This window comes from Erythranthe guttata, chromosome 9 (genome assembly GCF_056151865.1).
Source record: "Erythranthe guttata isolate IM_541 chromosome 9, IM_541, whole genome shotgun sequence".
NCBI lineage: Eukaryota > Viridiplantae > Streptophyta > Magnoliopsida > Lamiales > Phrymaceae > Erythranthe > Erythranthe guttata.
In genome coordinates this window covers 12,237,113-12,381,291 of record NC_142541.1, presented here as the reverse complement: position 1 = coordinate 12,381,291, position 144,179 = coordinate 12,237,113, and the positions used below count along the sequence as shown (strand labels likewise).

General features: G+C 38.0%; 6 protein-coding genes, 5 long non-coding RNA genes, 2 other non-coding genes and 2 pseudogenes across 20 annotated transcripts in view; 4 read left to right on the top strand and 11 right to left on the bottom strand.

The window, feature by feature from the left end:
- Positions 1-36,846: 36,846 nt before the first annotated feature.
- On the top strand, positions 36,847-37,944 carry LOC105948677 (uncharacterized). The gene is made up of 3 exons (XR_016033648.1): positions 36,847-37,150; positions 37,619-37,661; positions 37,827-37,944. It is a non-coding gene; the product is annotated as an uncharacterized LOC105948677 (long non-coding RNA).
- Positions 37,945-48,795: 10,851 nt separating this feature from the next.
- TRNAQ-UUG (transfer RNA glutamine (anticodon UUG)) lies at positions 48,796-48,867 on the bottom strand. The gene has a single exon. It is a non-coding gene; the product is annotated as a tRNA-Gln (tRNA).
- Positions 48,868-67,344: 18,477 nt separating this feature from the next.
- LOC148768121 (uncharacterized) lies at positions 67,345-73,050 on the bottom strand. Its single transcript, XM_088822773.1, has 2 exons — positions 67,953-73,050; positions 67,345-67,412 (listed from the first exon to the last, which is right to left on the bottom strand). The coding sequence occupies exons 1-2, from the start codon at positions 73,048-73,050 to the stop codon at positions 67,345-67,347; spliced, it is 5,166 nt and encodes a 1,721-aa protein (XP_088678899.1).
- Positions 73,051-73,549: 499 nt separating this feature from the next.
- Positions 73,550-74,560, bottom strand: LOC148768120 (stemmadenine O-acetyltransferase-like). Its single transcript, XM_088822772.1, has 3 exons — positions 74,318-74,560; positions 73,956-74,113; positions 73,550-73,649 (listed from the first exon to the last, which is right to left on the bottom strand). Exons 1-3 carry the CDS (start codon positions 74,558-74,560, stop codon positions 73,550-73,552), a joined length of 501 nt encoding a protein of 166 aa, XP_088678898.1.
- A 10,889-nt stretch (positions 74,561-85,449) lies between these two features.
- LOC148768119 (small nucleolar RNA R71) lies at positions 85,450-85,554 on the bottom strand. The gene has a single exon (XR_016033701.1). It is a non-coding gene; the product is annotated as a small nucleolar RNA R71 (small nucleolar RNA).
- A 6,863-nt stretch (positions 85,555-92,417) lies between these two features.
- On the top strand, positions 92,418-94,111 carry LOC105954241 (uncharacterized). Of its 2 annotated transcripts, XR_016033454.1 has the most exons (3): positions 92,418-92,771; positions 93,266-93,843; positions 93,958-94,111. It is a non-coding gene; the product is annotated as an uncharacterized LOC105954241 (long non-coding RNA). The 2 variants fall into 2 exon arrangements; XR_016033453.1 differs by lacking the exon at positions 92,418-92,771 and having other exon boundaries at positions 92,789-93,843.
- Positions 94,112-95,905: 1,794 nt separating this feature from the next.
- LOC105974029 (polygalacturonase inhibitor) lies at positions 95,906-97,176 on the bottom strand. The gene is given in 3 exon segments (XM_012999070.2): positions 95,906-96,409; positions 96,412-96,463; positions 96,465-97,176. Coding segments are annotated over 3 exon segments (999 nt in total). The 5' UTR covers positions 97,023-97,176; the 3' UTR covers positions 95,906-96,020.
- Positions 97,177-97,724: 548 nt separating this feature from the next.
- LOC105974032 (polygalacturonase inhibitor pseudogene) lies at positions 97,725-98,852 on the bottom strand (annotated as a pseudogene). Its single transcript, XR_016033452.1, has one exon. The product of XR_016033452.1 is annotated as a polygalacturonase inhibitor pseudogene (transcript).
- Positions 98,853-100,026: 1,174 nt separating this feature from the next.
- On the bottom strand, positions 100,027-101,060 carry LOC105974012 (polygalacturonase inhibitor-like; annotated as a pseudogene).
- Positions 101,061-107,657: 6,597 nt separating this feature from the next.
- LOC148768118 (uncharacterized) lies at positions 107,658-109,508 on the bottom strand. The gene is made up of 3 exons (XR_016033450.1): positions 109,236-109,508; positions 108,692-109,185; positions 107,658-108,599 (listed from the first exon to the last, which is right to left on the bottom strand). It is a non-coding gene; the product is annotated as an uncharacterized LOC148768118 (long non-coding RNA).
- A 1,629-nt stretch (positions 109,509-111,137) lies between these two features.
- Positions 111,138-113,115, bottom strand: LOC105966824 (uncharacterized). The gene is made up of 2 exons (XM_088822914.1): positions 112,281-113,115; positions 111,138-112,190 (listed from the first exon to the last, which is right to left on the bottom strand). Exons 1-2 carry the CDS (start codon positions 113,080-113,082, stop codon positions 111,193-111,195), a joined length of 1,800 nt encoding a protein of 599 aa, XP_088679040.1. The 5' UTR covers positions 113,083-113,115; the 3' UTR covers positions 111,138-111,192.
- A 401-nt stretch (positions 113,116-113,516) lies between these two features.
- Positions 113,517-115,972, top strand: LOC148768117 (uncharacterized). The gene is made up of 2 exons (XR_016033449.1): positions 113,517-113,914; positions 115,700-115,972. It is a non-coding gene; the product is annotated as an uncharacterized LOC148768117 (long non-coding RNA).
- Positions 115,973-120,234: 4,262 nt separating this feature from the next.
- LOC148768116 (uncharacterized) lies at positions 120,235-131,163 on the top strand. The gene is made up of 2 exons (XR_016033451.1): positions 120,235-120,870; positions 130,736-131,163. It is a non-coding gene; the product is annotated as an uncharacterized LOC148768116 (long non-coding RNA).
- A 3,305-nt stretch (positions 131,164-134,468) lies between these two features.
- Positions 134,469-135,702, bottom strand: LOC105974106 (polygalacturonase inhibitor). The gene has a single exon (XM_012999168.2). It carries the CDS (start codon positions 135,599-135,601, stop codon positions 134,609-134,611), a length of 993 nt encoding a protein of 330 aa, XP_012854622.2. The 5' UTR covers positions 135,602-135,702; the 3' UTR covers positions 134,469-134,608.
- A 6,782-nt stretch (positions 135,703-142,484) lies between these two features.
- The window catches only part of LOC105974135 (uncharacterized), a 6,233-nt gene continuing 4,538 nt past the window's right edge, over positions 142,485-144,179 (bottom strand). For 2 of the 6 annotated variants that reach the window (XM_088822911.1, XM_088822910.1), the window contains 6 exons: positions 143,692-143,763; positions 143,553-143,585; positions 143,404-143,472; positions 143,200-143,339; positions 142,869-143,101; positions 142,485-142,785 (listed from right to left, as the gene is read on the bottom strand). In XM_088822911.1, coding sequence (XP_088679037.1) covers positions 142,615-142,785; positions 142,869-143,101; positions 143,200-143,339; positions 143,404-143,472; positions 143,553-143,585; positions 143,692-143,763 — 718 coding nt within the window. In that variant the 3' untranslated portion in view covers positions 142,485-142,614. Of the gene's footprint in view, positions 142,786-142,868; positions 143,105-143,199; positions 143,340-143,403; positions 143,473-143,552; positions 143,586-143,691; positions 143,764-144,179 lie in introns of all 6 variants that reach the window. The other 4 variants (XM_088822908.1, XM_088822907.1, XM_088822912.1 and 1 more) reach the window with 3 other exon arrangements.

The following is a 144,179-nucleotide window of genomic DNA, read 5'->3' as shown; positions in this document are numbered from 1 at the left end:
TAAATCATTCGTTTCGTACCTACTGTGAATTGATGGATCGTTCATATCTTGACTTCTCATTGATCCTTTGAAACCACTTGTCTTTCGAGCTATACAACTACGGATTCAATTTTAACCGTAAACTATTGTTGATTGAGATCCATTTTCATCAATTGTTATACGATCTTGAATTGTGGTCACTCTCTTATTGAAACTATTGATCGTACCTTTCTTGACTTGTGATTTCGTGACCACAAATTATTATCACTTGTTATTGGAATCCTATTGGGATTATCCTGATCAGTCACTTACTGGAATCCCAAAACTTATTGAACTATGATATTGATTCTTTCCAAAGTGGAATTCATTATTGCGATTCAAATTGTAAATTGAGATAGTCGAAAGCATATCCGATATCTATATATGATTGATTCCTTTGGGGACGCCCTAAGGATAATTGACCAGTTGGGCCCGGGGCTGTTCGAAAAAGACTGCTGGGCGGTATTGGGCCGACGGTGGATGGTCTCTTCGATAGTACCCATATTGGATCTAGACCATTGACATAGTTGGAGGTTAATTGTGCTGATGGATAGATCGGCATGCACCTGGGCATGCCTATTGATCGATTAGCAGGGTCATTCCCACATCGGTGTTATAATGTAGTTACGGCTAAGGGAGTCACAAGGCAGGTACAGGTACATGAACAAATTGTTACCATGGGAATCTCCATGGTCTCATATTTGATATCCAAAACTGTTACCGTGGGAATTGCTTATTCTTATCAGATTGTTGTGCTCTCATACTTTGGCTTTGTACCTTACCAAATGATCCTTCTCTAGATGGACCAATTCCAATATCATATCCGACTTGTCCATTGTTTTCTTATTATCCTTATTATTTGATTCGACTGTTTTTCCCTTGTACTCCTCACTAAGTCCATTTGGACTTACTCCTCCTTTATTTTCTTTCTTATTCCCAGTGTCAGGTGCATTAGTAGACGATTATGTTGAAGGCTCTTAGGAGTAGAAGTTATTCAAAGATTTTAGAGAGTTTAATCTCGTGTTGTGTTTAAGAATGATTGTACTTCAAATACTATGTATACGAGATTAGTTGTGAGCTTTGGTTGCCAATTGTATATGATTTTAATGTTGAGTAGTGAAGTTGAAGTTGTTGTATTGATTAATAGTCATAGTATTCATTTATTGAAAAAAAAAAATTACAGTATATTTCGGTAGTGGGCGTCACAAATAATAATAATAATAATAATAATAATAATAATAATAATAATAATAATAATAATAATAATAATAATAATAATAATAATAATAATAATAATAATAATAATAATAATAATAATAGCAATAGCAATAGCAATAGTTGCAATAGCAATAGCAATAACAATAGCAATAGCAATAGTAATAAAAGCTTGCTGCTGGTCTTCTTTATCCTTGTAAGTATTTTAATTTTCTGTATTTAAAGTTTGTTATTACTTTATTTTCAGTTTTTGCCACCTACATGGTCGGCTAGATTGTATATGTGCTAGATCATGGCTTGACTAAATATAGTTTCTGCTAACATGGTAATAATGTCATTTTTTCCATAAATTTTAAGTCGTGTTGAAGCTTGAATGAATCAGTTTGGTTAAATATACTTCGTGCCCTTTGTCCTTATTGCCATCATGTCCAGGAGCGACGCAGGCGTTGTTGGGACTTTTCTGGGGTTTTCTTGTATATTTAAGCAACTGATTTGCTTTCATTGCTTTTGACAAACTTTTTAATTTCTGGGTCTAGAAATGGTATCAGAGCCATGGGAGTAAATATTATATTTAGAATACAGTTGTTGATCTGGCACATATATTAAAATATTCTTATGAATATTTTTGGAATGAAAAATACTGTTAAAAACAGTATAATTGAAGATTACGTCATCCCAGATAACCTGGATCTACTTAATAAGTGGACTATCCCTAAAATCGAACCAAAATTGGTTTACAAATTAGGAACCTTTGAAAAAATAGGTCTTAGACAAATTGTTAAAACAACTGAATCATCAGTTCCTCTTCATGATGAAGAAATGGTTATAAGACTACTTAATAAAAGTGACTTAATTCCTTTTAAATTCCATAAATTTCTTCATATAGGATGTGTTCAAATTGCCTTCAGACCATTAACTCTTGAAGGATTACCTGAAAGTTTCCTTGCTACTCTTAGAGATGGCAGGAATCTAAATTGGAAACAATCCCTTATGGGAATTATACAATCCAGTCTGGCACATGGCCCAGTCTACTTTGATGTTTATCCTAATCTTTCTTTATCTCTTTCAGATGTAAACATCTTAGATGCTTTAACTTTAAATGTTAAAACACATGGATATAATTATATACAAGGAACAGAAGTCATATGCATTTGTTATAGAATTTATTATAAACCTTTTTTTTACGTTAAATCCTATGTGTAAAAGAGTTGATAAAAATTCCAATGAAACTATTCTAATAGAAACTAATTTCAATAAATCTAAGATTACAACTCGAAGATCTATCAAATGGGAAGAAATTGTTTTTCCAGATAATTGGATTATTGAACAAGCTATTCCTAGAAATCCTATAATAAATGATAGGTTTCAAAATATTGTTCAGACTAATGAAGGATCTGTACACATACAATTTGAAAATCGGCAAAAATATTTGCCTTCTCTTCATAGATCTAGTTCGAGTCATTCATACATTTCACCTTTTGACTATAATGTGGAGATTCCACAAACTTCTAGAGCTTCTACTACTTGTCTAAGGGAAGATATGAGATCTGAAAAAGAAAGTCATATTGATGAAATTATAATAAACAGAAATAATATTGTTCACAATATTAAACAAACTGATACATTATCAGACATGAATTTCACAATATAATTTATGGATTTAAACCCAAAAATCAATTTTGCTAAAGGATCTAGTGCAAGAGCACAGATCAATGAAGAATTTTATGATCCCAAATGGGATGAATTTAGATTATGGTATTTCAAAAATTTCTCTAAAGAAGAGTTTGAATACTTTATTAAAAGTTTTTATGAATTCCGTGAAAAGCATAATGAAATTATATATTATGTTCCATTGCTTCTTCTTCCATCCAGCCTCCTCCTGAAGTCAGAGACTTTAAATTTAAAAACTCTCCTTCTCAACTTGAAAATTTTATAGAAGAAAAATTTAAAGCCTTTAACATTTCTGCTTTAGATGATGATACGAATAATATTGATGAGATTAATAAAATAAAATGGGCTGACAAGCCTACTCATAATAAATATTATTATAACAGACCAACTCCTTTGGATGTTCTTCATGAAGAACAAGAATATATTATTTCAAATAGTTACAATGGAAAAAGTATTTATGAATGGAATGTTGATGGAAATACTGAAAAACATATTTTTACTCTTGCACATCGTATGATCATGTATAGTACTGTTTGCAAAACTGCTAATAATACTGACAAAAATATTGCCAAAATGATTATAGCTGGTTTTGCTGGCCAACTTAAAGGATGGTGGGATAATTATGTAAGTCTCAACCAAAAAAATGATATTTTAGGATCCATTAAAAATGAAAATGGTAGTCAAGTAGAAAATGCTGTGTATTCTCTGATAACTACTATGATTGAACATTTTACAGGTAGATATACTGATAATAGTGATACTATACGTACCCTTCTTAGTAATCTAAGATGTAAAACTCTAACTGAATTTAGATGGTATAAAGATACTTTTCTTTCTAGAATCTTTGAGTTACCAGAATGTAATTCTGGTCATTGGAAAGCAAAGTTCATTGATGGCCTACCAAGTCTTTTCGCTGAAAGAATTAAGAAAATTCTTAGAAAAGATAATTTATCTATCCTCTATGATACATATACATATGGAAATCTCATAAGCATATGTATTCAAGAAGGATTATCACTTTGTAATGATTTTAAATTAAATCAACAAATTAAGACTCAAAATCGTCTTGAAAAAAGACAACTTCGTCAATTTTGCAACCAATTTGGTATGGATATACCAAAAGTAAATAATAAGGAATTCTCTTTCCAAAAGAGAGAAAGAGATCCTAAACAAAATTTAAATTTAAGAAAAGAAAAGAATATAAAAACAAAGAAAGAGAAAGATATCCTTTTAAAAGGAATAAAAATTCTAAAAGAAACTCTTCTTTAATATGTCACAAATGTGGCAAACCAGGCCATTATGCTAATCAATGCTGGGCCAAAGAAAAAATAAAAAAATCTTGATATCAATGATGACATAAAAGAAGAAATTTATAATATTATATTTTATAATTCTGAGTCAGAAGATAATCCCGAAACAGACTATAAATCTGATTCTTCCGAAAGCTCTAATAAAAAAATGGACAATGACTCCATCTTCTCAGAGGAAGAATGTGAAAATTGTAAACAAGGAAAATCTTGTATTAATCATATTAATAACACCAATGATAATAATGATGAATTTTATAAACTCATGTCACAATTTAAAGATTTAAATATAAATGTCCTCACTGATAACAATATTTTAGAATTCCTAAAAAGAATAAAAGATCCAAATTTAAGAACAAGTATTATTGATCAGATGGAAGATATACCTTCTACTTCTAAAGAAGCAGAAGAAAATTATGCTCCTTCAAATCTATCTTATTCCATGGCAGAAGTTAATAAGCTTTTGAAAAATAAATATAGTAATCATAATACTGTTACTATACAAGATTTATCATATGAAATTGATAATTTGAAAAACGATATTAAAGTACTCAAAAGAGAAAATTCTCTTATTAATAATCGTATCTCTGACATTGAAAAAGGAAAAAATATTATCCAGAAAAAATTTGAGGAAATATCCTTAGAAAAAAATCATCTTTCCACAATTACTATGATTATATCCCAGAAATGGTATACGAGAATTATCCTTCTTATTGATAATACATATAAAAGAGAATTTATTGCTATGATTGATAGTGGTGTTGATTTGAATGTTATACAAGAAGGTCTTATCCCTACAAAATATTTTCATAAAACTTCTCATTCCCTGTCACATGCTGGTGGAAAACCTCTAAACTTAAATTATAAACTTCCTAAAGTCTATATTTGTAAGGATAAAAATTGTATTCCTTCCAGCTTTCTTTTAGCCAAAGACATTTCTAGCCAACTCATTCTTGGTCTCCCATTTTTACATCAGATATATCCTTTGACCTCTGTTAATTCAAAAGGTCTCACAGGTACTTTTGAAGGAAAACCTATAGTTTTTGAGTTTATAACAAAACCTATACAAAGAGTTCTAAATGAACTACAAGAGCATATTGACAGAAAAGAATTTCATATTAATTCTTTAAAAGAAGAAATTAGTTTTTTATCTATTGATGAAAAACTTAAAAATCCCAAATTACAGGATAAGATTAAAATTATCCATAATAATTTCTCTGTTGAAATATGCAATGACTTTCCAAATGCTTTTTGGGAAAGAAAGAAACATATTGTTTCCCTTCCCTACGAAGAAAATTTTAAAGAAGAAAATATTCCCACCAAGGCTAGACCTTGTCAAATGAATTCTGAATATTTGGAGTTATGTAAAAAGGAGATAAAATCCCTTCTTGACAAAAAACTTATTTCTCCCTCTCAGTCCTCATGGTCTTGTACTGCTTTCTATGTTAATAAACATTCTGAACAAGAAAGAGGGGTTCCTAGACTTGTTATTAATTATAAACCCCTTAATAAGGTTTTAAAATGGATTAGACATCCCATCCCTAATAAAAAGGATCTTCTGGACAGGCTTGTCCATGCTCTAATTTTCTCTAAGTTTGATTTAAAATCTGGATTTTGGCAAATACAGATTGATAAATCTGACAGATATAAGACCGCTTTTAATGTTCCTATTGGACATTATGAGTGGAATGTTATGCCTTTTGGATTAAAAAATGCCCCTTCAGAATTTCAACAAATTATGAATGACATTTTTACCCCCTATAGTGATTTTATTATCGTCTATATAGACGATATTCTTGTCTATTCTAAAGACATTGAAAATCATTTTAAACATCTGGATCTTTTCAAAAAGATTGTCATACAAAATGGTCTTGTCATTTCAAAACCTAAGATGGTTCTTTTTCAAACAAGCATTAAATTTCTCGGTCATAACATTGAAAAGGGAAATATTATTCCTATCCAAAGAAGCATTGAATTTGCATCAAAATTCCCTGATATTATTACTGATAAAACCTAGTTACAAAGATTCTTAGGAAGTCTGAATTATATTTCCCCTTATATTGAGAATCTTAATAAAGACTCTTCTATTCTTTATGATAGATTAAAGAAAAATCCTTTACCTTGGTCTGATAAACATACTGAGGCAATTAGGAAAATCAAAGAAAAGGTTAAAAATCTCCCCTGCTTAATGATTGCTAATCCCCAATGGGAAAAAAATATTGAAACCGATGCTTCTGATATTGGATTTGGAGGAATCCTCAAACAAATTAATCCCCAAAATAAACAAGAATATCTTGTTAGATTTTATTCTGGTAAATAGAATAATGCACAAAAGAATTATTCTACTGTTGCAAAAGAAATTCTTGCCATTGTTAGAAGTGTTCTTAAATTTCAGGATGATTTATATAATCAGAAATTTATTATTAAAACAGATTGTCAGTCTGCAAGATTCATGTTTATAAAAGATTTTAAACATGATGTATCGAAACAAATGTTTGCCAGATGGCAAGCTCATTTAGCACCTTTCGATTTTCAAATTATTTATAAACGAGGGGAAGAAAATCATCTTCCTGACTTCTTAACTCGTGAATACCTGACATGTCTAAATCTTCAGGAATGAGTACACCTGGACGTGGTTATCTTTCCTCTTATAGAGGAAGAGGTGGTAGGGGAAAACCCCCTAATCTAAATTACGATGGAAGAAATGATACCTCCAACACTATACTTCAGCATGGGAAAAAGAAGCTTATAGCTCAAAGCTTTTCTGGAAGTAATACTTCTAGTAATCCAAAAGATCCACTTCATGATGAGTTTCAAGAATTCTTGAAACAAAAACAGCAGAAAGAAGGTAATATCCCTGAGTCAAGTTCACATGCATCGTATGCCAATATTGCAAAAGATGATGATGATTCACATCTTTACATTGAAAATCTTAATAAAGAAATCATTCTTCTCATAGAAGACAAGGACTCACAATGGGCAGATAACCCATGGATAATCATGGAAAGATATTTGAGTAATAACTCTTTGTCATATGGTTCATACAAACCAAGAGGATTCTATGAAAATATCCTCGTTCATACGAAGAGTGTTGAGATCAACCATTTTTCTTCAGGAAATGAAAAAGATAAAGGAAATTATAGTTTTTCCAAAATCATTATTAAAAAGATTATATCTTTTGAAGAATGGGGAATTTCTCCCTTAAATGAGAAAGAAATGTTCTCCCAAAATAATATGAATTTTAAATTCAACTATTTTGATTATATAGAAAGTTTTTATAAAACTCTTTTACTTTGAAAACAAAAAACAAAGACATTCTTGGTTTATTAAGATATGTGAAAATATTTTCCACAAACCAATCCCTACTTGGTTTTTTTCTTGGTGGAGAATTTTTGGACCATCAACAAACATTTTGCCTGAAAAATTCAGCAGCCTTATGAAAGAATGGGTAGCCATTTCTCCCAGCATTCAAAATAAAGAAAAATATATTGAAGGGAAAACTTCCTGCATATTTTTTATTGAATTTGGTATTCCATGGATCTGGAAGTGGAAACCAACTTTTGGTTATACCAACTACGGTGCTCCATGCCTATGGAGAATTGGTATGTGTAAATTCTGGGAAAGACTCATGCGCCTAGATACAGAAACAGGAGAGATATTTGGCTCCGAAACCATTGAAAAAATTAAAGAAAAAATCAACATTTACAGAAATGATCAAGAAAAACGAGAGGAAGATGAGAATACTAGTCCTTTCAAACTCTTTGCTCAGAAATATTCTGAGATCTATCCAAAGGAAAAAATCATTGATATTTTGCTCGAGCAAATGAAGAAGGATATATCTAAACAGATTAGAAGTTCAGAATCAGATGCTTCCATGAACTCCGATTCAAGTTTTACCAAATCAAATAATCCTATGCAAGAAGCGCAAGACCCGGAGGATGATATTGATGATGATATTGAAGACCTCCCAGACGATAATGCATTTGAAAAGTTTAAAGACTCTCTCTTGAAGTAATGAAGGAGACGACAAAAAAAGTAAAAGTTTGTGAATTATTGTCCTTCATAATGGGCAAATTGCTAATCACCTTTTTGACTAATGTGTCATTTCTTTGTTGTGGTTATTGTTCACATTTTTGACTTCTAAGTCATTTGTTTGGTGAAATATCACCTTTAGTTTTATTTTCTATTTTGAAATCCGGGGTTTCATGTCCGTGATTTCTCTACTTATAGGCATGTTTTTCATTTTGGAAAGGCATTCAATTTTTCTGCCTTTTCTCCTCTCTCCAAAACCACTCTTTTGTAAAAACCTTGTGTTTTATAAATAAAAGCTTGCTGCTGGTCTTCTTTATCCTTGTAAGTATTTAATTTTCTGTATTTAAATTTTGTTATTACTTTATTTTCAGTTTTTGCCACCTACATGGTCGGCTAGATTGTATATGTGCTAGATCATGGCTTGACTAAATATAGTTTCTGCTAACATGGTAATAATGTCATTTTTTCCATAAATTTTAAGTCGTGTTGAAGCTTGAATGAATCAGTTTGGTTAAATATACTTCGTGCCCTTTGTCCTTATTGCCATCATGTCTAGGAGCGACGCAGGCGTTGTTGGGACTTTTCTGGGTTTTTCTTGTAACCCAGAAATTAAAAATTTTGTCAAAAGCAATGAAAGCAAATCAGATGCTTAAATATACAAGAAAAACCCAGAAAAGTCCCAACAACGCCTGCGTCACTCCTGGACATGATGGCAAAAAAGACAAAGGGCACGAAGTATATTTAACCAAACTGATTCATTCAAGCTTCAACACGACTTAAAATTTTTGAATTTAAAATGACATTATTACCATGTTAGCAGAAACTATATTTAGTCAAGCCATGATCTAGCACATATACAATCTAGCCGACCATGTAGGCGGCAAAAACTGAAAATAAAGTAATAACAAAATTTAAATACAGAAAATTAAAATACTTACAAGGATAAAGGAAACCAGCAGCAAGCTTTTATTTATAAAACACAAGGTTTTTACAAAAGAGTGGTTTGGGAGAGAGGAGAAAAGGCAGAAAACTGAATGCCTTTCCAAAATGAAAAACATGCCTATAAGTAGAGAAATCACGGACATGAAACCCCGGATTTCAAAATAGAAAATAAAACTAAAGGTGATATTTCACCAAACAAATGACTTAGAAGTCAAAAAGGTGAACAATAACCACAATAAAGAAATGACCCATTAGTCAAAAAGGTGATTAGCAATTTGCCCATTATGAAGGACAATAATTCACATACTTTTATTTTTTGTCATCTCCTTCATCATTTCAAGAGAGAGTCTTTAAACTTTTCAAATGCATTATCAATGTCTGGGAGGTCTTCAATATCATCCTCCGGGTCTTGCGCTTCTTGCATAGGATTATTTGATTTGGTAAAACTTGAATCGGAGTTCATGGAAGCATCTGATTCTGAACTTCTAATCTGTTTAGATATATCCTTCTTCATTTGCTCGAGGAAAATATCAATGATTTTTTCCTTTGGATAGATCTCAGAATATTTCTGAGCAAAGAGTTTGAAAGGACTAGTATTCTCATCTTCCTCTCGTTTTTCTTGATCATTTCTGTAAATGTTGATTTTTTCTTTAATTTTTTCAATGGTTTCGGAGCCAAATATCTCTCCTGTTTCTGTATCTAGGCGCATGAGCTTTTCCCAGAATTTACACATACCAATTCTCCATAAGCATGGAGCACCGTAGTTGGTATAACCAAAAGTTGGTTTCCACTTCCAGATCCATGGAATACCAAATTCAATAAAAAATATGCAGGAAGTTTTCCCTTCAATATATTTTTCTTTATTTTGAATGCTGGGAGAAATGGCTACCCATTCTTTCATAAGGCTGCTGAATTTTTCAGGCAAAATGTTTGTTGATGGTCCAAAAATTCTCCACCAAGAAAAAAACCAAGTAGGGATTGGTTTGTGGAAAATATTTTCACATATCTTAATAAACCAAGAATGTCTTTGTTTTTTGTTTTCGAAGTAAAAAGTTTTATAAAAACTTTCTATATAATCAAAATAGTTGAATTTAAAATTCATATTATTTTGGGAGAACATTTCTTTCTCATTTAAGGGAGAAATTCCCCATTCTTCAAAAGATATAATCTTTTTAATAATGATTTTGGAAAAACTATAATTTCCTTTATCTTTTTCATTTCCTGAAGAAAAATGGTTGATCTCAACACTCTTCATATGAACGAGGATATTTTCATAGAATCCTCTTGGTTTGTATGAACCATATGACAAAGAGTTATTACTCAAATATCTTTCCATGATTATCCATGGGTTATCTGCTTATTGTGAGTCCTTGTCTTCTATGAGAAGAATGATTTCCTTATTAAGATTTTCAATGTAAAGATGTGAATCATCATCATCTTTTGCAATATTGGCATACGATGCATGTGAACTTGACTCAGGGATATTACCTTCTTTCTGCTGTTTTTGTTTCAAGAATTCTTGAAACTCATCATGAAGTGGATCTTTTGGATTACTAGAAGTATTACTTCCAGAAAAGCTTTGAGCTATAAGCTTCTTTTTCCCATGCTGAAGTATAGTGTTGGAGGTATCATTTCTTCCATCGTAATTTAGATTAGGGGGTTTTCCCCTACCACCTCTTCCTCTATAAGAGGAAAGATAACCACGTCCAGGTGTACTCATTCCTGAAGATGTAGACATGTCAGGTATTCACGAGTTAAGAAGTCAGGAAGATGATTTTCTTCCCCTCGTTTATAAATAATTTGAAAATCGAAAGGTGCTAAATGAGCTTGCCATCTGGCAAACATTTGTTTTGATATATCATGTTTACAATCTTTTATAAACATGAATCTTGCAGACTGACAATCTGTTTTAATAATAAATTTCTGATTATATAAATCATCCTGAAATTTAAGAACACTTCTGACAATGGCAAGAATTTCTTTTGCAACAGTAGAATAATTCTTTTGTGCATTATTCCATTTACCAGAGTAAAATCTAACAAGATATTCTTGTTTATTTTGGGGATTAATTTGTTTGAGGATTCCTCCAAATCCAATATCAGAAGCATCGGTTTCAATAATTTTTTCCCATTGGGGATTAGCAATCATTAAGCAGGGGAGATTTTTAACCTTTTCTTTGATTTTCCTAATTGCCTCAGTATGTTTATCAGACCAAGGTAAAGGATTTTTCTTTAATCTATCATAAAGAATAGAAGAGTCTTTATTGAGATTCTCAATATAAGGGGAAATATAATTCAGACTTCCTAAGAATCTTTGTAACTGGGTTTTATCATTAATAATATCAGGGAATTTTGATGCAAATTCAATGCTTCTTTGGATAGGAATAATATTTATTTCCCTTTTCAATGTTATGACCTAGAAATTTAATGCTTGTTTGAAATAGAACCATCTTCGGTTTTGAAATGACAAGACCATTTTGTATGACAATCTTTTTGAAAAGATCCAGATGTTTAAAATGATTTTCAATGTCTTTAGAATAAACAAGAATATCGTCTATATAGACGATAATAAAATCACTATAGGGGGTAAAGATGTCATTCATAATTTGTTGAAATTCTGAAGGGGCATTTTTTAATCCAAAAGGCATAACATTCCACTCATAATGTCCAATAGGAACATTAAAAGCGGTCTTATATCTGTCAGATTTATCAATCTGTATTTGCCAAAATCCAGATTTTAAATCAAACTTAGAGAAAATTAGGGCATGGACAAGCCTGTCCAGAAGATCCTTTTTATTAGGGATAGGATGTCTAATCCATTTTAAAACCTTATTAAGGGGTTTATAATTAATAACAAGTCTAGGAACACCTCTTTCTTGTTCAGAATGTTTATTAACATAGAAAGCAGTACAGGACCATGAGGACTGAGAGGGAGAAATAAGTTTTTTGTCAAGAAGGGATTTTATCTCCTTTTTACATAACTCCAAATATTCAGAATTCATTTGACAAGGTCTAGCCTTGGTAGGAATATTTTCTTCTTTAAAATCTTCTTCGTAGGGAAGGGAACAATATGTTTCTTTCTTTCCCAAAAAGCATTTGGAAAGTCATTGCATATTTCAACAAAGAAATTATTATGGATAATTTTAATCTTATCCTGTAATTTGGGATTTTTAATTTTTTCATCAATAGATAAAAAACTAATTTCTTCTTTTAAAGAATTAATATGAAATTCTTTTCTGTCAATATGCTCTTGTAGTTCATTTAGAACTCTTTGTATAGGTTTTGTTATAAACTCAAAAACTATAGGTTTTCCTTCAAAAGTACCTGTGAGACCTTTTGAATTAACAGAGGTCAAATGATATATCTGATGTAAAAATGGGAGACCAAGAATGAGTTGGCTAGAAATGTCTTTGGCTAAAAGAAAGCTGGAAGGAATACAATTTTTGTCCTTACAAATATAGACTTTAGGAAGTTTATAATTTAAGTTTAGAGGTTTTCCACCAGCATGTGACAGGGAATGAGAAGTTTTATGAAAATATTTTGTAGGGATAAGACCTTCTTGTATAACATTCAAATCAGCACCACTATCAATCATGGCAATAAATTCTCTTTTATATGTATTATCAATAAGAAGGATAATTCTAGTATACCATTTCTGGGATATAATCATAGTAATTGTGGAAAGATGATTTTTTTCTAAAGATATTTCCTCAAAATTTTCCTGGATAATATTTTTTCCTTTTTCAATGTCAGAGATACGATTATTAATGAGAGAATTTTCTCTTTTGAGTACTTTAATATCGTTTTTCAAATTATCAATTTCATATGATAAATCTTGTATAGTAACAGTATTATGATTACTATATTTATTTTTCAAAAGCTTATTAACTTCTGCCATAGAATAAGATAGATTTGAAGGAGCATAATTTTCTTCTGCTTCTTTAGAAGTAGAAGGTATATCTTCCATCTGATCAATAATACTTGTTCTTAAATTTGGATCTTTTATTCTTTTTAGGAATTCTAAAATATTGTTGTCAGTGAGGACATTTATATTTAAATCTTTGAATTGTGACATGAGTCTATAAAATTCATCATTATTATCGTTGGTGTTATTAATATGATTAATACAAGATTTTCCTTGTCTACAATTTTCACATTCTTCCTCTGAGAAGATGGAGTCATTGTCCATTTTTTTATTAGAGCTTTCGGAAGAATCAGATTTATAGTCTGTTTCGGGATTATCTTCTGACTCAGAATTAGAAAATATAATATTATAAATTTCTTCTTTTATGTCGTCATTGATATCAAGATTTTTTATTTTTTCTTTGGCCCAGCATTGATTAGCATAATGGCCTGGTTTGCCACATTTGTGACATATTAAAGAAGAGTTTCTTTTAGAATTTTTATTCTTTTTGAAAGGATATCTCTCTCTTTCTTTGTTTTTATATTCTTTTCTTTTCTTAAATTTAAATTTTTGTTTAGGATCTCTTTCTCTCTTTTGGAAAGAGAATTCCTTATTATTTACTTTTGGTATATCCATACCAAATTGGTTGAAAAATTGACCAAGTTGTCTTTTTTCAAGACGATTTTGAGTCTTAATTTGTTGATTTAATTTTAAATCATTACAAAGGGATAATCCTTCTTGAATACATATGCTTATGAGATTTCCATATGTATATGTATCATAGAGGATTGATAAATTATCTTTTCTAAGAATTTTCTTAATTCTTTCAGCGAAAAGACTTGGTAGGCCATCAATGAACTTTGCTTTCCAATGACCAGAATTACATTCTGGTAACTCAAAGATTCTAGAAAGAAAAGTATCTTTATACCATCTAAACTCAGTTAGAGTTTTACATCTTAGATTACTAAGAAGGGTACGTATAGTATCACTATTATCAGTATATCTACCTGTAAAATGTTCAATCATAGTAGTTATCAGAGAATACACAGCATTTTCTACTTGACTACCATTTTCGTTTTTAATGGATCCTAAAATATCATTTTTTTGGTTGAGACTTAAATAATTATCTCACCATCCTTTAAGTTGGCCAGTAAAACCAGCTATAATCATTTTGGCAATATTTTTGTCAGTATTATTAGCAGTTTTGCAAACAGTACTATACATGAGCATACGATGTGCAAGAGTAAAAATATGTTTTTCAGTATTTCCATCAACATTCCATTCATAAATACTTTTCCCATTATAACTATTTGAAATAATATATTCTTGTTCTTCATGAAGAACATCCAAAGGAGTTGGTCTGTTATAATAATATTTATTATGAGTAGGCTTGTCAGCCCATTTCATTTTATTAATCTCATCAATATTATTCGTATCATCATCTAAAGCAGAAATGTTAAAGGCTTTAAATTTTTCTTCTATAAAATTTTCAAGTTGAGAAGTAGAGTTTTTAAATTTAAAGTCTCTGACTTCAGGAGGAGGCTGGATGGAAGAAGAAGCAATGGAAACTATATCAGTTTCCTTTCTAGTTTGTATATGAACATCCGGTTTAATTTGATTTATAGCAGAAATTATTCTTTCTACTCTATCTTGTAAAGATATGATTTCTTCACCAAGAATAGTTAAATAAAGGTTGGTGAAGTTTTGTTTTTCAAAAAGTTGATTTATATGTCTTGTAGTAATTTGAAGCATATCATTTTCAAGTAATTTTGAAAAAGCAGTAAAATTAATTTGTTTGTTATTCTTTTCTATTTGAAAAGCTGATTGCGGAGGAAAAACAGATTTTTGTATTTGTCCTGTTTGAAGCTTATAATCTCTTTCAATAACAGAAATGTATTCTTTGACAAATGTATTAAAGAACCAAGGAACATAATATATAATATCATTATGCTTTTCACAGAATTCATAAAAACTATTAATAAAGTATTCAAACTCTTCTTTAGAGAAATTTTTGAAATACCATAATCTAAATTCATCCCATTTGGGATCATAAAATTCTTCATTGATCTGTGCTCTCGCACTAGATCCTTTAGCATAATTGATTTTTGGGTTTAAATCCATAAATTATATTGTGAAATTCATGTCTGATAATGTATCAGTTTCTTTAATATTGTGAACAATATTATTTATGTTTATTATAATTTCATCAATATGACTTTCTTTTTCAGATCTCATATCTTCCCTTAGACAAGAAGTAGAAGCTCTAGAAGTTTGTGGAATCTCCACATTATAGTCAAAAGGTGAAATGTATGAATGACTCGAACTAGATCTATGAAGAGAAGGCAAATATTTTTGCCGATTTTCAAATTGTATGTGTACAGATCCTTCATTAGTCTGAACAATATTTTGAAACCTATCATTTATTATAGGATTTCTAGGAATAGCTTGTTCAATAATCCAATTATCTGGAAAAACAATATCTTCCCATTTGATAGATCTTCGAGTTGTAATCTTAGATTTATTGAAATTGGTTTCTATTAGAATAGTTTCATTGGAATTTTTATCAACTCTTTTACACATAGGATTTAAAGTAAAAAGAGGTTTATAATAAATTCTATAACAAATGCAGATGACTTATGTTCCTTATATATAATTATACCCATGTGTTTTAACATTTAAAGTTAAAGCATCTAAGATGTTTACATCTGAAAGAGATAAAGAAAGATTAGGATAAACATCAAAGTAGACTGGGCCATGTGCCAGACTGGATTGTATAATTCCCATAAGGGATTGTTTCCAATTTAGATTCCTGCCATCTCTAAGAGTAGCAAGGAAACTTTCAGGTAATCCTTCAAGAGTTAATGGTCTGAAGGCAATTTGAACACATCCTATATGAAGAAATTTATGGAATTTAAAAGGAATTAAGTCACTTTTATTAAGTAGTCTTATAACCATTTCTTCATCATGAAGAGGAACTGATGATTCAGTTGTTTTAACAATTTGTCTAAGACCTATTTTTTCAAAGGTTCCTAATTTGTAAACCAATTTTGGTTCGATTTTAGGGATAGTCCACTTATTAAGTAGATCCAGGTTATCTGGAATGTCATAATCTTCAATTATACTGTTTTTAACAGTATTTTTCATTCCAAAAATATTCATAAGAATATTTTAATATATGTGCCAGATCAAGAACTATATTCTAAAAATAATAATAATAATAATAATAATAATAATAATAATAATAATAATAATAATAATAATAATAATAATAATAATAATAATAATAATAATAATAATAATAATAAATAATAATAATAATAATAATAATAATAATAATAATAATAATAATAATAATAATAATAATAATCTTTTGCACGTACTTTCGTAGAGAAAACACACCACAACCAAACATATTCCCATTTCTACACATATATAAAACTAAAAATACAACTTCATCCAAACATATTCTCATTTTCTACACAAAAACCAATACATCTACTTTTTCAATCAGAAATTTTGAAAACTAGAAAATCCCATAGAAACATAATCAAACATCCCCAGTGTTTTTCGGAAAATTTTCAACTGAAACAACTTCAACTTTGAGAAGTTCTCTCTACAGAAGAAACTGTAACGAGTACCGTAAGGAGTATTCTATAAGCAATTCATCAATTCGGAAACCACATATTAATACTTACAAATAATCCAATACTCCAAATTGCCTTTTTAATCTCTTTTGGTAAATTGTCTCTCAATTTTCTCAATTTCAAAAATAGTTATCTCCCATTAATATGAGAACATGTATCACATTTCAAATGTTCTTAAAGTTTACATAACTACTCTTCAAGCTTTCATTAGCGACAAGTTTCCACTTTTTTTAATTCAACAAAAAAAATTAAATATGTCTTCAAACTTTTGGAAGTCTCGAAATCTTATCGTTAAAGAAGTAAGAGCTTGATCAATTACAAAAAAAACAAAGTTTGTTCTAAAGAATTCTTCGGATGTTAGGGTAACATATTTATTGTTTTCTCATCAAAGTGTTTTTTCGTGCAGGTAATTCATTTCTCTCGGATAATTGGTTGGATGCTCTTTATTTCTCCCCTATAACTTCAACTTCATTCTTGGATTCATATCTAGTTTCTCATAATTTTTAAAGTAAATATAATCTGTCATTTCAACTGTTGCAAAGCAACACCCGTGTGCATTTCTTCATTATCAAAATATTTGCTAACTATATTGACGAATGATAATAATTATACCAAATAATCAAAGTTAATAATAACTCAAAATTCTCAAACTCATTTGTTACAAAACAAAGAGCCTCGTTGGTTGCTACCTCATCTTCATTGTTAATAGCCAAATCCAGTAAAACATCCCTTATTTCTTTGATTTGAAGAATGAATGGTTTTACGCTTTCAATACGACTTTTTCATAGTGTTTGTCATAATGGCTTAAGTGTTAGACCATTCACATTATATTTTAAGATGCTCCATCGTTTTGTCGATACTGTGGCAACAACATGTTATATAGAATGCTCTTGGATTTGTATCAAATAATCTTTTTATGCACGTCTTTATGTCTTCCTTTCATATTAGAATTGTTGTCATAATTATGGCCACTTATGTTTTTAATGACAAGCTGAAGATTTTTTAACGCCTCTTCAAGTTCGCTGAAAAGTCCAAGTCACGTGGTATCATCTACTTTGAAAAAACCCAAGATGTACTCTTCCACTTTCGTTGGACTTACAGTAACATCCACACATCGAATCACAAGAGTCATTTGTTTTTTATGACTAAAATCTGGATTACAATCAAATATAATTGAGAAATATATATATTTTTTCCATGATCTACTTGGCCTCGCTTGTCAATAATTGGATCAATTTATTTTGAATTTTGGAACCAATATAATGGGTGTGAATCTCACTCATTTGGATTAGCCTGACATACTCTTGCATTATAGGATGAAATATATTCATCACCTCAATGAACGTAAAAAAAAATCCATTTTCATTTCGAAAGTGTCTCATTGCTACCACAGAATGCCAAGTTTTGCTGTGAAATAATTATTACAAGAGCAATTATCCTTGTTAGGACTTATAGTCAATAAACATTCTCTATTGATTTTCAATTGCAAGGACTTATCAATTGTTTCATTTCTACGCATTCTCATCTCCGTTTTAATTTGCCAACTCATTCACATATAATATAATCATTACTATATTCATGACCATTCATGACCATTGAGAGTAAATCTATGACTCGGTCGTTATTGGTTTTATTGGTCAATCGAGCCACTTTGGAACCATTTTTTATGACCAATATGATAATTAACCGACTCCTTATGTCGGACATATAATTTTAATTGTTTCATGAAAAATGGGTTTAATTTTAGGGTTTTTTTCTCAAAAATCGGTTGATCGATAAAAACTCTATCAACCGACATTTTCAATGATAAAAACTTATTAGAAATATTTAATTGAAAAGTTAGTTTAATAATATTATAATGATATTATTTTACTTAAAAATCAAAACTTTATCAAGTACGAACATTCTTTTGTGGCCAATATTCATAGACCATACGCTTATCGTGAAATGATATGGGCCGTGGCCCGATCCTTTATGTTGACATTTCTTTTGTAAACATAAAAAGCAACTTTAGATATATACTTAACATCTTGATACAATAAAATATCTATAAATTAATATGGCAAATGGCCAATAGGCCTATCACAAGGGCACTTAATTAAAAGAGAGACATTCAATTTTTTTTGTCTTTCAAATAAATCCAGCACATTTAAACTTATTTGCAAATAAAGAAAATCATTTTATATATACCAAAATTACCCCAAATTCATTGAAACCCAATTCAACTCCAATTTCATGATTTACACCTCATTTTAGCCCAATTTCATCAATTAACCAATTTTAACCATAATTTCAATTTTGACCCGCCACCACCGGAGACCGCCGGACTCCGGCGTTGACTTTTTTATTTTTTTGTTTGAAAACTTTTTTTTTCCGGTAGGTCAACCGCTGGGTCTCCGGCGTTGATTTTTTTTTTTTTTTTTTTATAATTTTGTTTTTTCTTAAAAAAAATATTTTAATTAATATTACTGTCTTGGCTACTAAATTACTGTCTCCAACAGTTATTTAACTGTCGGAGACAGTAATTTAACTGTTAATTGACCTTTTTTTTTCTTCAAAAATATTTTAATTAATATTATTGTCTTGGTTGCTAAATTACTGTCTCCAGCAGTTATTTAACTGTCAGAGACAGTAATTTAACTGTTAATTTGATTTTTTTTTTCTTAAAAAAATATTTTAAATTAATATTACTATCTTGGCTGCTAAATTACGGTCTCCAACAGTTATTTAACTGTCGGAGACAGTAATTTAAATGTTAATTGACTTTTTTTTTTTTGAATTTTTTTTTTCTTAAAAAAGATTGTTTTAATTAATATTACTGTCTTGTATTGTCTCCAACAGTAATTTAACTGTCTCAGACATTAATATTAATAATATTAGTGTTCGGGAAAATAATATTCATAATATTACTGTCTCAAACAGTAATATTAATTAAAATATTTTTTTCTAAGAAAAAAAAATTTTCGAAAAAAGAAAAAAAAAAAAAAAGAATCAACGCCGGAGACTGGCGGTCAACAGTGGTTGACCGACCGGAAAAAAATTTCAAAAAAAAAAAAAAAAAAGTCAAGCCGGAATCTGGCCGGAAAAAAAAAAATTATTATTTTATGGGTTAATGTGATATATTTGTTTAAATTTGGGGTCAATGTGTAATATTAAGAAAGTTAGAGCATAATGGATGGAATTGATAAGAATTATATTATGGAGGGTATTTTAGACTAAAGACATGGGGATGGGTTTATTTGAAATACTGTTTTTTTTTGTGGACCAATGTGCATTTAAGTCTCATGTGATGAGCCTATTTGCCATTCGCCCAAATTAATAATGTTGGGACCAGGATATTTTATTAATTTTGTTAAAAGATTTATGGGTGGCGCTTCAATTTTCGGCTCATCAATAATTTTTTAAAGATTTCTGTGTGCGATTCTTTCATGAACGAAATACTAAATTATTGTTGGGGTTTGTATACAGATGTGATATGCAATTTGAATTGAGAAGTTATAAGAAGAAGTTTAAAGAAATTGATAAAAAGAAGTTACGAGAAAAAAAAATAGTGTGAGAAGTTACAGATACAGTTGGGGAGAAGATGGGAAACATGTTTTATTTCTTACAAAATAGTCCTAGGACTATCAAAAAATTATAAAAACTGCCCTAGGGTTTTGTAACCCTAAAGCGCCACTTGTAAACATATTATGCCTTAGATTGTCTTTTTATATATAAGATATGGATAGATAGATGAATAGCATTAAACATAAATAAGAGAGTCTACAAGGGGTGACAAAAGCAAGAAATAGGAATACAATCTGCATGAATAAGACCACTCATTTTCGACGAGAACGCCCATGTAGCTAAGTTGTGAGCGGTGCAAAATTTGAATCTCTATATCGGCAAAAGATGTCGGACCTTGCGAATTTGTTCAACGATGACGTTGGAAGACCAACTAATCACATAGATTTGATAATTGACGAAAATATCGAATTTAGATAATTTGACTGAACAAGGTCTTTGAATTGCCAATAATTCATCCACAAGAGAGTCCATGCAATGATGCTAAGGGAAAACCGGAATATTCACACACAATTACTATTTCGTATAATCAAAGCAGTGGATGCAATACCATTAATCAAAAAACAATTTGTGTTAATTTAATGTAACGGTTATGGCCGTTAGCCACAAAACGGTGCCGTTTTGGATGTAACAGAAGAAACGCGTTTTCACTTACAAAGACGCATTCCAATATCGCGAGAAAAGGAGAAAGGAGGCTGAATCACGTGCACCACTCTTACGCTGACACGTGGACTAGTATTAGCTGCTAAATCTAGCTGTTAGTTAGTCTAAGTGTTCTATAAATAGTAGTTAGTTAGGGATTGTAAGGCATCGAAGATGAGAGAGGGGTTTTCCCTTATGCAATAACAAATTCAGTTTTATTTCATTCCAATTCCTTCTCTGTTCCTAACATTTAATTTGAAGTCAATCCAGCGTAGGCTAGGTCAATATTTGTTGAACTCGCGCGCTAAAAACACAGGCAATTAGGCATGGGCTCTTATAATCTTACCATCAAATTGTGAAGTTATAATTAAGCTATCCAATTTCGACAAGATAAAGAAAAACAAATCAAGCTATTCGGAAATTGACTAAGAGTCCGTTTGGATGGACGGATTTGGGGTTGGACGTATAGGAGAAATAGAATTGGAGAAAAGAGAGAATTGTGTCTCTCACGTATATTAATCATATATATAGTTACATGTAGGAAACCCTAACCTATTACACAAGGTAACCTATTATACAAGGTAACTATAATAAATAAGAATAATAATAATATACGTAATATATATAATATATACGCTAATACACCCCCGCAGTCGAAACGGGAAAGAAGAGGACGTGGAGACTGGAGACAAACTGTTGGAACAGTTGAGTAGGGAGTCCTTTTGTGAAGATATCGGCAAACTGGTAGGCGGATGGGACGTGAAGAAATCGAACGTGTCCCAAAGCAACTTTGTCTCGAACAAAGTGGATATCGATCTCCACATGTTTCGTACGAGAGTGTTGAATAGGATTGCTGGATAGGTAGACGGCACTGACGTTGTCACAGTAGACAATAGTGGCTTTCGAAAGTGGGCAGAGCAACTCAGAAAGTAGGTTGCGTAACCAAGTCGTTTCGGCGACGGCGTTTGCCACAGCTCGATATTCAGCCTCCGCACTAGATCGAGAAGTAGTGACTTGTCGTTTGGAGGACCAAGAGATGAGGTTGTTGCCGAGGAAAACGCAATAGCCCGATGTCGAACGACGAGTGTCAGGACACCCACCCCAATCAGCGTCGGAGTAAGCGATAAGAGAAAGGTCCGGATTGGGGGAGAGGAGAAGGCAGTGGTCGAGAGTGCTACGAATGTAGCGAAGGATACGCTTGAGAGCAGCCATATGAGGTTCCCTCGGATCATGCATGAATAGACATATTTGTTGCACAGCATAGCAGATGTCGGGACGGGTAAACGTGAGGTATTGCAGTGCACCGGCAAGGCTGCGATAAAGAGTAGGGTCAGCAACGGGGGGTCCAGTGGTCGAAGACAACTTGCTCTTTGTGTCGGCCGGCGTAAGACAAGGGTTGCAGGAAGCCATGTGTGCACGCTCTAGTATCTCGTCAGCGTACTTGCGTTGAGAGAGAAATAGCCCATTCGACGAGCGAGTAACTGAGATGCCGAGAAAGTAGTGAAGATCGCCAAGATCCTTCATTGCGAACTCTTGATTAAGGGCATCGATGATAGAGCGGAGCAATTCAGGTGTGGAGGCCGTAAGTACAATGTCATCGACATACAGTAGAAGGTAGGCGCATGAACTGTTGCGACAGTCGCGTGAACTGTTGCGACAGTACACAAAGAGTGAAGTGTCGGACTTGCATTCTCTGAACCCCATGGAAGTAATGTGAGAGGCAAAACGCTTGTACCAAGCACGTGGTGCCTGCTTGAGACCGTAGAGTGCTTTGTTGAGACGACACACGTGAGTGGGGCGAGATGGATCGACGAATCCGGGAGGTTGCTCGCAGTAGACAGTTTCAGAGAGATTGCCATGTAAGAAGGGGTTCCAAGTATTGTTTTTAATTAAAGCATTATATTCTTCAATCATGGCGTTTCGCCAATTTTGGTCAAGAAGAGCTTGGCGATAGTTGGTGGGAATGGAAGAGGTAGAGGACGCAACTAGAGAGAAAGGGACTTTGGGTTTGTGGATGCCCACTTTACTGCGAGTCACCATAGGGTGAGCAGGGGGAGGTGGGGGAGGTGGGGGAGTAGGAGAAGGAGATGTGGGAGTAGGAGAAGGGGTTGTGGGCTGGTCGTGGTCGAGAGGTGGTGCTGCAGGTGAAACAGGTGTTGGCTGTGTTATAGGACTGTTGGACGAACTGTTGGAACATGGTGGTTCACTGTTGGAACAGTTGGAGGAACTGTTGCAACAGTTAGACGAAGTTTGAGGGAGGAGGAACAGGGAGGGTGTGTTTTCGTCCAAGGCAGAGGTAGGAAGTGTGTGTTTGGGGGGAGTTGACTCAGCAAAAGGAAAGTGAGTTTCGTCGAAGGTAACATGACGAGAAATTATGATTCGGCCAGTGGACCTATCAAGGCAACGATAGCCTTTGTGAGATGAAGGGTGACCGAGATAGACACAAGGAGTAGAACGGGGGGCGAGTTTATGTGGTGTGGTGGCGGTGAGGTTGGGATAACAGAGACAGCCGAATACTCGAAGATGAGAGTATGTAGGTTTGATGAGGTAAAGAGCTTCGCGAGGGGTCCGGTTTTGTGTAGATTTGGTAGGTAATATATTGAGTAGGTGGGTGGCCATATGAAGGGCTTCGACCCAATAACTAGGAGGAAGATGAGCTTGAAAGATGAGGGATCGAATCATGTTGGTTATAGTGCGGATCATTCGTTCTGCGTGTCCGTTTTGAGGGGAGGAACGGGGACACGAAAAACGATTTAGGATGCCGTGTTTAGTGAAGTAGTTTTGAAAATCAGCATTTTTTAATTCACGACCATTATCACTTTGTAAGGCTTTGAGGGGATGTTGGAATTGAGTTTTGACAAGTGTATGAAAATTGACAAAGGTTGTAAAAACGTCAGATTTATTTCGAAGAGGAAAAGTCCATAAATAATGGGTAAAATCATCAAATAACACAAGATAATATTTGAAACCCGTAAGACTAGAAACAGGAGAAGTCCATAAATCAGCATGAATAATTTGAAATGGAGCAACAGTAGTAGATTTTTGAGAAAAAAAATGGTAGACGAAAATGTTTGCCTAATTGACAGGCATTACAAAGAGACTCCCTAGGGTCTTTATTATGGGAAAGAAAAGTGCTAGAAAATAAACGGGACATGACGTGTTTGCCGGGATGGCCTAGACGCCGATGCCATAGAGTGTGAGACGAATGTGTTGCGACAGTGAGGAAAGCAGCGGGAGGTGAGGTGGGAGGAGGGACGCCAAATGGATATAGGTCACCGGAGCTATTGCACCTGAAAATCTCGACTCGACTCCGAAGATCCTTTACAGAAAAACCAAACGGGTCAAATTCAACCGAACATGAGTTATCGCGGGTGAACTTTCGAACAGAGATAAGGTGTTTGACGATATTGGGTGTGACACAGACATTTGTGAGGCGTAAAGGAGTGGTGGGAAGAATTGTGTGGCCTATGTGGGTTATGAGGAGGGTGGAACCATTACCGACGACGACATGTTTGGGGAAATTACTGCCAGGATTAAAAACAAAATTGAAATTACCTGAGTGTGGTGCCATATGAGAGGTCGCCCCGCTGTCCATGAACCACTGTGACTCAGTAGGCTGCTGAAGTGTCACCGTATTCAAACGGTTTGCGAGATCCACCACGTTGGCACTGTTGCAGGAACCGTTGCAACTGTTGGTGGAACTGTTAGAGCTGTGGCATGGCTGCTGGTGCGGATGAATCTGAGTAGGAGCCGAGTGGCCGGTGTAGGTTTCAGGTGGTCCAGTAAAGTAGGCTTGAGCCGCTGGAGTGGATGGGTGGCCCGATGTATTTGGAGCGGATCCCAGAATTGACGGTTGTCAGTAAGGTGCGCGCCAGAGTTGAGATGCGCCGTGAGCACTATGGTAGTCGTAGTGCTGCATGGGGTGACGGTTAGTGCTGCGACCTCCGCGACGGTTGGATCGGCCACCCCCCCCGCGCTGATAGCGCGAAGAACCACCTCCGCGGGAACTGTTGCAGGAACCGTTGCAATTGTTGGATGAACAGTTCGCGTTGGAGGCGTAGAAAACAGCAGCGGTCTGCTCCGGTTCAGCTAGTCTTGTTTCTTCCATCTTAAGAAGCAATCGAGTGTGTAGAAAGGTGGGAAGAGGATTCTGAAAGGAGATGAGGTTGGCGACGGTCCCGTAATTTTTCGGAAGACCGTGTAGGGTCTGTAGGACGAGTTGTTTGTCGGAGATTGGATTTCCGACATCGGCCAAGTTGTCCGCCATGGTTTTGATTATTTGGCAATAATCGTGAATGGAGAGAGTGCCTTTCTTGAGAGACTTGAATTTTTCTTCAAGTTGAATGGCTCGATAATCTTTGTTATCGGTGAAGAGAGAAGAGATGGCGGTCCATAGATCACTAGCGGTAGAGGTTTTTTAGAGAACCATGCTGGACAAATCATCGGAGATGGTGCCGTAGATCCAAGATTGGAGGAGATAGTCGGCGCGTTGCCATTCATCGGCGGAAATTGAATCCGGTCGGGGTCTTCCATGGAGAAGATCGGAGAGGCAGAAACGACCGACGGTAATTGTGAAAAAGTGGCTCCACTTTTGATAATTGGGATTTTTCAGATCTAGAGTAACGGGGATAAGAGATTTGATATTGGAGATGGCATGAGCAAGGTGGAAAGGATTGAGAGGGGCGGTGGAGGGAGAAGAAGCGTCGTCGGCCATGGAGAAGAAGGGGGGGCGACGGCTTAGACGAGAAGAATGGTGGTGACGGCTAGGTTAACCTAGGCTCTGATACCATATAGGAGAAATATAATTGGAGAAAAGAGAGAATTGTGTCTCTCACGTATATTAATCATATATATAGTTACATGTAGGAAACCCTAACCTATTACACAAGGTAACCTATTATACAAGGTAACTATAATAGATAAGAATAATAATAATATACGTAATATATATAATATATACCAGGGCCGGTCCGGCGTATTCGGGGGCCCTGGGCGAGAATAAAATTTGTATGACTAATAATACGGGAATTCAAGAGCAACGCCCCCGATTTTTTTTTTAAACAAATGTTAGAGAAATATGTAATAAATTTTTGTTTGACTAAATAAAATATTAAAATTTTATGTCTACTTTAATACTAAATTTAAAAATAATAACAGAAGATTTTTTTAAATAAAAGAATATGTTTTTTTAATAATAAAACAATAAATTTTTATATATAAAAAATATATATAATATATAAAATTGGGCCCCTCTAGCCAATTGGGCCCTGGGCGTGGGCCCTGCTCGCCCCACCCCAGGGCCGGCCCTGATATATACGCTAATAGGACGGGTTTTAAATCCGCTCTGTCCAAATTCATTACGTCGTTTGGGCCACAACTTAAATCAAGGGATTTCAAATACCCCTAAAATTCCATGGTTTTGAGCCCTTTTTTTTTTTGATGGATTTCAAATTCTTCCACTAACTCCATCATTTGAAATCGACCGTTTCCACATCTTCGGTCGAATTAGGGGATTCTCTCTCCTCTTCAACCTTCGAATTAGGGATTTCTCTTTTCTTCAATCTTCGATCTCATATCTAGGGGATATTTCTCTTCACTTGGTTATATTGAAAATTTTGGGTGTAAACCCAACTTGAATAATATATTTAAGTGAGTTCTATTTATCGAAAATAGAAATATAATTTAAATTCACGATCTACGTTTCGAGTAGATGAATCTAGTGTAGTTAATTTCTCAAAATCGATTTTGGATGAATGACAAATTAATGCATAAAGATAGACACTTAAATAAGATTAATTTATGGAAAATGGGAAGGTGAAAAATCACTATCCCACATTAGAAAAAGAGCCTTGATGAAAACACTTTAAATACTGAAACTTGAATAGCTTGTAGTGTTATTAATAACAAGTATGAGCTTATGTGCAAAGCTTCACGCGCACCATCATCAGCTTGCCTTGAGCTCGTGTCTAGAGGGTTGTTGGGCTTTTGGAATGTAATTTTGGACCCAAAATTAATTAAGTTTTATGGACTTGATCAATTAATCCCTTAAGTGTAAAGCCACACACGCGCCATGGTCCGCCCGCCTCGAGCCCGTGTCCGGAGGGTCGTTGGGCTTTGTTATTGTAATTTTGGCCGCTATATTAATTAAGTTTTGTGGACTTAATTAATTTATCCGAATTTAATATTTTAGCTAATCGGAGAGCTACATGTGTCCTTAGACGACACCACTGTCCAGTAAGTGGACATGACTGTTCGTGTGCGCGCCAAGTGGAGCCTCATCATCCGAAAAGATGGCTATTTAAATTGAATTAGTGTTTGGTCCTGTGAAAAGATGTCACGCATTTTCGGCCCCCTTTCTTTCCTAAAGTTGTAAAGCCACACACGCGCCATGGTCCGCCCGCCTCGAGCCCGTGTCCGGAGGGTCGTTGGGCTTTGTTATTGTAATTTTGGCCGCTATATTAATTAAGTTTTGTGGACTTAATTAATTTATCCGAATTTAATATTTTAGCTAGTCGGAGAGCTACATGTGTCCTTAGACGACACCACTGTCCAGTAAGTGGACATGACTGTTCGTGTGCGCGCCAAGTGGAGCCTCATCATCCGAAAAGATGGCTATTTAAATTGAATTAGTGTTTGGTCCTGTGAAAAGATGTCACGCATTTTCGGCCCCCTTTCTTTCCTAAAGTTGAGCCCGTGCATAATGCAAAATAATTCATTCAAATTCTAAGCATTTGCTGCATACAAAAGCATATTGTTCATTTATTCCTTCGTGTCTAGAAAGTTCAAAGCTCACGTTTCGTTCGTTGTAGTTCGACTTTTGTTGTGCTGCAAAATTCGAACCCTTAATTCGTTGTATCTTAGGGACAATTGGCTAAGAACGTAAGCACATATACGGGTCAATCTTGTCTTACGAAGAAAAAATCTAATTCTTGCCTCGACTTCTTTTTTCGTTCAAAATTTCTGTTCAAAGTTCATTTCGAAATATACCTCACATATAACAGGTTATTCTTAGCACCCAAGTACAAGAAACAACCATATCACTAGGCCAAAATGCATTTCAGGCGACTTTTTTATTGCGACGAAAAAATATTCGTCGCACGATTTGCGACTGTTTTGTACAAAATCGTCGCAAAAAATTGGAAATTATAAATTTATAGAAATTATTGCGACAATAAATAGTTTCGTCGCAAACTATTGTCGCACAATTAAGTGCTAATATTTCACTTCAATATTTGCGACGAAAATGAAATTATCGTCGCAAACTTGCGTCAATAATATTCTAATACGTCGCAATGGAAAAAAAAAATTAAAGTTTTTTTACCAAAAATATATTGCGACGTTTTATTGAAAACGTCGCAAGTAGAATGGGAATTTTGCGACGTTATTTGTGACATTTTTATTTAAAGTCGCAAAATTAAGATAAAAATCGCAAACTTAATGCAATCTTGCGACGTTTATATTGAAAACGTCGCAAGTAGAATGGGAATTTTGCGACGTTATTTGCGACATTTTTATTTAAAGTCGCAAAATTAAGATAAAAATCGCAAACTTAATTCAAGCTTGCGACGTTTGTATTTTAAAGTCGCAATTTATTAATTATTAAAAATCCTTATGCCCTAATTTTCTCCTCTCTCCTTTACCCCTCTCACTCTCTCACTATTTCTCTCACATCACTCTGCCAACGACGACGCCTCCGCCCTTCACCGACGCCACCTCCGCTTTTCTCCGAGGCATGTTGAGTGTATATTTTACACTCAATGTATACTTTCTTACGAGGATTTTTGTATACTTTTATTGATTTAATGATGCTTAATGAGTGGTTTATTGTATTTTAGGTACAACTTGACGATTTGGAAGTTCCAAGGACGAAACGAGCCAAAAAAGGTCAAAAACGGAAGAAACCAAAAATGCTGAAAATTGGCTGAAAAATGCCCGCGCGGCCGTGCCAAATTTCGCCTATTTTTTGCACGGCCGTGCCAACTGCAGAAGTTGGGCAGAAGGTTTCGGCGATTCTCGTGCGGCCGTGTGAGATTTTGACTGATTTTCGCGCGGCCGCGCCAAAACACGCTGGAGACAATTTTGGACTTTTAATCACACAAGGAAACCTAGAACCATCTACCAAGTTGGGACATCTATTTAAGGGCAAACCAATCACGAATTAAAGGACTTTTGACACAAGCTTGGAGCGAGAGGAGCGAGAGAACGAAGAATCGAAGACGGAGAATTGACAAATCTTCATCACAATTCTTCTTTTATCTATCTTTTCTTAATCTATGTCTTTTTATATTTTTATTATGTTTTTCGTAGAGAACATGAGTAGCTAAGTTTTTAATCTAGGATTTTGTTGGAACCCTATGTGGGGATGGTGAACCCGTTTTCTTGAGATTATGCAATTATGATTTTATGATTATTTTTTATACTTGTTATGATTGTTAGTGCATGAACTTGATCAATTTATGTGCTTTATCTGTGATTATTGGGATTGACTCGACAGAGCTATTTTGATAATTAGACGGTAAGTATAAGAACCTTCGAGTAGTTTTCACCGGATGAGTGTGTCAATTGCATGTGATGTCGTAGACATACAGATATCACCATAGGTAGCCATTTACGAGACTTGTTAGTTAATGCTTTATTCATAATTTGTTTGCATAGACATATAGTGAACCGTTTATGAATAATAAACTCATAATACACGCGACAGCGGGTTATGAGTAAATTAGTGTCTCGGGTTAATAATCATGAATCATATATTTCATAATTGAGGGGTTTTGGGTGAGCAATTCTTGCATAGGGGGAAGATAAAATCCTAGGTCCGTTTTTATTGATATTTTCTCGTGATTCTTTGCTTTCTTAATTAGTTTAATTGTTTAATTGATTTAATTCGACAACCTTGCGTAGGCTGGATAAGAATCACAATTGTTAGAATTTGGTACTTAGAATTAGGTAATTTGAGTATTCCCTGTGGGATCGACAGCCGACTCTTACGAGTCCACTTTTACTACTTGTTTGCGATACGTGCACTTGCGTGTTAGGTATTTAGCCCCAACAAGGCACCAGGAGCCCACACCAACGCCTGCTCCGCCCTTCGACGACGCCACATCCGCTCTTCTTAGAGGCACCAGGAGCCCACACCAACGTCTGCTCCGCCCTTCGCCGACGCACCTCCGCCCTTCTCCAATGCATCAGGAGCCCACAACAACGCCACCTCCGCCCTTCGCCGCACCACCTCCGTTGTCACACCTCCGCCGACGCTCACACCGAATTCTTGAAACTTGAAACCCGCTAATCAATTGGTATGGTCTTATTTTTTTCTTTCCTATATTTTTTTAAAATACTTTATTTGGGGTTATTATTATTTTTTGTTTCCAAAATGAATATATTGTTGTTCCCGATACATAAAACGCGTAGTGATTTAGTAAAATGATCAAATAAATTAGTCGAAATACGAAAAGATTAGCCGAGGCGAGAAAACTCTTTCCTTAAGACAATATTGCCCCGCTACGGTGCTTACGGTTATTTGGCAAGTGTCTCCCAAGATACAACGGCTAACTCGGCATATGAGCACTCAAAATCCCGAGTACAACGAACGTTACTTTGTGTCTCAAACTCTTGAATCGAATACGGAAGAAAATATTCTACGAAGAATATTTTCGGGCTAAAGAAGGAAGAATTCCATAGAACAAAATTATAGAATTGAATTTATTTTTATGTTGTTATTAAATCAAACATGTGGAGTTTCTATTTATAAGTTTCCAATGGTTGTGATTAATGAACACAACCCTTAGGAAATTAAACAAGTGAAGAGGTGTGGCCACACCTCTTCATTGTCACACATATTTGATCAAATAGGTGCCTAAAAATATTTTTTTATTTTCATTCAAAAATAATTTTATTTTATTAAATAAAATTCCAACAATCCCCCACATGAATGAAATTAGCGAAAAACGATGGATTCTATCGAGAGTTCAAGTGGAAACTATTGCAATGGGGATATGTAGCTTTTGGCTTTGAACCTTCCTTAGCGGTATAGCATCGGATTTACTTGGCTAGTTAGTGAACGCGATGTCTTGAACTGCCAGCCGTTTGTGTAAACCAAGACAATGATAACCACACAATAGTTTTCCCACATTTCATCAGTTCTCACGGTTGCGTCCATTTTGGCCCTGGAGCACATCTTGGATTCATAAGTATTTGTCATTTTGAAGCGGCCCACACTTCTACACTTAGATAGGTGATGTCCTCTTAAAGGTATCCTGCCAATACCTCACCTTTTGTCAAGGTTTTGGAATTATTAAAAGCTTTCGCTTATCCTTTACCCTCTCTGCAGGCAGCACTAATGTCTATCACGGGAATGAGTTGGAAATATATAATTCCATAGGAATATATACTCCTTAGTGCATCACTGAATTTTCCATAACTTAGTTGTCCCTTTTGAACCAGTTCTTGGGATCTCCAGTCATCATGGTTGGGTGTCCACTATAGAAATTCTTAATTTGTGGGTTTTGATCTCACTCCCCTAGACAGGCAATATGTTTGATCTCTTTAGTTGACTTTTAGTCGCGGATCCGCTATTAACCATTGATTTTCATAATCAATGTTATATTATTTCTTTTGAGATCAATTGCCTAATGGTCTTATGTGTACGAGTGTGTCGATACTTGCCATTATACATGTCGTTTGTGCCCTTAACGTAACCAATTGGTTATCACAATTTATTCATAATTGTAGACACCGACTTAGTCCAACACGGAACATCCTCCAATAATTTTATGAAGTTTATTCAACTTCTTTTCTATTCTTATCTCAAGTTATATATTCGAATTCAACCATGAATCGAGCTATTCAATTTTGTTTGAGGATTTCCAAGATACATAATCTTAGTGGACTCATATATCCAATGTACTTTCCTAATACTATTGGATATTTTCTTTAATGTAATCCATTTAAAGGTGATACTTAGATTACCTAAGAACCCTTATAATATCATTGAATGATTATTTATTTTGGAATTACATATTTACTAGTTTACAATTCATTATGCTGCCAAACTATCCAAAAATATTTATAATTGAACCATTGTTTATCATTATTTTTTGCAAGGTAAAGACTTGGTCTTTAGATAACTAGATCAATTTTCTAGTAATGTATCAACATGAGACTTTCAATAAGACTATCTTTGTCTTAGTGACTTTAATCTATAAGATTACATCGTCTAGACCCTCGTCTTTTGACATCAAACATAATTTTATTTTTATTTTCAATATTTTCTCAACGTTCAAAATAATATAATGATCATTATCTCATGATTATAATGTCGTCTATAGACATATACTTCCATGTGCTTTTAATATAAGCACATTGGTCACACTCGTTATTACGAGAATTATTTGATAACACAATTTTATCAAATATTACTTTAGAAGGACTTAACGGATTCCAATATCTTGTTATAAATAATCAAGATTTTTCCATAGTTGTTTAGCTTTATAGGACCACCATTTTAATTCTTCTTTTGAATAGTCCATTTAAACATTAATGGTTTACTACTTGGAAGAAGACTAACTAACTTCTACATACAATTCTTCCGATGCAGACAATATTTCATTAATTGTCTTTTGTTCATTTTATAACTCATAAGTTATAAAATCAAATCAAAATCAAACGTATTGATTTTCTTTGCCATCTTGTTGTATCTTGGTTGTTCATCACTTTGATGATTTACCACTCACACATATTTTAACTTGGTTGTTCATCACTTTGATGATTTAGCACTCACACATATTTTAACTTGTTGTTCATCACTTTGATGATTTACCACTCACACATTTATAAGTCATTTTATTAAGAACTTATTTATTTTCTTATTTTACACGAAACCGCAATATAATCAATTTGCATCAAGAGTTACTATCTCGTGCACAATCATTATAAATATATTCAATATTTATTCACTTGACTATACTAGGCATTATACTAACTTAAGTATTTTTTACCTTGGCCTAAATACCCCCACATTTCTAAATATTAATGTGGTTAGGGCCTAACGACCCTCACATTTCTAAATATTTATGTGGTTAGCTGGGAATATTTAATTTATGTGGTTAGGGCTTAAATACCCCCACATTTCTAAATATTAACGTGGTTAGCTCGGGATATATAATTCCCCCCACAAATTCTAGAGTATGTATTCTAGAATTTATCAATACGATATCCATAAACCTTTTCCAATAGTTTCAATACTTTTTTTTTTTTTTTTTATTTCATTTGTCAAAGTTGACATTTTCCAACTTTCATTCACATAGCATTTAAATGCTTTGAAATCCTTATTTTTATTTTATTAATAAGGATACACAATGTAACAAAATACATTTCTTCTTTAGTTAGAGAAATATATTGGATAACCAATATATTTAATTACAAAGTATTGTATTTCTTTCTCTCAAGAAAGCACAAAAAGAGAAATCTTCTCAAGATACTTAAATCTTGTCAACAAATAAGATTTCTTCATTTTCCTCAAAAGAGAAAACTCGTCAAGATACTTAAATGTTGTTAATAAACAAGAGAATATTAGTATCTCCAAATAGTGGTTGATCTCCACTATTCAATATTAAAGTTAGAATATACAAATTCTAATCTTAATCGTTCATAATTTAGGATTGTATGTCCTAAACACGCAGTTCAAAATTCAGCCAAATCCAACGATTTAATTCTACAAAACGAGCTCTTATGTAAATTGCTCGAATTTTCTTTCAGCAAAACATCTATTGTTGTTTATAACTATTTCTGATATTTGAAAATCAAAATCCGATCTCATCCATTCATATTGTAGATCATTATCTTGCAAATGTGATATCAAATCAAATCGAACCCAACGACTCGATCTTCTTTTATGTTCTTGAGACAAGAACTACTCATGTGCTCTCATGAATTGAGCTTCTTTTTCTTTCAAATTCATTTCAATCATGCTTTTAATTGCACTGTAGTATGATTCATATAAAAAACATATGTACATCAATATTATAATAACATATTATATGACATGTGACCACGACTTTCATACTAGTTGAACATAGAAAAAAAAATACTAGTTGATCATAGAAAGAAACAATAGATCAAGCATACTATATCAACATATACATACTATACACACGAGTATATAATACCATCAAGTTTGGACGTAATAATTCATGGCATAAATTAATTCATGTCCAATATAATGAATTGATATAAATTCTATAGCACGTAATCAATGCTTGTCCATGCAATAACACAATTCTAATGAATTAGTATGGCTTACGCAAATAATAATATGTATACTAATATTCCTCTTACTAAGTAACTCATACTTAATATACGAGACAAGTCTAATCGTTCATAGAAAATATTAAAAACGTTAATAAGATCACGTACTCACGAATTTCATATAATATATTCGAAAATCAATCAACTGGACGGTTCCACATCAAATGAAAATTGGGAGAAAGTTAATCCCGTATCAAAACTATATGCAATTATGAAAATAAATATTGCATTTTCTTGAGAAATGTCATGCGGTTTATGATAAACTTATTCAAATAATTAACACATACCCTATCACTTTATTGCATTTAGGATAAAATTATTTATATCATTAATGTAGATACACAAACATAATGAATATTCATTAAGCATATATATTGTATATAGTTTACCATTCTTCCACATATTAAAATTAAACTATCATGCAATAATCCACCATTATATCATATAACATTATCAATTTATTGCACAAATAGATATCTTATAATTAAAAAACGTACCCGATAAATTATATGTTCGTCAATTCAAATTTTGTGGGTAGCACCAAATCGCGTCAATATTATGGCAGTGTTGAATGATTTATTCATATCTCTTCTGTCTGAAGTCCGATTTTGTTGATTCAATATGATCCGAATAGCCAACAAAATGTTCTACAACTTTTATCTTTCACGTTTTATGAGATTCCGACTGGATCATGATCAAAATAAGCCTCGAAGTCGAAATAGGTGTGCTGTAAAAATTGCACCTACAATGGAACCACAAAATATATTAAATAATATTCATGAATTGAAAATAATATAAAACCTCATTATTATTATTTGATTTAGTCTTCTTTCACCAAAACTTCGTGCATTGGACATTGGTGAGGCGTTTCATATGCGACAAGTTGCATTGGTCACGAACGGTTGTAATTTACATGAAAAGGTGCATTGGCAGTTCTGACACCCTTTCGTATTTTCATCATAACTCCTCCATACGATCTCCGATTGTGACAATTTAACATGTTCTGGAAAGCCAACTTGATTATCTACAACTTCTGTGAAATGTTAATTTACCATATTCGGACTTTAAAAGCTTCGAAAATGCGAAAGAACGCGGACTTCATGTTCTGTCCGAAAATGAACTTTTTCCTCCAATTTGATTTTGTAACTTAATGATTTTTGGCAGACTATCTTCTTCTCCATCCCGTTTACCAACGTGTGCAGAAAACACAATTTACTAAATCTCACAAAGATATTGTCTTAAGATTGTTGTTCCCGATACATAAAACGGGTAGTGATTTAGTAAAATGATCAAATAAATTAGTCGAAATACGAAAATATTAGCTGAGACGAGAAAACTCTTTCCTTAAGACAATATTGCCCCGCTACGGTGCTTACGGTTATTTGGCAAGTGTCTCCCAAGATACAACGGCTAACTCGGCATATGAGCACTCAAAATCCCGAGTACAACGAACGTTACTTTGTGTCTCAAACTCTCGAATCGAATACGGAAGAAAATATTCTACGAAGAATATTTCCGGGCTAAAGAAGGAAGAATTCCATAGAACAAAATTATAGAATTGAATTTATTTTTATGTTGTTATTAAATCAAACATGTGGAGTTTCTATTTATAAGTTTCCAATGGTTGTGATTAATGAACACAACCCTTAGGAAATTAAACAAGTGAAGAGGTGTGGCCACACCTCTTCATTGTCACACCTATTTGATCAAATAGGTGCCTAAAAATATTTTTTTATTTTCATTCAAAAATAATTTTATTTTATTAAATAAAATTCCAACATATATTGTGGCTTACAGTTGCAAAAGACTAACTATTTTAATTTATTGTTCTCTACTGTTCTTCAATTTTTATTTTTTTGTTTTTTTTTTTGTCTTGTTTTTTTCTGAATGTGTTTTACTGGTATTTGATCAATGGATATGGTTTGTTAGTTGGATTGGAATCTTATATGACAAACTTGTAATTTTTTCCCCATTTCCCAGGTTAGTAGTTGGATTTCACCGCTTTTTGTTGCACACTGTCACGCCACGCCATTCGCTGCTCGCCGTTGTACATTACCAATTCTTCGAGCTTTACTGTTCGTTGTCGCGAACCACTCGTTCCCCGTTGCGTCTGCTCTTTACCTTGCTCGTAAGGTTTCAATTTTTTCTCAAATAATTCCATCGTTACTGAATACATTTGTGCCGATAATAAGTTCATTTAATTGAAATTGTATGTATTTTAGAATGTTCATAAGCCTACGATTGGCAATGCAATTCCCTTTCTCTTGATTAGTTTGCTTTCTAAATTTGGTGAATTTGTCTTTATTTGTTTTCTCATGACATTTTTTGTATTTGCATTATGAATCTAAAAACTTCATTATTCCAAAATAAAACCACTATTGTTGTTTTTTGGCTCTTAATTATTTTGATGGTTTAAATAGTAATTTTTGTAGATAGTGTATGCATCAATCTTCTTGAATTGTCTATTACTACGGACTTGAAGTTCTTTGGCAATTAAATGTATATACATTTATGCATATATGCTATAGCATCTAATATGTTTTTTTTCTTTTCCCTTTGTTTAGTTACTAATTATCATATTCTTGACTCTTGGTTTTCTTCATTTTACTGTTTGCAGCAATTAGATAATATAAAAACTTATGCTTGTTTTATTATGTTTTAAACATATATCAAGGAAAAAAAATATATAATAGCATGAAATTCTGATCTTCAGCAGATTTTAAACTTTAGCATGTCAAGGCACTCTCAACTCCCTCTTTCCTCTCCGAAAGAGAACCATTGTCCCCCATGTTAACAACATCGAGGTTTCACTACATTATCTAAGTATTTCAAGTTCCGTTCAAGGGATTTCGGACATAGCAATGGAAGAAAAACTATTGCATCAGTTTTATAGCCGGTGCAGCCAATGTAAGTTCGTTGATTATTAATTATCATGTCTAAAGGTTCGTGGTTATTAATGAAGATTGTATTGATACAAACATGTGAGTAGAACAACTCATGGTTGGTTTAAAGTTGATTTTGTTTACTGTAAATGAACTACATATATGTCGGCTAGCTACATGAAGGGACTGAAAAGTTGTCGAAAATAATTATTTTGGGACAAATGGTTCTTGTGTGAAAATATATGGTTTCAGATGCAAAAGTTTTGAGTATTAGACTTGCATATGATGTATTTTGTTGATCAGATGCAAAACTTTTGTTAATATGATATGCATTGGTATACGCGAATAGCTGCATTGGGCCATATATTTGTGCAGAATGCATGAGAACTTGTCAACTTATGTAATTCAAAATATTTTTATATATGTTCTTAGTTGTATGATAGTTATTTATATTGCACTCACCATGTTCTTGTTTTTGCTACAATATGTGTAGGGGATTTTCGATTAGCTTCAGGAAAGATAACGAGTCATTCAAGGTTGTTACTGCTTCATATAGCTATTCGTCGTTTCCATATTATTTCCTCATGCTACGTCTTTCATTATTATCTGCTAACTGCAAGATTCAAGGATCATATATGAATTTTAAGGATTGAATATTGATTGAGCACTCCTTAACTATGCAATTTGTGTGTTTTCAACAGATTGCGAATGAGAATGGGCAACAATATTCCTTTGTCGGCAACTAACTCTTATGAAGATGAAGGAGAAAATTGAAGATCAACTGATCTTCTATTTGTAATGCTACAAGCCTACGACATTAACAATTTGTGTACTTTAATGTCATATTTGGATGATTTATTTCTATTGTTGGATGATTTAACTTAAGGATATAAAATTTGAGTTGTTCATGCTTTTGTGTATTTGATGAATTAATTTTATTGGTATTGTTCATAATTACAGGATAATTAACTATTAATTAAACAAATAAAATCAGCAATTTAAAAAAAAATATAGATTTGTGACGTTTTATAATTTTTCATCGCAATATACGACAAACTATCGACGATTTATATATTTTATGTCGCAAATGTAAAGCCAAACATTGCGACGATTTTGCACAAACGTCGCAACTAATTGCGACGATTCCTGAAATTTCCGTCGCAGTATCTGCCTTGACGAAAAAATGAAGGTTTGCGACTTTTCTCTTGAAACGTCGCAAATAGTGCGACTATTTTTACATTTCGTCGCAAGAATTTGCGACGGTCACTTTTTTGACTTTTTTTTGCGTCCCTTTCGTCGCAAACACGCTTTTTGCGTCGCAAATTTTCGTCGCCTGAAATGGATTTTCGTCGCAAACACATATATTATATGTTTCTTGGAACAGAGAGATTGACAATCATCTGGCAACAAATTTGACTGATCAAATGGCTCAAGGAAACAAATGTGATGGTGATACCTAGGCTACTTGGGGATCAAGTGTTTAACGCTGTTCGGATGTTGATATGATGAATGGTAACAAAGAAAAATTTAATTTGTTGAAAGCTCTACCAGATAAAAAGAAAAGGGATTGGATTTTTTTTCTAGTTTACTCTTAATTGTTCTGCAGGTTTTAATTTGAAACTCGATTTAGGTGGCTTTATGAATTTGCCTTTATGAAACTCGATTTAGGTGGCTTTATAAACTATTTTCCTTTATATTTTGGAAGCTTTTTGAACTTTTTGTAATCTCTCCACGAAAATAAAGAAATATATTTTTCTTCCATAGTTTAACTGCACCCAACCTTAAGACACCAATGCATAGGCCCTCAACCCCTTTCGAATCGATCATCTTAATTAATATTTCGTCGTTTAAAAATCTTCTAAGGACGTGTTTGGTACGCTTCAAATATTCTAACCAAAAAAAGAAATTAAAGTACTCTCTTTCTTTTTTTTTTCTTTAATAATTATTTTGAAAGTAGTCTTGTTTGATTGATAGATATTCTATATATGTTGCCAGCTAACTAGGAAATTTAGGGCAAATGGTATCCTAGGTTTTACATCAAATTTGAGGACAAAGATCCAGTCCAAATATTGGTTGTTGTATTTATTAGTTGTCACATTTATCTTTTGATTATATTTTCTAAAGATTTAAACAATAAATTAATAATTATAGAGGAATATATATACAGTCCAAAATAAGTCCCTATCAAATTTTATGAGGTACTCAACGCTGCAAATATGACTTGTAGTTGGAATTGGGAGCACCCCATTTTCTAAAGTCATATTCACTAAAATAATTATGTATGCCAAACCCATTCCTTCGTTTTGTCTATTTCAATTCCTACAATAGTTTATCAAACCAAAAAAATAATAATAATACAGATTTTTTTTTGTTCATAAAGAAGTTAGAATAAAAATACATAGCACAACGCGACACCTTCGTAAATATTTATAATCCGAAATGTTTTGAGTGTGTTTTCACGAGTAATTGAGAGAGAGAGGGAGGGCAGATAGAGATATAATTGACTGAAATCAGTTGGTGGTTGTCAGACCTTGACAAAAAACATTCAAACTCGCGAATTTTAATTAATCCAAATCAAAAGTAGGACGACATGTCCTAATTGACCACAAATTATGTTGTCTAGTGAGTGACTTCTTATGAGATATATCGTATACCTGATGATAATACATCATGTGGTTTTATAAAATCGTAGATCTACATAAATAACTATTCACTAACTACACATAATACACATGTATATGTATTATTATGTGTAGATCTAGCTAGGGTTTAAAATCAGATGTAGTTCCACTAACCAGTGAGTGACTTCTTATTAATTTTCCATCGTATAAATTTCTAAAATTGGGTTAAGGGTTATTTTTTTTTTTCAATTAATTTTCCCCCAAAAAATAACGTTTTAATCTTTTGGAGAAAATAAATCAAATATCTCAATATATCAACCAATCAAATACACGTACTATACATCATTTGGGAATGGATAAGATCGATATGCATGCATGCATGCATGGTGATGGGTTTAAAGAAATGAAGGAAGAGAAGTTCTGAACATGCTCACATGGCTCTGCACATGTATATTTTCGTGTTTCTTGAATTCTTTTGGGGACAATTTAAATTTTATTGAACAATACTTTAAAATATATATGTATCGATTATTTAAATTTTTAGATGAATTATTTTTGCATTTTTCTGTATCTCTGATTATCTGTCAATTTTGTCTTCTTTTATTATGCATGTTTTTGTTAGCTACTGCAATCATTGCCACTTGGAATCTTAGGAGCCTATATGTAGATATTGTTTTTCCATGGATAATTGAAATATATTAGTATAATTTCTTTTCTACATGCCATGTTAATTATATGTTTAGTTAATAGATATATAATTAACTAAATAACTGGACTTTCTTTGATCAATAAACTTGTCGGGTCGACTTGCAAATATTATGTTATCATGACTTATTTAATCTTATTTCGTCTTTTAGAGAATTTTTTTGTTGAACGTCCCCGCAGTCCAATAAAATAATTGAGATTTTATTATATATTAACTAATTTTATCGCCAACCAAACGAGGCATTAATAATTTTTAAAATTTAATCCTAAAAGTTAATTATATATCTATATAATACCAATGTTTTTAAATTCAATTTAACTCCTCAAATCACACTTTTGTCTCCATCCCTAGTGACAATAAGTTTATTGGCATAGACAATTAATTTAAGCAACACAAGCACATGGAGTGAAATATAGGTCTAAAGTGGGTAACCATATTATTCCCTAAACTTCATTTCCATGATTTTGATTGTTCCCAAACATCCCAAAACATTTTATATTAACAAGTATATATCTTTCACGACTTAAAAAAAAAAAAGAAAAATCTAGGCATATGTAGTATGTATATGCATATGTAGTTTCACCTCGAGCCTATGCTCATTTGATTTTTTATTTTTATTTTTTAACTATTAATTTTTTTGCAATAAAAAAAATTGCAAAATAAAGAGTAAACTGTAATTATATACATTTTTTTAATATTTATATATTTTTATATTATTTCTATAATATATTATATTAAAAAAAAAAGAATAAGTCTCGCGAGCCGGTTCTTGAGCTCACGAACAATTAAAAAAAGGTTCGAGCTCGACTCGTCAAAAAACTCAAGCTCGAAAAACTCAAATTCGAATTCGAGCTTTTTTTGAGCCGGCTTAGCTGGTTTTACCACCCCCAGTTAGAGCTATATATGCTAAATGTTTAAATCAAATGCCTGTTAATTTTAATTTCTATACGATGATATTCAACTTTTAGATGAATGAAACAACGTGACATCCCGAATTCGAATATCACAATAATGTATTTACGTAAATGATACGATTTATTATTTAATTATTAGTTAGTTAGTATTTTTATTATTAATTAATTAGAATAGTTGTTTAGGTTTATATTTTGCCGTGAGTTAGTAGTGGTTAGGTTAAATATTAAGTATTTTATTAGTTTAGGTAATTATGTTTCCTAGTTAGATTAGGATTCTAGGGTTTTATTCTCTTTAAATAGTCGTATTGTGCTAGGGTTTTGATTATGAAGAGAGAAATATTAAAGAATAGATCTTACGTTTCGTAGGAAATATTTATGATACACAAGAGATCGCATCAATTGGTATCAGAGCGAAGTTGCGATTAACACCAACGCTTCGTTAGCAAGGCAGCGATTACATCAAAGCTACGCTGGAGCAAAGTTGAGATCACATCAAAACTTTGTGAAAATCACGATGTCAGAAACAAGACGGTTAGAGCGATTAGAGAAATCCGTAGAGAAATTACGGATTAATTTTCAGAAATTGCTCGAACAAAGTCAAGGACGACGTCAACGCCATCACAAAAGCCGAAGGGACCGCTGCCCGTCACCGCCACAGCCATCGCCACCACCGCCGCCGTTGTCGAGCCTATCGCCGGAGGGAGAGGAAGAGGACGATGATGATTTTTTCGAAGAACCTCAATTTTTTGTGAGTTCGCCGAAAGATGAATTATCGGATTCCGTTGAGGTAATTTGGGATGAAGACGAGAAATTAACCAATAAGGAGATTGAAGAATCACTCGTCTTAAGTGAGATAATTTGGAACGGGCACGAGGAGTTAAGTAGCGAGGAGGACAAAGAATTAAAAAATATAGTGGAAGGATGCCACGACTTCCCGGAGAAAGGAAACGAAGAAGTGCTTGTGATTGTGAGTGAGCCAGATTCTATAAAGACGGTCAAAGAAAAAGTTACGGTGAATGTAAGGAAGACGAAACTTGAAAATACAATTGAGACGAAGGTTGATTTATCGGGTAAGAGATTGAGAAATTTCGTTCGGGCAGATGGACTCATGTTTGGAAAAGAGCTCGAGTTTTCATCACGTTTTTCGGATTCAATCGGAAAGAAATTCGATGGCGTCAAGCATAGATGGAAACATAGAAACGAGAGACGATTATTGGGCAGAACCTTGAGGACAAGGTTCATTTCAAGAGGGGTGGTTTGATACGATTTATTATTTAATTATTAGTTAGTTAGTATTTTTATTATTAATTAATTAGAATAGTTGTTTAGGTTTATATTTTGCCGTGAGTTAGTAGTGGTTAGGTTAAATATTAAGTATTTTATTAGTTTAGGTAATTATGTTTCCTAGTTAGATTAGGATTCTAGGGTTTTATTCTCTTTAAATAGTCGTATTGTGCTAGGGTTTTGATTATGAAGAGAGAAATATTAAAGAATAGATCTTACGTTTCGTAGGAAATATTTATGATACACAAGAGATCGCATCAATTGGTATCAGAGCGAAGTTGCGATTAACACCAACGCTTCGTTAGCAAGGCAGCGATTACATCAAAGCTACGCTGGAGCAAAGTTGAGATCACATCAAAACTTTGTGAAAATCACGATGTCAGAAACAAGACGGTTAGAGCGATTAGAGAAATCCGTAGAGAAATTACGGATTAATTTTCAGAAATTGCTCGAACAAAGTCAAGGACGACGTCAACGCCATCACAAAAGCCGAAGGGACCGCTGCCCGTCACCGCCACAGCCATCGCCACCACCGCCGCCGTTGTCGAGCCTATCGCCGGAGGGAGAGGAAGAGGACGATGATGATTTTTTCGAAGAACCTCAATTTTTTGTGAGTTCGCCGAAAGATGAATTATCGGATTCCGTTGAGGTAATTTGGGATGAAGACGAGAAATTAACCAATAAGGAGATTGAAGAATCACTCGTCTTAAGTGAGATAATTTGGAACGGGCACGAGGAGTTAAGTAGCGAGGAGGACAAAGAATTAAAAAATATAGTGGAAGGATGCCACGACTTCCCGGAGAAAGGAAACGAAGAAGTGCTTGTGATTGTGAGTGAGCCAGATTCTATAAAGACGGTCAAAGAAAAAGTTACGGTGAATGTAAGGAAGACGAAACTTGAAAATACAATTGAGACGAAGGTTGATTTATCGGGTAAGAGATTGAGAAATTTCGTTCGGGCAGATGGACTCATGTTTGGAAAAGAGCTCGAGTTTTCATCACGTTTTTCGGATTCAATCGGAAAGAAATTCGATGGCGTCAAGCATAGATGGAAACATAGAAACGAGAGACGATTATTGGGCAGAACCTTGAGGACAAGGTTCATTTCAAGAGGGGTGGTTTGATACGATTTATTATTTAATTATTAGTTAGTTAGTATTTTTATTATTAATTAATTAGAATAGTTGTTTAGGTTTATATTTTGCCGTGAGTTAGTAGTGGTTAGGTTAAATATTAAGTATTTTATTAGTTTAGGTAATTATGTTTCCTAGTTAGATTAGGATTCTAGGGTTTTATTCTCTTTAAATAGTCGTATTGTGCTAGGGTTTTGATTATGAAGAGAGAAATATTAAAGAATAGATCTTACGTTTCGTAGGAAATATTTATGATACACAAGAGATCGCATCAGTAAAGTCCGATATTAAAAGATGTTGGTCTTACATCCACAACAATTGTCCACATGACAGAGATAAGGGATATAATAAGCGGCCGACTCTAAATATATATTACTTGCCGCACAGTTTGTATGTGATGAATGCATTGTAATCCTATAATACTACGACCCTATGATAGCAACAAAAAGTCTACAAGTGGTATCATAATTAATGTCACATGTTCAATTCACACCCGGGTCCGGCCTAAGGCCATCGATCGAGCCCTAGGCACAAAAAATACAAATAAAAAAATGGGGCCTCTTATATCAATCTTTTTAATACGGAATTAAATATTTTTGGTAATAAATTTTTATTTTAAATAAAAAATATTGAAAATATGAGTTTTAATTATCAATTTGTTTATTTTATATAATGAAAATTTATTCCGATCCATATTTGGGGTCATAAATAATACGCCTAGTTTTGGGAGTCCGAGGCGTAGGCCTCGGGCTCGTTTCTAATCCGAGCAATCGACCTAAAAAGTTTATCGTTATTTTACAACTTAATTAAGTTTTTACAAGAAAAGATTATTTAATATTCCAACCAACTTTTGCAACTTTATGTTAAAATGATGAGAAACTTGCCAATCTATGTGGAAAAGAATTTAGGCAGCAGGCAGGGCATGTAAAAAAGGAGTTTGTATAGTAGCTGTCAATAAAGTTTGTTCATCATTAAATGTTTAACTGTTAGTTATTGTTTCGAATTTGAATTGAAATCATTTCTTTCCAACCGCAATACTATGAATTATATATATATATATATATAATGTCCCTTAAGCTTTATGCACTAACGGAACCAGGATTTTAAGTTTGCTGGGTCCGAATGCATTAAAAAAATTATGAGAGGCCGGGGGAGATAATGCTAATTATACACTATTTTTTAGATCCTTAGTTCCTTACATAAAAATATAGGGATTTGAGAATTGTTGGGGGGTCATGACCTCCTCTGGCCCTATGTTGGCTCCGCCACTGACTTTATGGCAACCGATATTTAGATTCATGTCTCAATAATTTAGGGTCCACTCGGGTTTGTAGATGCTACACCCGATGATAACACACACCGATATGTATGTGTGTTTGGTGGATAGTTCCGACGTATTATACCAAGTGTAGCATCTTATAGACCAGATCCATCCCGCAATCTTTTATTTATATTTTTTTTTTATATAAATAAGATATTATTTATTTATAATTTCAATATTCAAAAATACTATATAATTATGTAACCAATACAAATGAGAAGTATGGGAGCATAGTCTAAAATCTAAATTACGTTGACCCTAATAATCATAGCCACGAGACTTTCCAATCCATGTATATACGTGTCGTGATGCCAAATTTATATATTGAGTATTTTGAAAATTGAAAAAAAAGGATGAAATTATTAATGAACAAAAGTGCAAACCTACACATATGATACAAAATTTGTATGAGTTTACTTGGACATGTATCATTTGAATTTTTGAAAGGATGAAAAAAAAGTACTTATTAATTATGTGTAACTTTATATTTTTACAATATAAATAAACTATGGAAAAAGACAAAAAGAAAGAAAAAAAAAAAAAAGGACTGCTCATTTGAACTCGATCCCTCCTCTATCCAAATGAGGCAGGGCTATAAATAAAGACTTCAAGCATACGAGTTTCCATGCACAACTGCAAACTCTCTCTCTCTCTCTCTCTAGATCAATCACTCTCTCTCTCTCTAGAAATAAAGAATGGTGTCGAAGGTGGGAGAAACAACAGTAGTGAAAGGGATGAGTAATGAAAAGAAGATAGTTACTAATTATAATAAATGCAACAAAGGTAAAAACAGCAAATTCAAGAGAAGCACATCCAATCTTGAAGACGATGGACTCTCTGCTGCTATTTTCTTCATTGCTTGCATTGCCTGCACCCCTTCCCCCGGCCCCGGCCCCCCTTCTTATTAATTATTTTTTATTTTTTTTATTAATTAATATATAAACATTATATATATATCATTTTAATCAATTCCGATATATAGCTATAAAAATTGGCTGTTATTATTGCTTAATTTTAGGAGGCCAACCTTGTTACTCATATGATTGTATACTACTGTTCAATTTGGTAGGCAGATTATGCTGGTGGTGAGAATATGGAAACATTACAATTTTCACCCCTCAGGTTTGCACCAATTTCATATTCAGTACTCAGTGTTTACAAAAAAACACATTTGGTCCTTCGTGTTTAATAAATTCAACATTCTTAGTCTCCCCGTCAATTTCCGTTAATACTAACGGAATCAAAGCGTGTCCCAATGAATGTCTTAACTGACGAACTAACGGTAAAGTGATGGAAATGATCAAAAGTGTTTATGAAACATGAGGACCAAATATGTTTTTTTATGAACATGAGGACCAAATGTAATTTTCTCGTGAGAATATATATACATAGATTATCCATTTATTGATTTCTTTACTCTGATTATTCCATGTATATATACATATATAGTTATGTACTCTTCACATTATAAGTTGTTATTGACTTAAAGTTCAAAAATGAATTAGAAAATTGGATTAATTCCACTTTGTACACTAGATAAATATAGTGTTTTGACTATTTGCGCAACCAAAGAGAATTAGTGGTATTTTACTCTCTCAAAATGCAACAAATTATTCACTATACACCGTAAATGGCTTAATTTCACCTTGGACCCTTGAAATATAGTTTTTTGGCACTTTGGACTCTCAAGAAAATTTAACAACAGTTTGTACCATCAAAACACAATGATTCATTCACAATGCACCCCATATTGAATTGTTATAAGTTAATGAGGATAAGTTCTTCTTAATACTGGTATTTTTCAATGATACATTTTTTTGCACCAAATGACTCAAAAATTGTTTCTATAAAACAAAACAATTTCTTTCCAATTTTCTTATCACCGAATTATCCGAGAGGTAGATGTTTAAAAGAATCAGTAAAAATAAATTGATGTAATCAATCATAGTAATTTTATTTTTCAATATGTTAATGTTAATTGTGCAGTGTCGAGTTAAACACAAAAAAAAATAAAAAAATCCTTCAGCCATTTACATTTATAAGAATAATTCGAGCAAATATTTTCACGAATTATAATGAGGTCTATATCCGCCGCTGACTCAAGAGTACATATAAGAAGAGAAGATTCTGTAGATTGTCTCCCCAACAATGTGCACAGACAAGATTTGTGTGATTGTAAAGAGAAAATAGGAACAAATAAAAAACAATAATTAATGTATCTGAACCAATTTTCATTACATTGATGCATCAAAGAGGCACATGCATGTTTAAATGTTGTTCCTTGTTAAATGTTGTCCAATAATTATTTGGTCCACTGCTTCAAGACATTTTCTTTAAATGTAAATTATTATTATTATTAGGGTAAATTACAAACACCCCCCCTGAGGTATGGTCAAATTACAAAAACCCCCCTCTTGTTTGGATAATTACATCTACCCCCCTCAACTATGATTTTTTCTTAGACCTCCACCTTTATGGTGCCAAATTCAACATAGTCATCTAGATTCCGCGAAATGTGCTCTAGTTTGTACTCTTTTTGTGTAAAAAATACAGTTTCCGATGCACCACAAACTGATATATACAAGCTAAAAATCACATATTATGAACATCTTGATTCATAATGTAGAGTTTGAATGGGATAAAACGGGTACAAAAGTGATAATATTCCATATAATCTCGAAGATTCCACTAAATTTGATGAGTTGAGGGGGTGGTTGTAATTATCCAAACAAGAGGGGTGTTTTTGTAATTTGACCATACCTCAGGGGGGTGTTTGTAATTTACCCTTATTATTATTATTATACTATTGCTTTTTTTTTTTTTTTTTTTTTTTGCGGAAATAAATTATTTCATTGGTAACTTTGAAGACCAGAGAGGCATCGTTAAAACATTGTTTGGGTCTAATACGGAAATAGTAATCCTTACAATTACGAGATACAACGATGAAATCCGAAAAGGAAAAAAAAAAAAAACACATGACCAAAACATCAAGGTCGAAACAACCACTGATTCCGGAACCTCACATGGGGTGAAAATTTTGTTGCTACGCTTATGAACATGAACCCCGTTTGCTACCCGACCGGCAACTCAATTTTTCTCTCAAAGAATATAATAATATGCTCCATGGCGAACAAATATCGATATAGTAATTTGCATCCGCGTGCAACGTAAAATAGTTCCCAATCCTTCCGCCCTTGATTGTTCCGCATGGCGGAAACTAAAACCTGAGAATCACTTTAAATAATGATGTTTTATAGTTGAAATGCACGACATCATAGAAGACCGTCTCTTAGAGCTAAAAAAATCAGCCATGTTGTTGGTTCCGTTCCCATAATAATTCGAAAAACTCATTATGAAATTACCATAATAACCATGGTTTCCAGTATGATCCGATGGAGATTCGAAAAATAAATATATTGCACTAATGAAGCTAGCGGCTTTAAGTTAATATATTGGGTAAATTGCACTTAAGTCCATGTGGTTTGACTATTTTGCACACGAACCCCTTGTACTTTAACACAAGCATATAGCCCTCCTGTACTATCAAAATTTTCCTCTTCCTAATGAGCATGAGTATCACATAACCACAAGGAGCTTATACACTTATATTAAAATTACAAGGGAGGTCATTTGTATATATTGAAAGTACAGGGGTCAAAAACTATAGGGAGCATGAGTGCAAATGTAAAAAAAGGTCCTACCGGGAGTCGAACCCAGGTCGCTGGATTCAAAGTCCAGAGTGCTAACCACTACACCATAGAACCTATTTGCTAATTTTTTGTTTGTTAAATAATATAATTATGAATTCTAGTGTTTTGACTTATAAGTTACCCATTTTTACGTATTTTATTACCAATAAACTGCTAATTATATGAGATCGTAGCTGATAATATGACTAAAGTTTGTGTTTTCACATTGCATTGGACTTTAGTACGTAAAAGCATTTAATTTGTAGGTCAATGATTATTACTCTATTATATTATAGTTATTTATGATTATTGGTATGACCTGAAAGAATGTTGAAATCGTAGATGATGATGTCATAATAAATTTATAAAATATATATTAGAAAATAGAAAAAAAAAATATATGGCATACAACACACTGACTCTTTCTTGCCGATTCTTTCCAAATGCTCTTTGACTTGTCCTCGTTGTAAAGTTATCATCTCTTAAAATAATTTATCAGATGTAAGAATTTATTAATTAACAGCTGGATATGCAGTCAAACACGCTCTTTGTTTTCATGGAGGAGAAGCTAATAATCCCAAAATATCCCTTATTATAATATTTTTTATTAGAATTAAATAATAATGCTAACTAAACATTTGATGCACATCGCATATATGATTGAAGGTGTCGAAAATTCGCACCTTCAAGAATTCTCCACCGGGACCCTAGTAGTGAATCTTCCGGTAAAAATTCTATTACGATAAAATTCTTTTTTTGATCTTTTTTATTATTTTCTCTCTTTATGTCTTTTTTTTACTGTTGTATCTCTGTGTGCTTCGACGATGATTACAAAGATCTTTATAAGCTAATTGTTCCCGGCAATTAAGGGGACAGATTTCGTCCATTACTCCCGTCTCTCCTCCTTGGTCTTGATCTTGGGCCTTATATAGAAGATCTGATTGCCTCTCCCTCTCATTCTTATGCTGAAATCGCGCCCTCTTAACTCGCTTGGGCCATGTTTTCTCGCCCACATTCAATTCCTCTGGGCCTTGTTTGAGCGTGTTAGAGAGAAAACCATACGCCGTCTTATGGGCTGAGCTTTGCTCGATAGGTCGATTTGGGCTTAGTTGTCCCGAGATTCGTCCCACTTGGCCCAACCCCCATGCGGGCTATCCTTTTCGCACCCGGGCCCATTACAAATGGCTAGGTTGACAAACTGGGCCCTATCATCTAGTCCCCCCTATTCTCTAGTGAACCTAAAGATAGTTCGCTAGAGAATATGCTTGGAGCGGACTAAACATAGAAATGAGAGAGGGAACCGTAGAAAATTGGAAACATATTCGCGAACTTCACATCGTTAATTGTGCGAGCTTTTTTCCACCACGTATTTATTTCTGTGAATACGCGCCCCTTCCCAATGCTTTTCATTATTGCCCTGCGTCTCGAGTCCCGCATTCTTCGCACGTGGGGAACGTATCATCTTCTCGTCTTTTCGATAGCTGTCGCCGCCCAACCGTGACGAGACACCTGTCCAAGATTTTCCGCCCGTTACAGCTACCCGGACCTCGTGTCTTAATCTCCGCCTTCCATCACTGTTTGATCCGACGGTCCCTTTTGCAGGATCGTTTCACCTTAACTCTTCCCCCTCCCTATATATACCTCCTCTTCCATTTCATCCATTTCTTTTACCAAACTTACTATTCCGTCTCGCCTTTTTGCTACTCGCCCTTTTTTTTTTTATTCCAGTTCGCCCATCGTGAGAACCAGCCTCGCGCATCCCTTAGCCTCCTTTTCTTTCTAAGGCATCAGGTACTTCTTCGTTCTCTGCCTCATTTTCTTTATTCTTTAATACGTCTATAAAAAACTTCCTCTCTGCTTTGTAATTTCTTGAGTCGTCGTGTCATGGCTTTTGGGCCTTCATCGTCATCTATCCGTCCCCCTTCTTCCGCCGAGCATAACTTGCCTCCAAATGAGGATCCTTCTCTAGTCCTAGGGTCATCTTCGTCTTCTAGTTCTTCCTCATCTGACTCCTCTTCCGACACACTTTCTGACACATCTCGCCCCCTTATAAACCTTGAGCCTCGGCCGGTGACTCAAAAGGTTAGGAAAAAGGTCCAATCAGGGGAAGCGGGAATTTCAGAGAGTTCCCTCGTGACACTTCGCCATATAGAACTGTTTATGCGCGACGTGGGCCTTCCTTCAGGCTTTTCTATTGCGACTCCTCGCGAGAACGAGCGACCTCATTCTCCTCCTCCTAACAGTGTCACCTTTCACTTAGGCCAATTCTATGCTGGTCTCGCTCTTCCCCTCCATCCGTTCTTCGTCGCAGTTTCTGAGAAGTACGGTATTCCCATTAACCAATTCCACCCCAATTCTATTCGTTTTATGTCGGTCTTCTATTGTGTTCTGGCGTGGCAAAAAATAGAGCCGACTGCTGATCGCTTGTTCGCTTGTTTTATTGCGAAGAAATATTCCCCTTATATGTTTTATTTGGCTGCCCGTGCTGGTACCAAGCTTATGGACAACAAAGCGCACATAAACGAAAACAAGTGATTAACCACCCCCAAACTTAAAATTCACATTGCCCTCAATGTGATTTGCCCGGAGTTTAAGGATAGAAAACACCTGTTTTTAAGCGTCCGGACCATCGTCGGGTTGCGCTCCAACTCCACCATGTGCAAGAGCATCACCATCATCTTCCTCATCCGAAAGCTCGGGTACCGGTTCAAGGATCGGTGCGGGCAAAGGAGCCGGTTCGGTGCACTCGGGATTGCCGCACGCCAAATGTCGCACAATGGCTTGAAGCATCCTTCCCGACCACCGTTGGAGGGACTCAATCGGGACATATGAATCGAAGGGACCGTACTGTACGTTAACTATATCTGAAGGTTCTTGCAGGCACTTCATTTGTATCTAGGGAATCATGACGCGTAGTTGCTAGACGCCAATCTTGATTCGTTGGGTGATTAAGGTGAAACGAGTTTCATTTTAATCGTAACTCTAAGGGGACGAGTTTTGACCACAAAGGGTTGTGGGCCCACGGCTAGCGTACACCTGAACCATCGAGGGTCACACTGCTCGTGCACATGAGATCTTTGAATAAACGGTCAAAGGTAAAATATGTTTATCTTTGCATGATTGGAAGTCAATATGATTGGGTCCAACATTCGTAATTTGGAATTATGAATGAGAATAAGAAAAGGAAAAGAATAGGCGAACGTATTAGTGAACCTTCTAAATCGGGAAGTTTCCAAATTTAGAAAGTGCACTGAATTAGGGTTTCCACTTTTGGAAAGTTGGAAATCGAGAGTTGGAACTCGTAATGATGAGGACATTATAATGATTCCGAAAATGTAATCGTTACAATTTTCCGATCATTGAATTGAGAGAGACGAGCAAGTAAAAGAACTAACGGACTTAAGCTGTTGGGCCATGTCCAACTTAAGCCCGTTAGGGTTTTATGCAAGACATATAAATACTTGATTTATAGGTCTTGCACACACACAACTAAGAGAACACACGTTCATAACCCTAGCCGCTGCCTCTCTCGATCAGCCACCCTCTCCCACGGCCACCACCACCGCGCCGTCGCAAGAAATTCGCCGGAATCGGCCACCCGTTGGCCGATCTCTTTCGGTATTCCTTTCCTTCTTTCTTTTCTTCCGTTATTCTGACTATTACGTGTCTAGTGCCACGTGTTTAGTAGATCGAAGTATACGAGGTGAAATCCAAGAGGAGGAAGATCGAAGAATCGAAGATGCGAGAAGGCAATTCAGAAAAACTGCTCTCGGATTTTCTGCGCTGCCCAGCGAGAAAATTCGCCATAAATCAACCGGTCATCCGATGGACGTGAAATTTTGACAGTAATTAAGCATCGTCCAGAAGGAATTGTTCATCCAGTAAATACGCATGGAGATACTGAAGTCGGAGCAAGGCTGTAATTTCAGATCAGCAAACAGGTTGGATCAATAGGAGTGGGAAGAGCAGCTAGCCATCTTCTCTGCGCGTGAATCACATGCGCTGCCGTAGCTCGGATCATCGCCGTTGCTGCCCCGGATTGCACGGATTGGTTTCCGTGGCAATCTAGCTTTTCTTAGTGCGCCTACCTCACGCTTCAAGAGGTAATGTTTCGAATCTATTGTCATTCGATTCGGTTACGTTTAAATTAATATATGCATGTTCGTTTTAATAAGAAACTTGTATGATTTTATGTGACTACATGAAATTGGTTTTATTATTGCGAGCATGATTATTTGATTTAAACGCGAGCATGCTAATTGATTTAATTTCGATTAAGTAATTAAGCATGTTATTGTTTTAATTTCGCTGGAAGCGCAAAGGTACGCAATGTATGTTGTTTTAATTTCGCTGGAAGCGCAAAGGTACGCAATTAATTGTTTTTAATTTGTCGGGCATGTGCTTGTGTGCTTTAAAGTCGTTTAAATCGCATTAAATTTTTGTTTTCCGCTGCGTACGCGTGCCCGAAACCCAACAGTGGTATCAGAGCTCGTTGCGTAATTAATTGCGTTGTATAACATGCTATGATTTTATGCATGTTCGATTTATTGAAGTAGTGATTGTCGTATTATGTAATTGGGAGTTTTCGTAAGTTTAAAATATTTTTGAAATATTGTTTAGAATTTTTCCAGCTTTAAAATTGTTTAAAATTGGAAAATCGGATCTGAAATTGTTTTTTTAAAACGTCGGTTTTTGTTGTTCGGATCGAACCGGTCGAACCGGTCGGTTCGATGGTTGTGTGCGATTTAGTTGACCGAATCCACGTGGATTCGGGTCGGTCAGACCGGTTCCCGGTCCGACTGACCCGGCCCACTGATTTGGGTCAGCTGGACCGGACAGAACCGGACCGCTTTGGTCCGAACCGGTCAGACCGGTTGGGCCGAACCGGTTCACTGAAAATAAAAAATAAAAAATATTTCAGATTTCTAAAATTAAACTTAAAACAAATTGATTTTAATTTTTGGAAAATTATTTTCAATTAATCCCAATTAGATAATTGGATCGACGATCATCTATTTTAGTAAATAGGTGTTAGATTAATTAATTAATTTAAATTGTTAAATTGATTTCAATTAATAGAACACATATATAATATTGATTATAGTTCAACTTAATTAGTAGTACCTCAACATTATTTGAATGATTTATGCTAGTTGAGGTTCTATAATTATTTTGAAAAACTCGATAATTAATTAATGTAATTAATTATGTAATTAGGTCGTATGTTCCTCTTAGGACAATATGCGTTTCCATATACCTTTAGAGAACATAGATGTAGGAATCACATAGACCAATCCGAACCTTCTGATGAGATAAAACTTTTAATAAAACCCCTCATTCTTAATCTAATTGAGAATCATTTCAAGCTATAAAGAATGACCCAATCTGTTGAGTTATTTCTTTCCTTCTGCCAACGGTTGGATTATGTGTAGCCCTTTGCTGTAGTGCAGTAAGCCGTGTTAGCGGGGAGTGCTATGGTAGAGTAAGCTGTAATTCAATTGACATAGCGATGAAGGTAGCCATAGAAAGGGGTTATGTTGGATTAACGTGGTCGGCTAGATTAACTAGGGACTGCATTAGTTTGGCATAATCAAGTTCTATGAGCATCTTTGATTGGTAGGTTAGACTTGACACACGACGATTTTGATATTCGCGAGATTAACTTAGGTCATTATCAAGTGTGAGGAAAATTAATTTAGGGTCATATTGTGGATATGATTGATTGTGATCTACCTTTGGGCAAATATAATCGGGCTAGATTAACTACGGGTTATATTTGTCTATTGGACCTAAAGCCCATTAAGAAAAATCAGTTTTCTCGTTTGTCTACTAGAGGGAAGTGGAACTCGATAAAATTAGTGGGAGAACAATTAAATAACATAAGTCCAAACATTTAATTGTAACAATCATTTAACGCGAATCTCTAATAATCCTCTTCTCTATATGTCTCAGATAATTATGTCTAAGAATCCCATAATGTCAATCCTCGACAATAAACTCAATGGCCCTAATTACCTAGATTGGTTGCGTAGTCTTAAGCTTGTGCTAACTGTTGAGGGGCGTCTCTATGTTTTGAACGAGAGACTTCCCGCCACTATACCTGCTACAGCGACTGATGCTGAAAAGGAAACTTATGAAGTTTGGAAGAAAGATGACACTCATGCTAGGTGCTATATGATAGCCGCCATGGAGCCCGCGCTTGCGAGGAAATATGAGTCTCACTTGCATGCTTTCGATATAAAGGCTCATCTCGATAGCATGTATAGTGAGAATATTAGGGCATCGAGGTACGCTGCTACAAAGGAGTTGATCACGGCGAGACTGCGCGAAGGGACTTCGGTCCACGAGCACTGTCTCAAAATGATCACTCTCCTTGAAAAGCTAGTGAATCTCGATGTCACCCTCCCGGCCGAGCTCTCGTTGGATTTGATCTTGTTGTCTCTTCCTAGTTCCTATGAATCGTTCATAGTGAACTTCAACATGAACAAACTAGATCCTCCCTTGGATGAGTTAATGAACATGTTGGTCAGTTTCGAGTCCACCATTAAGAAAGAGAAGTTTGTTCTCATTGCTGCTACTTTTGGAAAGAAGAGTTCTTCCCAAAAGAAGATAAAGGAAAGAGTTCCCTTCCCAAACAGCAAGTTCGAAGTTGGTGAAGGTAGTGGGGGCCCCTAAGGCGAAAATCAGCAAAACGTAAGGAGATAGATCAAAACCCCGCACAACTTTGGCACGCTAGATTAGGTCATGTCTCTTTAAGAAGGATGAACGATTTTGTCAGTGAAGGATTGTTCTCTTTGGAGGACGTGAAATCACTACAAACTTGTGAATCTTGCCTTAAAGGGAAAATGACCAAGTCACCCTACAAAGGGAAAATGGAACGAGCCGAGGGTCTTTTGGATTTGATCCATACAGACGTATGTGGTCCACTAAGTGTTAGTGCGAAGGGTGGATATAACTACTTCGCCACCTTTACCGACGATTATTCTAGGTATGGGTATGTGTACTTGATGAAGTACAAGTCTGAAACATTTGAAAGGTTCAAAGATTTTAGGCATGAAGTAGAAAAGCAACTCGGACGAAGTATTAAGAAGCTGCGATCCGATCGTGGTGGAGAGTACTTGAGCATCGAGTTCATTGACTATCTAAAAGAAAATGGGATACAGTCCCAATGGACTCCACCGGGAACTCCTCAACTTAATGGAGTATCCGAACGTCGGAATCGAACTTTATTAGATATGGTTCGATCAATGATGGGGTTCACAAACTTACCGGCATACTTGTGGGGTCATGCACTCCGTACTGCCGCGTATTTGCTGAATAGAGTTAACACCAAAGCAGTTAAATCAACACCTTATGAACTTTGGCATTCCCGGAAACCCAATTACAAACATATTAGGATATGGGGTTGTCTCGCTTATGTGAAGCGATTAGTGGGAGATAAGTTGGATAGTAAATCCGACTTGTGCTATTTTGTGGGGTATCCCGAAGACTCGATGGGATACGAGTTCTACTATGTCAAAGAAGCAAAGACGTTTGTTTCAAGAAATGCCACCTTTTTGGAAAGGGAGTTTCTATCCGATAGAAAGGGCAGCATGATAGAACTTGAAGTAGTTCAAGAACCACAAAGTGAAGTTCAAACGCAAGAACAAGTAATCGAACCAATACAACAAACCACTAATATACCTCCTGAACCTACGGTACGTAGATCCGAAAGAGTTCGGAAAATGCCGGATAGGTTATTCCTCCTCGAAAATGATGAAGATCATGTTGATCTTGGACAAGATCCAAGAACATACAATGAGGCCGTATCGGATGCGGACATGGGACATTGGCTAACTGCCATGAAATCCGAAATGGACTCCATGTACTCCAACAAGGTGTGGACCTTGGTAGATCCACCTAAGGGAATTGTTCCTATAGGCTGCAAGTGGATCTATAAGAACAAAATTGGAGTGGATGGAAAGGTATCGACCTATAAAGCTAGATTGGTAGCGAAAGGTTACACTCAAAGGCAAGGCGTTGACTATGAGGAAACCTTTTCGCCAGTCGCGATGCTGAAGTCCATTAGGATTTTGCTAGCCATAGCTGCGTGGTACGACTACGAGATATGGCAAATGGATGTGAAGACCGCCTTCCTTAATGGAGACATTAAGGAAGAAATTTACATGGCGCAGCCGGAAGGCTTCATATCTTCTGGAAGTGAGCAAAAGGTTTGCAAGCTCCAGCGATCCATTTATGGATTGAAGCAAGCATCCCGTAGTTGGAACATTAGGTTCGACTCAACTATCAAAGAGTTTGATTTTGAGAAGAATCCGGAGGAACCTTGTGTATACAAGAAGGTTAGTGGGAGGGCAGTAATATTTCTAGTGCTTTACGTTGATGACATTCTACTCATTGGGAATGACGTAGGAATGTTACAGCAAACGAAAGCATGGTTGTCCACACGTTTCTCAATGAAGGATTTGGGAGAAGCATCTTATGTATTAGGAATACGCATCTATAGAGATAGAGCAAGAAAGATGCTTGGCTTATCCCAAAGCCTGTACATAGACACCGTTATGAAACGGTTTAGCATGGAAGAATCCAAGAAGGGATTCTTGCCAATGTCCCATGGGGTTCGTCTCTCGAAATCTATGTGTCCCCAAACACCTAGTGAAATCGAGGAGATGAAAAGGACGCCTTATGCTTCTGCAATAGGAAGCATAATGTATGGCATGCTATGTACGAGACCCGATATTGCGTATGCTGTGAGTGTCACAAGCAGATATCAGTCTAACCCCGGCCCGGCTCACTGGAAAGCCGTGAAAGATATCCTCAAGTACTTGCGAAGAACTAAGGATATATTTTTGGTCTATGGGGGTGCCGAGTTGAAATTAGAGGGTTTTACCGACTCTAGTTTTCAATCGGACGTGGACGACTCAAAGTCGAATTCTGGATTTATATTCACGCTGAATGGTGGTGCCGTGTGTTGGAAGAGTTCCAAGCAAAGCACAACGGCTGATTCCACTACCGAATCGGAATACATTGCAGCGTCCGAAACTGCAAAAGATGGGACTTGGATAAGGAAGTTCATCCAAGAGTTGGGTGTCGTTCCTTGTGCTAGTGATCCAGTACCGTTGTACTGTGATAACACCGGAGCCTTGGCGCAAGCTAGGGAGCCGAGATCTCATCAGAAGTCGAAGCATATTCTGAGAAAGTATCATGTGATCCGAGAGATCATTGATAGAGGTGAAGTTAAAGTAGAACGAGTCACCTCGGAAGAGAACGTTGCAGACCCCTTTACGAAGCCTTTACCGAGATCGGTCCATGAGAAACATCGAGAGTCGATGGGATTGCGATTCATGGGTAGTTGGCTTTAGGTCAAGTGGAAGATTGTTAGAGTAGGTGACCAACAAGCCAACTTTTGGCTGTGGTCTTTCGTATTTATTATGGTAATAAACGAACCTTTATTCGTATTAATGATAAAACACCTTGGCATTCTATATATTTGTCCCTTTGTCACAAGCATAGATATAGTCCTTACAGTTGTACAAGTACTAGTAATTGATCGTTAGGATCGTGAGATATTTACTTAAGTATTATAACTGTTAAACGTGTTCCTAGTCGAAGGGTTACGCCACCAATGAGGATATCGGCCTTTCCCATTAGAAGACTAGCACTTAGTGTATGTGTACTGCATCTCATCAGTAAACGGTATTGTGATATCGGCATGCATAAGTGGGTGCTCGTAAGTTGACGAGTTCACTGAACTCCCTCACCCTAGAAATCTCTAAGTGGTTCCCAATAATCGAGTAGAGATATCTATGGTATAGTTGTACACCATTAGTCCTTATGACCTAGACATCACCGTGACTTCACTAGAGGACCAGCTGTATCGTGACCTGTCCCTGAGTTCCACCGAGGACCATCCCAAGGGCCAGTGTTCGTGCAGTCCGAAATCTAGTGGGAGGTCTGTGCATTGTAGTCGGGGATTCGATCGCTAGAAAAGTCTTGGATGTCCTGTGTGTTCTGAAAGTTTGTAATCATTCTAAGTCTCTGGCCAGAGCTGACTAAGTGATGATTAGAGAATTCGATTCTCTAAGTCATGCACGTGACGATTACAACACGTAGAACGATCGCACCGTCATTGAACATATAAAGAGGTCTCGACGAACCAATGCCTCTAGTTCAATCGGGACATATGAATCGAAGGGACCGTACTGTACGTTAACTATATCTGAAGGTTCTTGCAGGCACTTCATTTGTATCTAGGGAATCATGACGCGTAGTTGCTAGACGCCAATCTTGATTCGTTGGGTGATTAAGGTGAAACGAGTTTCATTTTAATCGTAACTCTAAGGGGACGAGTTTTGACCACAAAGGGTTGTGGGCCCACGGCTAGCGTACACCTGAACCATCGAGGGTCACACTGCTCGTGCACATGAGATCTTTGAATAAACGGTCAAAGGTAAAATATGTTTATCTTTGCATGATTGGAAGTCAATATGATTGGGTCCAACATTCGTAATTTGGAATTATGAATGAGAATAAGAAAAGGAAAAGAATAGGCGAACGTATTAGTGAACCTTCTAAATCGGGAAGTTTCCAAATTTAGAAAGTGCACTGAATTAGGGTTTCCACTTTTGGAAAGTTGGAAATCGAGAGTTGGAACTCGTAATGATGAGGACATTATAATGATTCCGAAAATGTAATCGTTACAATTTTCCGATCATTGAATTGAGAGAGACGAGCAAGTAAAAGAACTAACGGACTTAAGCTGTTGGGCCATGTCCAACTTAAGCCCGTTAGGGTTTTATGCAAGACATATAAATACTTGATTTATAGGTCTTGCACACACACAACTAAGAGAACACACGTTCATAACCCTAGCCGCTGCCTCTCTCGATCAGCCACCCTCTCCCACGGCCACCACCACCGCGCCGTCGCAAGAAATTCGCCGGAATCGGCCACCCGTTGGCCGATCTCTTTCGGTATTCCTTTCCTTCTTTCTTTTCTTCCGTTATTCTGACTATTACGTGTCTAGTGCCACGTGTTTAGTAGATCGAAGTATACGAGGTGAAATCCAAGAGGAGGAAGATCGAAGAATCGAAGATGCGAGAAGGCAATTCAGAAAAACTGCTCTCGGATTTTCTGCGCTGCCCAGCGAGAAAATTCGCCATAAATCAACCGCTCATCCGATGGACGTGAAATTTTGACAGTAATTAAGCATCGTCCAGAAGGAATTGTTCATCCAGTAAATACGCATGGAGATACTGAAGTCGGAGCAAGGCTGTAATTTCAGATCAGCAAACAGGTTGGATCAATAGGAGTGGGAAGAGCAGCTAGCCATCTTCTCTGCGCGTGAATCACATGCGCTGCCGTAGCTCGGATCATCGCCGTTGCTGCCCCGGATTGCACGGATTGGTTTCCGTGGCAATCTAGCTTTTCTTAGTGCGCCTACCTCACGCTTCAAGAGGTAATGTTTCGAATCTATTGTCATTCGATTCGGTTACGTTTAAATTAATATATGCATGTTCGTTTTAATAAGAAACTTGTATGATTTTATGTGACTACATGAAATTGGTTTTATTATTGCGAGCATGATTATTTGATTTAAACGCGAGCATGCTAATTGATTTAATTTCGATTAAGTAATTAAGCATGTTATTGTTTTAATTTCGCTGGAAGCGCAAAGGTACGCAATGTATGTTGTTTTAATTTCGCTGGAAGCGCAAAGGTACGCAATTAATTGTTTTTAATTTGTCGGGCATGTGCTTGTGTGCTTTAAAGTCGTTTAAATCGCATTAAATTTTTGTTTTCCGCTGCGTACGCGTGCCCGAAACCCAACAGTGGTATCAGAGCTCGTTGCGTAATTAATTGCGTTGTATAACATGCTATGATTTTATGCATGTTCGATTTATTGAAGTAGTGATTGTCGTATTATGTAATTGGGAGTTTTCGTAAGTTTAAAATATTTTTGAAATATTGTTTAGAATTTTTCCAGCTTTAAAATTGTTTAAAATTGGAAAATCGGATCTGAAATTGTTTTTTTAAAACGTCGGTTTTTGTTGTTCGGATCGAACCGGTCGAACCGGTCGGTTCGATGGTTGTGTGCGATTTAGTTGACCGAATCCACGTGGATTCGGGTCGGTCAGACCGGTTCCCGGTCCGACTGACCCGGCCCACTGATTTGGGTCAGCTGGACCGGACAGAACCGGACCGCTTTGGTCCGAACCGGTCAGACCGGTTGGGCCGAACCGGTTCACTGAAAATAAAAAATAAAAAATATTTCAGATTTCTAAAATTAAACTTAAAACAAATTGATTTTAATTTTTGGAAAATTATTTTCAATTAATCCCAATTAGATAATTGGATCGACGATCATCTATTTTAGTAAATAGGTGTTAGATTAATTAATTAATTTAAATTGTTAAATTGATTTCAATTAATAGAACACATATATAATATTGATTATAGTTCAACTTAATTAGTAGTACCTCAACATTATTTGAATGATTTATGCTAGTTGAGGTTCTATAATTATTTTGAAAAACTCGATAATTAATTAATGTAATTAATTATGTAATTAGGTCGTATGTTCCTCTTAGGACAATATGCGTTTCCATATACCTTTAGAGAACATAGATGTAGGAATCACATAGACCAATCCGAACCTTCTGATGAGATAAAACTTTTAATAAAACCCCTCATTCTTAATCTAATTGAGAATCATTTCAAGCTATAAAGAATGACCCAATCTGTTGAGTTATTTCTTTCCTTCTGCCAACGGTTGGATTATGTGTAGCCCTTTGCTGTAGTGCAGTAAGCCGTGTTAGCGGGGAGTGCTATGGTAGAGTAAGCTGTAATTCAATTGACATAGCGATGAAGGTAGCCATAGAAAGGGGTTATGTTGGATTAACGTGGTCGGCTAGATTAACTAGGGACTGCATTAGTTTGGCATAATCAAGTTCTATGAGCATCTTTGATTGGTAGGTTAGACTTGACACACGACGATTTTGATATTCGCGAGATTAACTTAGGTCATTATCAAGTGTGAGGAAAATTAATTTAGGGTCATATTGTGGATATGATTGATTGTGATCTACCTTTGGGCAAATATAATCGGGCTAGATTAACTACGGGTTATATTTGTCTATTGGACCTAAAGCCCATTAAGAAAAATCAGTTTTCTCGTTTGTCTACTAGAGGGAAGTGGAACTCGATAAAATTAGTGGGAGAACAATTAAATAACATAAGTCCAAACATTTAATTGTAACAATCATTTAACGCGAATCTCTAATAATCCTCTTCTCTATATGTCTCAGATAATTATGTCTAAGAATCCCATAATGTCAATCCTCGACAATAAACTCAATGGCCCTAATTACCTAGATTGGTTGCGTAGTCTTAAGCTTGTGCTAACTGTTGAGGGGCGTCTCTATGTTTTGAACGAGAGACTTCCCGCCACTATACCTGCTACGGCGACTGATGCTGAAAAGGAAACTTATGAAGTTTGGAAGAAAGATGACACTCATGCTAGGTGCTATATGATAGCCGCCATGGAGCCCGCGCTTGCGAGGAAATATGAGTCTCACTTGCATGCTTTCGATATAAAGGCTCATCTCGATAGCATGTATAGTGAGAATATTAGGGCATCGAGGTACGCTGCTACAAAGGAGTTGATCACGGCGAGACTGCGCGAAGGGACTTCGGTCCACGAGCACTGTCTCAAAATGATCACTCTCCTTGAAAAGCTAGTGAATCTCGATGTCACCCTCCCGGCCGAGCTCTCGTTGGATTTGATCTTGTTGTCTCTTCCTAGTTCCTATGAATCGTTCATAGTGAACTTCAACATGAACAAACTAGATCCTCCCTTGGATGAGTTAATGAACATGTTGGTCAGTTTCGAGTCCACCATTAAGAAAGAGAAGTTTGTTCTCATTGCTGCTACTTTTGGAAAGAAGAGTTCTTCCCAAAAGAAGATAAAGGAAAGAGTTCCCTTCCCAAACAGCAAGTTCGAAGTTGGTGAAGGTAGTGGGGGCCCCTAAGGCGAAAATCAGCAAAACGTAAGGAGATAGATCAAAACCCCGCACAACTTTGGCACGCTAGATTAGGTCATGTCTTTTTAAGAAGGATGAACGATTTTGTCAGTGAAGGATTGTTCTCTTTGGAGGACGTGAAATCACTACAAACTTGTGAATCTTGCCTTAAAGGGAAAATGACCAAGTCACCCTACAAAGGGAAAATGGAACGAGCCGAGGGTCTTTTGGATTTGATCCATACAGACGTATGTGGTCCACTAAGTGTTAGTGCGAAGGGTGGATATAACTACTTCGCCACCTTTACCGACGATTATTCTAGGTATGGGTATGTGTACTTGATGAAGTACAAGTCTGAAACATTTGAAAGGTTCAAAGATTTTAGGCATGAAGTAGAAAAGCAACTCGGACGAAGTATTAAGAAGCTGCGATCCGATCGTGGTGGAGAGTACTTGAGCATCGAGTTCATTGACTATCTAAAAGAAAATGGGATACAGTCCCAATGGACTCCACCGGGAACTCCTCAACTTAATGGAGTATCCGAACGTCGGAATCGAACTTTATTAGATATGGTTCGATCAATGATGGGGTTCACAAACTTACCGGCATACTTGTGGGGTCATGCACTCCGTACTGCCGCGTATTTGCTGAATAGAGTTAACACCAAAGCAGTTAAATCCACACCTTATGAACTTTGGCATTCCCGGAAACCCAATTACAAACATATTAGGATATGGGGTTGTCTCGCTTATGTGAAGCGATTAGTGGGAGATAAGTTGGATAGTAAATCCGACTTGTGCTATTTTGTGGGGTATCCCGAAGACTCGATGGGATACGAGTTCTACTATGTCAAAGAAGCAAAGACGTTTGTTTCAAGAAATGCCACCTTTTTGGAAAGGGAGTTTCTATCCGATAGAAAGGGCAGCATGATAGAACTTGAAGTAGTTCAAGAACCACAAAGTGAAGTTCAAACGCAAGAACAAGTAATCGAACCAATACAACAAACCACTAATATACCTCCTGAACCTACGGTACGTAGATCCGAAAGAGTTCGGAAAATGCCGGATAGGTTATTCCTCCTCGAAAATGATGAAGATCATGTTGATCTTGGACAAGATCCAAGAACATACAATGAGGCCGTATCGGATGCGGACATGGGACATTGGCTAACTGCCATGAAATCCGAAATGGACTCCATGTACTCCAACAAGGTGTGGACCTTGGTAGATCCACCTAAGGGAATTGTTCCTATAGGCTGCAAGTGGATCTATAAGAACAAAATTGGAGTGGATGGAAAGGTATCGACCTATAAAGCTAGATTGGTAGCGAAAGGTTACACTCAAAGGCAAGGCGTTGACTATGAGGAAACCTTTTCGCCAGTCGCGATGCTGAAGTCCATTAGGATTTTGCTAGCCATAGCTGCGTGGTACGACTACGAGATATGGCAAATGGATGTGAAGACCGCCTTCCTTAATGGAGACATTAAGGAAGAAATTTACATGGCGCAGCCGGAAGGCTTCATATCTTCTGGAAGTGAGCAAAAGGTTTGCAAGCTCCAGCGATCCATTTATGGATTGAAGCAAGCATCCCGTAGTTGGAACATTAGGTTCGACTCAACTATCAAAGAGTTTGATTTTGAGAAGAATCCGGAGGAACCTTGTGTATACAAGAAGGTTAGTGGGAGGGCAGTAATATTTCTAGTGCTTTACGTTGATGACATTCTACTCATTGGGAATGACGTAGGAATGTTACAGCAAACGAAAGCATGGTTGTCCACACGTTTCTCAATGAAGGATTTGGGAGAAGCATCTTATGTATTAGGAATACGCATCTATAGAGATAGAGCAAGAAAGATGCTTGGCTTATCCCAAAGCCTGTACATAGACACCGTTATGAAACGGTTTAGCATGGAAGAATCCAAGAAGGGATTCTTGCCAATGTCCCATGGGGTTCGTCTCTCGAAATCTATGTGTCCCCAAACACCTAGTGAAATCGAGGAGATGAAAAGGACGCCTTATGCTTCTGCAATAGGAAGCATAATGTATGGCATGCTATGTACGAGACCCGATATTGCGTATGCTGTGAGTGTCACAAGCAGATATCAGTCTAACCCCGGCCCGGCTCACTGGAAAGCCGTGAAAGATATCCTCAAGTACTTGCGAAGAACTAAGGATATATTTTTGGTCTATGGGGGTGCCGAGTTGAAATTAGAGGGTTTTACCGACTCTAGTTTTCAATCGGACGTGGACGACTCAAAGTCGAATTCTGGATTTATATTCACGCTGAATGGTGGTGCCGTGTGTTGGAAGAGTTCCAAGCAAAGCACAACGGCTGATTCCACTACCGAATCGGAATACATTGCAGCGTCCGAAACTGCAAAAGATGGGACTTGGATAAGGAAGTTCATCCAAGAGTTGGGTGTCGTTCCTTGTGCTAGTGATCCAGTACCGTTGTACTGTGATAACACCGGAGCCTTGGCGCAAGCTAGGGAGCCGAGATCTCATCAGAAGTCGAAGCATATTCTGAGAAAGTATCATGTGATCCGAGAGATCATTGATAGAGGTGAAGTTAAAGTAGAACGAGTCACCTCGGAAGAGAACGTTGCAGACCCCTTTACGAAGCCTTTACCGAGATCGGTCCATGAGAAACATCGAGAGTCGATGGGATTGCGATTCATGGGTAGTTGGCTTTAGGTCAAGTGGGAGATTGTTAGAGTAGGTGACCAACAAGCCAACTTTTGGCTGTGGTCTTTCGTATTTATTATGGTAATAAACGAACCTTTATTCGTATTAATGATAAAACACCTTGGCATTCTATATATTTGTCCCTTTGTCACAAGCATAGATATAGTCCTTACAGTTGTACAAGTACTAGTAATTGATCGTTAGGATCGTGAGATATTTACTTAAGTATTATAACTGTTAAACGTGTTCCTAGTCGAAGGGTTACGCCACCAATGAGGATATCGGCCTTTCCCATTAGAAGACTAGCACTTAGTGTATGTGTACTGCATCTCATCAGTAAACGGTATTGTGATATCGGCATGCATAAGTGGGTGCTCGTAAGTTGACGAGTTCACTGAACTCCCTCACCCTAGAAATCTCTAAGTGGTTCCCAATAATCGAGTAGAGATATCTATGGTATAGTTGTACACCATTAGTCCTTATGACCTAGACATCACCGTGACTTCACTAGAGGACCAGCTGTATCGTGACCTGTCCCTGAGTTCCACCGAGGACCATCCCAAGGGCCAGTGTTCGTGCAGTCCGAAATCTAGTGGGAGGTCTGTGCATTGTAGTCGGGGATTCGATCGCTAGAAAAGTCTTGGATGTCCTGTGTGTTCTGAAAGTTTGTAATCATTCTAAGTCTCTGGCCAGAGCTGACTAAGTGATGATTAGAGAATTCGATTCTCTAAGTCATGCACGTGACGATTACAACACGTAGAACGATCGCACCGTCATTGAACATATAAAGAGGTCTCGACGAACCAATGCCTCTAGTTCAATCGGGACATATGAATCGAAGGGACCGTACTGTACGTTAACTATATCTGAAGGTTCTTGCAGGCACTTCATTTGTATCTAGGGAATCATGACGCGTAGTTGCTAGACGCCAATCTTGATTCGTTGGGTGATTAAGGTGAAACGAGTTTCATTTTAATCGTAACTCTAAGGGGACGAGTTTTGACCACAAAGGGTTGTGGGCCCACGGCTAGCGTACACCTGAACCATCGAGGGTCACACTGCTCGTGCACATGAGATCTTTGAATAAACGGTCAAAGGTAAAATATGTTTATCTTTGCATGATTGGAAGTCAATATGATTGGGTCCAACATTCGTTATTTGGAATTATGAATGAGAATAAGAAAAGGAAAAGAATAGGCGAACGTATTAGTGAACCTTCTAAATCGGGAAGTTTCCAAATTTAGAAAGTGCACTGAATTAGGGTTTCCACTTTTGGAAAGTTGGAAATCGAGAGTTGGAACTCGTAATGATGAGGACATTATAATGATTCCGAAAATGTAATCGTTACAATTTTCCGATCATTGAATTGAGAGAGACGAGCAAGTAAAAGAACTAACGGACTTAAGCTGTTGGGCCATGTCCAACTTAAGCCCGTTAGGGTTTTATGCAAGACATATAAATACTTGATTTATAGGTCTTGCACACACACAACTAAGAGAACACACGTTCATAACCCTAGCCGCTGCCTCTCTCGATCAGCCACCCTCTCCCACGGCCACCACCACCGCGCCGTCGCAAGAAATTCGCCGGAATCGGCCACCCGTTGGCCGATCTCTTTCGGTATTCCTTTCCTTCTTTCTTTTCTTCCGTTATTCTGACTATTACGTGTCTAGTGCCACGTGTTTAGTAGATCGAAGTATACGAGGTGAAATCCAAGAGGAGGAAGATCGAAGAATCGAAGATGCGAGAAGGCAATTCAGAAAAACTGCTCTCGGATTTTCTGCGCTGCCCAGCGAGAAAATTCGCCATAAATCAACGGTCATCCGATGGACGTGAAATTTTGACAGTAATTAAGCATCGTCCAGAAGGAATTGTTCATCCAGTAAATACGCATGGAGATACTGAAGTCGGAGCAAGGCTGTAATTTCAGATCAGCAAACAGGTTGGATCAATAGGAGTGGGAAGAGCAGCTAGCCATCTTCTCTGCGCGTGAATCACATGCGCTGCCGTAGCTCGGATCATCGCCGTTGCTGCCCCGGATTGCACGGATTGGTTTCCGTGGCAATCTAGCTTTTCTTAGTGCGCCTACCTCACGCTTCAAGAGGTAATGTTTCGAATCTATTGTCATTCGATTCGGTTACGTTTAAATTAATATATGCATGTTCGTTTTAATAAGAAACTTGTATGATTTTATGTGACTACATGAAATTGGTTTTATTATTGCGAGCATGATTATTTGATTTAAACGCGAGCATGCTAATTGATTTAATTTCGATTAAGTAATTAAGCATGTTATTGTTTTAATTTCGCTGGAAGCGCAAAGGTACGCAATGTATGTTGTTTTAATTTCGCTGGAAGCGCAAAGGTACGCAATTAATTGTTTTTAATTTGTCGGGCATGTGCTTGTGTGCTTTAAAGTCGTTTAAATCGCATTAAATTTTTGTTTTCCGCTGCGTACGCGTGCCCGAAACCCAACACCCGTTTGCTTGTGGGTGTGCCACGGATGTGAAACGTTGGGCGACCTTCATCTCTGTGCACCACCCTGTTATCTTTTTACCGTTGAACTGTGTGCCATTATCCGATATAATAATTCTGGGGACTCCGAACCGGCAACAAATGTTTTTCCAAATAAATTTCATTACCTCATCTTCAGTGATTCGCGATAACGCCTCGGCCTCCACCCATTTTGTAAAATAGTCTACAGCTACGATAAGGTACCTCTTTCTGCGAACCGCCATTGTAAAGGGGCCCACCAGATCGATCCCCCATTGCGCGAAAGGGCATGGTGACGATATGATTTTCATAGGTTCGCCTGGCTGACGTGCTACTATGGCATGTGCTTGACAATTAGGGCATCGTCTTACATATTGCGTGGCTTCCATCTTCATTGTAGGCCAGTAGTATTCTGCCCTTAACAGCTTTTGTACTATTGTTCTTGCTCCTTCATGGTTGCTACACCATCCTTCATGTACTTCTTTCAGCACGTATTCAGCTTCGCTGCTTCCTAGACACCTCGCGTCTACATGCGAGTATAATCTCTTAAACAACGTTTCGCCTATTAAATAAAAATGCCGGGCCTTGTATTCTATTCGTTCTCGCGTGCGTCGATCTGAGATTGTATTGCCTTTAAGGTAAGTAATGATTGGTGTTCGCCAATCTTCCTGATCTTCCACCCTTGCAACAAGTTTTTCGCTATTACTTTCAAAAAACCGTCCGCAAGTTGATAATATGGTTATATTCCGCTCGCTGCAATCCACGGATGAACTGCCAATTTTGGACAAGAAATCAGCTTGTGAGTTTGATTCTCGCGGGATCTGGATGATTTCGCACTCTTCAAAGCCTTCGACCAATGTCTTGATAACTTTCACATATGCTTCCATTCGGACATCCTTGGTCTCGTATTCACCCGCCAGTTGTTGTACCACTAATTGAGAGTCGGAGTGAACTTTGGCTTTTTTTATTCCCATTCTTTGGGCTATCTCCAGTCCTTGCGCCAAGGCCTCATATTCGGCTTCGTTATTTGATGCTTTAACATTGAATTTTATAGCAAAGTGGAATTCTTCTTTGTTGGGTTTTATAAGCAACACACCTGCTCCGGCGCCTTGATTTGTGGAAGATCCGTCCACATATACCTCCCATGGCTGCGAGTTCTCAATGCGCGTAGTTTCTTGCAGAAAATCTACCAGTGCCTGCCCTCTTATTGCAGTCCGGGGCTCGTATTCGACATTGTACTGGCCTAATTCCACGGCCCATTTGACCATGCGCCCCGATGCTTCGGCATTCCCTAATGTCTGTCGTAGAGGATAGCTGGTCCTTACTATTATAGTATGGGATAGGAAGTATGGTCTTAATCGCCTTGCTGTTGTTATGAGTGCCAGGCCGACCTTTTCGACTTCGGGATAGCGAAGTTCGGCGCCTTGCAAGATTTTACTTACGTAATACACGGGCAACTGTTTTTTATCTTTTTCTCTGAACAATACTGAGCTGATGGACTCGTCCCCTGCAGCTAAGTACATGCAGAGGGTTTCTCCTTCTTCTGGGGGGGATAGTGAAGGGAGTTTCGAAAGGACTTGCTTCAGATTTTCGAAGGAGGTTTGACATTCCTTCGTCCCGGCGAACTCTTTCCCCTTTCGTAATGCTCGAAAAATAGGGAAACTGTGTTCGGCGAGCCGTGACACAAACCGACTGAGTGCTACGACTTTCCCCGCCAGCGTTTGTACTTCTTTGATTGTCCTTGGCGCAGTCATTGTTGTGATCGCTTTCACTTTCTCCGGGTTGACCTCTATGCCCTGTTTAGTGACCATATATCCCAGGAATTTTCCGGTGCAGACTCCGAAAGAGCATTTAGCAGGGTTCAACTTCATGCCATATCTTCGAAGAGTCAAGAAGGTCTCCGCGAGGTCAGCTATGTGTGATGTGGCCTCGCGACTTTTTACTAGCATATCATCCACATATACCTCTAGATTTCGCCCTAATTGCTTAGCGAACACCTTGTCTACTAGCCTCTGATATGTCGCACCCGCATTTTTTAAACCAAACGGCATAACTTGATAACAGTATGTGCCTCCCGATGTGATAAAACTAACCTTGGGTTGGTCTATGACGTCTAGTCTGACTTGATGATACCCTTGCGATGCGTCCATCATGCTCAATAATTCGCATCCTGCCGTGGCATCTACCAACTGATCTATCCTGGGTAGTGGATAGTGATCTTTAGGACATGCGGCGTTGAGGTCGCGGAAATCTATGCACATACGCCATTTACCGCCTGGTTTAGCTACTAGAACAGCGTTTGAAAGCCATTCGGGGAATTGGATTTCGCGTATGTGTCCGATTTGCAGGAGTTTGTCCACTTCCTCCTTGATGATAGCGTCTTTGATGGCTCCAAAATGCCTCTTCTTTTGCTTCACTGGTCGGATCTTCGTGTTGATGTGTAGCTTATGGACCATGATGCTTGGGTCTATTCCAGTGAGGTCTTCCGATTTCCATGCGAACACATCCGAATTGTCTCGCAACAAACCAATCAGCTGCTCCTTCATTTCTCCATCTAGACTAGACCCTATTCGCGTGACGCATTCTGGGCAATCGGGTATGACTTTGACCTCTATAAGCTCTTCGCTGGTGCTAGTGTGGATCGGCGTTGCCTCCGCTGTGTTGGTTCGTACTTTCTTCCCATCTATGGTTCCGCCTTGCGATTCTCTGACTCTTTTGCTCTTTTCCCCTTGACGAACTGATTCTACGTAACACGACCGTGAGCTCGTTTGGTCTCCAATGACCTCTCCGACTTCACTCCCTAAAGGAAATTTTAGCTTCATGTGGTATGTTGAAGGTATCGCCCGGAAGGTATTAATCATGGGCCTCCCGAAGATCATGTTATATGAGGATTCGGGCGCATCTACCACCATAAAATTAACTGTTTTGATTTTCACGAGCGGGGCCGTTCCTAGAGACACCGTAAGCTTCACTTGGCCCAACGGACGAACTGACCCTCCGTTAAAACCATATAACATTGTGGATACTGGGGCGACGTCCACTTCGAGGTCCATGCGCTGTAGACAATCATGAAGTAGAACATTCACCGAGCTACCATTATCCACGAAGATCCTCGAGACATCATAACCAGCGACGTTGGAGGTTATCACCAGTGCGTCTGCGTGCGGCGTGTCTAGGGCGCAGCAATCGTGAGGTCCGAAGGAAATAATGGGATGAGCTTCGGCCTTAACGCTAATTTGGTTTACCTCGGCTTTCTTGATGGTTTGAAGGCGGTAACGTCGCGCTCGGTTTGAATCTCCGTCTGTCGGGCCGCCAATGATCATACTGATGAACCCCCGTTTTACTATTGGTTCTACTTCATCCTCTTCATCTCTTCGCCTTTTCTCGCTGTCCCTTCTTCCTTTAGAACTTTCTTCCATGACATATTCTGACAGGGCCCCTAATCGCACCAACCTTTCTAATTCATCCCGTAAGGTGAAGCACTCATTGGTCTCATGACCATAATCATTATGGAAGTGACAATATCCACTCGCGACTGCTGTTCCCCTTGGTGGTTCGCTGTGCCCCCTTGGCCATCGTAGTTTTGGGTGTTTGGCTATGTGCTCGAGAATAACAGATTTGGGTAAAGCGAGCTCCGTATACCTGTCGAACCGGGGATCTCCTATTTTGAATCTGGGTCCTCCTGATGTAGGGAACTGGTTGTGTCTTCTCGCGCTAGGGGGGTAATGTGCCTCCGGTTGTTCTTCTTGTATTTCCATTAACGAACGAACATTACTTCGAAATTGTTCGTTGCCCTTGTGTGGAGCCCGCACGATGCGCTTCTCGCTATTTCCCATATCTCTGGAACGTTCTCCCTCTTTCATCCGGCGACATTCTTCTAAATTGATGTATTTCTCTGCACGTTCCAACAATTCTGCGAAGGTTGAGGCGTTTCTTTTGGCTAGTGATCGGAAGAAATCGCCATCTTGCAATCCCTGGATGAATGCGCTAACGAGGATTTCGGGAGGTGTCACGGGGATTTCTAACTTCTCTGCGGAAAAACGCTTCACGTATTCGCGCAAATCTTCTCCTTCTCTTTGCCTAAGTCTGAATAAAGCCATCGCGGTTTTCTGTTGTTTCTTTGAACTTGAGAAGTTGCGCAGGAATTTTGTGCTAAAATCTTCAAAAGAGGTGATGGACCCTCTGGGCAGGCTGTTGAACCAAAGTTGAGCATTCTTTATTAGCGTGGTAGTGAATACGCGGCATCGTATTCCATCCGTATACAAGTGCAGTGTTGCTATACTTTTGAATCGGTACAGGTGATCCAAAGGATCGCCTATTCCATCATAGAAAAAACCCACAGGGGTGAATGTGGATGGCAGTGGATCTTGCAAGATATTCCATGCGAACGGCCCGGCCTCTATGATATCAACCGGTCGATTAATGTGGTGTTGCCTTACCTCCCTAGCATTTCTTCTTTCTTTAGTCGCATCTTCTTGCCCCATGGAACTGAAGCTATCTCCTCTTCCTTCCGAACGATCTACGTGTGTTCGCTCTTCTCGTGGCACGCCAGATGGAGGCTCTCCCTGGGTATGCATTCGTCGTTCTCGTAACTGGGCGAGCTCTTTCTTCATATCTTCCATTTGAAGGACACCATTCTCGCGTTCCTGTTCAAGCTTTCGGATGCTCTCCTTCTGAGCGGCGATCTGGATCGACAAATATTCTTCTTCTCTCGCGCTTCTTTCGGCGGCCGACGCTTCTTTCTTTTCGTTCTCTCGAGCCTCCTTTAGTTCGCCTTCGAGCTTGTGGACTTCTTCTTTGTGTATTGCTAGTCTTCGTTGTTCTACACCCAAAGCGATTTGCTGATCTAACAGATCCATGAGACTTTGAGTGGTTTCTTTGGTTTTGTCCCCATGGGCCTCCTTGTTGTTCGGATTGTTCCGATCGGACATTTCGCCTATAGATGTTTTATTCGGGAGGATCTCCTGTGGGGATACATCCATGATATCCCTCGAATTCTTGGTGGGAGGAGTTTTAGTCCCCAATTCGGTTTCTAACCGTTTCGTGATGCCTTCTCCCTTCATGATATTACTCACGCCCTAGCTCTGACTCGCTCCTTTTCCCACAGACGGCGCCACTTGAAGGTGTCGAAAATTCGCACCTTCAAGAATTCTCCACCGGGACCCTAGTAGTGAATCTTCCGGTAAAAATTCTATTACGATAAAATTCTTTTTTTGATCTTTTTTATTATTTTCTCTCTTTATGTCTTTTTTTTACTGTTGTATCTCTGTGTGCTTCGACGATGATTACAAAGATCTTTATAAGCTAATTGTTCCCGGCAATTAAGGGGACAGATTTCGTCCATTACTCCCGTCTCTCCTCCTTGGTCTTGATCTTGGGCCTTATATAGAAGATCTGATTGCCTCTCCCTCTCATTCTTATGCTGAAATCGCGCCCTCTTAACTCGCTTGGGCCATGTTTTCTCGCCCACATTCAATTCCTCTGGGCCTTGTTTGAGCGTGTTAGAGAGAAAACCATACGCCGTCTTATGGGCTGAGCTTTGCTCGATAGGTCGATTTGGGCTTAGTTGTCCCGAGATTCGTCCCACTTGGCCCAACCCCCATGCGGGCTATCCTTTTCGCACCCGGGCCCATTACAAATGGCTAGGTTGACAAACTGGGCCCTATCAATGATCATTAGAACTCACATACAATTAGTGATTAGAAAATTTGAAATTAAATCTTAGAATATATATAAGTAAAAACTTTCACCTTATTTATTTATTTATTTATTTATTATTATTTCTTTATTATTATTATTAAGGGGACGTGGGGGTTGAATACATTAAATACAAAATAAAATTATTGAAACATAATTAATGAAACACACCAAGAAATATTTTTTTTACTGAAAACAATAACAAATAATTAGCACAAACAAAGAACACACACAGTAGATTATATTGAGATCTTCATTTGAGAGAAGTTGCCTGTAATAATTTTTCTCAATTACTGCCATTTCTACCTCAGCCATAGTCACCCAAGCTTCTATCCCGTCTCCCGATTTCGTATCCGTAAAAACAGTCAAATTCTTGTGAGGCACCGGATAAGTCGACACCCAACGAGGCTCCCCCCAACCATAATTCACCTCGTATATCGGAAAATTACACCAACTCGAAAAAATACAAATCTCCAAAAACCCTTCTTTTTGTTGAATGACCATCTCAACCAAAAGCTTAAGCTGTTAGTGAAATGTATCATTTAATATTAATATCTCCAATACAATGACCATCTCAACCAAAAGCTTAAGCTGTTAGTGAAATGTATCATTTAATATTAATATCTCCAATACTTTTAATAAGTCATCGTCGTCGTCGAATAATTTCTCACCTCCATCCCCATTCTTCATCCCACAAACATAATCCCCGTCGATCTTTTTAACCGCCTCTCTCAACTTGGCTACCAAAACCGGATACGACTGATCTTGTTCGTCGTTTATCGACGACCAAGCGATTGCTTGCGTGCATGCGTTGCCGAATGTTTCTTCAAGAATCGGCGGGTTATTAGCTCTAGATCTCACGTTCACTGCATGCATGGCGGCAAATTTCGCCTTATTACCTCTCTCCAAATCACCTTCTTTGGTGGTGTTGGGTGCTAAATACCAACACGCAAGTGTACGTATCGCAAACAAGTAGTAAAGTAGACTCGTGAGAGTCGGATGTCGATCCCACAGGGAATACGCAAATTATTTAATCCTAAGTACCAAATCCTAACAATTATGATTTTTATCCAGCCTACGCAGGGTTGTCAATTTAATTAACTAAATAAAGTAAACTAATTAAGAAAGCAATTAAACACGAGAAAATATCAATATAAAACGGATCTAGGATTTTATCTTCCCCTATGCGATAATTCTTCACCCGATTAATCTCCTATCATGCAAGTTACGATTCCCGATTATTAACCCAAGACACGAAATTATTCATAACCAGCTGTCGCTGCGCTATAAACCTATTATTCATAAAAGATTCACTATATGTCTATGCAAACCTAGTATAAATAAAGCATTAAATAGCAAGTCTCGTAAACGGCTACCTAAGGTATTATCTGTATGTCTACGATAATACATGCAATTAACACACACATTCGGTGAAAAACTACTCGAAGGCTCTTCTATCCCTGTTCTAATTATTAAAACGATCTGTCAATCAATTCTAACAATAACAAATAGCAACATAAGTTAGCTACGCTCATGCACTAAATAAAATCAAGATAGAAGAAATAATCGAAGAATTAAACTTGCATAAAAGTAGAAAAATAGGTTCGAATTACCACATAGGGTTCCAATAAAATCCTAGAATAAAAACTTAGCTACTCATGTTCGTTACGGAAAACATAATGAAAATACGAAAAATCATAAAAACAATAAAAGAGGAGAACTATAATGAAGAGTCGTCAAGTCTTCGTCTTCGTTCTTGCTCCTTGATTGCGTGTCGAAAGATAAAAGCTAAAAACTAAAATAAAGATGAAAGGTAAAAGATAAAAAAGATAGGTCTAATTGTGTGCTTGTGGCCTTTAAATAGGGTGCAAAACTATAATAGGGCGGGTTTCCTTGTGTAATTAAAATTCCTTCACTGCGCCATCACGACCTTCCGGACGGCCGTGTGAGATTTTGAACTAAAATCCGCACGGCCGTGCGGTCTTTAATTCTCCAGATTTCTGATTTTTTCACTTTTGGCCCACTTTTTCTCTGAATTTGCAGTTTTCACCCCAAAAGTTGCCAATTCTTCAATTTGCACCTAAAATACAAATAATAGCCATTTTAAGCACCAATTATCATTAAAACACACCAAAAGCTCCAATTAAAAGGTATAATTAAGTGTATAAATATACACTTAACACACCCCCAAACTTGAACTTTTGCTTGTCCTCAAGTAAAATCAAATTAAGAACACAAAACAAAACCATACATCTCATTACATAGATTGATGGGTCAACTTCGCGTTTTCAGAACTTGCAATTATGATGACAATTCATAGGTATTCGCAAGCTTAACATTCAACGGCACTTAGTCACTCACTATTACCAAAAACCACAAATCATACAATTGCTTCAAGTATCCAATATTTACAAGTTAAAGATAGAAAGAATTTGTACTTACATGCATATATTTGACTCCAAATACTCACCAAATTATTTTACTCAACTAATATTGAACAATAAGCTATTGGGATCATTGGGACTTTGCGGCTTTCAATTGTTAGGCTCTTTGGTCCGAGGTAGGTAATATGGGTATATGTGGCTAATTTTCTTGAATTGAGGTGATTACGCCAAAATTTGAAAGATAGGCGTTTGAAACAATGAATTCACCTCTAGGGACTTAAATAAACTCGATTCTCCAAAATTCACACGTCAACACTTTTGCCTTGAGGCAATGGATCGAGTTTTCAACACAACTCAACAACTAGTCCTTATTTCTCCCTTATAATCTATTCTTCTTCTTCTATTTTTTTAATTTTTTTTTTTTTTTTTTTTTTTTTTTTTTTTTTCGAAGAAGAAGAAGAAAGATCTTATAAGAATTTTTTCGACCGACCCCAAGGGATAATTATTCAAAAATCTCCACTTTTCTACCTTCTACATATTGGCTAAAAGAAAGAACACCTTTTCTCTCCGAGGCTCAAATCAAGGTTCTAAGGATAAAAATTTAAAGGTAGGCTTGAAAGGCTCAAACGGTTCAAAGAAGGCCCAAATCATATCCCAAATCACTTATTAACAACACTTCGTATCATAAATGTCCTAAGGTGAGATTTAAAACCGAATAAAGCATGATTGAGCACAAATAAATTCCAAATTTAAAATGCAAAACATTCAACCAAAGCAATGCACAAGGTGTGATTCCTAGCAATAATTCACTTCTACGTTCCGTTGAATCGAAAGCTAAACAAATACATACTCCTTATCAACATAAAACAAGTAGTTTCATCATCAAACATTGACCATCTACCATCATCGTAATTCATCGATGCATCGAACAAAATTTTTTTTTATTTTTTTTTATTTTTTATTTTTTTATTTTTTTTTTTTTTTTTTTTTCATAATAAAAACGAAAATAATAAAACGACAACTAAAACAAAAACTAAAGCATGCAAAATAAATAAAAAAATAAAACACACATAAAGCGCACATAAACGAAAACAAGTGATTAACCACCCCCAAACTTAAAATTCACATTGCCCTCAATGTGATTTGCCCGGAGTTTAAGGATAGAAAACACCTGTTTTTAAGCGTCCGGACCATCGTCGGGTTGCGCTCCAACTCCACCATGTGCAAGAGCATCACCATCATCTTCCTCATCCGAAAGCTCGGGTACCGGTTCAAGGATCGGTGCGGGCAAAGGAGCCGGTTCGGTGCACTCGGGATTGCCGCACGCCAAATGTCGCACAATGGCTTGAAGCATCCTTCCCGACCACCGTTGGAGGGACTCGATCGTGCTCACCTTGTGCTCCACCGTGGCAAGCCGATTTCTCGTGATCACCAACTCACGCTCCATTCGTCTTTGAAATCGCCGGTCCGAACTTGTGCTTGGACCCTCGGGTGGAGTTATTGGTTGGTTCTCGACTGGTTGCTCGCCATCTTGGATGGGTGCCTTGTATTGCCGGGCCGCAAGGTCATTCATCGGATTCCGAATTGATGTGAAAATGTCCGTCGGTTTGGTTGGGACCTTCGCCTTCTTGCATAAGCCGGTAATGAGGCAAGGGAAATAAAACCCCTTGGAGTTGTTGACCATGGAGGTCCAAAATCGGCCGGATATGATGACGCCAATGTTGATCGGGGTGCCCTTGAGGATGTAGTATGCCAAAGCACACCGTTCGGGGTCCACGCGAGTCCACGAGCGGGTGGGAATGAGGTTGGCACATATGAACGTGAGGCACGCCTTGCCTACTTGGTTGATGCATTTCCACTCTAACTCGTACTTTTCTTCGGTAGATAGTTCGGACCAAATGGGGGGTCCATCGCACAACACCTCGGCGATGTGATCTCGTGTGACTGCAAGTTGCAGTTGCCCCCAATTGAATGGTGTCATGTGTCGGAGGTGATAGAAGGAATTGATGTCGTAGGCATTCCACTCGACCCTCTTGCCTCGAACAGTGCTCACGGTCCGCTCCTCTGTGAGGTGGATATGGTTGTTGGCGTAGAACTCGCGGACCAATGATAGGTTGATTGAACCCTCCGGTTCCAATAGTGCTTGCCACCCTCGTCGTAGGAATTCTTGATGTAACGGGGCAAATTGTGGAAGGGTGATTTCGTAGGCACGCTCCGTCACTAGTTTCTTCCCCTTTTGCTTCTCGAAGCGAGCACTAGCGCCTTCGACACAAAAAGCGTCATCGTCGGGTGTCGGAATTTGGTCGGTTTTCTTGCCCTTCCCCTTGCCTTTTGAAGTTCCCTCGCCATGTGAAGTGCCCTCCCCGTCACGTCCTCGTTTCCCCATGACTTGCGAATGTGTGTAGAAGGGATTAGGAGTGGATTGCTTTGCAAAATTTCCCCCAAACTTGAGTCGGACAATTCGTCGAACACCTTGTGGGCGTTCTTGGTGGAATGGATTTTTGGAGAAATTTGCACTTTTCTTGAACCCCCTGCACAAATTAGCAACAAACAACTAAGTTTACGTATTATGTGTGTGCAATTGGTGAATTTCTGGTGAAATTTGTCAAGAAAATCGAAAAATTTAAAAATAGGGGGGGAGTTCGAAGTGGAGAGAAAGAGGGTTTGGAATTTGTGAAAATTGGAGTTTTGAAAACCCTTATTTAAAATGCCCCGTTTTTCCCTTCGGACGGCCGTGCGGGATTTTTGGCCTAAAATCCGCACGGCCGTGCCAAAATGTCAATTTGTACAGTGGTCCCTTTGAATCTGGGACGGCCGTGCGAGATTTTGGCCTAAAATCCGCACGGCCGTGTGAAATGCTGATTTTGGGCAGTAGCATCGTCCGCTTCTCGGACGGCCGTGCGAGATTCCAAGTCTTTATCCGCACGGCCGTTTGACAAGTTTCAATAATTGCATTTAAGGCCCTGAAAAATAAAAACTTCTTATTAGTGCCCCTGAAACTTTTTTTTTTTTTTTTTTTTTTTTTTTTTTTTTTTTTTTTTTTTTTATAAAATGAAATAAAAGCAAAACTTAAAAAATTAAAGTGACATAAAATAAAATAAAAAAAAAAAAAAACGAAAGCTCGGGTTGCCTCCCGAGAAGCGCTAAGTTTACAGTCTTCTGCCAGACTTTGTCTGCTTCTTTGTTCAAGCTAACGTGACCGAAGTCACTTGGCGATTGCATCCCTCTCCCCAATAATGCTCGTTTGGTTCGTTAGGTGGCCACATCCACCTTGCACGTTCATCATTGTTATCATCCCAACTCTTTTGACTGTCCCTCGGCGGAGTTAAAATTGAACTAGCACAATAAACTTGCTCCGTCCGACTATCTTTTCCGCCACCATCTCCTGCACTCAAAGATCCTTTCCCATGGTCTAAGATCAAAACGTCAAAATCGTCATGATTTGTAAAATCCACAAGATCAATAGCATAACAATCATTATCATCACATGGATTTTTATTAGTGCTAAAAACGTTAAATTTGATCGTTTGATCGTGCACTGTCATTGAAAGATCACCACTAGCACAATCAATTAGAGTTTTCGACGTGGCTAAAAACGGCCTTCCTAGAATAAGAGGTATCTCCCTATCTTCATCTATATCAAGTATAACGAAATCCACAGGGAAAATAAATTTATTCACTTTTACTAGCACGTTCTCTAGAATACCTTTTGGGTAAACTAAAGACCTATCGGCTAATTGAAGGGTTATAGCCGTTGGTTCAATCTCACCTAACCCAAGATTTTTGTAAATGGAATAAGGCATGAGATTAATGCTGGCACCTAAATCAATGAGCGACCTAAAATTTCTACCTCCGATAGTGCAAGGGATAGTGAACTTACCTGGATCGCCGAGTTTTTGTGGAAGGGGTCGTACAAGAATTTCACTGCATTGCTCCGTGAGTTGGATGATCTCATTCCCTTGCAATTTATTCCTCTTTGTTACGAGCTCCTTGAGGAATTTCACCCACTTTGGCATCTTTTGAATGGCTTCGATAAAAGGAATATTGATGTGGATTTCCTTCAGCTTGTTCAAGAATCCTTGGTGCTCGGCATCGAGCTTCTTCTTTTGAAGCTTTTGAGGATATGGGACTTGAGGGACTCGTGAGATCACTGTGGGAGATGGCGGTTCCTTGCGAGTTGCTTCTTTTTCCTCAATCTCATTCGGCTCCTCGATTACCGTGTTTTGCTTCTCCTTTCGTGGGGCCTCCTCCAATTGTCTCCCGTTCCTTAAACTCACGGCGTTGCACTGCTCGACGTTGTTCTTCCGAGGATCTTCCGTGTTTGATGGCAGTGCTCCCGATGGCCTCGCTGTTAGTTGGGTTGCAAGTTGACCCATCTGTGTTTCTAAATTGCGGATGGAGGCTTGGGTGGTTGTCATAAATTGCGCCAAGATGTTTGCGAGATCTCCTCCTTGAGGTTGGGCTTGAGGCGGATTTTGGAATCCGGGCGCTGGTCGTGAATAATTAGGCGGTTGACCTTGAGGTGGTGCTTGCCTTGGTCCTTGCTGATTTCCTCCCCACCCAAAGTTAGGGTGATCTTTCCATCCGGGGTTGTACGTGTTGGAGTACGGGTTCCTCTGTTGTCGGTTGGTGTCATGCACATAATTCAGAGACTCCGTTTCTTCTACGTACTGGTTGGGAACTTGGACTGCATGGGCTTGCTGAGTCTGCAAAGCCGCTACTTGCTTCGATAGCTTCTCCAATTGGGCTGTGATTGCAGTGACTCCGTCTAACTCCAAAATTCCTCCCGTCTTGACTGTTCCGCTATTCGACCGGTCCGATGCCCGCATGTATTTGTTTCTAGCGATCCGCTCCAAGAGTTCGTATGCTTCGTCATAGGTTAGACTCATGAACATACCTCCAGCTGCAGAGTCGAGCACGGTTCTCGAGTTGTCTTGCAATCCATCGTAAAATATTTGCAATTGGCGCCACTCTTGAAGTCCATGATTCGGGCACCTCCTTACTAGCTGCTTGAACCGCTCCCACGTCTCGAATAGTGCTTCACCGGCTTCTTGTATGAAATTTTGAATTTCTCTCCGGATTCTCTCAGTTTTTGTTGGGGAGTTGTATGTGTTCATGAAAAGTTGCGCTAGCTGGGCCCAAGACGAGATGGAGTGCGGTGCGCGAGTTTGCAACCATTCTCGGGCTGCTCCTTGTAGGGAGTGCTTGAACAGGCGGAGTTGCAGTGCTTCGGGTGTTACTCCGTTCATCTTGTGCGAGTCACACGTTTCGAGAAAGTTGACCAAGTGAAGATGTGGATCTTCATGAGCCAATCCGCTGAAAAGACCATTGTTTTGGAGCATCGTGAGGAGTCCCGCTCGAATCTCGAAATTGTTGGCTTCAATGGGGGGCTGCTGGATGCTTGATTGGAACCCATTGAGTGTCGGGACGGTGTACTCATGCAGTGCTCGTTGACGAGGCGGTGGATTAATCAGCTGGCGTTGCTCTTGCTCGTTGACGATTTCTCTTGCCACATTCGGTGGGCGCCTTTGGTCACCTTCTCCACGATTATTCTCGTCCTCCATCGTTGCCGGATTGTTTTGGGCTAACCGTTGATTTCTCCTGGCTTGCCTAAACGTTCGCTCAATTTCGGGATCAAGAGGTAGCAGGCTCGTGTCGTGTCCTCTTCGCATAAAAAGTACCTAAAACAAAATAAAAAAAAAATAATTAAATAAAATAAAAAAAATTTGGCTGAAGTAAGAAAAATTGTTCAAATTTAATATTAGGATAAATAAATAATTTAGCCGTATTCCCCGGCAACGGCGCCAAAAACTTGTTGGGTGCTAAATACCAACACGCAAGTGTACGTATCGCAAACGAGTAGTAAAGTAGACTCGTGAGAGTCGGATGTCGATCCCACAGGGAATACGCAAATTATTTAATCCTAAGTACCAAATCCTAACAATTATGATTTTTATCCAGCCTACGCAGGGTTGTCAATTTAATTAACTAAATAAAGTAAACTAATTAAGAAAGCAATTAAACACGAGAAAATATCAATATAAAACGGATCTAGGATTTTATCTTCCCCCTATGCGATAATTCTTCACCCGATTAATCTCCTATCATGCAAGTTACGATTCCCGATTATTAACCCAAGACACGAAATTATTCATAACCAGCTGTCGCTGCGCTATAAACCTATTATTCATAAAAGATTCACTATATGTCTATGCAAACCTAGTATAAATAAAGCATTAAATAGCAAGTCTCGTAAACGGCTACCTAAGGTATTATCTGTATGTCTACGATAATACATGCAATTAACACACACATTCGGTGAAAAACTACTCGAAGGCTCTTCTATCCCTGTTCTAATTATTAAAACGATCTGTCAATCAATTCTAACAATAACAAATAGCAACATAAGTTAGCTACGCTCATGCACTAAATAAAATCAAGATAGAAGAAATAATCGAAGAATTAAACTTGCATAAAAGTAGAAAAATAGGTTCGAATTACCACATAGGGTTCCAATAAAATCCTAGAATAAAAACTTAGCTACTCATGTTCGTTACGGAAAACATAATGAAAATACGAAAAATCATAAAAACAATAAAAGAGGAGAACTATAATGAAGAGTCGTCAAGTCTTCGTCTTCGTTCTTGCTCCTTGATTGCGTGTCGAAAGATAAAAGCTAAAAACTAAAATAAAGATGAAAGGTAAAAGATAAAAAAGATAGGTCTAATTGTGTGCTTGTGGCCTTTAAATAGGGTGCAAAACTATAATAGGGCGGGTTTCCTTGTGTAATTAAAATTCCTTCACTGCGCCATCACGACCTTCCGGACGGCCGTGTGAGATTTTGAACTAAAATCCGCACGGCCGTGCGGTCTTTAATTCTCCAGATTTCTGATTTTTTCACTTTTGGCCCACTTTTTCTCTGAATTTGCAGTTTTCACCCCAAAAGTTGCCAATTCTTCAATTTGCACCTAAAATACAAATAATAGCCATTTTAAGCACCAATTATCATTAAAACACACCAAAAGCTCCAATTAAAAGGTATAATTAAGTGTATAAATATACACTTAACAGGTGGAAACAATAAAACTTTTCCATAGAAAAGCTGTGACGGCTTCAATTTTACTAGGGTTTGTTACTTTTGAACTAACCCCGTATTTTTTTAGCACGAGCAACGTATCCTTATCGAACTCAAACCTTTTTGTGACCATATTAACGTCCGTCGGAGGGGCATTTTCGGAAGATAATTTCGATAGATCCAACAGTGGAAAATGAGACGATAGATCGAAGTTAGGCGGCGGGTTTTTTTCTTCTACTTCATTATTTATGCATGCATCTGCCCAAGAATTCATGAAAAAAACCAACGACTTAATATCGGCTATTTTGTGTGAAATGCACACGCCTACCGCAAAACCTCCACAACCGAAGAAGTTGACTTGGATGTGTTAAGTGTATATTTTTACACTTAATTGCACCTTTTAATTGGAGCTTTTGGGTGTGTTTTTAAAATAATTGGTGCTTAAAATGGTTATTATTTGTATTTTAGGTACAAATTGAAGAATTGGAAACTTATGGGGTAAAAACTGCAAATTCGGAGAAAAAGTGGGCCAAAAGTAAGAAAATCAAAACTCTGAAGAATTAAAGACCGGACGGCCGTCCGGATTTCAAGGCTAATTCTCGCACGGGCGTCCGGGTTCACGAAAGGGCGCAGTGAAGGAAGTTTAATTACACAAGGAAACCGTCCTCTTATACCAAAAAGCACACAATTAGGAATCAATCTTTACACACGCAATCGAGGAGCAAGAGAACGGAGCAACGAAGACGAAGAGTACTTGACGAATCTTCATCATAGTTCTTCCTTTACTTTTATTTCTGGATTTTTATGAACTTTCGTATTTTTACTATGCTTTTCGTTAAGAACATGAGTAGCTAAGTTTTTATTCTAGGATTTTGTTGGAACCCTATGTGGTAATTCGAACCTCTTTTTCTACTTTTATGCAAGTTTTATTCTTCGATTATTTCTCCTATTTGATCTTATTTAGCGCATGAAAGTAGCTAATTTATGTTGCTATGTGTTATTGTTAGAATTGATTGACATATCGTTTTAATAATTAGAACAAGGATAGGAGAGCCTTCGAGTAGTTTTTACCGGATGAGTGTGTTAATTGCATGTATTATCGTAGACATACAGATAATACCTTAGGTAGCCGTTTACGAGACTTGTTATTTTAATGCTTTATTCATACTAGGTTTGCATAGACATATAGTGAATCGTTTATGAATAATAGACTCATAATACACGCGACATCGGGTTATGAGTAATTTCGTGTCTTGGGTTAGTAATCGGGAATTGTAACTTGCATGATAGAGGTTTAATTGGGTGAAGAATTATCGCATAGGGGGAAGATAAAATCCTAGATCCGTTTTATATTGATATTTTCTCGGGATTATTTGATTTCTTAATTAGTTTAATTATTTAATTGATTTAATTTGACAAACTTGCGTAGGCTGGATAACAATCATAGTTGTTAGAATTTGGTACTTAGGATTAGATAGTTTGAGTATTCCCTGTGGGATCGACATCCGACTCTCAAGAGTCCACTTTTACTACTTGTTTGCGTGCACTTGCGTGTTGGTATTTAGCACCCAACAAGTTTTTGGCGCCGTTGCCGTGGAATACGGCTAAATTATTTATTTATCCTAATATTGAATTTGAGCAATTTTTCTTACTTCAGCCATTTTATTTATTTTATTTAATTATTTTATTTTTATTATTTTGTTTTAGGTACCTTTTATGCGAAGAGGACACGACACGAGCTTGCTACCTCTCGATCCCGAAATTGAGCGAACGTTTAGGCAAGCCAGGAGAAATCAACGGTTAGCTCAAAACGCTCCCGCAACAATGGAAGAAGAGATTAATCGTGGGGGAGATAACCAAGGGCGCCCACCGAATGTGGCGAGAGAAGTCGTCAACGAGCAAGAGCAACGCCAGCTAATTAATCCACCACCTCGTCAACGAGCACTGCATGAGTACACCGTTCCAACACTTAATGGGTTTCAATCAAGCATCCAGCAGCCCCCCATTGAAGCCAACAATTTCGAAATTCGAGCGGGACTCCTCACTATGCTCCAAAACAATGGGTTATTCAGCGGATTGGCTCACGAAGATCCACATCTCCACTTGGTCAACTTTCTCGAAACGTGTGATTCGCACAAGATGAACGGAGTAACACCAGAAGCACTGCAACTCCGCCTGTTCAAGCACTCCTTACAAGGCGCAGCCCGAGAATGGTTACAAACTTGCGCACTGCACTCCATCTCGTCTTGGGCCCAGCTAGCACAACTTTTCATGAACACATACAACTCCCCAACAAAAACTGAGAGAATCCGGAGAGAAATTCAAAACTTCATACAAGAAGCTGGTGAAGCATTATTCGAGACGTGGGAGCGGTTCAAGCAATTAATAAGGAGGTGCCCGAATCACGGACTTCAAGAATGGCGCCAACTGCAAATATTTTACGATGGATTGCAAGACAACTCGAGAACCGTGCTCGACTCTGCAGCTGGAGGAATGTTCATGAGTTTGACCTACGACGAAGCATACGAACTTTTGGAGCGAATCGCCAGAAATAAATACATGCGGGCATCGGATCGGTCAAACAGCGGAGCCGTTAAAACGGGTGGAATTTTGGAGTTAGACGGGGTCACTGCAATCACGGCCCAGTTAGAGAAGCTATCAAAGCAAGTAGCGGCTTTACAAACTCAGCAAGTCCATGCAGTCCAAGCCCCCGACCAGCGCATAGAAGAAACGGAGTCTCTGAATTATGTGCATGACACCAACCGACAACAGAGGAACCCGTACTCCAACACGTATAATCCGGGATGGAAGGATCACCCTAACTTTGGGTGGGGAGGAAATCAGCAAGGACAAAGGCAAGCACCACCTCAAGGTCAACCGCCTAATTATTCACGACCAGCTCCCGGATTCCAAAATCCGCCTCAAGGCGGAGATCTCGCAAATATCTTGGCGCAATTTATGACAACCACCCAAGTCTCCATCCGAAATTTGGAAACACAAATGGGTCAACTTGCAACCCAGCTAACCGCGAGGCCATCGGGAGCACTTCCGTCGAATACGGAAGATCCTCGGAAGAACAACGTCGAGCAGTGCAACGCTGTGAGTTTAAGGAATGGGAGACAATTGGAGGAAGCCCCACGAAAAGAGAAGCAAAACACGGTAATCGAGAAGCCGGGCGTAATTGGGGAAAAAGAAGCAACTCATGAAGAGCCACTATCATCCACAGTGAAGTCACGAGCCCCTCCAATTCCATATCCTCAGAAGCTTATAAAGAAGAAGCTCGATGCCGATTATCAAAGATTTTTGGACAAATTGAAGGAAATCCACATAAATATCCCGTTTATTGAAGCCCTTCAAAAGATGCCAAAGTGGGTGAAATTCCTCAAGGATCTCGTGACAAAGAGGAAGAAATTGCAAGGGAACGAGATGATCCAACTCACGGAGCAATGCAGTGCAATTCTCACACGGCCCCTTCCACAAAAACTCGGCGATCCAGGTAAGTTCACTATCCCTTGTACTATAGGAGGTAAAAATTTTAGATCGCTCATTGATTTAGGTGCTAGCATTAATCTTATGCCTTATTCCACTTATAAAAATCTTGGGTTAGGTGAGATTGAACCTACGGCTATAACTCTTCAATTAGCCGATAGGTCTTTAGTTTACCCAAAAGGTATTTTAGAGAATGTGCTAGTAAAGGTGAACAAATTTATCTTCCCGGTTGATTTTGTTGTTCTCGATATAGATGAAGATAGGGAGATACCTCTTATTTTAGGGAGACCGTTTTTAGCCACTTCGAAAACTCTAATTGATTGTGCTAGTGGTGATCTTACAATGATGGTGCATGATCAAAAGATCAAATTTAATGTTTTTAGTAAAAATCCCTTCGATAATAATGAGTGCTTTACTATTGATCTTATGGATTTTACAAATTATGAAAAAGTTGATGTTTCGATCTTGGACCATGGGAAAGCATCGTTGAGTGCAGGAGATGATGACGCAAAGGGGACTCGGAAGGAGAAAGTTTATTGTGTGGGCTCAATTTCAACTTCTCCGAAAGATAGTCAAAAGAGTTAGGGTGCTAATGGTGATGAACGTGCAAGGAGCATGTGGCCACCTAAAGAATCAAACGAGCATTATCGTGGAGGGGAATTCAATCGCCAAGTGACTTCGGTCACGTTAGCTTGAACAAAGAAGCAGACAAAGTCCGGCTGAAGACTGTAAACTTAGCGCTTCTCGGGAGGCAACCCGAGATTTCGTTTTTCTTTCTTTAATTTTTTTTTTATTTTAATTTTTTTTTATTTATCTTGTTAGTTTTAGTTTTTATTTTATTTTAACTTAAAAAAAAAAAAAAAAAAAAAGAGTTTCAGGGGCACTAATAAGAAGTTTTTATTTTTCAGGGGTTAAATTGCAATTTCTGCAATTACTCACACGGCCGTGCAAGAAAAAAGGCAGAAATCTCACACGGCCGTGTGAGATTTTAGAGGTGCTACTGGATAAAATCAGCGAGGGGCGCGGCCGTGTGAAAAAAAATAACTGAAAATTCGCACGGCCGTTTGAGAATTAGAGAATCTACTGTATAAAATCGGAAAAGGGCGCGGCCGTGCGGATTTTACACCTAAATCTCGCACGGCCGTCCGAGATTTGAAGAGGCTACTGCCCAATTCTGAGAAAGGGCGCGGCCGTGCGGATTTTTCACCTAAATCTCGCACGGCCGTGCGAATAAAAAAACCGGGCATATTAAAAAGGGATTTTCACACCACAATTTTCATAATTTCAAATCCCCTCTCTCCCCCACTTCGAACCCTAGCCTTCCTCTTTCGAAATTTTCCCTTTTCTTTGACAAATCTCACCTAAAATTCACCAACTACACACATATATTACTTACTCAAGGTGGTTTGTTGTCGATTTGCGCAGGGAGGATTCAAGAACGGTGCAATTTTCTCTAAAAACCCATTCCACCAAGAACGCCCACAAGGTGTTCGACGATTTGCCCGAGTCAAGTTTGGGGGAAATTTTGCCCATCAATTCACTTCAAATCCCTTCCACACGCACATTCACATATCATGGGGAAAAGAGGACGTGACGGAGAGGGCACCTCACAAGGCGAAGGCAATTCAAAAGGCAAGGGGAAGGGCAAGAAAGCCGATCAAATTCCAACCCCCGATGACGATTCTTTTTGTGTCGAAGGCGCCAAGGCTCGTTTTGAAAAACAAAGAGTGAAGAAACTTGTGACGGAGCGCGCATATGAGATCACCCTTCCGCAATTTGCACCGTTGCACCAAGAATTCCTACGACGAGGGTGGCAGTCTTTATTGGAACCGGCGGAGTCAATCAACTTATCTTTTGTCCGCGAGTTCTACGCCAACACCCGCATTCTCCTAACTTCAGATAGGAAGACGAGCACGGTTCGAGGGAAGCGGGTCGATTGGAGTGCCAAGGCCATCAACTCCTTCTACAACCTCCGACATGAGCCATTCAATTGGGAACAAATGCAACTCGCGGTAACAAGAGACCAACTCGGCGAGGTGTTGTGCGATGGGCCCCCAATTTGGTCCGAACTCTCAACCGAGGAGGCATACGAGTTGGAGTGGAAATGCATCCACCAAATAGGCAAGGCGTGCCTTACTTTTATATGCGCCAACCTCATCCCCACCCGCTCGTGGACTCACGTGGACCCCGAACGGTGTGCTTTGGCATATTACATTCTAAAGGGCACACCGATCAATATTGGCGAAATCATATCCGACCGTTTTTGGATCTCCATGATCAACAACTCCAAAGGGTTCTATTTCCCTTGCCTCGTTACCGGCCTATGCATTAAGGCGAAGGTCCCAACCAAAACGACGGATATTCTCACACTGATTCGGAAGCCGATGAGTAACCTTGCGGCCCGACAATTCAAGGCACCCATCCACGATGGCGAGCAACCCGTCGACAACCAACCATTAGCTCCACCCGAGGGGCCCAACACAAGTTCGGACCGCCGTTTTCAAAGAAGAATGGAGCGAGAGTTGGTGATTACTAGAAATCGGCTTGCCACGGTGGAGCACAAGGTGAGCACAATCGAATCCCTTCAACGGTGGTCGGGAAAGATGCTCCAAGCCATTGTGCGCCATTTGTCATGCGGTACTCCCGAGTGCGCCGAACCGGCCCCGTTGCCCGCACCGATTCTTGAGCCGGTACCCGAGCTCTTGGAGGACGAGGATGATGATAATGCTCATGAGCATGGTGGAGTTGGTGAGCAACCCGACGATGGTCCAGACGCTTAAACAGGTGTTTTCTATCCTTAAACTCCGGGCGAATCACATTGAGGGCAATGTGAATTTTAAGTTTGGGGGTGGTTAATTATTTGTTTTCTTTTATGTGCGTTTTATTTGTGTTTTACTTGCTTGTTAGTTTGCATGCTTTAGTTTTTGTTTTAGTTGTCGTTTTATTATTTGCTTTGAAAAAAAAAAAAAAAAAAAAAAAATTTGCTTGAATCGATGCATCGATGAATTACGATGATGGGAGATGGTCAATGTTTGATGATGAGATTGCTTGTTTTATGTTGATAGGGATTAGATATTCGTTTAGCTTTCGATTCAACGGAACGTAGAAGTGAATTATTGCTAGGAATCACACCTTGTGCATTGCTTTGGTTGAATGTTTTGTATTTTAAATTTGGAATTTATTTGTGCTAAATCATGCTTTGTTCGGTTTTAAATCTCACCTTAGGACATTTATGAAACGAAGTATAGGGTGTGAGTGATTTGGGATATGATTTGGGCCTTCTTTGACCCGTTTGAGCCTTTCGAGCCTACCTTTTTATCGAATTTATCCTTAGAACCTTGATTTGAGCCTCGGAGAAAAGGTGTTCTTTCTTTTAGCCAATATGTAGAAGGTAGAAAAGTGGAGATTTTTGAATAATTATCCCTTGAAGTTCGGTCGAAAATTCTTCTTCTTCGAAAAAAAAAAAAAAAAAAAAAAGAAAGAAGAGAAGAAGAAGAAGAGAATAGAAGGGAGAAATAAGGTCTAGTTGTTGAATTGTGTCGAAAGCTCGATCCATTGTCTCAAGGGCAAAAGTGGAGATTTTTGAACTTTTGAGAATCGAGTTGACTAAAGTCCTTAGAGGTGATTACATTGTTTCAACGCTTATACTTCGAATTTCAGCGTAATCACCTCAATTCAAGAACAATAGCCACATATACCCATATTTCCTACCTCGAACCAAAGAGCCTTACATCTGAAAGCCACAAAGTCCCAATGATCCCAATAGCTTAATGTTCAATATTAGTTGAGTAGAATAATTTGGTGAGTATTTGGAGTCAAATATATGCATGTAAGTATAAATTATTTCTATCTTTAATTTGCAAATATTGGATACTGGAAGCAATTGTATGATTTGTGGTTTTTGGTGATAGTGAGTGACTAAGTCCCGTTGAATGTTAAGCTTACGAATACCTAGGAATTGTCATCATAATTGCAATTTCTGAAAACGCGAAGTTGATCAATCGATCTATGTAATGAGATGTATAGTCGAGTTTTGTGCTCATAAATTGATTTTACTTGAGGACAAGCAAAAGTTCAAGTTTGGGGGTGTGTTAAGTGTATATTTTTACACTTAATTGCACCTTTTAATTGGAGCTTTTGGGTGTGTTTTAACGATAATTGGTGCTTAAAATGGTTATTATTTGTACTTTAGGTACAAATTGAAGAATTGGAAACTTATGGGGTAAAAATTGCAAATTCGGAGAAAAAGTGGGCCAAAAGTAAGAAAATCAAAACTCTGAAGAATTAAAGGCCGGACGGCCGTCCGGATTTCAAGGCTAATTCTCGCACGGGCGTCCGGGTTCACGAAAGGGCGCAGTGAAGGAAGTTTAATTACACAAGGAAACCGCCCTCTTATATTTTTGCACCCTATTTAAAGGCCAAAAAGCACACAATTAGGAATCAATCTTTACACACGCAATCGAGGAGCAAGAGAACGGAGCAACGAAGACGAAGACTTGACGAATCTTCATCATAGTTCTTCCTTTACTTTTATTTCTGGATTTTTATGAACTTTCGTATTTTTACTATGCTTTTCGTTAAGAACATGAGTATCTAAGTTTTTATTCTAGGATTTTGTTGGAACCCTGTGTGGTAATTCGAACCTCTTTTTCTACTTTTATGCAAGTTTAATTCTTCGATTATTTCTCCTATTTGATCTTATTTAGCGCATGAAAGTAGCTAATTTATGTTGCTATGTGTTATTGTTAGAATTGATTGACAGATCGTTTTAATAATTAGAACAAGTATAGGAGAGCATTCGAGTAGTTTTCACCGGATGAGTGTGTTAATTGCATGTATTATCGTAGACATACAGATAATACCTTAGGTAGCCGTTTACGAGACTTGTTATTTTAATGCTTTATTCATACTAGGTTTGCATAGACATATAGTGAATCGTTTATGAATAATAGACTCATAATACATGCGACAGCGGGTTATGAGTAATTTCGTGTCTTGGGTTAGTAATCGGGAATTGTAACTTGCATGATAGAGGTTTAATTGGGTGAAGAATTATCGCATAGGGGGAAGATAAAATCCTAGATCCGTTTTATATTGATATTTTCTCGGGATTATTTGCTTTCTTAATTAGTTTAATTATTTAATTGATTTAATTTGACAAACTTGCGTAGGCTGGATAAAAATCATAGTTGTTAGAATTTGGTACTTAGGATTAGATAGTTTGAGTATTCCCTGTGGGATCGACATCCGACTCTCACGAGTCCACTTTTACTACTTGTTTGCGATACGTGCACTTGCGTGTTGGTATTTAGCACCCAACAGGATGCAAAGAGGGATTTCTTCCGGGTTGTTAGCTTCGCTTAACGGGACGTATTTAACTAGTTACGTTAGATCTGGATTTTCGGTGGCTTCAGAAATGTGGGCCCGGGCTAGGGTTTCAACGTAGACTACTCCATTGTCGTTGCAGTCGATGCAAGAATCTTCTCGATTTATTCTTCCCGCCAGAGGATGGAATTTTGTTAGGACATTGGATAAGGATTCTTTAAGGTTTTGAGAAATTTGGGATCGATCGAAGTTACGGTTCAGCGATGATCGATTCGTAGAAGAAAATGAGGCCGACGTATGTCGGGGGAGCTAATTGATCTAAATTTGATAGTTTTATTTTTTGAAGGTTTTGGTGAAGATTGAAAGATGATGGCTTGATTTTGTCTTTGGAGAGTACCTCCATTAATGTTGGATGTATGTAGTAGCTAGTATTGTTTAATTCTGTCACGTACGTTAAGGGCTCTTTTGGTTTGGCGGATAAGGGGTGATAGACAGAATAGTCACCCTTAATCAGACGTTTGGTATGTGGGACATAAACCCGGTATTGATTGAGGGCCCGGTACCGAATCATGCATATGGGTGATAAATTATCCCACCCTCTGAGGTAGGATTGTACAATCAGTATAACGGGTGAAGATGAAATGACCAAAAGGGTCTGAGATGTATCATTCTTTACACAAAATTTCTCACTTTCACAAATTTCTGCTCCTCATCTTCACCAGTGGGTCTCCGACGAACCCCTTTCTCTGGCGCGACAACAGCAACACCCTCCGAACAAACGACGGGTAGATCTTAAAATATCTGAAAGTTATGGGTAAGTATTTTTCTTTGATTCTTCTTTCAATGAAATCGATTACACATCTAATTGGAACAATTTTCGGAAATTGAATTCGAAATCTTGTGAATTTAATTCGAATTTTTCAGACATCTGCTCAATATCGCAGTCAGTCCTTGCAAGAGAACGAGGAGTAATTTGTCGTATTTCTCAAAATTATTTTTCCTCCGTCCCTTTTTATACTTAAATTTCTTGTAACTCTTCAAAAAGGCACTTTGATTTTAGAAGAATTTGTTGCGTGTATTTGTATACATACTTTAAATCTTCACATTTTTTTTTTGGGTAGATTCCTTGCTTTTTTTTATTTATATTATTATTATTTCATATATCTATTGCCCATTTGGATATTAACTTGTTAGTGGAATCTGAAAAGGAATATATTTATATCTTTTGGTTTTTACATGCTAATCTTGTTTCAAATTTGGCAAATTATTAATTCTAACAATTTTGTCTTTGGTATTCTTTTCATGCAGCTCGAAGTAAAAATATGTTCTCGGGTGAGTTTCTTGATAATTTCCAAGAGTGCTTCTCGAATTATTAAAGTTGCTGCTCATGTTTGGGAATGGGTGCAAAACAATAAAATTGGGCATGCAAAATCTACAGGTCCATGCATTCATTGGATTGTTCTGGTGCCTAGTTTTTTAGGAAACCGGGTTATCATTCGTCTGAAATTGGGCTGGACACTGGTCACTGCAAAGTGTTCTTGGCTTCCGAAGATGTAGGCCGGACTCTTAACCTGTCGTTTCTTGGGTCGTACGAAGAGTCTTTCAAGAGGCTTGGACATATGTTTGGAATTGAAAGTTCGGAGATTATGAGCCACGTGTTTTATCCTGATGCAACGGTTGCTATTAAACAAGCTGGTGATGTGGTGATGAACCCTTCAGGTAAAAAAATACTCACATTGTTTAAGGTTAATAAATAAGTTATTATTACATATATGATCCTCTGTGTTTGTTGACATGTTTTGGTCGACTATGGCGATGCTGTGAGTTCAAAAAAATTGCTAAAAAAATAAATATTCTTATGAAACCAAGCACAATGGTGCTGAAAGGTAATTACTTACCTAGATATTAATATAATACAACACAAAAGCGAAACACGATTCATAAAATTTCTTTTAGGATTTTTCCAAATTAAATTAGATTGCAAAAATTTTGTATTTCAGGAAATTGATCATCGGTTAGCCAACCGCTGAGCGTGGACTTGTTTCCTCGAACCAGGCAGAACCCTTGAGCATATATGCATAGTTTCATTTCTAAACAAGTCAACTTTGTGAAATTATTCAAGAATGTTGTATTATTAAATTCCTTTTTAGTTAATTTGTACTGTTGGATCGAAAGCTGCTATTTTTATGTATCTGTTAAAACGATCAATTTGTCTAGCTTTAATGATGTGGATTGTCTTGTATTTTACCCTTACTTAATGTTGTTATCTAAATGTGTAGCCAGATGAACATTAAAAATGGTTCACTATTGTTCTCTATCTTTCCAGTTTGGATGAATTTGTAGTAATTTTTTGGTTTGGATCATTTCAGAGGCAAAAACCATTGCTAATAGTTGGATTCATAATGACTTGTAATCTGTTGGCAGCAGTCTCAGTTGTCCATTAGCTTGATGCATTATATTAACATAATTTAGTTTTTCATCGTTTCAAAAAAGAAATTATATGTATATTGTTTTTTTTTTCTTGTTCCGTAAAAACACAGATAAAATGAAATCCAAGTATGAAATCACCAGTACATAAATGGAAAGGGTGATTTTGTCATTGCAGATGTTATCAGTCCTTATCATCCAAACCAAAAGTTACATTATAGTTATCCTTAGTAGTAAATCCTACAAACCAAATTCACAATTTTGGCTACTATATAATCATGAATAGTGTAAAATTATATAATCCCAGGAAAGTTATCTATCCCATACATCAAACCAAAAGAGGCCTAATGGTAATGAAATCACGAGCTTATTATAGTGATAGAATGCAAGTATATATATATATATATATCACAATAATGATAAAAAAAAAGTCTACGCTATTCTGGAAAAAAACCTATAGAAAAACTAAAGTATCAATTATTCATGTCATTTTCCTATACCGACTACTTATTATTAATTAGTAATTATGAGAAAATGAATATTATATATATATATTACTTTTCATTTTTTAATTCGACATGGAACTTGTGGTCAGAGATGAACAACCTGCAGAGCAAAACGAAGAGCACAAATATGAAACTGTATTGAAAAATCATTTGGAGGGATGAGTTTATGTGTGAGAGAGAGAGAGAGAGAGAGAGAGAGAGAGAGAGAGAGAGAGAGAGAGAGAGAGAATGAGAATTTATAGCCATATAATGAAATAATGTGTTGTAACATGGCCAATTGCATGCACTTTGGAGCTATATGTAATGTCTGTATACGAAGCATGCACTGGATTAATTTATAAGAAATTGCAATTGTTTCGGAATAAAGGGGAAATTTACATTTTGCATCCCTTAAGTTTGCAATGATTTTATATTTGGTCCCTCATATTAAAAAAAAAACATATTTGGCCTTTCATGTTTCAATAATTTGATACTTTTGGTCATTTCGATCAATTTATCCTTAGTCTGTTAGTTATGGTAGTGATGGACACACATTTGATTCCGTTAGTTTTAATAGAAAATTGGCGTAAATGACTAAAAGTGTGGAATTTTTGAAACGTGAGGGACCAAATATATTTTTATTAAATATGGGGGACTAAATGTGAAATCGATTCAAATTTAAAGGATGAAAACTGTAAAATTCCAAAAAAATAGAGTCGGAAAAATGTTGAATGTCCATCTCAACAAAAAACTTAAGTCGTTAGTGAATGTATTATTTAATATTAATTCAAGACGAACATCGTTGTCGTATTGAATATGGCCATAATTGGTAACAAAGCTTTGCCCGGCCCATTTCAACTTCGACACGGTTTTATCTTTTCCTGCAACGATTTTATATATCGTCAACAAGAGTTTCGAATTAACATTCAAATTACTGGATTTAATTAATTACAGTAAAACCTCCACAAATTAATACTCGATAGATTAATAACCTTGATTAAATAATAGTTTCTCTCGGTCCCAATTTTGTAAAAACGTGTTAAATTATTAACTCGATAATTTAATAATTCGCTAAATTAATAGAATTTCTCTAGTCCCGACTGTATTAATTTATAGAGGTTTAACTGTAGATTCGTAAAAAATCGAAAAAATCATTTACATTCATGCAGCGGCGCACCGCACAAGCACCGGTTGTGAAAATACGACGTAGTTTCAAGCTCCTGCAGCCTCCCGCCCACCGGAATCCGACCGCACATCCGATTGTAGCTCACATTCAGCCGGTCAAGACTCGAGTCAACCAACACCACGGGCAGGCTGCCCGTGATCATGTTATGGTTCAAATCCAAACCCCTCAAGCTCTTTGAAAAATACTCCACTTTCGAAAAATCAAACCGCAGCAAATTCCTCGAAAAATCAGCGTAAATCAAACTCGTGTTCTTCCCAAACATGAACGAAATATCCCCTTCCAGCCTGTTTCGAGAAACATCGATATCGGTAAAGTTCGCAAGCCCCATTTTTTTCGGAATCTCGCCGGAGAGCTGTTATGCGACATCTGGAGGTAGAAATTCTGCTGCTGGAAATCGGCAAACGACTCCCGGGATTTGTCCGGTGAGTTTGTTCCGGCCTAAGAAAAGACCGGTGAGGTTCTGGAGCTGCGAAAGCGAGTCCGGAATCGAACCGGTGAAATCGTTGAACGATAGTTTGATGAGTTTGAGTTTGCTGAGTTGGCTGAGGAACGACGGAATGTTGCCTGAGCGACGATTCCAGCTGAGATCGAGAATCTTGAGACGAGAGAGATTGGTAATGGCTTGTGGGATTTGGCCCGTGAAATTCGCCTTGTGTAAGATTAGTTCTTCGAGGAATACGAGGTCGAAAACCGCGGCCGGGATCGGACGGTTGAAATCGGCTTTTTGCAAAACGAGGATGGTGACGCGATCGGTTACGTCGTCGCATGTCACGACGAAGTTCCAGTCGCAGCAGTCGGTGTTCGGGTCCCCGTAGATCATGTGGTTAGGACTACTGAGATCTGTTACAATTTTGTGGAGGGCTTTTTTGTCATTTGGGTGGCACCTCTCCGAAATTGCCATATTGGCCGAGAGGATAAAGAAGATGATCAGCACAAATATGAAACCGTACTGCATTGTTGTGGCCATGTCTGCAATATAATTTGGAGCTTTGATAGAAATTAAGATATGAGAGAGAGAGAGAGAGAGAGAGAGAGAGAGAGAGAGAGAGAGAGAGAGAGAGAGAGAGAGTTGAGATAATATATAATAGCCATATCATGTAGTAATGTGTAGTAACATGGCCAATTGGGCAGACACTTTGGAGCTATATGCATTGCAGCGTGTGTATACAAAGCACTTGTAAAAAAAAAGGGTAAATTACAATCAGCCCTGAGATATGGTCAATACACGAAAAAACTCCTATTGTTTGAATAATTACATTTACCTCTCAACTATGATTTTTTCTTACACCTCCACCCTTATGGTGTCAAATTCAACATAATCATCTAGATTTTGTGGAATGTGCTCTAGTTTTGTACTCGTTTTGTGTAAAAATACAATTTCTGATGCACCACAATCTGATATATACATGAAGCCAAAAAACACATATTATGATCATTCAGTTTCAAAATGTAGAGTTCAAATGGGATTAAGTGGGCACAAAAGTGATAATATTCCATATAATCTCGAAGATTCCATTAAATTTGAAACCGCAAGGGTAGACGTGTAAAAATATTTATAGTTGAGGGGTGGTTGTAATTACCCAAATATGAGAGGGGTTTTCGTAATTTGATCATACCTCGGGGTAGTTGTATTTTACCCAAAAGAAATTGAAAGACAAGAATCATGTAATTCAAATTTGGCATGATAATTAATTAAATTGATATTCATTTGCATTTTTTTAGCAACGGTGGACCACACAAACACATGTTATGAAAAAACGACGTAGTTTCCAACTCCTGCAGCTGCCCGCCCACCGGAATCTGACCGCACAGCCTGTTGTAACTCACATTCAAACGACCGATATTCGACTCAACCAACGCCTCGGGCAGCCTGCCCGTAACCCTATTATGGCTCAAATCCAACGTACTCAAACTCATCGGAAAATACTCCACTTTCGAGAAATCGAACTCCAACAAATTCCTCGAAAAATCGGCATATATCAAACTCTTATTCTTCCCGAACAAGAAAGAAATATCCCCTACAAGCCTGTTTCTAGAAACATCAATCACCTGAAAATCCACATTTCCCAATCTACTCGGGATTTCTCCGGCGAGCTGATTACCGGACAAGTCGATATAGAATTTCGGCTGCCGGAAATCGGAGAAAGATCCCGGGATTTCTCCGGTGAGTTTGTTCCGGTTCAAGAAGAGAGTATCGAGGTTCGGAAGCTGTGATAGTGACGCCGGGATAGAGCCGGTGAAATTGTTGTACGACAAGTCGAGCGATGTTAGGGTTTGGAGGCGGCTGAGGAACGAAGGGATGTTGCCGGAGAGATGATTGAATCTCAGGTCGAGATATTTGAGATGAGTGAGTTTGGTGATCTGTTTCGGGATTTCTCCGGTGAGATTCGTCGAGTGGAGGTACAGTTCTTCGAGGTATTCGAGGTCGGAAACGGCGGCCGGAATCGGAAGGTGGTTGAGATCGGCGAGTATTAGGTTGAAGAGGATGATCCGATTGGCGGCGCCGCCGCATCGGACGATGTTGTCCCAGTCGCAGCAGTCGACGAGTGGGTCCCAGTCCCACGACGAGATGAGGTTGCTGTTTGGAGGAGTGTTGAGGTCTTTCTTGATTTGTAGGAGGGCTTTTTTGTCATTTGGGTGGCACCTCTCTGAAAATGCAGTCTTGGAGAGAAAAAAGAAGATGAATATGGAACAATGGAAGTAGTTCATCATGGCCATGGCTGAATTATTTTGGATTTTGATTTATTTTATTTTGTATAAAATGGAAATTGAGATGGAATGTTAGATAAATTATAGTGGAGGATGATAATATTGGCTATGTTTGGTAAGCTTCTCGAATTCTTTTCATTTTTTCCCCAAAATAAAATTATCTTTCTGAAATATTTTCAAAAACTTTCCTCAAAAAGAATTCAATTTTTTCTCTCTCCAACAGACATGATTTGACTGCTACAGTGAAAATTGTCTTCACTAAATTACAAACTAAAATCACTTTATCCTTCAATTTCTTCTTCCAAAATACCTTTTTCCAACACCTTTTAGAGATGATTTGACTTGCTACAGTACAAATTGTCTCCTCTCAAAACACAAACAAACTTTATTTTATTTTCAAATTCTTATCCCAAAACATTTTTCTCCAGAATAAAATGGAAATGGAAGCCCAAAAGCTTACCAAACATAGCCATTGTGATTTAGGAAAGTCTACTCAAACACTACAATTCACATGAATTGAGAATTCCAATGGTCTAAAAGTCAACATAACGCAATATATTCACATTTAACTCGAGTTACTATCGAAACTTCAACTTCTTAATGTATCAATGTCAGAGTTTCGGACACGTTTCGTATCGGACACTTTATGAGTCATTTTGCAATTTTTAGAAAGTTAGAAACTTATTTGAATAGCAAATTTTCTAATTAAATATTTTCATTGCTTCCTAATTAAAATACATGATTTAAAATTGCAAATTGATAATAATATTTATGGTGAATGTATTTATATGGGAGTATATATATATAAATAAAAACTTTAATATGTTTGTACTTTATATAGTATATTTATAAATATACCCATATACTTCTAATATTTATACATTTCCCCAAGTTCCATAATAAATCATTTGCATGTAAAAATATCCTTTGAGTTATGATTTATGGTAAACTCAATAAACAAAAAATTTATCTTTAAGGAAATATTTATTTATTGATGGTACACGATGTCATTATTCTAAGTTAAATTTAATTGCATCCAAACCCCTTCAACCTTGAAATATTTTTTTTTTCTCTATTGTGATTAGTTTGAAATTAATACTTTAAAGTTGAGTTTTTAATCAAAATTATAAACATTTAATAGTGTTCTTTTAATACTTTTCAAACACAACATATCTATACATAATTAGATCTTATTTCAAGTGAGCACAATACAATTATTAGATTCTTATCAAAAAAAAAAAAAAAAAACAATACAATACAATACAATTATTAGATGTAATTTGAATCATTTGCACTTGTTCAATGGTGCACCACACAAGCACTTGTTGTGCAAATACGACGTAGTTTCAAACCCCTGCAGCTGCCCGCCCACCGGAATCTGACCGCACAGCCTGTTGTAACTCACATTCAGACGGTCAAGATTCAAGTCAACCAACCCCACGGGCAGGCTGCCCGTAATCCTGTTATGGCTCAAATCCAACGTACCCAAGCTCGTCGGAAAATACTCCACCGTCGAGAAATCGAACCGCAACAAATTACTCGAAAAATCAAACTCTTATTCTTCCCAAACAAGAAAGATATGTCCCCTTCGAGCATGTTTCTAGAAACATCGATCAACTTAAAATTCACTTCTCCGAGTTTCCTCGGAATCTCGCCAGAGAGATGATTACGGGACGCGTAGAGAAAGAACTCCCCTTGCCGGAAATTGGAAAATGTCGCCGGAATTCCTCCGGTGAGATTGTTCCGGTCCAGGAAAAGAGTATTGAGGTTCGGGATCTGTGACAGTGACGCCGGAATTGAGCCGATAAATCGATGGATACGAGGTTTTTGAGGTGGCCGAGGAATGAAGGGATTTGGCCGGAAAGATGGTTCAAGCTCAGATCTAGATATTTGAGCTGAGAGAGTTTCGTGATAGCGCGTGGGATTCCGCCGGTGAGATTTGTTTCGTGGAAGTAGAGTTCTTCGAGGAATACGAGGTCGAAAACGGCGGCCGGAATCGGACGTGATACGGGCCTTTCTGACCGAGATGAACAAATACGAGTTAAGAAGAACCGACTCACTACTATAAGAAAAGATACCAAACTGTGATCTCCAAATAACGACTTAAGACTTCGGTACACCGTAATTCGCAGCCGGGTATAAAAATGACTGAAGCCCAACACCGAGGAGATGCATAAAGTCTAAGCAGGCCCAAATAATAAAGGCCCAGAAAATGTAACTTGAAGGAGAAAAAAACCCTAAAAAAGGAAACCTTGGAGGCCAAGGAATGATCATCTATAAATAGAGGAAACATCATCTATTCACACACACTCACGTACTTACATTACAGCAATAACTCTTTGAAACATACAACTGACTTGATCGTCGGAGCTTTCCCGCCGGGATCTCCCCCCGGCGTTGCAGGTACACCCACAGAAGGATCTTTTTCAACCTTAGAAGACGAAGGAAGCCTCACAGACCAAATCAAGTGGCGCCGTCTGTGGGAAAGAGTTCCAAAATCTTGGGTACATAACTTCCGGGAAAAATACTACATCTGCCCCCAGAAGTCCAGATCTGAGCTATAAACGTGGAGAAAATGGAGCAAGGAGACACCATTATTCGAAACTTGCAAAGAGAGTTAGACGCAGCAACTCGCGACACCCCCACTACGGAGTCATCACCTGTTCAAAAAGACAAATCGGGGTGTAGCACGATCACCCCCACGAAGGAGGGCCAAACTTTTCCCCTCTCGGATAGTCTTTCTTTTGAATTTCAGAATGGTGAGACCGCTTCAAGGAAACCAGTCACAGCCCCCGCTCAACCTCCTAGCGAACGTATGTATACCAAAAACGAGGTGGAAGCTATGATCACTGCGGCCATCAGAAACTATGCCCAGTCTTCACCACAAGAAAACAGGCCCAGAAGAGATCTTAGGCACCCCACGAACGAAGAACGAGCTGAAAATGAATGCGATAGTTACTCGGAAAACAGAGGAGGTGACAGTCAGGATGTCCGGACCGAGGTTGACAGTTTGAGGCGAGATATAAACGAACTGAAGGCTTTGCGAAGCGGTTTAACGCGAGCTCCCGAAGGTACTAGCCCGTTTGCCAAGCATCTCGATAATGATCCTATACCGCTCAACTATCGACCTATTTTGTTCGAATATAACGGTGCGTCAGATCCGGCCGAACACTTGAGCCGATTCAACAACACAGCTTCCCTCCATCAGCTTACCGAAGGGGTGAAGTGTCGCGCTTTCGTTACTACTCTGGCCGGACCAGCCCAAGCGTGGTTCGGCCTACTGCCGCCTGGGAGCATACATTCCTTCGGACAGTTTACCAAGGCTTTCATGAACCAATTCGCTAGTTCAAGAAAGTGTAAAAAAACCTCGCTGTCACTGTTTAGCATTCGACAAAGGGAGAAGGAGAGTCTCCGGAACTACATCAAACGTTTCACCTCGGCAACTCTAGAGGTTCCCACCACAAGCGACGACGTATTAATGGCCGCCCTCTCGAAAGGTAAGTTATGACGAATTCTTTCGAGCCTTAGCACTGGAGCCATCACCCGATTTCGACAACTTGTTGGGAAGAGCGTCTAGGTTCATCAACCTAGAAGAAGCCCGACAACAGAAGATAGAAGAATCCCATCAGGCCTTAAGTGGTAGGACCAACGAAACGAGGAAGGGAAAAGAGCTTGTTCCGCCACGAAGGGATACGACGTCCGGTCGAAATAATGCCTCAGACATTAAAGGCCCCCGATATCAGTCATATCAACCCCTCACAGCTCATTTATCCAATGTTCTGTGCGCGATTGAGAAGAGAAGTGACTTACGTTGGCCCCGTTTCGCCCGTGAAGAGCCCCGCCGAAGTCCAGCATTAGGCACCTTCTGTCGGTTCCATAATGAGTATGGTCACACGACAGACGAATGTTCGCACTTAAAAGACGAGGTAGAGCGTCTTATCAGAGATAACAAAATCGGGGACTTTGTGAAATTAGATCCCCCCCCGAGGACAAAAACGCGAGGCTCAGTTCGGAAACCCGGCCCGGGTCCCTCCCCCGCCCCCGATGCCAAAGCGAGGATACATCCAAATGATCTCAGGAGGACCCACGGGAGGAGATACCCACCGAGCTAGGAGACGTCACCTCGGTGACATTAAGAATAATCATAAAATTTGTTAGATCTCTGCAGAGGCGTCCACAAATACCCCGCTATCTCGTTTGGACCAGAAGATGCTATGGACCTCGATGATTTTCATTGCGATCCTCTTCTCATCACAATCAACGTGGGTGGATACGACGTGGCTCGTGCTTTCGTCGACTCAGGGAGTTCTGTCGATGTTATATCTTATGATTGCTTCCGGCAAATGGAGCTCGACCTCCCCATCTTCCCGGTCACTACCCCGATATTCGGGTTCACAGGAAGATCCTTGACCCCAATTGGACAGGTTAAGATCCCGGTCACCATCGGGACGCCACCTCGCACGCGGACACAAACTGTCAATTTTGTGATCGTTGAGGGGTCCCCTACCTCGTATAACATCGTGATAGGCCGACCAATGATGCATATCTTCCGGGCAGTCCCCTCCACTATACACCAGAAGCTCAAATTCCCAGTAGATGGGGCGATAGGGGAAGTTAAAGGCGACCAAGCTCAGTCAAGATCTTGTTACGTCGAAATGGTCAAAATGGCAGAAAATGGACGGCGCAGTACTCTCATTAAGGAAGACCTGGGGGACGAGAAGTGCCCCCGAATTGACCCTGAAGATAAGGTCGCTCATGTGCAACCTATGGACGAGCTAATGACGATCGACCTGATCCCTGGCACGACGAAGCAAACTCGGATAAGCAAGGATTTAGAGCCGTCTTTCCGAGATAGGCTAGTAGCACTATTGCAATCTAACACGGATGTTTTTGCGTGGCAACCGAGCGATTTAACTCGCATCGCACCTCATACCGCTGTACACAGACTTAACTTACGACGCGAGTGTAAACCCATCAAGCAAAAGCGGTGACACTTCGGGGCCGAGAAGGATGAAATTATTAGGCAAGAGGTCCAGCGACTGCTAGACATCAGACACATCCGGGAGATTCAGTTCCCCACGTGGTTATCTAATGCAGTGCTAGTCCAGAAGACCAATGGACAATGGCGGATGTGCATTGACTTTCGAGACTTGAACAAGGCTTGCCCCAAAGACGACTATCCCTTACCTTGCATAGATCAGCTTGTAGATGCCACCGCCGGATGCGAGCTACTCAGTATGATGGATGCCTCACATGGATATCACCAAATCCCATTGGACAAGAGAGATCAACCCGCAGTCAGTTTTATTACAGCCACCGGCACCTACTGCTACGTAGTAATGCCTTTTGGCTTAAAAAATGCTGGAGCTACATACCAAAGATTGATGGATAAGATGTTTCGGGCTCAACTCGGGCGTAATATAGAGGTCTACGTAGACGATATGCTGGTTAAAAGCAAAAAGCGTTCGACACACCTTGCCGACTTAGCCGAAACATTTGCCACCCTCCGCCTTTATGGGATGAAGCTGAACCCCGAAAAGTGTGCATTTGGAGTTAAGGCTGGAAAATTTCTTGGGTATGTGATCACTCGAGAAGGCATCAAGGTGAATCAGGACAAAGTCGAAGCAGTACTCCGAATGACGCCTCCTCGATCTATTAAAGAAGTACAATCCCTAGCAGAAAAAGTGGTAGCCTTGGCTCGATTCATATCGCGAAAGGCGGACAAAAGCTTGCCTTTCTTCAAAGTTCTAAGGAAGACGGCTCAGTTCGAATGGTCCGAAGAATGTCAGACCGCATTCGAGGCATTGAAGGTATCACTATCTCGTCTACCCATCCTCAGCACTCCCGAAAGGAGTGAAACACTTTTTGTATACCTATCTGTGGGCGATGAGGCAGTCAGCTCAGTCCTGTTCAAGGAAGTGAATAGCCGGCAGCTGCCGATTTATTACATTAGCAAGATCCTCACGAGCTCGGAAACTAAGTATTCCGAAGTTGAAAAAATTGCTTACGCACTGGTCCTCACCACGCGACGGCTTCGACCTTACTTTCTATCGCACACTATTGTAATTCGCACGAGTTTACCACTTCATCAAACTCTGGGCCAACCTACAGCGTCTGGACGGATTGTCAAATGGGCTGTCGAATTAGGGCAGTACGAGATCCAATATCAACCTCGTACTTCGGTAAAGGGGCAGGCACAGGCGGACTTCATCCGAGAAACTACGAGAATACCTATGGAAAATGAATGGAAAGTCTATGTGGATGGGTCATCTACGGCGACAGGAGCAGGAGCAGGAATCATAATCATCGATCCTACAGGAATAGAAGTCGAATTCGCTGTTAAATTACCACGGGTTTCTAATAACGAGGCAGAATACGAGGCTGTCATCCGAGGCATGGAAATCGCCCAGGAACTCGGCGCCCGAGTAATACAAGTGAATTCCGATTCCCAACTGGTAATACATCAGTTAGAAGGGGATTATGAAATTAAGAATGACAGAATGCGGAATTATGTAAACAAAGCAAAATCGGTGCAAGAAACATTCGAGGCCTACACCGTTCGCCAGATCCCGAGAGATGGCAATCAGCAAGCTGATTTCCTCGCCAAAATTGGGTCATCGGTCATTGACTGTGTGGAGAGGAAGATATCTATCCTTATTGCCTCTACACCAATCTCAGGGATCATGATGCTCGAAGAGGGAGAAGCCGATTGGCGGACTCCCCTATTCGCATATTTCCGGGGAGAACGAATTGGGAAGACTAGGGAACAACATCGTCTAGCATATAAAGCTCGACACTTCTATGTGCGGCATGGAATATTATACAAAAGAAGTTTCACCACGGTAGACGCAAGATGTCTGGGAAAGAGAGAGGTAGAGCACGTCCTCGATGAGGTACACCGAGGGGGCTGCGGTGAGCTTGGGGGAGCCCGAGCGCTCGTACAAAAATTACATCGGGCCGGATACTACTGGCCCGGCATGAAGAAAGACACTCATCAGTACGTCAAACGATGCAAACACTGTCAGAAATTCGCCCCGCTCATCCACAAGCCCGGAGAAGAAATGACCATTATGAGTGCTCCATGCCCCTTTGCACAGTGGGGGATCGACCTGGTGGGACCCTTTCCACAAACGACTGGTAGGAAAAAATTCCTTATTGTTGCAATAGACTACTTCACCAAGTGGGTCGAAGCAGAGGCTCTATCGAAAATATCGGAGGACGAAGTAATGCATTTCATATGGAAAAATATTTTCTGCCGTTTTGGCTTACCCCGGAGCATTGTGTCGGACAATGGCACTCAATTCAACGGAAAGAAAATTCGAGCATGGTGCGAGGAAATGAAAATTACACAAAAATTCGCAGCAGTCGCGCATCCTTAAGCCAATGGACAGGTCGAATCCGCGAACCGAACCATTGTCAATGGCCTTAAAAAAAGGATAGACGAGTTGGGGGGAAGTTGGGTAGACGAAATACCCTCGGTCCTCTGGTCTTATCGGACAACTGCCAAAGCCGCTACTGGCGAGACGCCGTTTCGATTAACCTATGGGACTGAAGCGGTTATCCCGGTTGAAGTGGCAATGGATACACTTCGCATAGCCGCATTCGACCACGAAAAAAACGACGACGCCCTAAGAGCACAATTGAACGAATTTTTTGACTTGCGAGAGACTGCATACCTACATATGGAACGAAGCAAGAATTTGATAAAAGCCCGGTATGATCGGGGAGTCCAGTCTCGTTCTTTCCAAATTGGTGATTTGGTCCTTCGACGAGCTGATGCTCTGAAAAACACGGGTAAGTTGGAAGCTAATTGGGAGGGGCCATATGCAGTCACAAAGTGTTTGGCTGGTGGCGGATACGAACTGGCAAACATGGAAGGAAAAGCACTGCCACGAGCGTGGAACATAATCCACTTGAAACGTTTCTTCGTGTAAAAAAAAAAAAAAAAAAGAAAATGAGAGAAGGGGAGAAGCAACACACTTTCTAAGCAAATACCATCAATAAACATATATTTTCCGAGTTGGGCTAGGCCCCGTGGTTTTTTCTCTCCTCATTTGGAGGGTTTCCACGTTAAAATCTCCGTGTCATTTATGAGTCGTTAAATCGAGCTGAGTTGCAGAAATAAGTTGATATGAAATGAGTCGTTAAATCGAGCTGAGTTGCAGAAATAAGTTGATATGAAATGAGTCGTTAAATCGAGCTGAGTTGAAAAAATTAAGTTGATATGAAATGAGTCGTTAAATCGAGCTGAGTTGCAAAATTAAGTTGATATGAAATGAGTCGTTAAATCGAGATGAGTTGCAGAATTAAGTTGATATGAAATGAGTCGTTAAATCGAGCTGAGTTGCAAAATTAAGTTGATATGAAATGAGTCGTTAAATCGAGCTAAGTTGCAGAATTAAGTTGATATGAAATGAGTCGTTAAATCGAGCTGAGTTACAAAATTAAGTTGATACAAAATGAGTCGTTGAATCGAGCTGAGTTGAAGAGCCAAGTTGATATGAAACAAGTCGTTAGATCGAGCTAAATTATCAACAAATCGAGAAAATCGAATAACCTAACTGTGAAACAGATTGAGGCATAATCAAATCGAGGGGTCGAGATAAAATCAGACAATTGCATTAGTATGAAATGAATTGCTAAAATCACATAAGGGACTTGATTTACGAAGTAAAATGAACCATCAAACCAAGCTAAGGTTAGAAGTACAACAAAAGCAGACTTGGGAGAACCATGGGAATTTAAAACCACCTCGAAAACGAGAGAGTAAATCAAAAAACAACCAAGGAAAGTGATAACTGATAAGAAGAAGTGAGCTGACCGAAAAAACTACCGACACAGTATAATGAAACACATAAAAGAGATAAAAAACATAGGATCTGAATAAGAGATATAGAATAAAACTGGCAAACGAGATGCCGAAATAGAATACATCATACAAGGAAGATGGCAAAAACAAAACATTGTTCGGAACAAAAACAAAAGAGTACATGGTTTAAACAGATACAAAGTACAAACGGCTTAAACATTTTCACTTCTCGCTTCAGAAGGATCCGTCCTTGCCTCGTTTGGATTGTCCGCGGGGGGAGATGGAGTCAAAATGGGATTCGATTGTGCTTCATTTAGGCCAGCCACCGCTTCAACGGTCTCTACGTCCCCGACATAATCGGTAATGATCACCGACGATGTTCCTTGACGAGAGAAATCCTCAACGAGTTCCCGGTATACTTGTTTCCACTACTCTAAATCGGGATCTTCGTTCACATCCCCTACAAAGCCCGGAATCTCGTTGTCTGGAAGGTCTTCGGCGAGCTCATTCTCGACCAACGGAAACTCGATACCGGCACCACTTAACCGTTTTTGGACGGCCTTGACCGTGGCAGAGAAAAAGAAGCGAGCTAGGTTTGAAGCTTCCCGAGTAAAAGTCGTCGAACGCCATAGGCGGTGGAAGAAGCGACGAACGAACTCTTGCATAAACCGAAATCCTTCGGACGACCCGGGGAACAGTCGGTGCCCTTCTTTCACGCCTTCAGTAAAGTTGGCAGATGCCTGTACTCCGGCGGCGAATAGTTCGTTGGTCAATACCTTTAATTTTTCTTCCAAACTGGCGTTATGCGACACCAGTGAATTTTTCTCTGCCTGCAAGACCTTTTTCTCTTCCTGCTCCCGCTTCACGTCCGCGAACAACCCTTCTTTGGACGACTCCGCCAATGCTGCTCTCCTTCAGAGCTCGGACCTCTCTTCGAAGTTGGGTCACTTCCTTCTTCTGATTATCATACGCCTCGCGAGAGACGTCATCCCACCCTAGAGGACCCGAGAAGGCGATGGCAAATTGCTACACATACAAGAAACCCAAATAAAGTTAGTTGTGAACAAAAGTGTAAAGACAGTATTGACTCGTATATACGAAAAATAATTATTACCAACCTGAGTAATATTGTGCAGAAGTAGCTCGAGTCGGTCACCCTTGCTCATCTGCCCGTAGTAGGCAACATCTCGAGGAAAAGCCAAAGCCCGACAAGCGGCAATGGCGTTCTCCGCGTTCTGGCAGAGATGGAGTGCGAAGTCAGGAAGGGGATGCGAACCGACTGGTCCGAGAGCCTGGTCAGCCCTCCTCTTCTTCGAAGAAGGCTCTTTTTCTACAACCTCTTCGGCAGTAGGGGACAGCGAAGGGGAAGCCACGACTAAGGCCGACGACTACCGAGGGGGCTCAGAGTCTTCAATTCGTAACCCACCTCGTGGGCGCGTGGGCCCAACATTCTTCTTGGTGGCCTTCGGTCTTGAAGCCCCCTCGTCCGATGGCCTTTTCTCGGAATCGGCGGCCATGGGACGTTGAAACTCGGACCCCTGGAACCCGGGCTCAGGCTCGGAGGGACGAGTGGCTGGTTTGCTACCTCGAAACATTCTCTTCATCATTAAGTCTGCTCATAAAGATTGGAAAAAGCGAAGTAAACGACATGTCTAGACCCACCTAAATCTGCTCGAGTCAAAGCGTGGGTGCCGTTGTCATGAAAGTAGAAGTGGCGAAGCATCGGCGGGAAACCCGTAAGGCTATCAGGGAGACCGTAGCTCGGTTGAAAATGGGCCATCATTTTCAAGAGCTAGTCATCGATTGATAAGGATTTCCCCTTCTTCTTCTCGGGTAAAGTAGCGACCCAAGGACATAAATAAGGAGTGTCGATGGGATTTTTAGCGAAGAAATAATGGCCTTGCCACCCATCCGTTTTATTGGGTGGCATTAGCACTTTGAAGCCCGGGCGAGCCGAGATCGAAATGTGGAAATGACTGGAGTTCTTCAACACCATGACACTTCGAAACCGAGTCGGGGTAGGAATCACCCCGGACCAGGCACAAAGCATGCGAAACCCGGTCATGATGATGATGGCATGAGGATGAAATTGGTTAAGGGATACATTGCATATTTGGGCAATTTCAGAGAACCAAGGCGAAATGGGGAAAGAAAGACCGAAGTAAAATTGCTCCGAAAACCAGGTACTAAAGCCTGGGGGAGGATTCAGTGGACGTTCGTCTCGAGAAGGAAGAATTAATTCAGTGTCAGAAGGAAGACCTATGTCGCGAGCTAAATTCACTAGATCTACCTCGCTAAGGGTGCTAGGTCCCCACTGGTCATCTGGATCTCGCCCCTCAGACAACGAAGAAGAACCACTCATCGCTGAGGACAGAAGATCATCCCTAGCCCTCTTTTTAGACTTTTTCAACAGTTTACCCGAGGGAGAGAAGAAAGGTCCTTCCTCCGAAGAGGAAGAGATGGTGAGGGCAGGATGTTCATCCTCCTCCCCGAGAGAGTGACCGGGAAGCATTTTTTGACCGAAGGGATCAGGGGAATATGGAGACATATATGTCGGAAGAAAAAGACAGAGGTGATAAAAGATAAGGGAAAAAGAAGTACCTTCGCTGGGGAAGAAAACGAACACAGGAGGCTAGGGCTCTGTTTTGAAAGCAGAAACGCCGGAAGAAATTAACAAGAGGAAGAGCACAAAGGTGGAAAGAGGAAAAAATTTCGGAAATTCACCGAGGATGGATATTTATAGAAGGGGGAAAAATGAGAGAATCAATCCTAACCACTCATTTGGACGGGCCTCGAATCTGACGTAAAAAGCACCGATTGAAATCTCCTAATGATGACCTAGGGAACTCGAATCGACCATATTTAGTGTCAAAGTAATTAATGGAAATGAGGCGCACGTGCGTCTGCCGAAAGTAAGTAAAAATCGAGATCACGTCTCGTACTCCATACTTATAAAATGAGATGGGACACAACGAACTCGTCTTATAAATAAGGAGTAAGGGGAGTAGTTGATACGGGCCTTTCTGACCGAGATGAACAAATACGAGTTAAGAAGAACCGACTCACTACTATAAGAAAAGATACCAAACTGTGATCTCCAAATAACGACTTAAGACTTCGGTACACCGTAATTTGCAGCCGGGTATAAAAATGACCGAAGCCCAACACCGAGGAGATGCATAAAGTCTAAGCAGGCCCAAATAATAAAGGCCCAGAAAATGTAACTTGAAGGAGAAAAAAACCCTAAAAAAGGAAACCTTAGAGGCCAAGGAATGATCATCTATAAATAGAGGAAATATCATCTATTCACACACACTCACGTACTTACATTACAACAATAACTTCTTCAAACATACAACTGACTTGATCGTCGGAGCTTTCCCGCCGGGATCTCCTCCCGGCGTTGCAGGCAGTGGCGAGGCCAGGAATTGGAACGAGGGTGGGCTTAAGCGTAAAAATATTGGGGGTTCGGGGGCAGCGCCCCCGATTTTTTTTTTTAGGATTTGTCTTGCATTTAATAACACAAAATAAGTAACTAAATATAGAATTTAACTAGATAGCATAAATCAAACTCTTTAAAGTTGCATTTCAAAATATAATCGTACAATCTCTTTACAAACTATAATTGGCCCTTTCGAGTTTTCATGTTTTGAAAACTATTCATAACTCGGTCATTGCCAATTCTTGCGGAGATGTCTCTTTCAATAAAGATAAGCAAAGCATCACTCAACCACTCATCATTCATCCGACTGCGCAATCTACTCTTTATGATACTCATAGCCGAAAATGCCCTCTCGACTATAGCAGTAGCAACCGGCAATGTTAATGCCAAAGTCAAAATCATGTAAACCAAAGGATACACCTTGTTTCTCCTAGTTTCTACCATTTTGCGAGCAAGATCACTAATTCCATCCAACCCCTGCAATTCACTGCTTAAGCGCATATCAACTATGTAAGTATCCAATTGATCATTAAGCTTGCATTTGTCAAGTTCGGTGAAGTCTTGTGGATAAAATTCAACAAGACGAAGTAATTTGTCCTTGTCAAAGTGAGAGAATGAGTCAGATGGATCAAGGCAAGCAATGCACACAAGCAATTCCATTGTTGAATCAGAGAATCGAGCATTTAATTCTCCAAGTTGCATATCCAAAATAGTGTAAAACGTTTCAACCTTATAATGATGTAGATTTGACATTTCTTCTTCATTTCGTCTTCTTCGTCCTCGAGCAACATATTTAGCATCCATTTGAGGAACATTAACTTTGTGTTTCTTACAAAATGTGGTTACACTTTCAAATAAAGAATCCCACCCGCTTTCTCTAAAGGACTGAATTTGAATTTTTGACACTTGAACTAATCTCATTGCATTTACAATATCTTGATCTTTCCTTTGAAGTGCTTGAGATAGCTCATTTGTGATTGCCAATACCTTTTTCATCAAAAAGAGGCTCAATACGAAGTCAAATGACAAAAGCCTATCAACAATATCTTGTGCTTCAGTCCGATGAGTTGTACTTGAAGCATCGCGACCAATAACTTCAAGTACATCAATTACTGCATCAAACATATGGATCAAACTCAACAAAGTGTTGTAATGAGAGCTCCAACGTGTATCACCTACGTATTTAAAAAAAAATTAAAAGAGAAGTGATGAGACATTAATAAAAATGGTAAAAGCATATTATTAAAGCATAAACTTAATATAACCTGCTCGCTTGAGATTCGTTTCTTGATTTAGACCTCGCCCACTTGAAATTTCTCCCAAATTGAGTGCCTCAATTATCTTTTCAGATTGCTTCTCTCTAAGCAAATCACGACGTTTACATGAAGAACCAACAATGTTCAACACTCTTGTAGTAAAATCAAAAAGTGAAGAAATATGGTCGTGCTTCTTAGCAACTGCTACTAAAGCTAATTGTAGCTGATGAGCAAAGCAATGAATATAATATGCACAAGAGTTCTCATTCAAGAGGAGTGTTTTTAGTCCATTGAATTGACCTCTCATATTACTAGCTCCATCATAACCTTGACCTCGTAATTTAGAGATACTCAATCCATATCGAGAAAAAAAATCATCAATAGTTCTTTTAAGAGTCAAAGCACTAGTATCAGTAACATGTTCAACCCCTAAAAATCGCTCGATCACACTACCAGATTTGTCGACATACCTTATCACCAAGGCCATTTGCTCCTTCATTGATATGTCACGTGCTTCATCAACCATTAGACAAAACGTCGAATCCCCAATATCACTTGTAATTTCTTTTAGAATTTCCATTGCAAATGCATTTACAATCTCCTTTTGAATATTTGAACATATCATCTTATGATTTTGTGGAGCATTGTTCAGAGTAACATCTTTGATATTCGGATTAATTTGGCCAAAGGTTTTCACAAGTTGAATAAAATTTCCTGGATTAGCCGAACTTTCACTTTCATCATGACCCCGAAATGCCAATCCTTGTGTTGAGAGATATCGAGCCACCTCAATTGAAGTATTCAAGCGCATTTTATAATTAGTTTTTTCTTGATCCGACTGCTTGTGAACAACTGTCTCAATATGTTGCTTTTGATTTGTAACACCCCACCTTTCCAAAACCGTAAAAGCCGAAATTAATATTTCAAAACTCGAGAATCCTTAGGTAACGTTATTACGTGAATTTAATTATGTGAATTAGTTATGTGTTATATTTAATTGGTAGATTTATTTTTCTAACAAATTTATGTGAATTATGTGAATTAGAATACTATATGGTATATTTGATTAATTAAGTGTGATAATGCACTACCCTAGACTATCCTATACCTATATAGACCCATACTTGATAGCATACATGCATACATACATGAATTTTGCATGCATTGCTTTCTTATGTAATATTATATTATATATGTATATGTATATAACCGTGTGAGTGTGTGTGTTAGTCAAAAGGTGGGTAATTTAAATAGATATTTAATTAGTAATTTCACATGGCACATAGTTTAATTCTACACTCAACACCTCAAAAGACACTCTACTAAATTCCTCTTGCAACACCTCACCCTACTACTTGTCTTCCTTTCTTCATTCCACCGAGACCTCACCTCCATCTCCATCCTTCATCTTCTTCCACATTAACTCCCATTTTTCAAAGAAAATGGAAAATCATTTCAAATTTCCCCCTATTTAACCAAGGACTTGGAGCATCCGAAAACACCATTCACCAAAAAGAAATATACATTTCACTTGAAGATCCACTCCATCTCCTTCACCATCAAAATAATTTGGCTAGAGCTTGGCATCAACCTTTGAAGCACTTCCCTTCGATCTTTCCTTCATTGTTCTTTCGGTCATTAAGGTAAGAAATTTCGAGTTTCTTGCTGCAATTAGAAGATATCATATTATTCCAAAAGAGTTTTCAAGATTTCCTAAAAGACTTTTAAGTATTTCGAAATTTAGGGCTTTTTGGGGAAAAATGGAAAAGAGGTGTTTAGTGTTAATTTCTTGTTCTTGCATGCATCATCTATGTTGGTAGTGGGTAGATACAAGTTTTATTGGCCAAAAACATCAACAATTTCAGATTTCGAAAAGGGGGTTTCAAGAAAATGAATTTCGAACTTTTATGGGGTTGCATGTGTAGATCTTAATAAGTTTTGGGCCAAATCTGTAATTTTTGAGAAGTCCGGCCTAAATGTGTTTTCAAAACTGTTTTTCAGCATTTATTGAACAAAAATTTCGGATTTAAAGAAGTTTTGCAAGAAAAAGTGGTTTTTGAACTCTTAGTGGTATTGCATGTGAAGATCTAGAGATTTTGGGGTAAATTATGTAATTTTCGAAATTTCTGCATAAAGTGACTTTTCAACTTCGATTTCTGCATCTAATAAAATAGAATTTCAGACTTGTTAAGGGTTTTTCATGGAAAAGTGGATTTTGAACTTCTAGTGTGGTTGCATGTGCAAATTTTGAAACTTTGGGGTCAAAACTGCAATTTTCGAAAAATCTCTCATTTCTTGATTTTGAATCTGTTTTCCAGCAAGTATTAAATAAGAAAAAAAAAAAAAATTTCTTTACAAAGGTTTTCAAAATATTAAAGTCATATTGGAGTTTTGAATTTTTTTAAATTACAAAAGGTTTTATATTTGTTTTAGTTTTTTTTATTTCGGGAAAATTCGAAACTTTGTGAAAACTCGAATAAATTTCAGAATCTGAAATTTGGATTAGTTAGGAGTTCTAGGATTTAATTTGAGAATTTTTAAAGATCTTTTACTATTATTTCGAATTTTAAAGGTTTAGGTACTAATTATGAAGTTCTTGTGCTTTAAGTGCTATGTCTTGGAATTGTGTGATTTAAATTGTAAAGCATGGGATTATGAATATGGATTTGTGGCAGAAACATATTTATGAGGCTGCTGGAATTTATTAAGATGAAATTAATGAGTGAAAGTGGTGAGAAACCAATTAAATGATGGAATAAAAGTGTCTTTACTTTAAAGACATGATTGTGCTATTTATTATGCATGTTTATGGTTGCATGGCATATGCATGTATGTGATTGTGTGTGTACGTGCGTATATGTGGGCAGAATGTGTGTGTATGTGGTAATGATATATGTGTTGGTTAAATGTGCAATTAAGTGGTTGATAATTGTATTTGATTGGGGTGGTTATTCACTTGATTGATATTTGTGATGTTTTAATGACTTGCACATAATTTGTGGTCATTCCACGACATGCATTTGCTTTTGATAAAATTGAAAGATTAATGGAATGTTTGGGTAATAAACGAATCGGATACGGTGGGCCGGTATCCAACTAGGGTTGAGAGGAGTGATACGAGTGATATGAGTGATATTGGATCCATAGACGGGCTCGAAACGGTTTATTATCCGAATATAGAAATTAATCTTTCACGGATCCGATAAATGAAAAAAATGATTTTTACACGGATTGCATTCATGAGCATGTTTGTGACTTATATGCTTTCGTACCTTTTGACTCGATTCTTGTTTGATGTTGTATGACTCGGTAAAGGTGATCGGAATGTTATATATACTATATATATGTATAACCTATTTTCAACCCTCGGTAATTCCTCGAGTTTCTTACTGAGCTTAATAGCTCATATAGATATTTTCTAATTGCAGGTAGTGCTAGTGGTAACCCTCCCCCGGAATGGACCGAGTAGTGGATCGAAGTCTTGCCCGGAGTTTTTGGAAGTTCGAACGAGGGTTCTATAAGTGTGGCTAAGTACTATTTTGGTGATGTAATATAAAGTAACTTCCGTTTCGTTTACTATATATCGTACTCGTTTTTAAAGTACGGGACTTTAATCGGTAACGGATCCTCTTTTGGAACTTTATAATATATTGATCCGTTTATATTTATGAATAGTTCGTTTATTCCGTGCTTTTATCGTTCGTCGCCAAAATATTTCTAAACTCTGATTTTTATTTCGAACCTACGTTTTATGATAATGTAGCACTCGAATAAAATCCTTCTCAAAAAAAATAAATATATATATAAATATAATCGTCTCAAGCTTTTCAAAACAATGTTGCGAAAATTACTGGAATTCTAAATATTCAAGTATGGTTTTTTTTAAAATCGAAAGTGTTGATTTTCTTGGAGATCCTATAAATTGCTTCCGCTAAACAACTTAATTCCGATAAACCGGTTCGATTTATCGCCTATAATAGAGGGGGTGCTACATGATTCATCAAATCTACACATTTTCCCCAAGCTTCATTATGTGCACTATTAGGACCTCCTACATGAGCACGTAACTTTTCATTTCTCTTCCAATTACTAAATCCTTGAGTAACAAAATGATCACCACCCGATTGACCTCCGATGTCTGGCTTAAAAAGATAACAACATAAACAATATGCAGCATCTTTGGATACACTATACTCCAACCAAGTACTATATTCGGCGAACCAAAGTTTATTAAATTTTCTATTTTGCTTGCCATAAATTGTGAGAGGAAATACGTGGTTATTCGGTTGGCAAGGACCTTTTTGTAAATATGCTCTACGAACTCGGTCTCGATCATTAACATTATATTGCAAGATACCATGCCTTTGTCCAGGATCTGCAGGAAGATCTTCTAAGTTGATCTCTTGAAGTGGTTTATTGGAAGAAGATTCATCACCACCTTGGGGAGGAGGTGTTTTTTCTCTTTAAATATCTCAACATAGCTATTTAACAAGACAAAATAAAATATATCAGTAAAAAGATAATAGGTTCAAGACAATAATAATTAAAGAAAAAGAACTTAAAATTCACAAACTGTCATATTTTAGTGTAGTTATGTACTAATAAAGTATTAATAATAATTATTGTAATAATGCCACTTCATGTATAATATTATAATAATGAGTAGTGGATTAATAGAATAATAATATTGTTATATTTCATGAGAATTGAGGGGGGAAAAGTCTCCAGTATTAGATATAAATTGAGGAAACAGAAGTAGAGGAAACCAAAACTCCCACTGTAAGTCTTCTGTCTTCTGTCTCCTTTCTCGTTTTTTTTTTTTTTTTTTTTTTTTTCTTTCTTCCTTTTCTTCTCATTCTCACCATTTCAATTAACCAACACTGCAATTTATCAATTCAATTTCTTTCTTTCTGTCATTTGTCAATTATATCCACATTCAATAAATCCCAATTCCTTAAATTTAATTTTCATCATTATCATCAATTAATCACATCATAAGAGTTTCCATTTTCCAAATTTCCATTTGTTTACTTTCATAAGATAATACATAAGCAAGAAACATAAATATCAAGTCGATTAATAAAATTACACAATCGATTCCTAATTGATATACAATCTGAAAATTAAGATGATAAAGAAGTCGACAAACCTTAATCAATTAGAATATTTGGAACCCAAAATATCGTTTTCTTGATGGGCGCCTGATTGCCGGAGGGTGGTGATTTCCGGTAAGCAAGGGCTGTAGAAGAACGAGAGAAGCTTTTTTTTTTTTTCCTTTTTCCGTAAAGGAACGAGAGAGAAAATGTCCAAGAAAAGGGAAGAGGTAATTGTAAAATTAACAAATTTGGGCTTTAAATGAGTGGGCTTAATAATATATTAGTGGGCTAAAAAAACAAATATAATAATAGATATATTATATGAGTTAATTGCACATAACCCCCTGTGTTATTTCGAATTGCTAAAAAAGTCCCCGTGTTATAAAAATTAGCAAGAACCCCCTTGTGTTGTGCTTTACAAAGCCAACTGCCCCTTTACTTCAAAATCTGACGTTGACTTAAATGAAATGACTAAACTATCCCAATAAATTTTTAATAACATTTTAATTTTATAAGATTTTTTTTTTAATTCAATATAATAAAATTAAACGAAATTAAATATGGAAATTGTTCTATTTTCTTCCCACTTCCGGCTTCCGCCCCACCCAAAACAAGCCTCCTTCCTCATCCAGCATCCACCACTGTACCACCACCACCCACCACATCAGCCCCCCCACCCCACCCTAAACAACTTCTCCTTTCACCAGTACATATCAGCGGCAGCCTAGATTTCACCTTCGATGAAAACATTGAAAACAAAAATCCAAAAACGCAAATAGATCCAACGCCGCTCTTCGCCGGACCAATTTACATTACGAGCTCTGTAGCTGAAATGGTGGATGGGTTCATCGGCGTCGTCCATGCCCAAGTGATGACGGGAGTGCCCAGAGACGAACGAACAGAAAAATCCATCGCAGTGCAAATAGAGACGAGGTTTGTTTGAATGGCAGTACACTATTGCTCTCACCACTCCACAAAAATCACACAGTGGCAAAGGCTCACCCATTTTGATTTGGAGAGATGGCCTTTTAGAAAATATGAAGGACTGAATTGAAAATTCTGAGAATTTTGTTTTGGGTCTTATAAAGTTTTTTAGGTGAATTTATAATTTTTGAAATTTGTGATTTAAAGGATAATATTGTCTTTTCACGTCAACCCCACAACCCCAGTCGCATAATTTGCGCGTGTAGCACACTTCCAGCTTATAGGGGCTTTATTAGCTTTGACTAACTTTCATAGGGTGGTCAGTGCTAATTATTTTAACACAGGGACTTTTTTAACAATTAGAAATTACACAAGGGTAGTTTTTGCAAAAAACCCTATATTATATACTAGAAAAACTTAAGAAAATGAGGGGGGGCTTGAGTCCACCCTAGCCCTTGGGTGGACTCGCCCTGGTTGCAGGTACACCCACGGAAGGATCTTTTTCAACCTTAGAAGACGAAGGAAGCCTCACAGACCAAATCAGGACGGTTGAGATCGGCGAGGAGGAGGTTGAAGACGGTGATGCGATTGGTGGCGCCGTCGCATCGGACCACTTGATTCCAGTCGCAGCAGTCGGTTTGTGGGTCTCATGCAGAGATGAGGTTGCTGTTTGGAGGGCTGTTGAGGTATTTCCTGATTTTTAGGAGGGCTTTTTTGTCATTTGGGTGGCATCTCTGTGAAAATGCAGTGTCGGTGTGGAAGGAGAGAATAAAGAGCATGGATATTATGAAACAATGCAAGTGGTTGATTGCGGCCATGGCTGAATATTTTTTGAATTTTTTGGATTTTCGCATGTATATACTAAAAAAACAAATTAAATTAAATTAAATGCTATATATATATATATATATATATATATATATATATATATATATATATATATATATATATATATATATGCATTTGACGTGGAGAATGGAGTAAATAGGGTCAATGGGGCCAGCCACTATGCAAATTGCAAATTGATCTTATCTTACTTTTGGTTTGTTTGCCAATTATATGACCCCATTTCGAATTTGAATTTTGATGTACATCAAAATATGTCACGTGAAAAGATAATATATATATATATATATATATTTTCAATTAGTGATGCATGCATGATCTATTATATTGCCCCACCTAGACCTGATCACCGGTTCGGTTAGAACCGGAACTGGAACCGAAACCGAACCGGGGTCAACGGTTTTGGAACCGAACCCGAACCGGTTTGACCTAAACCGGAACCGGAACCGAAAAAACCGGTTCAGTTCCGGTTCCTCATTTTTGGAACCGAGAACCGTCGGTTAGAACCGCGGTTCTAACCGTTGGAACCGGTTTAAAATAAAAAAAATCAAATAATAAAATATTAATAAAAGGTCAGCTTTATTAAAACAATATAAAAAATCCTACCCAATTGTCCACTCCAGTCCAAAGTAACGGGGAATACGATGCTACACCCGGTGATTTTCACCGGGTGGCTCTTTTCTTGACATGTGTCCTTTTTTATTTATTTTATAATTATATTTTTAAAGCCCATTGGGCCATAACTGAACCCGTAGTGGGAATCTTATTAATTAGGGTGCCTGGTTATATTCACCAGGTGTAGCATAGAATTTCCCCCAAAGTAACGGTCACTTTAAAAAAAAAATTATATTAATATTCACATGGCAATTTGCAACGGTCAGATTAATTAAAAAAAAATGAAATGCATGTGGTTCTAAAGTTTTTTAAACGGTCAGATTGACAAATATCATAAAATAAAAAAAAATAATCACGTGCATAAAAATAAAAATAAAAAGTTTTTTAAACGGTCAGATTTTATAAATAAAAATAAAAAGTTTTTTTTTTGGGTTAATATTTGAGACACCCCTCAAACCAAGCCTAATTAGATATGAGGGACAACCTTAAATAGAACATTTTAATTAAATCCTTAATTGAAAATAAAATTTGACCAACATCCTTTTATTTTTATTAAACCCAAAAATACCCTTATTAGACCTAATAAAAATCAACATTTCCTTCTCTTTTTTTATTTCTCTATTTCTCTCTCTCTCTCCCTCTCTTATCCGCCGCCACCATCGTCTTTCTCAATTTTTTCAATTTTCCATCACCCCCCACCATAGCCTTCTTTCTCTCTGTCTTCATTGGCCCAGCCCTTCCTCTCTCTTTCTCTCTATCTCTATCTTTCTCTATTTTCATTGACTTGGAGGTATTAGTTGCAGGAGTTTTTTAGATCGGATCTTGGTGTGAGTGCGGCAGGCGGCGGGCGGCGGTGGTTTTGGTCGCTAGGGGCGGCGAGCAGCCGTGGTTTTGGTTGTTGGGGGGCGGCGGTGGTTTCGACCGCGGCAGGTGGCGGGCGACAGGCGGTGGTGGTTTTGGTTGTTGGGGCGGCGGTGGTTTTGGTCGTTCGGGGCGACAACGGTTTTCGTTGCTGGGGGCGGCGAGCGATGGTGGTTTTGGTCGGTGGGGGCGGCAATGCTTTTGGTCAGTGGCGTCGGTGGTGGTTTTCTTCGACGACGACAGTAATTTTTGTTAGAGTAGGTGACCAACAAGCCAACATGTGGCTGTGGTCTTTCGTATTTATTATTGTAATAAACGAACCTTTATTCGTATTAATGATAAAACACCTTGGCATTCTATATCTTTGTCCCTTTGTCACAAGCATAGATATAGTCCTTACAGTTATTACAAGTACTAGTAATTGATCGTTAGGATCGTGAGATATTTACTTAAGTATTATAACTGTTAAACGTGTTCCTAGTCGAAGGGTTACGCCACTAATGAGGATATCGGCCTTTCCCATTAAGACTAGCACTTAGTGTATGTGTACTGCATCTCATCAGTAAACGGTATTGTGATATCGGCATGCATAAGTGGGTGCTCGTAAGTTGACGAGTTCACTGAACTCCCTCACCCTAGAAATCTCTAAGTGGTTCCTAATAATCGAGTAGAGATATCTATGGTATAGTTGTACACCATTAGTCCTTATGACCTAGACATCACCGTGACTTCACTAGAGGACCAGCTGTATCGTGACCTGTCCCTGAGTTCCACCGAGGACCATCCCAAGGGCCAGTGTTCGTGCAGTCCGAAATCTAGTGGGAGGTCTGTGCATTGTAGTCGGGGATTCGATCGCTAGAATAGTCTTGGATGTCCTGTGTGTTCTGAAAGTTTGTAATCATTCTAAGTCTCTGGCCAGAGCTGACTAAGTGATGATTAGAGAATTCGATTCTTTAAGTCATGCACGTAAGGATTACAACACTTAGAACGATCGCACCGTTATTGAACATATAAAGAGGTCTCGATGAACCAATGCCTCTAGTTCGATCGGGACATATGAATCGAAGGGACCGTACTGTACGTTAACTATATCTGAAGGTTCTTGCAGGCACTTCATTTGTATCTAGGGAATCATGACGCGTAGTTGCTAGACGCCAATCTTGATTCGTTGGGTGATTAAGGTGAAACGAGCTTCATCTTAATCGTAACTCGAAGGGGACGAGTTTTGACCACAAAGAGTTGTGGGCCCACGGCTAGCTTACACCTGAACCATCGAGGGTCACACTGCTCGTGCACATGAGATCTTTGAATAAACGGTCAGAGATAAAATAGTTTATCTTTGCATAATTGGAAGTCAATATGATTGAGTCCAACATTCGTAATTTGGAATTATGAATGAGAATAAGAAAAGGAAAAGAATAAGCGAACGTGTTAGTGAACTTTCTAAATCGGGAAGTTTCCAAATTTAGAAAGTCCACTGAACTAGGGTTTCCACTTTTGGAAAGTTGGAAAATAAGAGATGGCACTCGTAATGACGAGAAAATTATAATGACTCGGAAAATGTAATCGTTACAATTTTTCGATCATTGAATTGAGAGATACGAGCGATTAAAAAAACTAACGAGCTTAAGCTGTTGGGCCCAGTCCAACTTAAGCCCGCTAGGGTTTCATGCAAGGGACTATAAATACATGATTTATAACCCTAGCACACATAACAAAAACCCTAACCCTAAGCGGCCGTCCCTCTCTCTCTCGCCCCCTCTCCCGCGCGGCCACCACCGCACCACCGTCGCCGCTCCGTCGTCGGAACCGGCCGTTCGTCGGCCGTTCTTGTTCGGTATCCTTTCTCCTTCATTATTCTTTCCGTTTTATTCTAACTATTTCGTGTCTAGTGCCACGATTTAGTAGATCGAAGTATACGAGGTGAAATCCGAGAGGAGGAAGACCGTAGATCGAAGAATCGAGGAGCAACGCACGAGCCGAAGCTGCACGCTGCCCCACGCGCCGCCCCGGAAGACCGCGCGTGCTCTACACGCGCCGCCGTGAGCTGCCACACCGCCGCTGCTGCTGCTCCATTGCTGCCCCGATTCTACGGATTGGTTTCCGTAGTAATCACGACGTATCGTTCGCTCCTACCTCACGCGTCAAGAGGTAAATACTCGAAACCCTAGTTTCGTTTTAGGGTTTAAATTTAAACTATGATTTCATGCTTATGTTTGTAAGATTTTATGTGATTATGTGTAATCGATTAAATCGTTGCAAGCATGTTATTTGGTTTAAATGCGAGCATGTTAACTGATTTAAATTCGGTTAAATTTATTAGCATGTATGTTGTTTTTAATTTCGCTGGAAGCGCAAAGGTACGCAATTAATTGATTTAATTTATCGGGCATGTACTTGTGTGTTTTAAAGTCGTTTAAATCACGTAAAATTTTTGTTTTCCGCTGCGTATGCGTGCCCGAAACCCAACAGTGGTATCAGAGCTCGTTGCGCAATTAATTGCGTTCGTTTTAATATGCATGTTCGATTTATTAAAGTAGCGATTGTCGTATTATGTAATTGGGAGTTTTCGTAAGTTTAAAATATTTTTGAAATATTGTTTAGAATTTTTCCAGCTTTAAAATAGTTTAAAATTGGAAAATCGGATCTGAAATTATTTTAAAATGTCGGTTTTTAAATTATTCGGATCGAACCGGTCGAACCGGCCGGTTCGATGGTTATGTGCGTTTTGGTTGACCGAATCCAAGTGGATTCGGGTCGGTCAGACCGGTTCTCGGTCCGACTGACCCGGCCCACTGATTTGGGTCAGCTGGACCGGACAGAACCGGCCCGATTCGGTCCGAACCGGTCAGACCGGTTGGGCCCAACCGGTCCACTGAAAAATAAAAAAAAATAAAAAAAAATAAAAAAAAAATTATTTCAGATTTCTAAAATTAAACTTAAAAAAAATTGATTTTAATTTTTGGAAAATTATTTTCAATTAATCCCAATTAGATAATTGGATCGACAATCATCTATTTTAGTAAATAGGTGTTCGATTAATTAATTAATTTAAATTGTTAAATTGATTTCAATTAATAGAACACATATATAATATTGATTATTGTTCAACTTAATTACTAGTACCTCAACGTTATTTGAATGATTTATGTTAGTTGAGGTTCTATAATTATTTTGAAAAACCCGATAATTAATTAATGTAATTAATTATGTAATTAGGTCGTATGTTCCTCTTAGGACAATATGCGCTTCCATATACCTTTAGAGAACATAGATGTAGGAATCACATAGACCAATCCAAAACCTTCTGATGAGATAAAACTTTTAAATAAAATCCCTCATTCTTAATTCAATTAAGAATCATTTCAAGCTATAAAGAAATACCCAATCTGTTGAGTTATTTCTTTCCTTCTGCCAACGGTTGGATTATGTGTAGCCCTTTACTATAGTGCAGTAAGCCGTGTTAGCGGGGAGTGCTATGGTAGAGTAAGCTGTAATTCAATTGACATAATGATGAAGGTAGCCGTAGAAAAGGGTTATGTTGAATTAACGTGGTCGGCTAGATTAACTAGGGACTGCATTAGTTTGGCATAATCAAGTTCTATGAGCATCTTTGATTGGTAGGTTAGACTTGACACACGACGATTTTGATATTCGCGAGATTAACTTAGGTCATTATCAAGTGTGAGGAAAATTTAATTTAGGGTCATATTGTGGATATGATTGATTGTGATCTACCTTTGGGCAAATATAATCGGGCTAGATTAACTACGGGTTATATTTGTCTATTGGACCTAAAGCCCATTAAGAAAAATCAGTTTTCTCGTTTGTCTACTAGAGGGAAGTGGAACTCGATAAAATTAGTGGGAGAACAATTAAATAACACAAGTCCAAACATTTAATTGTAACAATCATTTAACGCGAATCTCTAATAATCCTCTTCTCTATATGTCTCAGATAATCATGTCTAAGAATCCCATAATCTCAATCCTCGACAATAAACTCAATGGCCCTAATTACCTAGATTGGTTGCGTAGTCTTAAGCTTGTGCTAACTGTTGAGGGGCGTCTCTACGTTTTGAACGAGAGGCTTCCCGCCACTATACCTGCCACAGCGACTGATGCTGAAAAGGAAACTTATGAAGTTTGGAAGAAAGATGACACCCATGCTAGGTGTTATATGATAGCCGCCATGGAGCCCGCGCTTGCGAGGAAATATGAGTCTCACTTGCATGCTTTCGATATAAAGGCTCATCTCGATAGCATGTATAGTGAGAATATTAGGGCATCGAGATACGCTGCTACAAAGGAGTTGATCACAGCGAGATTGCGCGAAGGGGTTTCGGTCCACGAGCACTGTCTCAAAATGATCACTCTCCTTGAAAAGCTAGTGAATCTTGATGTCACCCTCCCGGCCGAGCTCTCGTTGGATTTGATCCTGTTGTCTCTTCCTAGTTCCTATGAATCGTTCATAGTGAACTTCAACATGAACAAACTAGATCCTCCCTTGGATGAGTTAATGAACATGTTGGTCAGCTTCGAGTCCACCATTAAGAAAGAGAAGTCTGTTCTCGTTGCTGCTACTTCTGGAAAGAAGAGTTCTTTCCAAAAGAAGAGAAAAGAAAGAGTTCTTTTCCCTAACAGCAAGTTCGAAGTGGGTGAAGGTAGTGGGGGCCCCAAAGCAAAGGTTAGCAAACAAGTTGATGATGCTTGCCATCACTGTGGAAAGAAAGGACATTGGCGCCGCAACTGCAAGGCTTACCTAAAGCAGAAAGGTTCTGAAAAGGGTACGTATTTCATTGACGTAAATTTGTCTGTCAACTCTTCTTCTTGGGTATTGGATACGGGCTGTGGCTCACATTTGTGCAAGGATTTGCAGCTAATGACAAGAAGTCGAAGACTTAGAGCGGGTGAGACCTACCTAAGGATGAGGAATGGAGCAAGAGTTGCTGCTGAAGCCATTGGCACTATTTACTTAAATGTTTTGGATTCTAGTTTTCCTATTGTTTTGAACGATTCTTTATTTGTTCCGTCGCTCATTAGAAACCTTATTTCTATTCCTGTATTAGATATTGAAGGTTTTACTTTTGTTTTTGGAAATTCGATTTGCATTATACAAAAGAATGAGAATTTAATTTGCAAAGGACGGCTATTAAACAACTTATATGAACTAAATCCAAGTGAAATACCTATTAACGTTATATCAGCAAAGCGTAAGGAGATAGATCAAAACCCCGCACAACTTTGGCACGCTAGATTAGGTCATGTCTCTTTAAGAAGGATGAACGATTTTGTTAGTGAAGGATTGTTCTCTTTGGAGGACGTGAAATCACTACAAACTTGTGAATCTTGCCTTAAAGGGAAAATGACCAAGTCACCCTACAAAGGGGTAATGGAACGAGCCGAAGGTCTTTTGGATTTGATCCATACAGACGTATGTGGTCCACTAAGTGTTAGTGCGAAGGGTGGATATAACTACTTCGCTACCTTTACCGACGATTATTCTAGGTATGGGTATGTGTACTTGATGAAGTACAAGTCTGAAACATTTGAAAGGTTCAAAGATTTTAGACACGAAGTGGAAAAGCAACTCGGACGAAGTGTTAAGAAGCTGCGATCCGATCGTGGTGGGGAATACTTGAGCATCGAGTTCATTGACTATCTAAAAGAAAATGGGATACAGTCCCAATGGACTCCACCGGGAACTCCTCAACTTAATGGAGTATCCGAACGTCGGAATCGAACTCTGTTAGATATGGTTCGATCAATGATGGGGTTCACAAACTTACCGGCATACTTATGGGGTCATGCACTTCGTACTGCCGCGTATTTGCTGAATAGAGTTAACACCAAAGCAGTTAAATCCACACCTTATGAACTTTGGCATTCCCGGAAACCCAATTACAAACATATTAGGATATGGGGTTGTCCCGCTTATGTGAAGCGGTTAGTGGGAGATAAGTTGGATAGTAAATCCGACTTGTGCTATTTTGTGGGGTATCCCGAAGACTCAATGGGATACGAGTTCTACTATGTCAAAGAAGCAAAGACGTTTGTTTCGAGAAATGCCACCTTTTTGGAAAGGGAGTTTCTATCCGATAGAAAGGGCAGCATGATAGAACTTGAAGTAGTTCAAGAACCACAAAGTGAAGTTCAAACACAAGATCAAGCAATCGAACCAATACAACAAACCACTAATATACCTCCTGAACCTACGGTACGTAGATCCGAAAGAGTTCGGAAAATGCCGGATAGGTTATTCCTCCTCGAAAATGATGAAGATCATGTTGATCTTGGACGAGATCCAAGAACATACAATGAGGCCGTATCGGATGCGGACATGGGACATTGGCTAACGGCCATGAAATCCGAAATGGACTCCATGTACTCCAACAAGGTATGGACCTTGGTAGATCCACCCAAAGGAATTGTTCCTATAGGCTGCAAGTGGATCTATAAGAAGAAAATTGGAGTGGATGGAAAGGTATCGACCTATAAAGCTAGATTGGTAGCAAAAGGATACACTCAAAGACAAGGTGTTGACTATGAGGAAACCTTTTCGCCAGTCGCGATGCTGAAGTCCATTAGGATCTTGCTAGCCATAGCTGCGTGGTACGACTACGAGATATGGCAAATGGATGTGAAGACCGCCTTCCTTAATGGAGACATTGAGGAAGAAATTTACATGGCGCAGCCGGAAGGCTTCATATCTTCTGGAAGTGAGCAAAAGGTTTGCAAGCTCCAGCGATCCATTTATGGATTGAAGCAAGCATCCCGTAGTTGGAACATTAGATTCGACTCAACTATCAAAGAGTTTGATTTTGAGAAGAATCCGGAGGAACCTTGTGTATACAAGAAGGTTAGTGGGAGGGCAGTGATATTTTTAGTGCTTTACGTTGATGACATTCTACTCATTGGGAATGACGTAGGAATGTTGCAACAAACGAAAGCATGGTTGTCCACACGTTTCTCAATGAAGGATTTGGGAGAAGCATCTTATGTATTAGGAATACGCATCTATAGAGATAGAGCAAGAAAGATGCTTGGCTTATCCCAAAGCCTGTACATAGACACCGTTATGAAACGGTTTAGCATGGAAGAATCCAAGAAGGGATTCTTGCCAATGTCCCATGGGGTTCGTCTCTCGAAATCTATGTGTCCCCAAACACCTAGTGAAATCGAGGAGATGAAAAGGACGCCCTATGCTTCTGCCATAGGAAGCATAATGTATGGCATGCTGTGTACGAGACCCGATATTGCGTATGCTGTGAGTGTCACAAGCAGATATCAGTCTAACCCCGGCCCGGCTCACTGGAAAGCCGTGAAAGATATCCTCAAGTACTTGCGAAGGACTAAGGATATATTTTTGGTCTATGGGGGTGCCGAGTTGAAATTAGAGGGTTTCACTGACTCTAGTTTTCAATCGGACGTGGACGACTCAAAGTCGAATTCTGGATTTATATTCACGCTTAATGGTGGTGCCGTGTGTTGGAAGAGTTCCAAGCAAAGCACGACGGCCGATTCCACTACCGAAGCGGAATACATTGCAGCGTCCGAAGCTGCAAAGGAAGGGACTTGGATAAGGAAGTTCATCCAAGAGTTGGGTGTCATTCCTGATGCTAGTGATCCAGTACCGTTGTACTGTGATAACACCGGAGCCGTGGCACAAGCTAAGGAGCCGCGATCTCATCAGAAGTCGAAGCATATTTTGAGGAAGTATCACGTGATCCGAGAGATCATTGATAGAGGTGAAGTTAAGGTAGAACGAGTCACCTCGGAAGAGAACGTTGCAGACCCCTTCACAAAGCCTTTACCAAGATCGGTCCATGAGAAACATCGAGAGTCGATGGGATTGCGGTTTATGGGTAGTTGGCTTTAGGTCAAGTGGGAGATTGTTAGAGTAGGTGACCAACAAGCCAACATGTGGCTGTGGTCTTTCGTATTTATTATTGTAATAAACGAACCTTTATTCGTATTAATGATAAAACACCTTGGCATTCTATATCTTTGTCCCTTTGTCACAAGCATAGATATAGTCCTTACAGTTATTACAAGTACTAGTAATTGATCGTTAGGATCGTGAGATATTTACTTAAGTATTATAACTGTTAAACGTGTTCCTAGTCGAAGGGTTACGCCACTAATGAGGATATCGGCCTTTCCCATTAAGACTAGCACTTAGTGTATGTGTACTGCATCTCATCAGTAAACGGTATTGTGATATCGGCATGCATAAGTGGGTGCTCGTAAGTTGACGAGTTCACTGAACTCCCTCACCCTAGAAATCTCTAAGTGGTTCCCAATAATCGAGTAGAGATATCTATGGTATAGTTGTACACCATTAGTCCTTATGACCTAGACATCACCGTGACTTCACTAGAGGACCAGCTGTATCGTGACCTGTCCCTGAGTTCCACCGAGGACCATCCCAAGGGCCAGTGTTCGTGCAGTCCGAAATCTAGTGGGAGGTCTGTGCATTGTAGTCGGGGATTCGATCGCTAGAATAGTCTTGGATGTCCTGTGTGTTCTGAAAGTTTGTAATCATTCTAAGTCTCTGGCCAGAGCTGACTAAGTGATGATTAGAGAATTCGATTCTTTAAGTCATGCACGTAAGGATTACAACACTTAGAACGATCGCACCGTTATTGAACATATAAAGAGGTCTCGATGAACCAATGCCTCTAGTTCGATCGGGACATATGAATCGAAGGGACCGTACTGTACGTTAACTATATCTGAAGGTTCTTGCAGGCACTTCATTTGTATCTAGGGAATCATGACGCGTAGTTGCTAGACGCCAATCTTGATTCGTTGGGTGATTAAGGTGAAACGAGCTTCATCTTAATCGTAACTCGAAGGGGACGAGTTTTGACCACAAAGAGTTGTGGGCCCACGGCTAGCTTACACCTGAACCATCGAGGGTCACACTGCTCGTGCACATGAGATCTTTGAATAAACGGTCAGAGATAAAATAGTTTATCTTTGCATAATTGGAAGTCAATATGATTGAGTCCAACATTCGTAATTTGGAATTATGAATGAGAATAAGAAAAGGAAAAGAATAAGCGAACGTGTTAGTGAACTTTCTAAATCGGGAAGTTTCCAAATTTAGAAAGTCCACTGAACTAGGGTTTCCACTTTTGGAAAGTTGGAAAATAAGAGATGGCACTCGTAATGACGAGAAAATTATAATGACTCGGAAAATGTAATCGTTACAATTTTTCGATCATTGAATTGAGAGATACGAGCGATTAAAGAAACTAACGAGCTTAAGCTGTTGGGCCCAGTCCAACTTAAGCCCGCTAGGGTTTCATGCAAGGGACTATAAATACATGATTTATAACCCTAGCACACATAACAAAAACCCTAACCCTAAGCGGCCGTCCCTCTCTCTCTCGCCCCCTCTCCCGCGCGGCCACCACCGCACCACCGTCGCCGCTCCGTCGTCGGAACCGGCCGTTCGTCGGCCGTTCTTGTTCGGTATCCTTTCTCCTTCATTATTCTTTCCGTTTTATTCTAACTATTTCGTGTCTAGTGCCACGATTTAGTAGATCGAAGTATACGAGGTGAAATCCGAGAGGAGGAAGACCGTAGATCGAAGAATCGAGGAGCAACGCACGAGCCGAAGCTGCACGCTGCCCCACGCGCCGCCCCGGAAGACCGCGCGTGCTCTACACGCGCCGCCGTGAGCTGCCACACCGCCGCTGCTGCTGCTCCATTGCTGCCCCGATTCTACGGATTGGTTTCCGTAGTAATCACGACGTATCGTTCGCTCCTACCTCACGCGTCAAGAGGTAAATACTCGAAACCCTAGTTTCGTTTTAGGGTTTAAATTTAAACTATGATTTCATGCTTATGTTTGTAAGATTTTATGTGATTATGTGTAATCGATTAAATCGTTGCAAGCATGTTATTTGGTTTAAATGCGAGCATGTTAATTGATTTAAATTCGGTTAAATTTATTAGCATGTATGTTGTTTTTAATTTCGCTGGAAGCGCAAAGGTACGCAATTAATTGATTTAATTTATCGGGCATGTACTTGTGTGTTTTAAAGTCGTTTAAATCACGTAAAATTTTTGTTTTCCGCTGCGTATGCGTGCCCGAAACCCAACAATTTTTTAGTTAGAATTTGATGTTGGGTTTGGAGAAGGGGAAGGCTAATTAAGATCGAAAGTGAAACATAGATGAAGAGGACGGAGGTGGAGGTGGTGGTGGTGGCGGATCTAGGGTTTCATATTGGATGAGTGCGAATGACTACGGGTGTCTATGAATTACTATGAGTATATACGAATGGGTAGCGACTAGGGTTCAAAATGAGAGTATGTGACTACGGATTACTATGGTTCCTATAAGTGTCTATAGTCGACTACGACCGATTTTTGTTTTTTAAACATTCACAATTTTCAATATCGTAAATTATAGTATACCATAGGACACCATAATATACCATAGTACACCATAGTATTTTAAAATCTGCTGTTTTATTTAACAAAAACGAGAAAAAAAAACATAATTTTCAGTAAAACATTAAAAATAGATAAAAAAAAAAAAAACTTGTTTATAATAATGTAAAAAAATGCTAGAGTGAAAAACGAAAAAATAAAGACGACAAAGTCTATAATAATACAATAAAATATGTTAGATGGAAAAATAAGATATTAAATGTATAATAAAAATGATAAATGCAGTTTGAATTTTACTAAATGCAAATTTCGAATTTGTGAGTGGAAGGGCATTTTCGGAATGAATTTAATAAAGGATGTGAAGCAAATGTTTAGTTTGACTTGTCATTTAGTTCTAATTGATTTTGTCACCAGGGACCTATATCTTATGCCCCATTTTTTTCTCCACTATAAATACCCACTTATTTTATTCATTTTTCTTCACCAATTCACCAATTATCTTCTCCTCTCTTCTTATTACAATCTATTAGCAATTATCAAGCTTTTTGCACTCAATTAGCAATATAATATACATATAATTTATCAATATTATATATTTTCCCATTCTCATAATTTTGTATAATTCCCATTCTCATAAAAAAATTATTTTTAATTTATTATTTATTATTCTCTATTATTTTCTCTATTAATCTCAATATGTCTCGTAGAGGATCTTCTTCCAAATCGGAGGCTTTAATGCCATCATCATCACCATATATTCCGATTATGGAAGAAGAAGATGATATTCCTCAACATGAGAACTATGAAGGGGGGGATTTTCGCAATTTTGAATCTCTATTGAGCGAAAATGAGGAAGAAGTTGAGGAGATTCAACCGACTCCGGCACGACGGGGGCGAAAATAAGTCTTTCTTAAGTAAATATAATATATATTAAAAATAAAAATTGAAGAGCACTGCAAGTCTGTAAGTCTGTAAGTAACATAAAGAGTTGTGTATAATTTCTCAAGTAATTTTAAATAATTTTAGAGAGTTTGTGTATACATTTTATATTTTAATATAAGTATAATTATTCTTAAGTAATTTTAAAATTATAAAAAAATTATAAAAAAAAAAAGTTATATCAGAACCGGACGGTTCTACGGTTCTAACCGGGAAGCGAACCGGAACCGGTTCGGAACCGAACAGCTTGGAACCGGATTTTTTCGGTTCGGTTCCGGTTCCTCCAAAATCGGAACCGGAACCGAACCGAACCGTGGTCAGGTCTAGCCCCACCCATTAATTGAGAAAGAAATAACCTTTATGCGATTCACGTGGATTGAGAATCTATGGTAAATGGTCTATTTTATAATATATCGAGTGAAATATAATGGGTAGATATTTACCATTTATATACAAATAAAACCAAACACATTCATATTGGAGCTAATAAAAATGTGTGTATATATTAAATTATTGGGTAAATTACATATACACCCCTGATGTATGCAAAAATAACTTTAAGGCCATGTGGCATTGGTAATTACTGCCGCAACCCTGAAACAATTAATGGAGCTAATATTTCATGTACTGGGTACCAAAATGCACTGTTTGTTTCGTGCGGGCCGATAATGCTACCATAAACGAAAATTTATAAATTTGATATAAAATAATAAAAATATTTAAGAAATGTTAAGAGAGTCATGTCACCCTCTAGCTCTATATTGTTTCCACCACTGTGTGAAACTAATAGTCCATTAGAACCCGAATGGAATAACTTATCAATTTCATTATTCTGTTAGCGTTTCTAATATTGGTTCAAGCAGGTGGTGTAATTACAAATACTATATGAACCTTAAAGTTATTTTAACACCCATCAGGGGTGTATGATGTAATTTACTCAATCTAGGGTGAAGGATATTAGTATGAAAAGAAAAAAAATAAATTATGTGGATATAATATTACAAGCCTAATTTGATATATTATTGCCCCACTACTTAATTGAGAAAGAAAGTATTTAGTCTCAAGTCTGAACCCGACAGTGTTTGGTTCAATTGATATATTATTGCCCCACCCATTACATAATTCACATTACATAGTACGGCCCATTATTAAATGGAATAATTTGCTACACACTCCTTTGCACTAATCATCTTTAAGATTAGTGTTACCCCTTAGACGGAGACATCGATTATAATTCGAGTGTGACCGAGTTATAGTTGAAGTGGTGCCAAGAAGTGTTGGCACAAGGCATGCTACACATGGGCCAAACGGTGGCTGAGAGATGGACAAGTATTGAGGTGCTTGGCCGAGAAATACAAGGCAAGGGTTTCGAGTGATTGACAAGCATTGAGGTGCTTGGCCGAGAAAGGCATGACAAGTGTGGGCAAGGCAAGCAGGCTGAATAGCACGCGTGCGGGCAGATTCGATCCTTGGGTGCGCGCGCGCCGATTGGGCAAGCCGGGCAGCTAATTGACTTGGGAAGTTACGGAAGGCAGTTGCGGAGCGGTTGGCATCAGCAATGACTTAGAAAACCGTCCCTTTTATGTTGTATTAGTGAGCCAAGTGGCTGGCCTGCGTGCCGCCATGTGTCCCTTGCCAGTTTAGCGTGTAAACTGCATTGTACCTTGTATTTATAGGCCCTTGAGTGCACAAATCCGGCCCATTCAGATAGAGGGACTCAGATTGCAATTGTTAGCATCTGTTGTGAGGATTCGTTGTGTGCACCAAGGGCTTTCTTTGTATTATTCGTGAGTGAATCAATAAAGGTTGAGCGTTGCTCGTAAATTGCTTGTGTTGTTCGCTTTCCGCTGCATACTTGTGATTGTTGCTGTTCATTTGATACAACGATGGTGCAATACGTTTGTGTGAAGAATTGTTGAGTTGGCTGACTGATTTTGTGCGTAAATCAGGCCGTACGGTGGAAAAATTTTCGATTATAAATTAACCCCTGTAACAATTAGGATAATAAGATATTTATAATTTGCTAAAAATTCTTTGTTCTTTAGACTTAGTTTTCATCACGTTTAATCTAACTGGATCAGATTTCGTTCAATCCCGTTGAACTCCATCAAATATGCTCCACCTCCGCTCCCTGTTGATGCCATTGTCGAAACTCCACACAAAGATACACGCATAATCACAGACCTATGTACACATACACACAATCATACAATGCACGCACATATGATTTTGGCCCCTCCGATGCAATCTAATTAATCATGAAAATCAAAAAGAAAAAAAAAAAGTTATATGGAGAATACTTTGGTGATGGTAATGTTGCTTATTAATAAATAAGAAAATGTTTTAGGATCTACCTAGACTGAAAAAAAAAAAGTATTATAGGATTTGGCGCAATTTACTTTAATTAAAATAATCATTTGATTGTCAAGATAAGATTAGTTAATATAAGATTAATAATCTGATGAAACCAATTATATTATTGGACACTCGATGATCAAATAAAGAAACATACATAGAAGACAAGATAAACCATGATAACATATATATATAATACTTGCGGGTCGACCCGACATATTATTGAGGATATCAAACATAAAATAAAGTCGCATTATTTAGATAATCATAGCTAATCTCTCCAACCACCAACGAGGCCTTAGCATTTTGGCAACGGTGCACCACACAAGCACCTGTTGTGGAAATACGACGTCGTTTCAAAGTCCTGCAACCTTCCGCCCACCGGAATCTTGCCGCAGAGCCGATTGTAACTCACGTTCAGCGAAATAAGATTACCCAACTCAGCCAATCCCTCCGGCAATCTCCCCGTAATCCTGTTGTGGTTCAAATCCAGATTCCCCAAGCTCTCCGAAAACTCCACCTCGGAGAAATCGAACTGAAACATGTTCCTCGAAAAATCGGCGGTGTTTAAGCTCTTGTTCTTCCCAAGTAAGAACGATATGTCACCTTCAAGCCTGTTTCTTGATACATCGATGAATGTGAAGTTAGCGTGCCCCAATCTCGGCGGAATATTCCCCGTCAGCTGATTATGTGAGAGGTAGAGATAGAAATCCTGCTGCCGGAAATCGGCGAAAGATGCCGGGATTGAGCCGGTGAGTTTGTTCCGGTCCAAAAGGAGGCCGCCGAGGTTCGGGAGCTGGGAGAGCGACGCCGGAATCGAGCCGGAGAAGTTGTTGAACGACAGCCCAATGTACGTCAGCTTCTTGAGTTTGCTGAGGAACGACGGAACAGGGCCGGTGAGAGAATTCCACCGGAGATCGAGAAAGTTGAGGTGGGTGAGCTTGGTTATGGATTCCGGGATTTGACCGGTGACGTTGACTTTGTGGAAAGCGAGGTTTTCGAGATACTTGAGGTCTCCGATGGACGCCGGAATGGGGAGGCCGAAATTAGCGGCGGAGGTGTGGAATCCGGTGATGCGGTTGGTTTTGTCGTCGCAGTCCACCGTGGACCAGGTGCAGCAGTCGGTGGTCGGATCCCATGAGATTAAATCGTAGGGATTGTTGAGGTCTTTCTTGATTTGAAGGAGGGCTTTTTTGTCATTTGGATGGCACCTCTTTGAAAATGCCAAACAGTTGAAGGAGAAGAAGAGAATTAGCAAAAGTATGAGAGAATGGCGGCAAATAGTGGCCATGATTTTTGGATAGAAGAGAGATGAGTTTATAATGTATGCCACTAGTTGATGTTTATATAAGGGGTAGCATATGGACTCTTTATGTAGTACATACACATAAACGGTGATACGGGGAAATGGGGTTTTTCGAAAATGGGGAAACGTGTAAATATTAAAAATATAGGGGTGAATTTATAAATATTCTGTATAAACATATATAAATTTTTATGTATATATAAATTCTTTTTATTTATTTTTATACAAATATATTAAAAATAAATTTTACTATCAACTATTAATTTGCAACTGATCATTAAATCATGTAAATAATTTGAGAAACAACAAAAATATTTGAAAATTAGCTATTCAAATATGTTTCTAATTTTTAAAAAATTGTAAAATGACCCGTAAGTTGTCCGGCAGGTGTTTTCGAGTTTTCGACACGAAACGTTTCCGAAACGCGGAAAAACATTGAGAAGTTGGAGTCTCCGTGCTACACAGGTGAAAATTAAACTTGAACTGAATTTTCGAATTATGTCGATTCCCATTTGAAAATTCCAACTTTTTAACAATGTTTTTATTTCGAATTCTGAAAACTAGGGAGAATTACACTTTTTCATCCGTCCAATTTCACTTTTGGTCCCCTCCATCAAGTATCCACCGTTCACATCTAACGGAAAATACTATTTTCGCGCAGCTGATTCCATAAGCCTCTTAGCTATACCCTGATAATTTTATTGCCACAAAAAAAAAAAAAAAAAAAAAAAAAACATTTTATTTGAATATATGTTGGAATAGAAGAGTTAAAAAAAATTAGCAGTACGTGTTGGGCTTTTGTGGACAATCTCAACAGCAACTTGAATGCACAAGAATTCCCAAAATCCGTCGGATGCGAATATGATAAATTTGTCGTTTCCATAGCGAATTCGTAATGCTTCAAGTATGCATCACCGATAGATCCTTGTACCTGGAGTAAATGTAATTCATTCTTTCATACATACATACACGATTATAATAAATTCAAAGAGAAAGTTTGAAAATATAACAACGAACATATCTGATGACCTTGAATTGGTCGTAATCTGCAATGCCATAATTTTATTAGTTTTTCTTATTTAATTTATTTCTTTTGTTTTCTTTATCATAAGAATCACGAGTAGCTAAGTCTTTAGTTTCTAGGATTTTATTTAGAACCTTATGTGGGATTTATGAACCCTTTTCTATGATTTTATGCAAGTTTTAATTCCGGATTATTTCTTTTACTTGTTTTATTAAGTGCATGAACTTGATCACCTTATGTGCTTTTATGTTATTATTGATTGCATGAATCGGAAGATCGGATTAATAATTAGAACTGTGGTAGAAGAGCATCTGTGGTATTAACATAGGAATATAGTTAATCTCTTAGGTAGCCATTATTGAGATTTGTGTTTAATGCTATGTTCTAGAATTAATTGCGTAGGAATACAATAATTGAATCTAGGGTATTAGAATCGTAATACACGCGGAAGCGGGTTATGATTAATTTAGCATCTCAGGCTAATAATTCGGGTTAATTACTTGCATTATTGAAGGAATTGGGGGAGTAATAATCACATAGGGGGGAGAATAAAATCCTAGGCTTGTTTACTCTGATAAATCTTCGTGTTTAATTTGTTTTCTTGCTTTGTCTTTTTAATTTTTGTTAATTTAGTTAATTCTCTCTAAAGTCGACTGTGTAGGGTGGGCTTGATAATAATTGCTAGAATTTAGCGTCTATGATTAAGTAATTAAATATTCCCTGTGGGTTCGATATCCGGACTTAATTGTCCACTTTATTACTTGTACGATACGTGCACTTGCGTGTAGGTATTTACACCCAACAAGTTTTTGGCGCCGTTGCCGGGGAATATTTTAATTATTTATTTTATTCTAGCTCTAAATTTGAACAATTTTCACGATTCACCCAAATTAATTTGTTTTATTTTATCTTTTCGTTTTAATTTATTTTAATATATTCTTTTTCTTTGGTTACATGTTAGGTTACAATTTTCGCGCACCTCAAACGGGATATGAATGGCTTCCGTCTGGCGAATACCTCCAAAATACATATGATATGCCGTCACTTTGTTCAATATGTGGTGGAGATCATCACACTAACCAATGTTGGTATGCACCGAAAGCGAATAATTTCATAGATAACACCAACGGCGGTTATTGGAACACATACACCAATACGCCACGAGGACCCACTGTTCATGAGTGTTATTTGAACTCCGTCCTTGAAGAATTTATGAAATCCACTAAAGCATCTATCCGAAGACTGGAGATACAGTTGGAAGAATTCAAGCGCCAAAGGTCTCTTGAAAATATTTCAGACGATATCGAGAATGGTTGCAACAAAGAAAATCCGTTTGAAATTTGTAGTGAGAAAAAATCCTTTAGACCTAGAAAATAGTGTCGATGAGAGGGAAAAAGAAATTATGAAGACGCTTAAGGATGTTGAATCTGACAATGCAATCGAGCTAAACTCCAAAGATGTCTCGGAACAAGAGAAGAAGGAGATGGATGTGGTTAGTGCAAATACTCAAATTGAGAATATTATTGTTGTTCATGACGTCGCTTTGAAGGCATCAATAGAGGTTGATAAGAAGGCGAATGTGTTTGAAGTGGAGGTTATACGCAGACTTGAGGTTTTTGTGTACCAATTTGAGGGAGCGGGTGATGAAGATCCCATCTTCGCTTCGTACCGATTGATTACAAACAAGAAAGATTACAAGCTAAAGTGGACCCTGACATATTGCAATCCTATCCCTGTATCGGTTGCAATTGAAGTGACAAAGCTCATGGATGGATGCGCAATCTACAAGGCTTTGGATTGGACATAAAAATTTCAAGAAGCAAAGTCCGGCTGAAGACTTAAAATTTAGCGCTTCTCGGGAGGCAACCCGAGCATTTATCGTTTTTTTTCTCATATTTTTTTCGTATTTTTAGTTGTTTTTAATTTTCTTAGAATATATATATAAGCGTGCAATCTAATAATTTAATCATGTTTGAATTTTTATGTCGAAAAACGGACACAAAAAGCCCAGACGGCCGTCCGGAAATCAAGCCAAAACCCCAGACGGCCGTCCGGAGAAGTTACGGCGAGTTGTGAACCTACTGTTTGTGGGACGGCCGTCCCAAAAACAGTGCAAAAGGTGGGACGGCCGTCCGGAACACCCTTGAAAAAAGAAAAAAAAATTATTTTTTTATTTTTTTATTTTTTTTTATTTTTATTTTTTTCGAAAAAAAAAAAAATAGGTGTTTGCTTCAAAGAGGAAGAGATGGAGGGGTGCAACACGTGGAGGACGTTTCGACTAATCAAGGTGTATTCTATCCTTAAACTTCGTTTTAATTACATTGAGGGCAATGTAAATTTTAAGTTTGGGGGTGGAACAACACTTTTTATGTGCTTTATGTGTTTTAGATTGCATGCTTTAGGATTTTTCTTTTTCTTTTTAGTCGTTTTCGTTTATTTATTGTTTTCTTTAAAAAGCAAAAAAAATAAAAAATTGCTTGAGTCGAACGCATCGATGAGTTATGATGATGAGAGATGATCAATGTTTGACGATGAAATTGCTTGTTTTGTGTGATAAGGATTAGATGTTTGTTTAGCTTTCGATTCAACGGAACTTAGAAGCGAATTATTGCTAGGAATCACACTTTGTGCATTGCTTTGGTTGAATGTTTTGTATTTTAAATTTGGAATTAATTTGTGCTAGATCATGCTATGTTCGGTTTTAGAACTCAAGTTAGGAAATTTATTATACGAAGTATTGAGTAGTGAGTGATTTTGGATATGATTTGGGTCTTCTTTGAACCGTTTGAGCCTTTCAAGCCGACCTTTTTATCGAAATTATCCTTTGAACCTTGATTTGAGCCTCGGAGAAAAGGTGTTCTTTCTTTTAGCCAATGTGTATAAGGTAGAAAAGTGGAGATTTTTGAAAAATTGCCCCTTGAAGTTCGGTCGGAATTTTTTATAAGGTCTCTCTTCTTCTTAAAAAAAAAAAAAAAAAAAAAAAAAAAAAAAAAAAGAAGAAGAAGAAGAAGAAGAGACTAGAAGGGAGAATGAATGACTAGTTGTTGAAATTATTTTTGAAAGCTCGATCCATTGCCTCAAAAGCAAAAGTGAAGTCTTTTGAACTTTTGAGAATCGAGTTTATTAAAGTCCTTAGAGGTGAATTCATTGTTTCAAACGCCTATCTTTCAAATTTTGGCGTAATCACCTCAATTCAAGAATAATAGCCACATATACTCATATTTCCTACCTCGAACCAAAGAGCCTAGCAATTGAAAGCCAAAAAGCCCCAATGATCCCAATAGCTTAATGTTCGATATTAGTAGAGTATAATAATTTGGTGAGTATTTGGAGTCAAACATATGCATGTAGGCATAAATTTTTTCTATCTTTAATTTACAAATATTGGATGCTTGAAGCAATTGCATGATTTGTGGTTTTTGGCTATGGTAAGTGACTAAGTGCTATTGAATTTTGAGCTTGCGAATGCCTAAGAATTTTCATTATAATTACAAGTTCTGAAAACGTGAAGTTCGTCATTAATCTATGTGATGAGATGCGGTAGTTGAGTTATTTGCTTACGATTAGATTTTGCTTGAGGACAAGCAAAAGTTCAAGTTTGGGGGTGTGTTGAGTGTAGATTTTACGCTCAATACGTTTACTTTACGTGGATATTTTGTTTAGATTTAATTATATTTGTGCTTTAATTGCTTGATTTTGTGTTTTATAGGTGAAAACAAGAATTAGGTGTCCATGAAGGAAAAAAGATCAAAAAGAAAGGAAAAAGTTGCAAATAAGGAAATAAATCAAATTGGAAGATGGAATCTCGCCATAGCTTTGGCAGTATCCACCATTTCAAGCATATCTCTCTCATACGATCTCCAAATCAGCTGATTTTGGTGGCATTGGAAAGCTAATTTCAAGGGCTACAATTCTTATTTACGCAACATTCCAAAATTCGGACTTCAACATGGCGAAAATCGAAGAACAAATCCTGGTGGGGGGAAGTGGCGGAAATTGATTCCTATTAGGTTTCCACTACTTCCTTATCAAGAAAAGCCTATAAAAGCAACAAGTCTCTACACTATAAGCACGAAATTTTACACCACAATACGCGAGGAACGAAGATCAACGAAGACTCAAGCATAGTTTTTCTTATTTAATTTATTTCTTTTGTTTTCTTTATCATAAGAATCACGAGGAGCTAAGTCTTTAGTTTCTAGGATTTTATTTGGAACCCTATGTGGGATTTATGAACCCGTTTCTATGATTTTATGCAAGTTTTAATTCAGGATTATTTCTTCTACTTGTTTTATTAAGTGCATGAACTTGATCACCTTATGTGCTTTTATGTTATTATTGATTGCATGAATCGGAAGATCGGATTAATAATTAGAACTGTGGTAGAAGAGCCTCTGTGGTATTAACATAGGAATATAGTTAATCTCTTAGGTAGCCATTATTGAGATTTGTGTTTAATGCTATGTTCTAGAATTAATTGCGTAAGAATACAATAATTGAATCTAGGGTATTAGAATCGTAATACACGCGGAAGCGGGTTATGATTAATTTAGCATCTCAGGTTAATAATTCGGGTTAATTACTTGCATTATTGAAGGAATTGGGGGAGTAATAATCACATAGGAGGGAGAATAAAATCCTAGGCTTGTTTACTCTGATAAATCTTCGTGTTTAATTTGCTTTCTTGCTTTGTCTTTTTAATTTTTTTTAATTTAGTTAATTCTCTCTAAAGTCGACTGTGTAGGGTGGGCTTGATAATAATTGCTAGAATTTAGCGTCTAGGATTAAGTAATTAAATATTCCCTCTGGGTTCGATATCCGGACTTAATTGTCCATTTTATTACTTATACGATACGTGCACTTGCGTGTAGGTATTTACACCCAACAGTAGATTCCGACAAAGGCAGCATTTCGACCGATTTCAACCTGGCTATAATATATGATCCTCATCCAATGACAATTCACGACACTACTGGCGCCTCTGGAGGTACCTTGTATCAGAATAACACGCTTAGGTTTTATCTTTCTAGGAGTTCAACTTTTGTTTTTGAACTGTAAATCCAATATAATACAAGAGCATGCAGTTTCACATATAAAATTTAATATCAAGATTCATAACATATAAACCTGCAGAAGCGCACAGTTTTGTTATCCTCGTTGTTGTTGATTTTCGAGCCATTAGTTATACAGGAGAAACCCGGGCCACCTTTTTCAACCAATTAAACTGCATCCTCCTTGATATATCATCATCCTCCTCCTCTACTGCAGTGCAGAATTAAACAATGAGCTAATGAATTAAACAAAAACCCTAGTAATAAAAAAAGAAAAAAAAGAAATGGGATTTGTTAAGATCAGGCGAACTTACTTTATTACGTTTATTTTTACTGAGGTTCTCTTTCATGCTAAAGCCCATATCACAAGAAAACAAGCACACTGAGGTGAAGTTAAAAGACATATATATAACAAACGTGTGGAGCTGCAAAATTCATTGTCTTCCGAAGCCCCGAAACAAGTGAGTTCATCTTATGTTAAGTTACGAAAGTGGAATCTATATTAGGGTTTGACTTTTAAAGTTGACTTTCTAAGAAAACTTCAATTTTGCAGTAAGCAGCCCTAGTGAAAAACGAGAGAGTTGAAGAGACTTTCGAAACTGTTCGATGGAAGACCTATCTATATCAATAACTCATTGCTCAGTAGTGGCTTAAATGTATAACTAGATGTTCCTTGTACTGAACAATAGCAAACAACATTGTTTCAACATTTGCATTAAACTTTTGTTTTTGTATGTTACTGAATCAGACATTTTATCAACAACTGCATTATCTCAACCTAAAGAATTGGGTGTGACAAAGTGTGTTTGTCTATTTACTTAGAAATGCCGTTTTACATTGCAATGTGTTATTAACACTTGTACCCTATATTTCACACACACCAATTTTCAAGAAATCAAAGTGCATGCTATTACAACTGACTCTTAAACAGAGTAGCAGCTTAGAGTAGGTGATCCACAGAAACGGGTATTGGTTGACCTAAGAGATCGATCGAAAGAGTCAGCTTCAGGGCCATCTGGGGCAATCGGCTTTTGCGGCAGAAGCATCAAAGACTCGGCAACTTCAGACATGGTGGGCCTGAATTCTTGCTCAGGCTGTGATGGTGCATTTTCAGACAGTAAAATTTTATGTAATGAAACAATATGGTAATCCTACTTAATGGCGTTTTTTGAGGTACCTGTATACACGGAGATATGATGTCAGCGAAACGAGAGGCAGATTTGGAGGAGATTGTTCTTATAATAGCTGGATCAACCATCTGTCCTAATGATGTGCTGTCGTGAAGTTTCGATGAAGCCCATCTCGTCAACGATTGCTCTGCATCTAGAAACTCTGCTCTGTAAACAGAACCAAGGGAACCCTCACAGAGGGTGTTTTCTTCACCAAAGCTGTTTGTTGTTATTTGAAGCTCTGCTATTGTGTACAGTTTTCAGAAAAATATAAATAAATATCCACAAGACATTTTAATCAGTTGGTTTTATGTTTTGCTAAAACGACATGTGTTTCACCTTGGACTGTGCCGATTGGTAGAGATCTCATTGAATTCTCACTGCTCTCCAAGCTGCCGAGTGTTTTCCCACGTGAGCGGTGTTTTTGCACCACAAGTGCAATAGCCGAAAATGATGCAACGAGAGCGACCCCACCAATCCTGAATAAATATAATGTTTCAAATTTATGAGGGGAATGAAGAAGCTTATAAATGGATATATTACCTCAAGGCGGTGGCTATAGCTTGAAAGTTTTCAGGAATAACATCACTGAAATGGCTGTCTTCGATATTCCTGAAAATCGGAGTAGGTGAGTACATGAACAACTGAACTAGATTGGAATAAATTATGAAATTTTATTGGAGAAGACGTACAAGTCAGTAAGCGAGAGATTGGATAAGAAAAACCTGAAAATTATAACTCTTGTCATTTAATTGCATTTTTAGGTAGTGTCCCATAATAATGAGGATGTAGAAGAAGAAGAAGAAGAAGAAGAAGAAGACGAAAACTCACAAGCCTGTAAGGTTTGTCAGTGATCTGAATGAGGTGGGTAGATCTCGAGTGAAGTTATTAAACGACAAATCCCTGATGAAAGGCGATTGAGATTGTATTCTCAGCAATGGTGAAAATGGGAAAAAAACCAAGAAAACTTGGTTGAGTCTTTGATCCAAAAGAGGAGCATAATAAGCAGATAAAGGGGCAAATCAAGAGCTGAAATCCTATTCATCTTCAACCACTAATGGTATGTTGACAAGCAGTAAAACTGCATATGTGAATCATCAGTAAAAATAATGCCTACTAAATAAGGAATATGGTTTACTGATTTAACTTACATTTCTTTTAGATCCACAAGGCAATAAGTACAGTACGACTTAGAATAGCTAATTCTTGCAAAAGCATGTGAAGTTAGAATTATTAATTCTAAAAGGCAACAAGCTAAGTGGAGTAGTGTCCTTACAAGTGTGTGAGGTTTGGAGGTAAACAATACGGGATTGAGCCTT

What these genes read in the sequence shown, in the direction of transcription:
- LOC148768121 (XM_088822773.1), bottom strand. Translation starts at nt 73,050, where the DNA reads ATGAAGGGAGAAGGCATCACGAAACGGTTAGAAACCGAATTGGGGACT. An exon ending in GTGTTGGGTTTCGGGCACGC is followed by an intron (nt 67,413 to 67,952) that starts GTACGCAGCGGA and finishes CTGAAATTACAG; the next exon opens with CCTTGCTCCGACTTCAGTAT.
- LOC148768120 (XM_088822772.1), bottom strand. Translation starts at nt 74,560, where the DNA reads ATGCATGCAGTGAACGTGAGATCTAGAGCTAATAACCCGCCGATTCTT. An exon ending in ACGACGATGACTTATTAAAA is followed by an intron (nt 74,114 to 74,317) that starts GTATTGGAGATA and finishes CCGATATACGAG; the next exon opens with GTGAATTATGGTTGGGGGGA. An exon ending in ATTGAGAAAAATTATTACAG is followed by an intron (nt 73,650 to 73,955) that starts GCAACTTCTCTC and finishes GATCATTGATAG; the next exon opens with GGCCCAGTTTGTCAACCTAG.
- LOC105966824 (XM_088822914.1), bottom strand. Translation starts at nt 113,082, where the DNA reads ATGCGCTTGAATACTTCAATTGAGGTGGCTCGATATCTCTCAACACAA. An exon ending in AACGAATCTCAAGCGAGCAG is followed by an intron (nt 112,191 to 112,280) that starts GTTATATTAAGT and finishes TTAAATACGTAG; the next exon opens with GTGATACACGTTGGAGCTCT.
- LOC105974106 (XM_012999168.2), bottom strand. Translation starts at nt 135,601, where the DNA reads ATGGCCACTATTTGCCGCCATTCTCTCATACTTTTGCTAATTCTCTTC.